General features: G+C 36.7%; 5 protein-coding genes and 1 pseudogene across 5 annotated transcripts; 2 read left to right on the plus strand and 4 right to left on the minus strand.

Annotated features, from left to right (window-relative positions):
- Window positions 1-2,190: 2,190 nt before the first annotated feature.
- On the minus strand, window positions 2,191-5,813 carry LOC143564632 (uncharacterized). The gene is made up of 4 exons (XM_077051850.1): window positions 5,728-5,813; window positions 5,035-5,198; window positions 4,362-4,488; window positions 2,191-2,631 (listed from the first exon to the last, which is right to left on the minus strand). The coding sequence occupies exons 1-4, from the start codon at window positions 5,743-5,745 to the stop codon at window positions 2,191-2,193; spliced, it is 750 nt and encodes a 249-aa protein (XP_076907965.1). The 5' UTR covers window positions 5,746-5,813.
- Window positions 3,353-4,033, minus strand: LOC143564636 (putative calcium-binding protein CML36 pseudogene; annotated as a pseudogene).
- A 3,902-nt stretch (window positions 5,814-9,715) lies between the features above and the next one.
- LOC143564634 (DNA (cytosine-5)-methyltransferase DRM2-like) lies at window positions 9,716-14,633 on the minus strand. Its single transcript, XM_077051851.1, has 9 exons — window positions 14,588-14,633; window positions 14,312-14,464; window positions 13,692-13,791; window positions 13,579-13,625; window positions 13,336-13,500; window positions 12,663-12,762; window positions 12,298-12,383; window positions 11,282-12,007; window positions 9,716-10,219 (listed from the first exon to the last, which is right to left on the minus strand). The coding sequence occupies exons 1-9, from the start codon at window positions 14,588-14,590 to the stop codon at window positions 9,788-9,790; spliced, it is 1,812 nt and encodes a 603-aa protein (XP_076907966.1). The 5' UTR covers window positions 14,591-14,633; the 3' UTR covers window positions 9,716-9,787.
- Window positions 14,634-41,171: 26,538 nt separating this feature from the next.
- On the plus strand, window positions 41,172-43,306 carry LOC143564630 (MYB-like transcription factor EOBII). The gene is made up of 3 exons (XM_077051848.1): window positions 41,172-41,398; window positions 41,578-41,707; window positions 43,003-43,306. Exons 1-3 carry the CDS (start codon window positions 41,260-41,262, stop codon window positions 43,304-43,306), a joined length of 573 nt encoding a protein of 190 aa, XP_076907963.1. The 5' UTR covers window positions 41,172-41,259.
- Window positions 43,307-51,952: 8,646 nt separating this feature from the next.
- LOC143564631 (cinnamoyl-CoA reductase-like SNL6) lies at window positions 51,953-68,080 on the minus strand. Its single transcript, XM_077051849.1, has 5 exons — window positions 67,779-68,080; window positions 56,283-56,479; window positions 53,802-53,996; window positions 52,365-52,518; window positions 51,953-52,287 (listed from the first exon to the last, which is right to left on the minus strand). Exons 1-5 carry the CDS (start codon window positions 68,044-68,046, stop codon window positions 52,004-52,006), a joined length of 1,098 nt encoding a protein of 365 aa, XP_076907964.1. The 5' UTR covers window positions 68,047-68,080; the 3' UTR covers window positions 51,953-52,003.
- A 26,829-nt stretch (window positions 68,081-94,909) lies between these two features.
- LOC143564635 (putative phospholipid-transporting ATPase 8) lies at window positions 94,910-100,224 on the plus strand. Its single transcript, XM_077051852.1, is given in 13 exon segments — window positions 94,910-95,003; window positions 95,006-95,295; window positions 95,881-95,920; window positions 95,923-97,219; window positions 97,302-97,412; window positions 97,488-97,764; window positions 97,847-97,935; window positions 98,012-98,120; window positions 98,211-98,426; window positions 98,517-98,642; window positions 98,720-98,818; window positions 98,914-99,105; window positions 99,623-100,224. Coding segments are annotated over 13 exon segments (3,228 nt in total). The 3' UTR covers window positions 99,911-100,224.
- Window positions 100,225-111,365: the final 11,141 nt, after the last annotated feature.

Below are 111,365 nucleotides of genomic sequence, written 5' to 3' on the forward strand. Positions count from 1 at the left end.
CAAGGGTTTGCTAGCGGTGACTCGGTGAGTGACACAGGAGAGCGAGTGAGTTGATAAAAATATCAGACCGTTTATTTAAAAGTAAACATTGTGCGTAGAGATGCACAAACCGGATAGAAACGGGTTTCGGGTATGGTCAACTAAAAGTTAAAATCGGATCCGAGTATAGTCGGATATTTGACCGGACTTTTCGGGTTTCGGGTAGGTAGGGTCGGGTTTTGATCGGGTATTTCTGGTTCCGGTTCCAGCGGGTCCGGGTCCGGTAGGAACCGGTTCCGGGTCAGGTCTGGAACAGGGTATTTTGTGCACCTCTAATTTTGCGAGTCGCTGGTCCATTAAAACAAATATAATAATAATAATAATATCTTTTTTTACTAAGAGTGGAACAAGTGTTGGGCTGACTGACTTGGAGCTGGTATTGTGGTCGCTGCACGTCTCAACTAATGAGTTGGTTGCTGACAGTCTTATTTTTAATGTATTTTGTTACCAGCGGTCCACGATTAATAGAATCCTAGCGTTATTACCTGCAGGTCGTTGGAAAAATGTTTTTGGCTGGAAAAGTCACTTTTTTTTACTGGAAAACTCAACCTTAATACCACCAACTGACTCATCATCACCACTTGAGCACCACCAACAGATTCCGACAGTGGTTCTAGGGTTTCAACGACCTTAATAATTTAGGGTTTTACTACAAAAAGGTTCGTAAGGGTCTGATCAAAGGTTACAAAGATGCTTGAGATGAAAATGTTGAGTTTTTCGACCAAAAACGTTTTTCCGGCGCCTTGAAACTAATGTCGTTAAAATTTTGTTAGTCGTGGACCATTGAGAACAAATATAAATATGATGAAAGGTGGGATCGTTATCACCCTATTCGTTAGTTGGAACCGGTAACGACCAAAAGATAGTTAGAATTAATAAAAACCAATACACCAAAAACGAATGATCTCGAGTGGGTTGTAGACACCGAAGATCATGAACGTTATCCAACATGTTTTTGATTTAAACAAAAAAGACTTTTTTTTCTTTTTTCAAACGTATAAATAATAACACACCATTTAACACTTTTCACATAAACATTTCATCAAATAGCTCACTATTTTTTTTTTTAAAAGAGCGTTTACAAAGCTTATTTAACATAGGAATCATTCTCGCAAAGCCAGGGATTTGAAGAAAGGGAGAGCCATTAGTTATCGTAATCCAAGCTAAATGTTCAAAACCAGCAAAACCAAATGTTGTCCCGAAGTCTGTCCCAATTCCAAAGCTTCCTGTCACCATAAGGCTCGTATACGTATCATGTGTCATCCCAATAACAAAACTACCTGCAACAATCTCAAATACCAACCCCACCAAACGTACTGTCCCTCAGCTTAATTTAAAATGAAAAAATTTACACCAAAATATAAACAAATTAAACGGTATCTACAACAAAAGGTTGATGGATCGAAGGAACAGTGAAGACGAGAAGGATATAATCATGACGCCATTATTCGAGTACAGGAAATCGCCAAAAAATGTTTTTCTCATTTAAAGGCATGGGAAGTTCTTAGGACCCATACGAAATTGCCATTGTTCCGGAAACAGGAGCCGGGTTTATGACCCAATCATCTAAACGAACCAAGACATTGTCTTCGAACACGCACACATCTTCGGATGCCCAATTTCCATACATTCCCAAAAGAGCCGTAAAACCAATGTTGTAAAAGTAGCTCTGTAAGGCAGAGTACTTGCTACAAGGTATGGCGTCAAGAAGAGTTTCTTTAACTCCGCATAGTTACTAAAAATCGATCAAAGGTAACCTCATATAGAATCACATCTAGTAATTTTCCAAATTTGTGTGAATGACATTTATATAAAAAATTGGTTTGGTAAAAACACTTTTTTTTTTGTTACAACAAGAAAGTAATTGTTTTTTAAATGATATTAACCCTTTTCTATTGACAATTAGCACAAAAAAACACACACACTAAAGATAATAAAGAGTTTTAAATGCAAACAAATACTCAAAAACAATACCCATAACATAAAAATCCAAAACTTTAATCAAGTACAAACAAGCCTCAAACACACAATTATATCTCCCACCTAAAATGTCACAAAAGCACAAGTTTAAAAGTCTTCTAATTCCTATCAGAATCTATTTAAGACATTCATCATGTCATGTTCATAGTTTCACAACATTATCACAAGAAATTACAAATTCGGGATGTCAAAAAGTGAACTGCTGAGAAAATCCATATCAATATCACTAAATGGATCAAACTCGAGTTGATCCAAATGAGAAGGCACATTGGCCACCAACTCCTCAGGCTTACCGACCACAGAACCCGAAAAAGACGCTGGCATGGCATTTAAGCTGATCTGGGATTCATGGTTTTCAGGCTCGGCGTTCGAGCTTTCTTGGATATTTATTTGATTATCGGAGGATGGTAATACGCTTGTGACACTAGTGATGTAATCTTTTAAAAGATAGGATGAAAACTCACTCCGCTTTCTTTTGGTGGAATTCCAGTGGTTTTTTATGCTGTTTTCGCTTCTTCCGGGCATGTTTTTCACAATGTTTGCCCAACTATTTCCATATTGTTTGTGTAATAAAATGGGTGATTTGTCATCGTCCTCGGACCAACCAATTTTCTGCATAAACAAAAAAGTAGCGTTATAATAATTAAACTGTAGATCATTAACTTAACATCGGTCCGGTTGACAAGCTACACTTTTTTTGTCCCTTTTTAATGACTTTTATAAATAACCGAAGCCTTTTATGTTATATGATTTATGAAAATTGGTTTTAAAATTTTAAATAATCCCAACTATGCCCTATTGGCAAATAACAGTCCCAACCTCACACTTGGCTGGTGTCGGTTCAAACTAAAGGTGTACTTTTTTCCAACGGTCCATGACTAATCTGTTTCTTACGTGGTAGCGGACCGTTGGAAAAAAATACACCTTTGGTTGGGACTATTATTTGCTAATAGGGCATAGTTGGGATTATGTAAAACCAATTTTCTTAAAAAGATACAAATGATTATTGCCACGTAATGCTGCCACATATATGTTTGTTGATAACTAGGCGCGCCACGCAAGCAATTATGGATGGTTAACTCCGTTAGTTGCGGACCGTTGGTAGAAAATACACCTTTAGTTGGGACTACCGACTATTTGCCAATAGGGCATAGTTGAGATTATTTAAAACCGGACTATTGGTTTTTATTGGTCCTAAGTATTTCATTTTTGCCGGCGCTGGTCCCAACTATCACTTTAACTGCCAACGGTCCCAACTTTCACACATGTGTCTGCCACCAGTCCACGACTAACCGAGTACTAACTCCGTTATGTTTTAGCTGACGTGTCCATCCTACGTGTTAAAAAACGTTGACGTGGCTGCCTGCGTGTATATTAATAACAAAAACCCTTCCCTGTATATTCTCGCAAAGTCCTCGAAGCACACGAACCCAACCTCGTTTCTTATCCACCTCACTTATCATACGCCTACACTCCTCTAACGTGCACCGTCCCTCACCAACAATCATCTCAAACACCGCAAACAACTCCTCCGCCGTTATCATCCCGTCACGGTCCGTATCAAACACCTCAAACGCGCCTCTTATCTCCTCCTCACGCGCCGCCGGACCAAACGCCGCACCGATCACTCCAAACTCCGTCAAGCTTATGCTTCCGTCGCCGTCGGTATCGATCTCGTCGATCATTAGCTTTAACTCCTCAGCCGGAATCGGTTCGGATCCTCCGATCCGGTTTAGTAAGGATTCTAGCTCCGATCTGGTTATTCTTCCGTCGCCGTCGGTGTCGAGTAGGTTGAAGGCTTGGATTAGTTCGTCGTGTGGTGGTAGGACGCTCGTCGGAGTGGTGATGCCGGTGGATTTTGGATTACGGTGAGATGATTCCGGTGAGGTGGATGACGTGGCGAGTGATGAGTTGGAGGAGTGGAACGACGACGTATCGGATCTGGAAATGGAGGTTCGTTTCTTTGATCTGAATAGGTTCTTAGGGTTTATTTTTGCGACGAGTTTCATGATTTATAATATTTTTGTTATTAATATACAGGAGGAGAAGGGTTTTTGTTATTAATATACACGCAGGCAGCCACGTCAACGTTTTTTAACACGTAGGATGGACACGTCAGCTAAAACATAACGGAGTTAGTACTCGGTTAGTCGTGGACTGGTGGCAGACACATGTGTGAAAGTTGGGACCGTTGGCAGTTAAAGTGATAGTTGGGACCAGCGCCGGCAAAAATGAAATACTTAGGACCAATAAAAACCAATAGTCCTTTAAAACCAGTATTTCTTAAAAAAACTATACTATATAGAATATCAATCTAAATTTGAAACATATAGAAGCAGTACCACGTTGTTCGGACTCAAGCAATTATGCCATCTCTCTCGGCATTGTTTTCCGGTCCTCAAAGGGAGCTTTGTAGCTACACGGGCCCAGCTGCTCTCTCCATATTGTTCCACCAACTGCACCAGCAACCTGAAAGCATAGATTTTCTTTTTTAAACATAAATCACGATGAAGGGCGGTTGGATATGCATTTTCAAAATTTGTGGTAATGAGATGTTCGAGTCATCAAGTGTATGACAAATTTTGATAGTTTAGATGATAAGTGTGTGTTTGGTGTCTTAGTTTACCTTTTGATAAACATAATCCATAAGTGGAATATGTTTATCCAAACATAAAACCTATAATCACTTTCAAAACGCAAATCCAAACAACCCGTAAGACCTAAGTGTCTCTTCAATAAAGTTAAAAAGGTGTATGCATGTTTTTTTCACTGTAACAAGTTTTCTTGTGGTTAATACGAAATTCATAATCAAAAACGGATCAAGTGACCCTAAATTATCACATAAGTAACAAAAAAAATCTGTTCATCCAAGCATTAAAAGACCGACTGTTGTGATTTCAAGTTGCAATAATCAGTTTCAAAATGCAAATCCAAACACCTCAAAGAATAAAGAGAAAAAGATTTACGTAAAACATAAAAACGATCAAAAAATATTTAAACACCAAGAAAACAAACCTATCTTCATCTTCACTCCATCGGTGTCTAATGGTAGCTTTTCCAGCATTCTTCCTCTTCCTCTTGTTTGCTCTTTCGTCATTTACCAGCACAGGTGGCTGCTGAGTGATTTGCGGTTGATGCAAATCATTTGGCACGAAAGGATTTGAAGCATATACACCAATCTGATCATTGAAACAATTATATGTTGTAGGATTTTGATACGCATTGAATGGATGATATAATTCAGTAGGATTCACGAGAAACGGATTTGGTGAAGCCACTTGACTGGAAAACTTCCAAAAATTAGGAAAACTGGGATACAACTGATTTGATTGAGATTCCAAAAAAGCAAGATTATGCATTATTGATTCAGATGAATTCCTAGTTCTCACCAAGACTAAAATTCTCAAAGATATGTGTGTTTGATGGCCGCGGCGGCTACATTTTTAACATGGGGGGTTATCAGCGGATTGATTTGTGGCCGTCGATATTAAACATAATCCGAAGGTGAATGTAAAAAGCTAACAAATGTGGTTTAGTTTAAAATGTTCCTTTTTTGTTTAATCGAATAGGATATCAAAGATGAAATGAACAAGATGCTGGAAATTATGTTATGTAGATATTGGCCATTATAAGGGGGATGAACCGCATTTTCCATGCTGGTATTTTATATAAAATTTTAGATTTATTCTAAACAACTCAAGTACTCACCTTGATATTGTAATGCATAACGCATAGCGAAGCGATTCAGATATTGCACGGCATCCAACATTGCATCCATTATATCAGTAGCTGCCGATCGCAGGAGACTGTATCTACGAATACATTACAAATGATGATAAGACTGTCCGCAACGCTAAGCCCCATCCTTCCCACATGCAGGCCTAGTCAGCATGCCACATCAACTTTCCACCCATTTTTGCCACAAACTCATTTTACTCCAACGCTACCATACCCATGCGTCCCACATGCCACCTGCTTTTTAATATTTAATTAATTAGTTTGTGAGAAAAAAAAAACGAAGTACCTACGGAAGCGCACGTAGCCAAGAAATAAGCCTGTAAATGAACCGAACGAACACAAACAAGGGCATGCTCCTATTCATTCATTTAACTTTGACAAAACACGAACATATAATCGATCACATTTTTCTGTTCATGTTCGTTCATTAATAAAATGTGTATGTTTGTGTTGTTTCATGTCCATTCGTTTAAAACCTAAACGAACAGTTCTAGAACGTAAACGAACATAACATAACATAACATAACATAACATAACAAAACAAATGAACATGATTGATCAAGCATAAACAAACGCAGATGAACATAAGCTAGCATTAACAAACACGAACGAACAGTCTAATGCTTCACAATTCATCCAAAAACACATCTAAATTAGTTGTTTAAATTTACAAGATTCATTCAAAATATCCATCATGATTAGTAGTTTAAAAGGAGCCCCTTTTATGTTTATATATCCGTCATGATTAGTAGTTCAAAATATCACAATTCATCCAAAAACACATCTAATATACTTAGGGCTGTAAACGAAACGAACAATTTGTGATCGTTCGGCGGGAAGTTCGTTTATGTTTGTTCGTTTAATAAATGAACGAACATGAACAAGAAATTTCATTCGATTAATTAAACAACCAAACATAAACAGAGCCCACGCTCGTTCAATTGTGTTCGTGAACGCTCGGTAATGTGTTCATAAACGTTCGTTCATGTTCGTTTGTATTTGTTGTTCACGAAAGTTTTTTATACTTTTATTTACGTTGTCTAAACATTTTATATTCTTTAATTTATTACCCCTAACATAAAATAGGAAATCATATTCTTACATTGTTTTTGAATTGTTCCTATTACCTTTCTCAATATTCACATTGATGAATACATCGATCTCAATCTCTAGCCTCTGTCGATTTTATTTGTGTCCATGAACACATTCATTTCCTTAATGAACGAACACTAATATAAAATCTCATTCGGTAAGCGTTCGTGAACACATTATTTCCTTAACAAACGAACATGAACAAGGCCTTGTTCGTGTTCGTTTGCAGCCCTAAATATACTTATATATTTATTAAAAACTAAACGAACATGGAGCGTTGGAGGTAGTCTAAGAATGCGCATTAACTAATACTAAATGAACGAGTTCGATATTAAAAACCATACAAAATTATTGAAACATATGAAGTGAATCATTGAGCAAATGCATGAGGAACACAATAGTTTAGCTTCATATCACCACAAAGAACAAAACTTGCAAGCATGATAATACAATAAGAAAGCTGGCATTTTGTCAAACACCTGGTGTGCATAACAATATTTTATGATACCTGGAGATACAATAGTGGCATTGAATATTTGTGTGCATCAGAAAGCATGACGATTCGTTCCTGGATAAGCAATTTCATTAGTTATTCCTTCACACGATTTTAATAAATAAAAACAAACTGGGTTTTACCAGTCAAACCCGAAATGATCATACAATACGGTTGGCTTTCGGGTCCTACAAGTGCCAAAAAAATTGAGTCGGGTCTGCAAGAATAGCTTAAGAATTAGAGGTGCACAAATAGTGTTTTTTTCATAATACCTGATTTTGGGTATGACCGGGTATCGGCCATACCTTGGTTGGGTTTGGCTTTGGGTATTGTCTAAAAACCATTCTCTGAACACCGGATTCGGGTCAGGTATAGAACTTGGTATTCTAAAACCGGGGTATTTGACTACTCTATTTTGGGGTTTTTTTTTTGGTTTGTTTTGGGTATAGATTGAGTTTTTTAAAGGGGATGCACTTTTTTTTGGATATTTTTCAGGTATTTTTAGGGTAATTTCTGGTTTAGATCGGGTACATGGAATCGGTTTCGGTTTTCAGGTATTACCGAGTAAAATTGGGTCAGGTTTTAGGTACGGGTACTTTTGGTACTGAAATGCATTCCCTATTTGTATCCTTCGGGTAGGGTCGGCTACGAGTTCGGGTAGTAAAAGCCCTGGTATAAAACCCTCCCAGTTCCGTTTTTTTTTCAGGAACCTGTACTTCGAATCTGCACAAATCGGTTCAAATACTATCAAACAGTTCTAGGACCTAAGAGACCTGTCTGGAACCGAGTATTAACAAATAACACTAGCGTCGGTTTCCAAATATAGTCTTTACCATTAACCGGGTTTGGGTTGGCTTAATCACGCCTGGTTTTGTTGGTCATTAAAAAGTTAGTTTTTCTGCCTCTCTCTTCTACCACAAGTTAATTATGTTGAACTTTTTATTTTAATTTTTCGTCTCTCTCATTAAATAATATTAAAGGTTTCTTTAATCTGGTAAATAATATGATTACACCGTAAGTTTTATTCTTTAATTTTTTTGACAAGCTTTTTGAGAAACATATGATGTGTTAATTAAAATAATTTTTATATATAAAAACACTAGCAAGAAGCTAGAGACCGAAAAAAACTTCTTCTTAGATCATGTAGTTTCTAGTCTCACACATTCTTGAACAAGCAACAAATGAACCCATCAAATCGCATGAGCGCACAGTGAGCATGATTGTGGAAGACGGCTTTTGTGACGCTTTGACCGCACGTTTTACACTTCACACATCCCTTTGATTTGTCGTTTTCGTTTGGTGCATGTTATTGGGTATTAGACCAGTAACCACACTTATTCAAAACATACTAAAACACTTGATTACTCTCGTGATTTTCTTTTAATTTGTAAAGAGGATAAGAGCATGTCCATGATCGAGTTTCAAAGCAACATATTGACTTATTGGCTTTTTCAAAAAGTCATTTTAAAAAACCAAGATTTTTTGATTTTTAGAAAAGGCATATTGGTTTTATTTATCCCAAACAATTCCTTTTGGTCGCTGTCAGTCCCAACTAACGAATTGGCTGTTGACGTCCCAACTTTTAACGTATATATTCCCAACGGTCCGCAACTAACGAAATCCTAACACCGTTAGTTGCAGGTCGCCAAAAAAACGTTTTTGTCAAAAAAAGTCACATTTGTTTTTCCAAAAAACACCACCTGAACACTGCCGCCACCACCACCACCAATTGAGCACCACCAGCTGATTCCGACGATGGTTCTAGGGTTCCGGCGACCTCAATAATTGGGGCTTTTACTGGAAAAAGGTTCCTAAAGTTCCAATACAAACTTACAAAGATGTTTGGGACAAAAATGTTGAGTTTTCTATGAAAAAAAAATGTGAGTTTTCCGGGCAAAAACGTTTTTCCGACGACCTATAACTAACAGAGTTTGGATTCAATTAGTCGCGGGCCATTAAGAACAAATACGTTAAAAATTAGAACCATCAGCAGCCAATTCTTTAATTGGGCCGGACGGCAACCAAAAGGCGAAAGTTAAGATTAAAAAAGACCAATATACCTTTGAAAAATAGCTTTTTAACCTTTTCAAAAAGCTAAAATATAAAAAGATTTTTGTGATTGCAAAACATCTTTTTCAACTTATTGCTTCTTGAAAAAGCCAATAATCATCCACACACTTTTATGTAATACATACAAAATCACAAGAATAACATAAAAGAAAACATCACAATATAGAATTATGAAACTCACTGCATTTGCAGCAGAACTTCATTTATAATCATCCAATACAAATTCATTCTAGAGACACCTCTTTAATTAGTTATTTCCCGAAAACGGTCCCAACTTTCAACAAATTTAACCGAAAAAAAAAGTCAAACATAAGTCAAAGAAACACCCGACAGATCTAGTCACGCAACCAAGCCTACCCCGTTTTCATAAACGGATCATTGTTTGTTCATAATACACTTGACGAGATCCAGGATACGAAAATAATCATAAAACAATGAAGACAGTTCACCTTCAAGCCCATCACGGCTAACCCTGTTGCTACCTGCAAGATTGTTACACGGACTACCACCGACAATGAGATCAAACCCGCCAAACGATCCCATCAGTTGCTCGAGCCGGTCACCGTTCACTTGCTGAACATCGGTTAAGTGGATTAGTTGGCCTTTCTGGTTGGTTTGTTCCCACCAACTCCTGACTATGTCTCGGTTGGCTTCCGAGATCTCCACCGACACAACATTGTTTAAAGGGACCCCGAGCCTGTGAAGTGCCACCTCAGCACCGCCAATGCCCGAGAAGAGAGAGAGCATGTTTATGCCCCTAGGAAATATTTCCTTTAGGACCGAGAGATGATATGCAACGGTATCCACCTACAAAATGGAACTTTGTTTTCAGTAGGATTGGTTTTGCTATTCAAAAGGGGGTAGCGGCGCAGCTTGTTGCCCGCTTACCTGCCACTCTACTGTAATTGGATCCTTTTATTTTCCATATTACCCCTTTTATAAAAAAAAAACGGATATATCTGTCTTTTTAAATATTTCGAACATTTTCAGCAACCTAACATGCTTTTTGGCAAGAACTGATTAAACAAAATTAATACATGTGTGACCTATAAATTAGAAAATTCGTCTTTCCAATATAGGGCTGTAAACGAGCCGAGCAGACCTAGGTGGGGCTTGTGCCTGAAGTTAACGAGCCAGCTGGGCTCGACTCGGCTCGTTTATTATAACAAGCTGAAAAGTCTAGCTCGAGCCAGCTTGTTTAACTTTTTTCTCCCTAAACTTTTTACGCAGTGATATACTGATATATACAAGAGAAATAATAGCTTTTTTACCAATATACAAATATAAGGCTGTTATAATACTTTTATAACAATATGTGCATTGTTTTTGTTTTACGATTTTTAATCTTTAGAACAATCGAGAGGCAGATTCAAAATATTATATGTATTCTTTTTGTTTTTTTTTCAATATTTTATATGTTATTATACATACACACACACACATATGCATACATTAAAACTTGGGGTTCAATTTAACGAGCTAGCGACAAGCCGAGCCGGCCCGTTTACTTATGATGGGTCAATTCAGGTTATGTTCTATTTCCAAACGCTCAAGCGTGTTGAAAGTTGCACAAAGTCTATTTTTAATGCACTAAACATATTAAATCACTCCATTCAAAATTGAGATTATTGTTGTAATACTGTAATTTTATAAATTAATCATAATTTGCATGCAAATTATTATGGAAATAAATTTTCAATTAGATAAAAAAAAGGTCAATCAGGCCCATTTCAACAGTACCTAAAAAATACCCGATTTGACCGACCCATTACCAAACCCACCCTTTAGGCCCATTTTACCACTCTGTATCATTTAACAAAACTATACATACATTATTATGTAAACAAGAATATATTTATTGGTAATTACCTGAAACGAGTTGCCAAGCGATTTGTATCTATCTGTCCTGCTAATCCCTCCGCCTCGGGTATGATTCTTAGGAAACCCTAACAACATTTCCACCTCATCGGGCTCCAACGGTGCAACCTTGTTCTTCCCAACCCACACCAAATTCCACTTCCGACACTCCTCGATGACATACCTCTGCACATGCTCAGGTGGATCATCACCCCACTTTTCCAAAGCCTTTCGGATCCTGTCGGTCAGTTTAGCACTCCCAATAACCGTTTGCAGACAATTCAACTTCGTCCTCTTATCCCACGCGGGCCACCACCGTTTCGTCAACGGTAACGCATCGTTAATAGTTAGCGGCGGAAGCGGAACGAGTGGGAATCGATTCGTTATCGGGAGGTTATGAATATAACCGCGTTTTCTTGCAGCCGCGCAGAAGTATTTGGAGTCAACGAATTCCGGCTCCACGTCGTACAAGAACCGGGATATTGTGTCCCAAACGCCCTTTGGAGCCAGGGCTACGTTTTCATAGTAAAAGTAGGGCGGCGCTATGGCGGCTTCGGGTAGGGTTCGGTGGCTTAATACAATACCTTCTAGCGGGGTTCCGAACCCGATCATCGGGTTTGGAAGACGGATCATTTCATCGTCTTCGGTTGGTGGACCCCTACGTTTTCTTCGTTTCAACATCTCGAGCTCGTATAGTTTTCTTTTTTTAAGGTCCCCGTTGAGTGAGATTTTGGGTTTCTGAAATCAGACAAAAAGAAAAAATAAGAAAAAAAAGACGGCTTTAGGGCTCGTTTATGAAGGGGAAAACTTAGGTTGTAGCTTATCTCAAATGGGTCAAAAAGAATGTTTTAAATAAATGTTTGACTGGTCATTGTAATAGATATAACCCAAATTGACTCAGTTTTGCATAAACGTGTTTAATTTGACCATCTTTGAAATACGCAAAGCGGAAATAAAATTTTTTATTTCTAACAAAAATTTGAACAAAATTTAAACTAAAATTAAAAAAAAAACAAAAAAACAAATACCTCTTCTTCAAAAAATACAGCTTCTGTCTTTGCCATTTGGGCAGCACAAATAAAATCAGTTAGTTCTGCGATTGAAGCTTCTGGACCTGCAAAATGGGTCAAAGAATCAAGAAAATCTCACATTAGCGCGATGTCACGGTGCCAGCTCCGCAGGAAATTACAGTTATCAACGGCTCACATGTGACAATAAAAATCTTTTAGTAACTTGGTGGCAAAAAAAAAAAAAAAAAACTTTTGTTTTATGCATTTAGCCCATAAGTTTTATATAAAGCTTTAAACATTCTTTACATTTACAGCTTTAAAAGAGTATATTTTGTAAACATATGACGGATTAAAAAACATATACTTAGTTGCTTAGTACTTACCACATCTAGCTATGGCTGCTGAAGCCTCTTCTACAGTATACCCCATATTTGATAAAGATAATATCGCTTTCTCATTTGTAGGTAAAGAATTGCTAATTTCCTGCAAAAGAAAATATATTTCAAATATCAAGATTCCTTAACAAAATTAATAGAAAAATATAAATAAGCATATATCAAACACTAGGACTGTAAAAGAACCAAATGTTCAGTGACCCTTTTGGCAGGAAGTTCGTTTATGTTCATATATGTTCGTGTATGTAAACAAACGAACATGAACAAAAAACTTTGTTCATTTAGTTAAACGAACGAACATGAGTGCATATCTCGTTCAGTTGTGTTCGCCACGTTCATTTAAATTCGTTTATATTCATTTAGGTTCATAAGTTCGTTCGCTTACGTTCGTTAATATGTTCATTTAGATCTTTCTAGGCCCATTACCGTTTAGTCCACTTTTAGTAACTCTCTAGGCCCAAAACATTGTTATTTACATTTACTTTTATTGGTTTTCTGTTAACGAATGCACATAAACGAATACAAACACTTTCATTTTCTCGATGAACGAACACAAACGAACATCCTCCGTTCATGGCCTATCAAACACACCAAGTATCACTAATGACATACAAATAAATAAAAAATAAAAAGGCGTAATAAAATACAAGAATTAACTTACAAGTGCCTCACTACCAGACCAACTGTCATCAGAGTCAGAGAGATCAGCAAGACTCTCATCATAGTCAGAAGACAACTGTTGACCATTATTTACAAATTGCTGTTGCGGAGGTGAGTTAATATGACACGAGTTTGGTTCGTCATGAGACTCTTCAAGTGCAAGAGCCTGCAACAATAAATCAATACAACATAAATATGAAACACATTTCTGGAAAATAATATTAAAAGTTAAAACTATGCTTACCCCGTACGTAAGCAGGGATTCAAGTATTAATTCTGTGTCAGCCTCCCCTATACATATTGAAGAACAAATTTGTAAAACAAATATATTATTACTTTATTAGTATATTTATATACCATTTTCTTTAATTGCTTTTGCAATCATTTCTTCAGAAAACCCCATGCCAAGAAAATGTTGAACTAACTTGGAGTTCGAAACGCCTCTTGATGTGCTCGCCTGTACATGAAAGCAGATAAAGTTAGGCCTCTGAATAACCAAATAACTATGGAGTCAATCTCGGTGGTATATTGGTGGTATCTCGGTTATCGGTTCTCATGTGAAATATCGGTCAAAGTATCGGCCAGAATATCGGTACCGATAATATCGGTGATATTGACCGATATTTCACCCCGATATATCACCGACATTCCCGATATCAATGTTTTAAGTCTTAATTTTCAAATTTTAGTGTTTAATGTTGGTGTTTCGAGTCCTAATCAGTTCCTACTTGCTACAGCTGTAAGTGTTGCAAAAGGTTAATTTGTTAATAGTAGGAGAATATACTGAATTGTTAGTGTTCAAGTGCTATATATATAAATTCTACATGATATTAAAATTACCGATATCTCACCGCGATAACCGATATCTCAAATATCGGTCCTCGACCAATATCCGATATTTTTCCGCATTAACTGCTTAGCCAAATAATCAGAAGCATAAATGCATAATATGTTCATTCGAACACTAAACTATTTACCTCCCCACTACCATTACTAACAATAGCCTCTCCATTCCGAGCGACCCCATTTGAACAAGACGAAGGGACGATGTTCTCAATTTCAAGTTCATCGTCGGTGTCCCAATCGATATTATTCTCATAGTCATCACCAGAAACATTTCCATTTCCACCCTTAAAAAAATCACAATCGCATACAATAAGAAACCAAATATAATGAAACTAAGTAACAAAATATAAAGCATAACTCATAACGAATTAACGAGCACTTTATAATAAGGTATCAAAAGAAAGTACCATTTTACTAAAACCTTTAGTCTTGCACACTGAAAGCTCTCTCAATCTGTTCAATCTGTTGACAACATTAGAAACAATTATTGTTACAAAGATAAACAGTTTTAATAAGCAGTCTTGAAAACAAAATACTACATTTTGGTAGGGGTGTGCATATAACTAAAAAACCGATCCGAAACCAAGAAAACCGAAACAAAAACCAGCGTTTTGGTTTTTATGTTTTTGTAAAAAACGGGGCTTATGGTTCGGTTTTGGTTTTGCATGTAAACAAAACCGAAAAAACCAAACTGAACCGAATTTATAGATTTTCAATTTTTAGTTTAAGTTACTTATAAGAATTTAATATATATGTAACTCAAATATTTTAACCCAAGTGTATAATAAACAATTAATTACTAACAAAACGATTTAGACCCAAATCCAATGTTTTAAGCCAAATTTTATTCGGCCCAAAGTTTTCAAGCTCATATTACAAAACTGAAAAAAACTGAACCCAAACCGAAATCACAATAGTTTTGGTTTTTGGTTCGGTGTTAACCCAAAACCAAACCAAACCACACCGTGCACAGTGCACACCACTACATTTTGGTTCCCAATTTAGGTTTAACAATATCTTGTATCATCAACTAACACAAAAACAATATATAAATTATAAAACCAAACAAAATCAAAACCCTAGAAAGCTTCAAGTCATCTGGTTTACGCCCACCGACAACCCGATCAACACTTAATTCTCACAAAATAAAAACCCCAAGCGCTAAAAACCACACAGAAAAACCTAGAATGAAAGCAAACACAAAAATTAAACTAATTTCAACAAAAGTTACACTAAACAGTCCAAATTCACAGCTAATTCGCAGCAATTATCCAAAATGCAACACCTTTAACACACACCGCACCAAAAAAAAATACAAAAACTGCAAAAATGAAAATTGGGGAAAATTATTAACAACTGGGTACATATCAACAAATTATGAAATTATTGATGAAATTGATTCAATCAAAAGAGTAAAAAGTAGATAAGAAGGTAATATTACACATGATTTACCCCAAATTCAATATTTTGAGCCAAATTTTATTCGGCCCAAAATTTTGAAGCTCATATTACAAAACCGAACCAAACCCAAACCAAAAAACCCAAAACCGAACAGTTTTCAAAAAATTAAAAACAAAAGTTTCAGTTTTTAGTTCAGTGTTAACCCAAAACCGACCGAACCGAACCATGCACAGTACACATGATTTACCCAAATTATATATTTTAAGCCAAATTTTATTCAGCCCAAATTTTCAAGCTCATATTACAAAACCGAAAAAAAAGGGAACCGAAAGAACCGAACCCACCAAAGTTTCGGTTATTAGTTCAGCATTAACCCAAAACCGAACCGAACCGTGCGCACCACTACATTTTGGTTCCAAATTTAAGCTTAACAACATCCTGCATTATCAAATAACAATCAAAACCCTAGAAAGCTTCAATTTCTCTAATTCAACCCCACCGACACCCGATCAACACTTAACTCTCAAACCCAAACAACAAAACCCCCAAACCATCAAAACCCTAATTCTCAAACCACAAAAATTAACCCAATTCCAACAAAATTTACCCCAAACACTCCAAATTCGCAGCTAATTAATCATCCAAATCGCAAACCCTTTAACACAAACTGCACCAAAAAAATTTAAAAAAAATTTATAAAAAAAGATTAATAAAACCCATCAAAAACTATAAAAGTGATGAAACTGATTCAATCTAAAGAGTAAAAAGTAGGTAAAGAAGACGGTAATTACACATGGCCCGAGTTTTTATTTTGAGAGATTCGTGAAGAACCTCTTTGACGAAATAATAATAATAATTATTATTATTATTATTATTATTCCGTCACGGATTACTATTAGAATAGGTGAAGCACGTGCACTACACGTACCAGAGGACAGTAGGATGAAGTGCACGCGCCACTATTATTGATAAAAGTTAATTACATAAATGGTCCATGTGGTTTGATAGTCATGACGTCTTTAAAGTTTGAGTTTTCAAAGTTGTATGATGATGTGCAAATAAGCCAAGCTTCAAGTTCTATTTTTAAATTTCGAGTTTGGCTTTTGAGCAAAATTTTAAGCTTGAGCTTGATTCGTTTACTATTTATTGGTTATTTTTTATATAATTATAATTATTTTTATATATTTTTTATTTTTATTTTTCATAACATTATGTATATTAATTAATAATTATTATATATGTATTCTAGAAAATTATATGAATGACAGATTCGTTTAGGATCGCGAGCCTACTCGGGCTCGATAAATGAAGCTCGGGCCCGGGCTCAGACTCGTTTATTAGACGAGCTTACTTTTAGGCTTGGGCTCGGGCTCGATGAAGCTCGGCTCGATCGAGCTTTTTAACAAGCCGATCTCAAGTAACTCGCGAGCAGCTCGACTCGTTTGCACCCCTATACTGGTGTTTGGGATTGCTTATTTAAGTCTCTTTATAACTTGTTAAATTTTTGAAAAGTTAATAAGATATGTAAGTTATTTGGTAAATAAAAGACTTATGAATTTTAAGTTATTAACAAGGAGAATCTATCTTTTTTTCTTAAAATTCAAATTATTGCAACCAGGGGCATTAGCTGATGAATGAAATAAAATATAAAACATTTATACTATTTATTATTTATTTATGTATATTTTATTAAAATTTTCATGTAATTTCCATATGTATGTAAATCCTTGTTTTTTAAGTCATTAATGAATTAGTTTTTGTGCAATGAGATTTGGAGAGTGATAAAAAAAAGTTTTTCAAAAATAACCATTTTAATAAATAGTTTCAAATAAGCTATTTTGGTAAATAGTTATTCCCTTGACCCTATTTAAAAAAAAACCTCCTAGTGGACATCACCAAGTACATGTGATGTGCCTCTATTATTGTGTGACTTAGTTACACAAATAGTCCATGTGATTTGATTTTAGTAACATATGTGAGGTTCAAGTTTCAAAAGTTTTATTTTGTAGGCTGTGTGTTTATATTTTGTGACAAGAATGAGTCTCGCGTTAATATATGTTAAAAAGTTCTTTAAATTTGTAGAATATAACTAAAGCATTGTTTTAGTTAAATTAAAATAAAAATCATTAACGGGTTTTTTTATGTAAGTTATCCTGCGATATGAATGGTTTAAAATGGTTGGCTACGTCATCGACTAGAGGTCCCTTTTTATACTTAGAAATGACAATGAAACCTGAACCTAATGAAAACATTTGAAACCCGAAATATTTGTAAAGGGTATGGAGCTGGGTAACCAGGTATAAAATTACTTTCTAAATTTTCCATGGGTAAAAAACAGGTACGAGATAAGATCATATACCAATTTATTTAGACTCAATTATCTGATAACATATACATGTTTTCCCAATTATATAATTGATGTGACTTTCTTCTTTATTGTTTCAACTATATATACATTATTTATATTAATTGTCTCCCAAATTCCACGATACCCACCATCCCCGTGCCATTCTCAAAAGTAATTGATTTATACTTAGTTACCCGATAGGTTTGGGTCAAGTATACTTGTAGGGTACACGCCACCGCGGATAACCATCTGGCCGCTATGGTGCATGCCACCATGCATGAGTTCCACCGCTATGAAGCAGCAGCGCGCCATCACGCATGCGCGCTGGCGCCGAGCACCGCACCACCGCGATCCAGCACCTCGCCACCGTGCATGCGCATCGCTAAACAACACACCGCCATCATACTTGCGGATCAACACTACGCAATCACGTCACAAAAGAACACTGCGCCACATGCGTGGGCGCCGTCGCGGAACAACACCGCGTCATTATGGATGGGCGCCTCCAAAAATTTGGTTTCTTGCATCCGCATCACTGTTCAAGCGGGAAGATATGAAGGCCGCCATCACGAAGACCACCATGCTTGTTATTTGTATTCCGTTCACGGCGTGTCAACCGCTTTCTCATGCGCGTAGGCGGACAAAAACAGGCACAGCGGATTAACACCCGCCACCGCGGATCAACATTCTGCCACCGCAGTCGCAGATCAACCCTTCCGCCACTCTACATGCGCACCGCCATGATGCTTGCGCGTAGTCGCGTATCACATTCCACCACCTATGAAAGATTCCAACGCCATGCATGCGCACGCAACCCTTCGCCGTGCATGCGCGCTCAACTCTCCGCCATGCATGCGCGCTCAACTTTCAGCCTCTATGCATGCGCGCTCGCCGATCACCACTCCGCCGCCATGCATACGCGACCTTGGGTCACCACTCCGCCTCCATGCATGCGCGCACCTCATATCAACACTCCGTTAGACGAACACCGATCACCGCGGATTATTATGAACGCCGCGGGTCACTTATGAACATTCGCAGGTCACTAATGCAAGTCAGTGGATCAAAACAACGTAAGTCGCCTCTGCAACCTCATGAAAGCTCCAACATCTGTGGCCACGCGCCAAACATAAAGGTCGGGAGCCTAATAATACCCCAAACGGCTACGCGCCACACTTAAAGGTTGGGAATCCTTATAAACCCATATGGCCACGCGCCAAACATAAAGGTCGGGAGCCTAATAATATCCCACATGGCCACGCGCCAAACATAAAGGTCGGGAGCCTAATAATATCCCAAACGGCCACGCGCCAACGTAGGTTGGGCACACCTCATAATTTGCCCGATGATGGGAACCTTGTAATACATCCACTTTTAGTTGATATGTTTTTGCAGATTCGGCTACGAGTCGCACAAGCACCTATGACATCATTATTATTATCTGGCCGTTTGTGCCTCCATTATTATTTTGAAGACAAGCCGGGATAGTCATCTTGCGTAGAAGAGGCCCTTGTGGGCCAGTCATTATCATCATATTATAGCTCATAAGCCGCAACTCGCGCATGCTTCATTTTTTTTTATAGCTCGTAAGTCGCCTCGCGCGCAAGCTTCATTATTTTTATAGCTCGTAAGTCGCCTCGCGCGCAAGCTTCATTATTTTTATAGCTCGTAAGCTGCCTCGCGCGCAAGTTGCATTACATTATTATCGAGATGCGCACTCTATCTTTTATCAGGCCCCGCGCCACTATTGTTATGATGTGTGCTATATCTTATTCATGCCAGTGCACCATTATTATCATAAGGATCACAACATGTCACCATCATGGAGAAAACCTCCCAAAACTCAAAGACAATAAAGACAAGGCCGAAGAAAGGGGAAAAAACCGCCTCATATCCTAACACACCTTATGAAGTCCAGCGCTCCACCTAAACGCTTGCACGCCTAGGAGCATGACTGGACTTGGGGGACTTGTAGGGGTATGGTACTAAACCCGGCTTACGACCTTAATTTATTATGTTTGACTTATTTTATTATATGGACTAATACAATATTATCGGGCTGAGGGGGTTTTGTGGAAGTAACCCTAACTGGGCTAGGCCCATTAGGGTACCATGATGGTGGCCATGAGACTCCCTATATAAGGAGGTCTCCACCTCCTTATGAAGGGCTGTTGTTGTTCTCAATAAGGGCCACCACCATAACCATTTTTGTGTCTGTAAACAAGAGATCATCGAGATTTCTTAGCAGTCACCTCCACACCCCCAAAAGTCATTGCAGATCTGAGCGGAGAAGACGATCCGAGATTTGGTTAGATCTCAAGCTACCGGAGAAGAAGATCGAGTCGTGGTTCGTTCATCTCGAAGACCGGGGAACATCGTCATGGATCAGGTCAGATTCATTTCATGTTTCTTCAATACTCAACGTTTATAATCGAGTGAGGGGTTGGAATCACCTAAACCCGTATCAAACCTGACCAAAAAATATGAATTTTACTAAATATTAAATAACTTACGTAAATACCTCTTACTTAAAATAAAGTTATCTACATAAATGACACATCTAGTTAAACCATATACCTCAAACTTATTAGTTTTAAACCTTAGTACCCATATGTGTCACTTTGTCCAAACTACACGAACCCTCCGTTTAACTAATACAGTAATAAATTTCAACAGTGATATCTTCAAGATTTTTTCTAAAACACATTCAAGATGATTAATGTACCATATCAAAACTTTTAAACTCTAATCTTTCGTAATAATTGATCTATACTAATATAAACTATATATTAAAACGTCCACTACAAGTGCCTCTATTATTACGTGAGATAATTATACGAATAGTCCATATGATTTGGTTATAGTAACATCTTTGAGGTTTAAGTTTCGAAAGTTAAATGTTTAGGTTATGTGGTTTTATTTTGTAACAATAATGAGTCTAGCATTAACATGTTATTTCATTTATTAAAAACATCTAAAGTAGTGTCTTAGAAAAGTGAGTAAAAAAGACATCACTAAGGCTGAGGGGTGCGGAGCGCGAGAAGGGGCGCGAAAGCCCTTCCGCTCGCGCCCCGGGGCGCGAGCACCACACCACCGAGGTGCGAGAGGGGCGCGAGCGCGGAAAAAGAGGCAGGCGCGGATGGGCTAGCGGCGTGAAGGGTTCTTGGGTTGCGTGAATAGAGCCGTTGGGCTCGTTTTTTATTAAAAAAAAAATTTTTTTTTTCTCTATATAACCTATATCAAACACAAACCAACAACAAAAAAAAATACCGCTCGCGCCCCCTCTCGCGCCCCTCCACACCATGTCCCGGGGCACGAGCACCACAACCAACACCCATCTTATCAAGTTTCTCTCTCTGCCACACGTCACAATATTATTGGCTGGCGCCCCCACTCGCGCCCCCTCTCGCGCCCCCCACACCCCTCAGCCTAAGGACCTTTATGTAATTTACTCCTATAGAGGTATGATTGGTTTAGATGTTAACTGCATCACCTCTTTTGACCAGAGGTTTCATCTCTTTTTTCTTTGAATTATAATTATAATGAATTTCTAATCTGAGGAGAAAATTCGAAACCCGACTTCTTTGTAAAGGGTATAGGGCTGGGCTATTGGCTATAAAATTATTTTCTAACTTTTTGTGGGTATGAGAAGGGCATAAGATATATGAGTTTACCTGATCCGATTACCTGATAGCAGATACTTGTTTACGTCATTATGTATCCATATACCCAACCTGACTTTTTTTTAAATTATTTTAGGTGTATATACCTTATTAATTTTAATTGTCTTCCTAAATTCAACGGTTCCGACCGTCTTACATCATTACCAAACATTCAATCGCCCTTTATGCGGGACCAAGCCGGATACTCGTGCATCACTCTATCTCGTTCTCCATTCTTAAAATTAGAGAAAATATTTAAAACTACCTAAAACATTTCTATATCTCACCATCTAAAATGAAGAAATTTAGAGAGACCATAGTACTCACAAATTGTGAGTGATTGTGAATATAAAAAAAGCAAAATAATATAAAAAATAAAGATGTATTATTTAATTAAATTGAGATAGATAAACGACACGCGGAACCGAGACATGAAGTTTTGAAAGATGAACGAAATTTATAGATTTTTCTTGTTAAATTATATAGACAGAGATAAAGAAAGTACCTTGAATGATCTCTACATCTCCCTGTTCTAGGATGAGTAAATGGTATCTGTTATGTGTACCGTACCAATAACATACGAGTATCAAATCTGATACTGTCGATATCAATTCAGCAGCAACTTTTTAATGTTCGGAGATTGGTACAGTAGCCATGTTTTCATAACTTTTTTGTCTTTGATACAAATACAAGTATGTTTGGACTTTAGCACAAGAACCCTCAACCTTACAAAACTGCTAAAGAAAACATAGTTGACCCTCTAGTCACAAGTCAACCTTGCCACAATCCATTTGGTTGACAAACCTTTACATAACTTAAATGATAAAAACTATATATATATAATTAAACATTACATGAAACTAAACTCTTACGAAACATGAACTTAATTAGTTTTCAAGTTTCCAAATACGCTCCATCAAATCATCTCGAAGTCGATGATTCATCGACGTATCACATAGATAAACAAACCTTTTTAGTCTTCTTTCAAATTCCATTATGGCTCCTCGTGTATAATTCGATGAATCGTCATCGTCATCATCTTCATCACCACTACACCAATTTGTTATGTCACATCCTTCGTTCTCTACAATCATATTATGCAATATAATGCACGTGCATAATATATTGCTATTATTATTTTTTCTTAAACAGCAGAGGAGTTATTATTATTATTATTATTAATAAATGCGTAACATACCTAAAATCCATCTAATGTTTATTTGGTGAAACTTAAACCAACATAACTGATATCAATATCATGCATATTATACAAAGTTAGAAATGTATTTCATGCGGCCGTTCATGAAGTGTCACGTTAGTAAAACAACATTTTTAGCAGCGAAGATTACTTTACAAATTAAGTGGATGGACTTAAAGCCAATAGTAAATATTATTGTAAATAAGACCATATATATTAGACTTTTGTGAATGATCAATATTCACGAGTAACATTGACTTCCAAGTTAATAAAACGCAAGAAACTTATTAACGCGGTTGAATGACAATAACTAAGTTTGTTAAAAAAGAACATATTGCATGTTTATAGTTTTCACATAAACCGTCTGTTATGCTATGGCGCCCTACAATGTTAATCTAGCCAAACCATTTGACTTGGTAAAGAATATAGCGTCAAATGGCATTTTGCTTTTGCCTCTCTGGGCACGACTGCATTCACAGGCAGCGGGCTCAAGGGTGTGGGACCACAATCACATCCAACCTATCACATATGTCTACTCATTTTTTCAATTTTATGTGTTTAATTTGAAAGGCACAATGTTGTAGAACTCGCTAGGTGCTAGTCGGCCAGTGGGGTACCAGCTAGAGATTAATCGGGTATGCACACGCATTTTTATATGTAATTTTTAATTTTTTAATATATTATACACATTTTTATATGTAAAGTTTCGAAGTAGGCAGGTTTTAACGCCTCCTCGGCCAATTTAGGACCAAAATCATCGGAATTGGACGTAATTAGGGCCACTTAGGAACAAGTAACGAGTAATGTTGTTGATTACAAAAAATTTAATCGATTTTTACAACCATGGAATGGCAGCTTAGTAGATTTTAAAATTCAATGGCACCTTGGGTCAAGGCTGGCGACCGCCTAAGGCCCGTTTTCCCTGGGGCCCATACATTTTAAAATAGTCTTCATATGTTTTATATAAAATAATTTCGATAAAAACAATTTATAAAATAAGACTTTGGTGCAATGGAATAGTTGCTTGTTTGTGAATTGTGAAACCTGGGATTGATCCCGTTACGTGAAACCATAGTTACCGGGATCAATCCCAAGGATATGTACTTTTTATTATTTTTTTAATTTTATCCCTTCATGTATGTATAATGGATACAACCTACTATGTCACGTTACTCAAAAATCATGCATGCAATCTTTTATATATATATATGTATGTATATAATTTTACTTTTTTTAATATATACTTTTAAAAAATATATATATTTACGGGACCATTTTCTCTACTCACCCGGGGCCCTTGGATTTTTGGGGGTTTCTCGGTGACGGCCCTGCCTTGGGTGATGGCAGGTAGCTAATTGTTGTTCACTTGTTCTGATAGAAATAGACAAACAGTTTTGTGACTAAAACTGATTAAAGTTGGATTCTAGTGAGTTACGAATTCTGATGGTAGGCCTTGGTAAAATTGACTACGACAATATTGGAAATCATATTTTAATAGTATATTTTATCCTTCCTTGATTTAAGGATAGATTTATGATTTCCATTTTTATTCTTTTGATATGTATGTATTGAACGAGTTTTGTTTTGATTTTTGAATGAATCTTGGTACCAATTCCTTTATGGCATCAGAGCAATACCGATCCCAAACCAAAACGAACCCTCATTGGCTTCCGAAAGATCCGTTCAAGAAGTTGCTGCCTTCCAAACATCCTACCAGGGGCAAAAAAAGGGAGTAGCAAAGATGGAAAAGAATTTTCCAAATGATAAACAAAATTGGGCATTGCACCTTCTGTGATAGGAATGGGCACAACAAAGATGGGTGTTTTAAAATAATTGGATACCCGGATTGGTGGCCGGGAAAGGGAAAGAAAGAGAAACCCAAACCGCGGGCTGCCATGGTCAAAACTGAACAAGCTACTGAACCGTGTCCGATACTGGGCCTAACAGAGGAACAATACAAAAGTTTCTTAATGTTATACGGAGGAAACAAGAATGAGCATGCTGTTGCAAATATGGCAAGTACTACAGTAAATACCGATTATGAATGGATTGTCGATTCGGGTGCAACCGAGCATATTACATGTCAAGAAAATTTGCTTGAAAACATAACCACTGATGCCTTCGAGGGCCGGTCACAATCCCGAATGGAGAAGCTATCCCTATTAAAGGGAAAGACGATTTTGTATTTAAAGGAGGACTAAAAATTGGAGGATTTCTTTTCGTGCCAAACTTTACATGCAATCTCTTATCTGTCCAAAAGTTAACTAGAGAATTACATTGTGCGTTAACGTTTTTTCCCGATTTTTTTGTGTTACATGGCTTGAAAACGGGGAGCTTGATTGGGTAAGTAACTGTCGGGGAGGTCTCTATCGAATGGGGGGGGGGGGGAATAAAAGAAGAAAGGAAGGCGATGGTAGTGACGGTCGATTCATGGCATAAGCGACTTGGGCATGCTTCAAACGTGAAATTGTCTCGTGTTAGCTTTCTCAAAGGTGTTTCATTAAATTTTAAAGATGAAGTTTGTGATTCTTGTAATAAAGCAAAACTTACTCGTTCACCATTTCCGGTAAGTTTCATCAAGACAAGTGAAGTGAATGCTTTGATTCGATTCATTATGATATTTGGGGGAAATATAGAAGACCATCACTTACGGGTGCTAATTATTTTTTAACCGTAGTCGATGACTATAGTAGGGCAGTGTGGATTTATTTACTTAAACACAAATATGAAGCAAGCACTTGCCTAGTTAATTTTTATAACATGATTAAAACGCAATTTGGGAAAGGCATCAAAAGAATTAGGTGCGATAATGGTGGTGAATTCATTTCAAACCGAATGCATCAATTTTATCTAGAGCAAGGCATTGTTTTAGAGACAACTTGCCCCCACACCCCTCAACAAAATAGGGTTGTGGAACGAAAGCATAGGCATCTTTTAGAGATTGCACGAGCCTTATGTTTTGAAGCTAGCCTCCCTACAACTTTTTGGGGAGAGTGTGTTTTAACCGCCACATACATAGTAAACCGACTACCCTCCAAGACCATAAATAACAAAACTCCTTATGAGATTTTGTTGGGGCAAGTTCCGGAATATGACCACATGAGGATATTTGGTTGCATGGCCTACTATAAAAATACGGAAACGAATGGGGACAAATTCGAACCAAGAGGAAAACCGAGTGTGTTTTTGGGTTATCCTCATGGTCAAAAAGGCTATAAAATTTATGATCTCGAACAAAGAAAAATGATGGTAACTAAGGATGTAAGATTTGCTAAAAATACATTTCCTTTTTCCAAGGTAAAGCCAAAAATCCACTGTCTTGAACTTGAAATATTTGAGCACACCAACCCAATTACTCAGTGTCATGATTGCCAATTTCATAATCATACAAGTGAGCATATGGCTACAGGGGGAGTGCATGTGCCTTTAAGTGAAGACAATGCACATGTTGAAGTGAAGCCCATAGTGCATGAAACCACACCTGAACATTTTGTTGAAGTGGACCCCATAATGCATGAAACCACACTTGAACATTTGGAAGAAAATAATCAAAACATGCAAAGTGATACAAATGAAACACACCAAGCTGATGGTACTCCTGCTGAAAATCTTGAACCAGAAAGAAGACAGAAAAGACAACGATCGATTCCAAAATACAAAGGATTATCAAGTACAACTCCCCCACTCAATTGACCAAATGTCACCTGATTCTGATAAAGACTCCACGGTACTCTCATTATGTTTCATATGAAAAATTTTCTAACACTCATAAAGCTTTCTTATCCGCCATCACAACTCATGTTGAGCCGAAAACATTTTCGCAAGCGGCACAAAGTGAAAGATGGTGGGAAGCAATGAAGAAAGAAATTCGGGCACTCGAACAAAATGAAACATGGACACTCGAGAACTTACCAAAGGGGAAGAAGGCAATTGATTCAAAATGGGTATACAAAGTTAAATTTAAACCGAACGGATACGTCGAAAGATACAAAGCGAGACTCGTAGTGAAGGGTTTTACACAAATAGAGGGTGTGGATTACCATGACACTTTCGCCCTGGTCGCTAAATTGGTAACCGTAAGGACGCTTCTTGCTATAGCCGTTAAACAAGGGTGAGAAATACAACAACTTGACGTTAATAATGCTTTTTTACACGGAGACTTGGAGGAAGAGGTTTACATGAAAATCCCACAAGGATTTGCTAACAAGAATGAGACAAGAGTTTGCAAGCTCAAGAAATCCATCTATGGTTTGAAGCAAGTGTCTCGAAATTGGTATCATAAATTCACCAAGTCACTAATTGCCTTTGGTTACAAACAGTCAAAGGCCGATCATTCCTTGTTTATCTACAAGGATACTAATGCATTTGTGGCAGCTATCATTTATGTTGATGATGTGACAATCACGGGAAACAGTGTGAAACTGATAGAGCAAACAAAAGCCATCTTGATAAAGAATTTAGTATAAAAGATATTGGCACTTTGAAATATTTCTTGGGAATTGAGGTTGCAAGAACTTCTGAAGGCTTGGTTCTTAGTCAACATTAGTATACTTTAGACATCCTTGAAGAGAGTGGGTTGCTAGGATGTCGGCCTAGTTCATTTCCTATGGAACCAAATGTGAAACTTGACAAAGGGGAAGAAGAAGAGAAGGTTGACGCAAATCAGTACCGACGACTTGTAGGTCGTTTGCTTTACTTACAAGCCACTCGACCAGATGTAACCTACTCGATGAACATCCTAAGTCAGTTTGTTGGAGACCAAGAAGAACGCACATGGAGGCCGCCATTCGTATCCTTCGTTATTTGAAAACTATAGCAGGGCAAGGAATTCTCTTATCCAAAGAAGGGGGTGTGAAACTTGTCGCTTATAGTGATTCAGATAGGCTCGGGTGTCCGTTCAGTAGAAGGTCTAGGATGGGTTATTTACTTTTATTGGGCGGGGCTCCAATTTCTTGGAATTCCAAGAAACAGTCGTTGGTCTCATGTTCCTCCCCTGAAGCTGAATATCGTGCCATGGCCACATGTGTAAGCGAAATATTATGGGTTCGTTGGTTACTCAAAGAGTTGGAAGTACCTCCCAACAGCCCCACACCATTATTCTGTGACAACCAAACAGCTAGGCACATAGCAAACAACCCCGTTTTTCATGAACGGACAAAGCATGTTGAAATGGATTGCTGTTTTGTTCGCGAACGTGTCGAAGAGAAGATAATTATTCCTATGCCTGTTAATTCAAAACAGCAAATTGCTGACTTATTAACCAAACCCCTAGGATCACCTTCTCTGCGGTTGCTTCTTGGCAAGGTGGGCATTCGAAACTTACGTGCGTCAACTTGAGGGGGAGTATTGGAAATCATATTTTAATAGTATATTTTATCCTTGTTTAGACTCCTTGATTTAAGGATAGATTTATGATTTCCATTTTTATTCTTTTGATATGTATGTATTGAACGAGTTTTGTTTTGATTTTTGAATGAATCTTGGTACCAATTCCTTTAGACAACAACAACCATACAATAAATAGCAGGCTGCTGGTAAAACAACTATGTTATATTATACAAATTGAAGCTTGGTGAAACTGCGACGACAATTCCCACCATCGGTAAGTCGTGGTTGCAATTTGCACATTCGACTGTTTGAATATCATCTGTCTTGTTGGTTAATACTAGTGCATGACTTCATGACTTCATGTTATGTGTGCTAGTTGACTTACTTTGAATGTCCATTTTTAAGAATGAAGTTGAATCATCGCCTGTCTCATAGATGATTATTTTTGTACTTTCATACAGAGTTTTGACTATTATCTTGACTTTGTTAACTTAGATTTAATGTGTTGATAATGATTAAGTTATAAAAAATTAATTTGTTTGCACTGACATCTATCATCAGTGTTGTAAAATCACTAGCCGAGAGGTGGGGTGGGGTGGGGATTAGCGATTAATCGGGATTAATCAGATTGGACTTTAATGTATAATTCTCAGTTTTATATACACACACAACATTTTTATATGTAATTTTCACTTTTATACATACACAAACACATTTTGACCGGACATTGGCTGGAATCTCGCTATACACCGCTGATTTTTGTTGGAATATCGCTGGAAACCGCTGATTTTGGCCGGGAAAGCATTGATTTTGCCGGATTTGACCACTGACTGATTAATTGGCCGATTAGCCTAAAATTAATCAATGAAGTGGGGACTAGCGATTAATTGGGGATTAATCGGCGCCTAGTCGGGGACTTTTGCAACACTGTCTATCATAGAACCAAAGTGGTAGTTTGGGATCATATTAGTCGATGGTGTAAAATACCTCCAATTTTCGGCCTTTCAGTTAGAGACTTATTGGAGCTTTATAAGATCATCAAGCTTGGAGAGACTAAGAAAGAGGTGTTACACGGGATAATCATAATTGCGTGTTAGAGAATTTGGAAAGCGCGTAATGAAAAGGTGTTCGATGGCAAGGAGGTCAACTTGGATGAGAATATAGGAGATATAAAATCCCTTGATTTTCTTTGGTTCAAAAGCAAGTCCAAGTTTTAAGTCATTAGATTGGTTGAGTTTGGTTGAGTTGGTGTTTGTCTTTTAAGTTATTTTCACTATTTACATGATGAACTTAGAGATGCTTTTTTGCTTGTTTTTGCTAGCAAACAAGATCCGCCTAATGCCATGAATACTGCTGAAACAACCGATAAGCTTGGCCTTCATTCGCTTTGTCACGCCACTGGTAAATTACGTTACATAATGGATATTAAATATTCAAATACATAGATATAATTAAGCCTTTAGACTGATTTGGTTTGTTTAATCTTCAGGTGCATTCAGAGCACATGTGCAGCATCTGGTGAGGGTACCAACAACATTGATAGCAAGGCACGAGGGTAACAATGGCTTTTGTCGGTCGTGTAATTTCATGGTAATCTCAGTAGTGATACATGTTTAGCGGTGTCGCAGGTAAAATGGATCCTAGGAAGCATGAAAAACTAATGTCGTTTTAACTTTTTTTTCAGCTTTGATTTATCATAAAAACTTATGAAATGACTCCCTATATTTAATATAAGAATGAAATATTATATTTTCCATGTGATCCATCTTAGTCAAGTGGACCTGTGCTATTGATGATGATTGATCTTGTATTTGTTTTGTTAAATATAAGTCAGCTACAGATATGGAACATTTATATATACAAAAAAGGTTTTGAGTCGGCTAACACACGGCCCGCTCACTAAGTCGACTAAATTTTTGCACTTTATAGGGTTTGAACCATGACCTCCTATTTCATATCTTAACCACCTTACCATCCTACTAAAATGGAAATCACAAAATAAAATTTACTTGAGTTGGGTAAATGATTGTTATGAAGTCACTAGCTATTACTCGTATTCATGGACAAACATTAAACGGGTCGACATGAAACACGGCATAATTTTAAATCGGTTCGACAAGACAAATAACTATACGGGTTGGGCCAGGGTTGACGGGGCGTTGAAGAGAACAATGGTTATTTTTTTTTTCAAAAATAAAAAGGCGTTAAACTATTTTCAAGGTTCGTAAAGGAAATACTTTCGCTCTTGATCAAAGGTTTGATCAATCATCCACACGCTGTCGAATATATTAAACCCTAGTAGAACCATATGCAACCATTCTATTAATTCATTGACCTCTCACATTCGAATATATTAGAAAGTAGAATCATATGATACTACTAACATGACATTCACAAATATAGATGAACAAAACGATACGATTAGAAAAGAAAGTATACCTCAAAAAGAAAGTATGCCTCAAAAAGAATAAGAGAGCGGTCCCGAAGGCATCCAAACCATATAATACGAACATACCAAGCGGATTTAAGACATTCGATACAATCACATATCATTCTAAGGTGTACCCTTAAAAAAAAGACATGAGAAGTGGCAATGAAGAGCATGTGAATGGGCAGCAACATTTGAAGATATCTTCCCCATGTGAGAGATTGTGGAGATTAAGTGAAAGCCTAATGAGTAATGACACAGTACTTTTAGTAATGTGGGTTCTAAGAATCAAATCATAACTTTAAAAACCACTCAAATTAAGTCCTAAATTTGTGGTTGCACACTATAATCAATAAAGGTTGTGTTTTGGCCACCAATACCATTTGTGGTTAGGGTTGGTATCTTTTGTCCATATGTAGTTAATGTATAAGACAAAACACAATTAATCAGGGTTTGAATTTGGGTTAGGGTTTGCTTAGATGATCAAGATTTCTAAAGGGTCATCAAGAGATTGTGAATTCAACCAATTTAGTTTGGTTTTACACGCTTTAGAAAAATATATTAAATGCAGAAGTTGTTGGAGCCTATAATTTGTTAGAGAGAAGTTTTTAGAGTAACGTACTCTCCAGGGCCCTTACAGGCCTGCTTCATAGTTAACGCTAACGAGGTAATCATGTAAACTGTAAACAAAAGTCGTTGATCATAATGAAACTCGAATTAATTTCATACTATATTACAAGTTCTGCTAAATACCATCTCATGAATGAAAAGTTATTAACACAATTTTATTTGAATCAACTTATCAAATAATAGTAATAACAAAAAAAATGGTTAAAAGGTAAAAACAAAGCCGACTCAACCTTACTCAACCTTTTGAAGGCCTAAAATGGATTATAAAATCGAGTTTTTTAGTAAGAAAGAAATATACACATTTTTTTTACTTAGGATCCTAATGCATGTGAGTACGACAATACAATTTTTCGTATATGATTTCTAAAATGCCCACAGTCACACATATTAGAGTTGAAGAATCTTTTCCTAATCAGAATGTCAGATAGATGGACCAAAAGTCACCTTGTTGGGCTAATGGATGTCTTGTCGGCGGAACCTACATTATATGCTTCAACATATTTTTTGTACAGTCGAGCCGAACCTTAGATAAACGACAAGCATTGGTTAACATGATGATATGATTGCCATTGGCCATAAGCTGTTGTCACATAGTGAAGGCTGTCTAGTTTAGCAAGAAAACAAAGAAAGCACAGGTTGCTAAAAAGGATGATGGTATGCATGTTGACAACTCAATGATGGCACATATCAATATTTCTTTTAGTCTTGGATAAAACTACTAATCATTTTAGTTTGTGACTTAACCACACTTAATCTAACCTTTTAGTGAATGCACATGTGCATTTGGGCCCTATATGCTTGGACAGGTACTTTGTAAGTACAAAAGCCTATCCAATCACGTTATTACAAAGTTAAATCAAGATACTCTATGTCCTAACATGCTCTAACCTAATGCCATATCAATATTAAAAACTATGTCTTAAAGTAATCTCACATATTCTTTTAATAAACTCTAACCAAGTTTTTTTAAAGATAATGTACCAACTGACCTCTTGTACCATGAATATTGTCAACAAAGTACCCTTGGAACGATGTGCTCACATATTTGTGACTAAAGTACCCATGAATATTGTCAACAAAGTACCCATGGAGCATGAGTGGTTGATAACCTTGATTGAAACTAAAGAGACCCAAGTTAGGTTTTAGTCTTTTTAACCTTAGATTTATTAGTGTTTTAGTCTAAACCAAAGATCATGGACTTGTTGATCCAACTTTGTCCTTTTTTGTCCTTTATTTTGCTTTAGGTTTGGTGTGGATAAGAACTTGCTTAAACCTAACTTAACATGCTCTTTTGTCTTTACACTAATCTTTAAAGATTTCATCAACTTAATCTCTTTAATTTGTTGGTTTGTGTAGAAAAACCACCGACTAAGTTATTTGTCGATTAGGGGCGAGCGATAATAGAACCGTTAACCGAACCGAAAACCGACGAAGCCGAACCGAAATTAACCGATAAACGAATTAACAGAATAGCGATTATCAATTATTTTTTGTGCACTCGGTTACCAAATCATTCATATTTCATACATAACTAGTTTTTATATTTCTATTTCATGTATTTTATGTTTTATACCATCATTTCATGTACATATCTCCATTTTATGTATTTATACATTCATTTCATGTATTTATACATCCATTTTATATATTTATAAGTAAAAGTTTTAGTCTAGTTTGTTTTTGGTTATTAATTAATCGACATTAACCTAACCGAACCAAAAACCGAAAACCCAACCGATTTACCGAAAAACCGGTTGGTTAATTAGGTGGAGGCTAATAACCGAACTAAACCATACTCATCTATTTTGTCTGAATCTTGAATTTATCGTTAGAAACTAAAAAGTGTAAATATTATTATATCTTAAAGCATTTTAAGATAGTTATATAACTATTTAATTTTATTACAACAGAAGATAAAAGTTGCATATGTTAATATGACATTGCATCGTATTACTTTTGAACTTTCTAAAAGAACTGTTTTTTCCAATCCTTTTATAGAAGAAATAAATAGTCTTTACGAAAAAAATAATTGACTGTGTTGGAAGGTTTTTGATAATGATGTAAATGAAATGACAGAAAACGAATGTATTTTAATAGTTGTTAAAAGCTTATTTTTATTAGGTTTTTCCTCTTGAATAATACTAAGTTGTGAGCATGCCACTACTACTTCTCAACTTTGTACATCTATAAAATAAAAGGATACGATTCAAATACTCGAACCCCATATTCGCATATGATTTGAATCAAATTTTGGCTCTCGGTAGTTCAATTCAATTAATTAATACCCTTACCCTCTACCCGTATTTGTTTTAGACGTGTCAACGTAATAAGTTATACTTATGTTTTAATGTTGTATGCAGTTGTGCCTTAGACTATTAAAAATGTCGCCCTAAAAAATTATAGATTTTTTTTCTCAACTAAAATTTCAACATTGAGTTGAACATAAACAAGTAGATGTGTCATTGTGATATGTTAGACGTTGAAGATACATTGATTCATAACCCGCGCCGGGCTGAATGAATGCTCTTCGGTCTTCAAGATGAATGATGCCACACCTCGATCTTCTTCCCGTCTTTGCACTAGGTCTGCAATGGAGAAAGGAAAAGTGGGGGAGTGAAGGTGGCCACCAGGAGTTTCTCCCTATTCACAGACATAATAAGTATGTTGCAGGTTAAGAGCATGCCCCAAGATAAGAGGTGAATACCTCTTATATAGGGAGCTCCACGGCTACCATCATAAAACTCTAACCTTAGTGGGCCATGCCTGGTTAGGGGTACCTCCACAAAAACCCCCAGCCCATTGGGCCTTCGTTAGTAGACAACAATAGTGTAATAAATAGGGCTTTCGTTAGTAGACAACAATAGTGTAATAAATAGGGCTTTCGTTAGTAAACAACAATAGTGTAATAAATACAACGCGTAATATAGCAAGTAAAGGTCGCATATGGGGTCCAAGACTTAGTGAATCAGTGTTGCTCCTAGGCATGCAAGCGTTTAGGTGGAGCTCTGGACTTATTACGAGTGCTCAGGGGTGAAGATTAACGGTGTTTTTGTGACATTCGTCAATTTCGGGTCTTGTTTGTATTCGTTTTTGCATTTGTTTATTATGTAAATCGACCCGATTTGTAAACCAAAGCTTATGTTATAATCAAAATGATGGATTTATGTTACAATATTGTTTCACACTTGTTGGGTCTTGAAAACATCCTATTTTTATTTTTATTTATTTATTTATTTTTTGTTGTTTTGTGTTTTTGTCTTGATCCATTTTGCATGAAAACTCTTGTGTCTCACACCCATATTTGACCACCAACATTACCCAATATATACACCACATTTCCTCTTCATTTTCCCTTGCTACAACTCCAAAAAAAAAAACCCTCTCAAACATCAAAGATTCAAGGTTATCTTCTTAAGTGTTCTTGAAGGATTTTGGTCTTTCATCTTAATTAGTTTATGTAGCCTTATTAATACTTGTTTATGGTTGTGCAACATATATATAATATACACCCCTTGTTTACCTTTGGTAGTTACTTCTCCGATTCCGGTCGGTGAGGTTTCGGACCCCATAAGGCAAGGCTTCATGGAGGACTTCGTGTCCTTGATATATATACATCTATATAACTTGTTCATACATATTAATCTTGCTTATTTTAGTTTGTTGGTCATGTTTACAAGTTCCATGGTTGTGGGTTTTTAAAAGTCTATGCTTCGGTTTAACCGTAAATAGCTCTAAACCGTAAACCGAACTTTGTTACTAGTTTTGTTTGTTTAAACATACTTAGTGTTAGATCTAAGTTTCTAAAATCATTTTTACAAATTCTATGGTTATGGGTTTGTAGAATCTTACATCGGTCTTAACCCGAAACACGATCCGAACCGAAAATCGAACTTTTGTTTAAAGACTTTATTGTTAAATTTTGGTATTTTTTTATTTGTACATTATTATACAAGTTCTTTAGTGTTTGGACATGTGGAAACCATCTATGAACTTGTTGTGAGATGGAAACCGAACCAAACCGACTCTTGCTCGCTTAAGACACACAAGTGTGTTTTTTTTAGCCATCAAGACTTGTATATTTCTTTAAAAATAGTTACAAATTGATTTTTAAATATTTTCTTAAGTACTTGGAAATGTTGGATCCAACTTGATCTCATAACAAAGTTTGGACCGATAAAACCGAACACTCGCTTAACGTGCGTTGTTAGTCCTAAAACAATGGAACTACATACTTGGTTAAGTCTTATTAAATTTTATTGAGTTATCTCATAACATTCAATATTTTGGAAAGTTGACTTTGGGTTAGACTAATTATCAAGACCCGAACCGACAACCCGAACACACGATAAAAAAAAACCCGTTTTAGTATCTTTATTCCAAAGGGATTTGCATTCTTGCATTTTACCCACCTTATTACTTAACATAGGTTGAGTAAATATTAAGGTTAGATACTTTAACCTGGTTTCGAGCAAACTTACATTTTTAAAGGGTTATTATTATAAATTCTTAAATAGTCACATTTTAAACCTTGAACTTTAATTATTTACATTTCTCAACATTTATTTTGTTTAAAGGCCTTCAAGACAACCTTTCTAAATTCAAGACTTCTTTTCTTTTTAGGCATTGTGCGTTAAACTCGTCGTTCCGACAAATCTCCAAATTATCATCTTTCAAGTTTACCACTTGAAGGTGAGTACTTCATACCCCATTTTCCATCTTTTATTTTGGGGGTGACATTTCATACTTATTCAACAAAATGCTTTATATTTGAATCTTAAACCACAAACGTAGTTGTATACTTTACCTAAATAATTTCTCGATTTGGTGTTCTATGCTTATATGCCTATGTGTTTATCGCTTTTGGTTGGTGGAACTATAAAATCCTAGACTATTTGGCATCCCCTTATAGCAAGGTGTCTTTAACGTAATGCAATTAACGATAACTATAAAATCCTAGACTATTTGGCATCCCCTTATAGCTAGGTGTCGCTAATGTGTTTAGCGATATCTATTTATCCAAATTACCACTTTTATTTATCGTTTCGTATGCAAGTTTTGTGGCTATCTTTATTATATACTAATATGATTAAACTTATGAATTGCTCACCGACCTTTGTGTTGACAAACTTTATTTTATGACATGTTGCAGGTTTGCATCTTGGTTGATTTATGATTGTGAAGAAAACGACATCAAAGACCTTAGGATATTAGTAAAAATGAACAATATCAATTTGCCATATTTTGTGATATCTTGTTTATGGTTATTTTATGGATAATTGTTATGTGACATTTTCGATGTTGTGAAATGAAATGAGTTTATTAAATACTGTCACTTTAATTAGTGTCATGTGCTTATGGACAATCGTTACACCTCGGCATGTTACGCCGCCTTTGGTCGGGGTGTGACAGTTTTCGACCTAGTGCTTCCCACATGTTTTTACCTTCTTACATGTATATATATTTTGCATCGGGTTTCTGCAAGAGCAACAAACTTATATTTGTCTTTGGGTTTTAAGAGGTTTCAATATTAATTAGTTACAAAAGTTGTACCCCTTCGGGATCATTAATATTAGTTGCGTTTAGAGGCAACTTTCTCCAAATCTACTTCGCATTGTGCATCCTAATCGTATTTGTTTCAGGAGATGTCATATGGTTGGTTTGAATTATAATTATTTGGTGTTATCAGTTTACTTGCATACTCACCTCATTCACCATTTTCAGTTTTGAGCTATGTTATGTTTTTTTCACGAGATGTATCACTTCCAGAATGCCTCTTTATTTTTTGTATTGCTTTTTTCTTCGCTCACGTAAATCATTAACCTCACACGCAATTGCGTTTAACCTGATAAGAAATCTATTTAAATTATTAACCTCCGAAGTAGTTCCAGTGAGCATTTTGCAAACCTATTGCGCATATGCAAATCTTGTGTAACGGTAACTAATTAATATTATGTGCGTATTTAGAGGACTTACATTTAGTTTCTTACTGTGCGACGTGTAGGAATTAAAGGAAAAAAAAAGAACATAGTGACAAAGTTGTAAATAAGAGAATATGACTGAAACAAGAGAGCAATTACACTAGTTAAATAAAATAATTACTTTCGCAGTATCTAGTTATATAATTTTTCAAGTTATATATATAATTGTTCTAGTTATGAAGATAATTTCGTTAGTTTTTATATAAATATATACGCAAAACTCATCAGATTTAAAAGAAGCCATTCATAAGTACTCTACTTATACAAATAAATAATCTTTGTTTTTTTTTAACATCAAATTATTATGGGACTTGAACCCTCATCATTCGGTAGGGACTCCACACTAACAACCACCTTGAATTCATTAGGTTACAAGCCCTTTAGTTGCAAATAAATACTCTAGCTACTTATTCAAAAAATTACGTTTTTATACAAATACATACGTAAAACTTCATCATATTCAAAATAGGTCATTCATAATTACTTTAGTTACGAGTTATGACTAAACAATTACTATAGTTATTCAAATAGTTAAGCTCCTTATACAAATATACATACAAACCTTTATCATATTTAGTATAAGTGATTTCATAATTACTCTAGCTATGATTAAATACTCCAGTTAGGTAAATAATTATGATAGTCATACAAATACACATGCAAAACTTCACCATATTTAAAATAGTGATGTAATAATTATTCTAGGTATGATTAACTATTTACTTTAGTTATGCAAATAGTTACATTAGTTATACTTTAAACACGCAAAGCGTCATCATATTCAAAATAGATAATTCATAATTACTCTAGTTATGACTACATAATTACTCTAGTTATATACATTAGAACATAACTTGTATTTTGGTCATGTGTGTCCACATAAATATCATACACCTTCATGAAAATATAAATATATCTTTGAATTTCTAAATAGAAACAAAAATCCAATCAAAATCTATTTTCTACTTTTTAATATTGAAGTACTTCTTGCTTATTGATAGAAACATGAAGTGATTCTTCCCAAAAATAGATGATGATAGCATCTACTTTGGATCTTAATTTCTTCTTGTTTGATATATTTTCTTTCTTATTCTCAACTAAAAGTAGAAAAAAAATTATTCAAAGCACCAGACATAATTAGTTTAGTTTTAACTAATTAAAATGTTTTGATCACCTCAAAAGAAAGGATTATTAATTTTTGATATCGACAATTTTTTCTTCATGAAACTGACCACTTGTATTGTTCTAGGGAAAAAAATGTCTTTTAAGGATGATGATGTCTTTTAAGTAGAGGTGTTAAAAAAACCGGTTTGGGACCAGTACTTTTAGACAAACAATACCAAACCGGTTTGGGTTTAAAACCGGTTTCACCCAAACTGGTTCCCAAACCGTCCCAAACCACCATTTTCAGGACCGGTTCCCCTTAAGATATACCAAACAGGCTTTAAAACCGAACTGGTTTGAGGAAAACTGATTTATAAACCGGACCGAACCGACGTGACTAGGCCGGCCAATCTTGCTTCTAAACCGGTTTATAAACCGAGCCGGTTTGAGTCAAACCGGTTTTGACCAGCCTTTGACCAAACCGGTTCGGTTTGGGCTTAAAACCGGTTTTATACACCTCTACTTTTAAGTTGGGCTAGCTTTGCTTTTGAGCCTAAATTTACTTGGATGTTTTATTGGGCTTCACTCTATGGGCCTCGGAACTGTATGTAAAAACTTAATTAATATTTTAAAATATTTAAAAAAAATAACTGTTTAGTATCATATATCCTTGAAACACATTATGCATCATACTAAATTAGTAATAATGACTAAGTAACAGAAAAAATAAAAATATATATATAAAACTATGTTTGTAATCGAGTCCAGCCAAGCCAACTTATTCGACGGGGAACCATGTGGCATGTTAACTAATAACTATATATGTGTTACTTAAGACTTCAAATTAAAACTAAATGATTGATTATGGTATGATTTGAACTTATATGCATTGTATAGAAGTTGATCATAACAATGCACATGCAACTTTTCTTTTGTTTGTCTATTTATTTATGTTTAGGAAATTATTTTATTTACTTTAAACATAAATTTATTCACGGGTTTCAAGTACATAACGAAAACATGTCTACAAAGTTAACTATTGTGTCTAAGAAATACTTCACTAATCTGGTTTCATTTGTAGTTGTAAATTATTCAGAAATATTAATCACTCATACAAAATCACTAAGGGTCTGTTTAGTATAGAGTAATAAAATTAATGAATAAGGTGAATAAAAAATAAGGTAATGCAATGGATAAATAGATGAAATGGGTTATTACCATTTGTTTGGTAGACCGGAAAACATGAAAGAATAAGATAAAAATGGTAGTGACTGGTGGTGATGGTGACAGTGGTTGTGGTTGCGGTGGTAGTGGGGCCTGGTGACGGCTGCAATGGTCGTGGCGGTCAGGGGTGAAGCTTAGTGAGCCCCCCTTTTTTTGCGTAGTGGTGTAAATTTACCTGTTTTTGTCCGAAAATTTTCATATGTAGTGTAAATTTACTCGTTTTCGACTTAAAATTTGAGCCCCCCCCCGCGCGTTTATGAAATTTTTAATACATTTTGAGCCCCCCCCTCCCACGAACTCGTCTAAGCTTCATCACTGGTCGCCCGTGGTTGTCGATATTGGCGGTGGTGGGTGGCGACGATAGTGGTGGTGGTGATGGCAGATATGATATATGGTGAAAAAAATTACGGGGTGGATATGATGATTCAGCCCCCTTGTTAATGAATTTAGGTGTATTTTAAAGGAAATGAAATGTAAGACATGATAGATGATTTTGTTTTGTTAATTAATAAAGACTATTTTGTTCATTCCTTAGATTTATTTCATTTCGTTTTTTATTCATGCATAGCAGACACTGTATAATACATTTTTTTAATAGAACTCTTCACACAAGAGAGACTAAATTTGTTATTAATTATACTAGATAAACTCATTCAGAGTTTTTTCTCTTCTTCTATTTCTTTACCCCTTTTATAAAGTCATTTAATTTTCATTTGCTACTTCAATATTACGTAATTTATGATTTTTACCAGTTTAACAGATTACTTTTGGTGATTTGTTTGATGATATTTTTTTAATGTTGATGTGGAATATACAAATAGTGACATGGATTTTTAAATAAATAAAAAAGTATATTTAAAATGCCATGTTTAGTTAAAAAAATTGTTGATTTTGTTTTAAAAATTAGTTATTTTTGAATTTATTTTTTATTTTATAATTTATTCTATAGATTTTATAAATTATTGTTACTAAACGTAACACACCCAACCTCACGTTACAACTTAGTGATGTTAAATGATCCATGTTTGGATTGATATGTTGAACGCAAAAATAACGTCAAACACATAAACTTGAATAGTACATGCATATCTGTCGTTGTTGACACAAACAATAATCACTTAACCCGAGTCTTTTTTGGCATATTAACAGTGCCTATAAAATTATAACTTACAAAAATAAATACAACTTATTTAATTAGCTAAACCTGTTCATAGGTTTGACCCTTGTACCAGATTGATGTTGTATGAAAAGTTCACATTAAATACGAATTCGGTAAACTATATATGTATGTGTGTCTGTACGTACGTATTTGTATATTGTAACATCTATCTCTTTCAAATTATTATATATTATAGTTTTCAATTGCGTTGGTAAATGAAAAGCAAAATTTTTAAAAATATGAAAATTCACCTAATTTCCAAAAATTAAAAATCACATAGAATTTGCATGTAGGGGTCCTAATTCCTAAATGCATCATGCGTACTATATATGCAATCATCTTTGTTTGATCTCTAATTATATTAAATTGATAACTTAATTATAAACTAGGTTAATAAGGAAGTTAGGCCTAAATATTTTAAAAGTTGATTAATGTTAACTTAAAAAGCTTACTTAACATGTTAAATGTCATCTTAGGCTTCACTTATAAAACCAACATCATCTTCATTATCTTTCTTCATAAACCTCTCTTCCATCCTTCTCTCTCCCTCTCTCTCTCTCTCTCTATACATATATATACACACATTTTGTGAAGGAAAATAACTAAAAATTGAATATAATATGGAGAAAAAACCTTGCAATTCATCACAAGAAGTTGAAGTTAGAAAAGGACCATGGACAATGGAAGAAGACTTGATTCTTATAAACTATATTGCAAATCATGGTGAAGGTGTTTGGAACTCTCTAGCTAGATCTGCAGGTAATTATATATATATATATATATATATATATATATATATATATATATATATATATATATATATATATATATATAGTGGCTTTTTTAGTTTGTGTTTTAATAACCCTAGTTAGGTTTCTGATGATGTGATTATTATTATTATTATTATTTGAACGACCAACAAAAGTTTATATAATCAGGTCTAAAAAGAACCGGGAAAAGTTGCCGGCTTAGATGGTTGAATTATCTCCGGCCGGATGTAAGGAGGGGAAATATTACACCGGAAGAACAACTCTTGATCATGGAGCTTCATGCTAAATGGGGAAACAGGTTTGTAATTATTCTTAATTACTATGTACTATGTTTGAAATTTAATCCGACAATTAGCATGATTTCTACATGTTACTAGTACTTGTGTGTTTTCTTGCTGCTTTTTTAGACTTACCTATTTAATTAGTTTAACTTATGTTCCATGAGGCTTGAAAGAATTAAAGTCATATGACGAATTTTGTCATCGGTAAAAGTCTTCGATCTGATTTGCAGAGTCATACTTAAAAAACTATAATTATAATTATCTTTAGTTAATTAAACTCAAGGAATGAGAAAACATTTTAGTTGAGAAAAATCTGAAGGATATCACCAGTTGGCGCAGTTTGTTGTCCATTTGCCCCCTGTTTCGATGTAATCACTAATTTACGCATTGTTTGAATATTATCGTAAGCAATTTGCAAGTTTTAAAAACAACAGATACAGAGTTTTCTATTTTTTTTATTATTTATCATTTCATAAATGAGGTCGGTTATTGAGAAATAACCCCTTAGGAAAAAAATACTTTCAGAAAAAAAAATTACTTTTGTAATTATGATCATATTTTAGAAAAAAATTGTGACTTTAAATATGTATATTGAAAAATATTCATCTTTTACTTTTGTAAGAAAATTACTTTTTGTCAAATGAAATTTCCATATATATTTCTTGAAATATATATGAATCTTGAAATTCTTATTTTCATTAGCTATAAACTAAGAATATTGAGTTATGTATAAATAACAAAAGTAACATAATTTCTGATTTTAAAACGTATATGTTAAAAATTTATAAAAGTAAGAAGGGATTTTTTTTTAAAAAATAAAATAAAATGTTTTAGTTTCGTTTACTTAACAAAAAAATGTAGCCTTTTCTTCTTACTCACGATTTTCAAACACATCGATGCTCTTGTCGAATGAATCTTCGGACCATCGACAAGATGAATTTCATATTCCTAACATTAGCGAAGAATTCAAAAAGATGGACCAAAACTTCTTTCTTTTGGATCATTTTGATAGGGTTTTGCTACATTTATGAAATGAAATGAATGAGATGCCAATTGAGTCTCCTTTTAAATATACAATGAATGAATACAAAGTGATATATGATGAATTTAAACGTGAAACATGATGGCTTTTAATTTGTATCGTGCAACATGTTATATGTTTGGTCCTATATGAAGGTTAGATTATTTCAAGTGGGCCATAATATCTATCTCAATTTCTGTAAAAAAAATAGTATATATACATTATTAAACTTTAAAATATTGTAAACATTGAATTTAGTATTTAACTTTTAAGTATTTGATTGTTTTACAGATGGTCAAAAATAGCAAAACATCTTCCCGGAAGAACAGATAATGAAATTAAGAATTACTGGAGAACAAGGATTCAAAAGCATATCAAACAAGCAGAAAACTTTAGTGGGCAAACATCTTCAAGGCATGCCGATCAAGCCACTGCAAGCTCAACACAAACATGTAATGCCGTGAATCCGATGGGCACGTACTCTCCACCTTATGAAAATTTTCAGAATTTTTCAGGTCCATTTCCACCCGAAACAGACGAGAACATGTGGAGTATGGAGGATTTGTGGTCGATGCAGTTACTAAATGGTGACTAAATTAATATATATATATATATATATATATATATAATATACAAGAGTCATAGATATATATAGATTACATATATAAAACTTTAAGCCACAAAATTTAAATCTATTGTTTGACTTGCGGCTCTTTGTTCATATGTAGTCAAACAAGAATGATAGTCATCTATATGTCTTCTGTATCGACTCATGTTTCGTATACAATAAAACCTAAGGATTGATATAGTCTTGTGGTTAACATATAATTTTGTTTTAGGGTTTGATTTGGTTATTTTTCTAATTTTTAATAGTAATAAGTGAAATGTCTAATGACAAAAATTATGTCTTTCTAGCTAGAGTTTGATATATAATCCTCTTCTCGTTTAAATAATTTACGAGGTTCAACTTACATTTACTTTTTTTAACTATGATTATATGCTTGTAACAAGCAAGTTCTCAGCAACCTCTATGGAACAAATAATCCGTAATATGTATTTTACTAAAAATACAAATATCAACATATGATTTGATTGGCTTGTTTGGTTCGGTTATAAGTTCATGTGTAATTATATTTTCAGATAACCATTTACAATCTTCGGTATTACTATATTTGTGCATAAAACTGATACTTAGAGAGGCTTAGTTGAGGACAAGATTAAACCATAATGATACATCATTTTCTTCTTTAATTTTGGCAAATTTTATTAATGCTAATTTTGGGTTGATAGCTTGTTTAGTTAAACGACAAATTAAAACATCTATCAAAGCAAACCAGTAGGAGAGTGCCACGTGGAAAGATGTGGAACGATCTTGATTTCTATTTTGGGAAATTTCAATCTTTGCTTTCTATTTTTATCCAAACTATTGCATGAGTTTTGAGTGTTGAAGGTGGACATAAGCCTAACTTTTGTTGTCATTTAAGGAAAGTGCTCACATGCATTGATGCCTTATTCTTCACCCTCCTTTATAAATAAATAAATAAAATAAAATAAAACAAATAAACTTTAAATGAACATTGCATCACTAAATTTGCTAGTTAACGCGTTAAGAGGTTAAGATTCAAAGTAGAGGTGTACAAAACCAGTTTTAAACCCAAACTGAACCGGTTTATAAACTGAACCGGTTTGGTTAATGGCTGGTCAAAACCGGTTTGACTCAAACCAGTTCGGTTTATAAACCGGTATAGACACAAGATAGGCCGACCTGGTCACGTCGGTTTGGTTCGGTTTATAAACCGGTTTTAACCAGTTTTAAACCGGTTTTTCTCAAACCGGTTTGGTAGATCTTAAGGGGAACCGGTCATGAAGCTGGCAGTTTGGGTCAGGTTGGGAACCGGTTTGGGTGAAACCGGTTTTAAACCCAAACCGGTTCTATTCGGTTTACCTAAAACCGGTCCCAAACCGGTTTTTTTGTACACCTCAAATTCAAAGTAGTGAAAGTATCCATTACTAGAAAGTTGGGTATTTGAAATCATAATTTCACTAATAAATTGGTTGTAAATAGATTTTGCAACCAAAAATGTAGTGTCAAAGGCTCGTTGTTAATTTTATGTTGTGATCGTTTTATGATAGGGATTATATTGTAACCAAATTTACTGGTTGTTTTGCATATTGCAGTTTTGCAATCACGTGTTTTGTGACATATTTGTGTCGTATATTTTTTCAACATGTTTGTGAACATCTTGCGTATGTTTCAAGCTGTAGCAAACTTTGTGACACTTATGCGACCGGAGTGGTGGCAGTAGCTAGTTTTGTGACCGTTGTAATTTTGCTTATAAATCGGTCGTTTAATTGACTTTCCATTATAATGGGTCGTGGTTTGTCTTTGCTGTTTTGTTCTTTAATTTTTTACTTTTTATATTCCTTTTATTGCATCCTACTTGTCTCTTGTAAGTAGTTCTCTTTGGTTTTCTAATATACTTGGCTTTTAAAAAAATGTATAGGGAGTGTATGACACTGCTAAATTATAAATATAATATAGCCAATTTAGAATTGTGTGAACTATATATATTTAGAACAAAAAGTGGCTTTATCATCGACTAATTTTGTGGCTTGGTGGGTGATTTGGCCGTACAGGGATAACATGGTACTGAATACGAGGAATCCGTGGATCGAAGGAGACATTGTTCGATACGATAACGAATTTGTATTGATCGAACAAGACATACTCTCTTACAATCTGTTTACGTCGACATCATATATATAAACAGTATAATAGCGGTTACATAGCTATTATGCTGTTTATATATATGATAGCTATATATATGATAGCTACCTGACAGTTATATAACTACTTGGTCTTCATATAACCACCAAGTTATTATTTAACCAACTAATGTTAACAAATACAACATGTATTTACAACCAACATGTGTTTTAAGTTCTATAACCAGCATACACCAATGAAAAGATATAAACAAGATCACATAGCACATACATTAGCAGAATCAACATCACGGCGCACGATTTATAAAACTATTACAAAATCACATTTTGATACATATCGTGTTTGGAAAAGGTTGGTGCACTAAATTTGGTCACCAAAGCTTCGATCCCTCTAACTCGATTCTTGTCATTTACCCTTTTTCGTACAATCGTACCTAATTAGTATAACAACACATAAGTATGTTATATCACAACCTACCTACCCAAAACGTGCAAAAAATCTTAGCAATAGCAATTATATCTATACTTCATCAAACTACATTTATTCGGTCCTGTTCTTGTCATTTTAAGAGCGTTTAAATCACCAGTTTACAAAACAATAAAATTTTTAACTCGATCTGGATTCTATGTTTGTTATACGTTAATTAAAATCAAGTATTTGATCGTTTCGTCAGAGTTTACATATCTACGTGTCAACATAATTTTATCTGACAAGTTTTTCTTTGAAGTGTCCATATCACTTGATAGAACCATTTTCAAACGATGGTTTTCTGTTATGAAAGAAACGTAACAACTAAATAACGTATGAACGCATACTTTTTTCACATTTGATACGAAATGCAACGTGTGATGTCGATCTTGAACCGTAAGATAAAGATACATCATTTGAGTATTGTCAGACGTCATTAGGAATGCATAAAGTATAAACACTTTGGGGTAAATTTATAAGTGTGATTGCTTTTGTTATTGTAGAGTTATATGAAGAGAAAAAAGGAAGTTTGTTGTGGGCCTTTAGTATTACACAAAAGGAGACGGAAGCAACTCTCATCACTGACTATTAATTACTTTATTGTATGTTTTATGAAATATGCAATATAGCACGTGTTTTAAATGGCGGAATCACTTTGACAACGTAAGAGTTAAATTTCGTCACGTGGGAGATAAGGCGAAATCACATGATGGGTCGGACACTATTCGAACATGCAGTACAAACCTTTTTACTTTTCATGGTTCGGGAATCATAAAAACGATAGAATCGCGAGAATATAAATTAGTGTTTAGGTTTAGATCAAAATATTATTAGCGTGAAGAGGAGACAGACCATAGAGCATGTTAAAATATTACTGATTAGATTTGCACATTTCTGAAGACATGGTTTAGTATAGGAGTTTGTGAAAACGTAGAATTTGCTAGGAAATTTCGTGCTTAAAGCGTGGATAATTTGCAAGTCGATAGTTTTAGATTGAAATTATCTGGTGGTTCACCAAATACACAATCAGTTTCATCCAAAAAAAATTACTCTTTTAAAGAATTTTTACTAAGCAGTTTACCTTTTTTTCATTAAAAAGGAATTTATGAGAAACAAGTTACTTAAATGGGCTTTAAGTGGAACCTGGCCCAATACATTTATAGATCACTTACGGGCAGAGGTGTACGGAAAAACCGGTTTGGGCTCGGTTTTAGGCAAACCGAACTGGTTTGGGTTTAAAACCGGTTTCACCCAAACCGACCCAAATCGCCAGTTTCAGGATCGGTTCCCCTTAAGATCTACTAAACCGGTTTTAAAACCGAACCGGTTTGAGTCAAACCGGTTTTGACCAGCCATTAACCAACCGGTTCGGTTTGGGTTTAAAACGGGTTTTGTACACCTCTACTTATGGGTCATTGTTTAAATTAGATGTTAAATTTGATCATATTAAAAATGATCATTTTATTTTAAATATTAATAAATAGTTTAGCTTTTTTTATACTTTATCCAACAATGATCCTTGTTTTCTATGGATTGACTTGAAGTGAAGTTTTTTATTGTAGTTCCGTCGAAAATGATGATGGATTTGTTAGACTCCTCGTCATTCTTGACTAAACAAAAAAATTAAATTAAACGTCCTCGTTTCACTACGTGGTTGGCTATTTGGAGATTCAAGAATTTGCTACTCTAACAGCCGAAAGAGATTTGAAGTGGAGAAATTTTTTATTCGATAATTTATTTTTCGCTCTTTTAGTATTTAATAGAAATTAAAAATGGGTAAATTTGTTTTGGAACGAGTTGCTAAAAAACCCACCTTATGGTCTTCATTTTTTTTTTACCATCTACACCTATTTCAAATACCAAGTGACCAAAACTGGCTGAATAGTAAAATTATTGTAGCATTGTTACCTTTTCATAACTTTTATTACTATATATAACAGAAAAAATAACCTGGATTAATTTTGTTTCTTCGGTATATATGAACAAAAAATATATATATAAAAATGTTCCTAACATAGTGAAGGTATGTACCTAAAATAACACGTGATTATCTTTGCTTTGAATTCAAATTAATTAAATTTAAACACCTTGATACTTTTGACCTTTGACCATCTCTAGTTTAAAGTTCTTAGAACCGGAAAGTGGAATTATTAGTTATTAGGCCCACAAAAGCAGTCCACTAGTATATAAAAACTGCTTCAACTTGTAGTCTTGTACGTTGTACCATTGGGTTGGACCAAACTACAAGAATCTTATTCACTTGTTTGTTTATTATCTCATACTTCATATTTTATTGGTATATTGGTTTTTAACAGGCCTGTCTTTGAGAATGATAAAAAAAATTTAGGCTCCGTGTAAGATAAAATTTGGGCCTTCTTATAATATAAACTCATCAATTATATATATATATATATATATATATATCTAACAATACGAGTACAATTGTTATAAAATAAACAAAAGATAAGCAGTCTGTTAAAATAATTGAACTTATTTGCGAATTTTGAGGCTCTCCTAACCTAATGTTTTGGGAAACAAAGATCTTGATCAAGTCTTTGTATTCTAATAATTCGTTTTCAATAGGTATCATTGTGTGTTAAGTTTTTCTAGAAAAAAATAAAAATATTCAAAGTTTGTTGTTTTGTTTCTTAGCATTGTATGTATCTTTGAAGGCCAAATATTTAAGAAACTGTGAAAACAGAAAATTTCTTCAATGAGAATTTAATTTAGTTACATGACACCTACAAACCTTGAATATCATATTTGTCATTTATGTATGCACCAACAGCAAATAGATAATCAAGTACACGTATTATTGAGCAAACCATGTTCAAAGGGCAAACCCTAGGTCGATATACATGATTTATTTTGTGAAACTAGAATAGTATAATGCTAATTAAATATCAAAAATTCCCAATTTCACACCTGATGGTGTTGATTCAACAACAAAATTCACAAAACACTAGTTCATGATTTCCTGTGGCCTGCTGCCCTCCAGATCGTGATTCCCGTGGCCTTTTGATCTCCATTCGTTGATCGCTACACCCCTTGGTCCTCGCCTGATTTCCAATCGATGATTTTGGGGAATCCCGTTAGTCGGGTTTTATCTTTGTTTGGGCCTGGGTACTATAAAAGAAAATTAATTAAAACCTTTGGGCCCAATTGAAGTTTTGGGCCTCGTGCCTTTGCACGGGCTGCACGGCCCAAAAATCGGCCCTGGTTTTTAATTATCCTAACTATTGTCTTTTGGTCACTGCTGGTCTCAACTAATGAATTGGCTATCAATGGTCCCAACTTTTAAAGTATTTGTTACTAACGGTGCGCGATTAACAGAATCCTAATGCCGTTAGTTTCAGGTCGCCGGAGAAACAGTTTTGGCCGACAAACTCAATTTTTTTTCCCGAAAACTCAACAATTTTGTCCCAAACATCTTGGCAACTTCGTACCGAAACTTTAGGAAATTTTTTCTAGTAAAAGCCTCAATTATTGAGGTCGCCGGAAACCCTAGAATCATCGTCGGAATCGGTTGATGGTGCTCAAGTGGTGGTAGTTGGTTAGCGGGGAGTCAATTGACGGTGGTTGCGTTGTTCAGGTGGTGTTTTCCGGCAACAAATTTGAATTTTCCGGCCAAAAATGTTTTCCCGACGACCTGAAACTAACGGCGTTAGGATTCTGTTAGTCACGGACCATTGTGAACAAATACTTTAAAAGTTAGGACCATTAGTAGCCAATTCATTAGTTGGGACCAGCAGTGACCAAAAGGCAATAGTTGGGATCATTAACAACCAATATACCTATTTTATTTACGGATATTGGTTTATAACACTCTTAACTTTCACCCGTTGACTGATAGCACTCCCTTAACTTTCATCTTATTTGTTTTTGTCACTCCCTCATTAACGGACAACTAACGTCGTTAGTGGAATCTCGATTTTCCGACGAAGCGAACGATCGAAAATAAAATAGAGAAGAGGTAGGCGGCGGCCTCTTATTTAGGGTGGTTTAGACATCTAATGAAGGCGGCTGCAACAACTCCAAGGTCCGATTGACACAAAGAGATGATCCATCGATAAGATACAAGGGTGTTCCAATGGTTGTGAAGTGTATCCGACATCCTGGTATGATTTTCTATCACATCGGTTTGTCAGTGAGGCTGTTAGTTCAATCATAAAACGTCCACATCATCATCATCGCTAACGATGTTGGTCCTCGGTTAGTGAGGGAGTGTTACAAACAAATAGGATAATAGTAGGGAATTGTTGATAACAAATCGAAAGTTATGAGTGTTATCAGCCAACGGGTAAAGTTAAGCATATTAAAAACCAATATGCCTGTTTTATTTATGATATTCGCAAACAAGTCAAGTGTCCGGTTCATTGAGAGATTGACGGTGGATTTTGGTTACAATGAAATTGATTTTCATTCATTACAGAGTAGTTTTACATCTAAACAGAAGACAAAAGGACAAGAAGTTGCGCCACTAGCCATTTTTGGATAGCGAAACTAAGTTGTTTAAAAGCATTTATAGATATTGGGGTTATTCATGACACGTTGGACACGACTAAGTAGCTCACAACCTTAGACTCTAGGAAACCAAAAACATCAAATGCGAATGTAAATGCTGTAAATACGTGCTTGTTATCACAACACGCGTTCTAGTGTTGGTTTCGGTGTGATTTTGTTTCTTGTTTGGATTAAATTGGGGAGAAAAATAATCGTAGGACGGTATTTGGTGGTTTCTATTATGACTTGACACTTTTTTATTTTTATTTTTTCTATTTATTATTATTATTATTATTATTATTATTATTATTATTATTTTGAAAATGGCCTTCTAAGTCGTTGAACAATGGCCCCAACCTTTATTTCATTTGTTTGTATTTGTAAGGGACCCCTGGAGGTTTCTAAAGGTGTGTACTTGGGACCAAACATGAACATTATTGTTGTCTTTTTGGCAAATTGGAAATAAATAATTCTAATTTTTGTGAATTGGACGATAATAATTCCAATTTTAAAAATTATTACCAGCGGTCTCAACTTTCAACTATTTTTGTCTCAATGGACCTCCGTTAAAAAACACTTAGCGCCTTTAAGTTTTCCCGAGTTTCAAATTGACGTTCCATGGCTTTTGATTGGAAGAATGGTACGATTCAACTAATGTAAAACTTATCTTGAAACGTTGATTCAAATGACTTGATTTTTGTTAATTGAAAATTCAAACACCGGAATTGAAACACTGGTTCATCGCTTGGATCACCGTTTCGAGATAAGTTTACATCGGTCGACTCGTATCGTTCTTTCGATCAAAAGCCCTAAAACATCGGTTTCAAACTCGGGAAAAAACATAACGACGTTAAGTGTTTTTAACATAGGTCCACTGAGACAGAAATAGTTCAAAGTTGGGACCCATGATAGTTATTTTTAAGTTGAGATTATTATCGGCCAATACACAAAAGTTGGGATTATTTATTTCCAATTTGCCATTTATATATATTACATAATAATATAGATAAAAGATAGAATGCAATAGTTGCTTAATGTACATTAGACACAAAAATACTTATATTCATGAAATTGATCCATGAAATAAGATCATATGATCTCGAAATCGTCAATGTATATCCAATTAATCATCGGTTCACCGCAAAAAAAAAAACAAACAAAAACAAAAACGAAAAAAACAAAACAAAGCAGTTTTGGATCGTTAATCGATCAATATTTTACTGTTCTTACGAAAAACGTATTATGAGCGTATTATGGATTTTTTAGCGTATTTTATGAATAACTAACCTGGAACATTGTGTGTTTTTTGTTTTTGGCTTGAGCATTTTGTAAAATGGCTTGAGCGTGATTCGCATACCTATTGTACATTAGGCGATTATTATACAATAACTTTACCCATATGATATATTAGTATATTCTGTTTAGACTCACGTAAACACGTATGAGATTAGTTTTTTTTTTCTCCAGATAACAGATGAATATCTTCTAATATCACGCCCGTCCTAAATCCAAAAAGATTTTCATAACTATCCCCTAACCATTGCAAAACCGCATTATCATCGAAATGACATGTAACTTCTAATATCCGACACGCTAACACACACTCCTACATCTATGCACTTGCGACATTAACCTATCAAGCTTTCTATTCGACAACTCGAATCTAAACACACCATCGTGTGAGTTCGTGTTTATTTGAACCCCCGTGTCTTGTTCTAGTCTTTGAACCTCGTCAGCGCTACGCACAACTTTATCAAAACAAACATACCGTCCACCACCAGTCTTGTTCATTTCCTCGTACACCTTTACGTGCGCCTCTGCTAGTTTTTTAACATCGACTGTCGCTAACAAACCGTGTTCATACATATCTTGACCACCTGCATATTATTGTTACTATGAGCTAGCCATCATTTTTTATATCTTTTAAAGCAACTGTCAAATAACCGAAACCGACCTTTGAGGTATGCAATGGTGGATGTTGGATTTGCGCAGAAGTAGCGTGGGCCCGTGATGAGACCCGAGCATATTGTGGTCAACTTCAGCCCCTTTTCCTTGGCTACACGCCATGAGGCCCGTTCGGCTTTTAGCTTACCCAATGCATACCATAGCTGTAACATTTTAAATAACATGATAAGCATTTCATTAATCCAAGTGATATCGGATTTTAATAATCCGAACTTTGTCCTATTGGCTAGCGCTAAGCCAAACTTTAAAAATGTATTACAACAGTCCTTAGTTTCGACCTGCTGGCCACCAACGAGCTTTTCACTAACGGGGTTAGATTCAGTTAGATTTTAATGACGTGGACGATGATGTGGCAAAAATAGTGACGTTGACTGCTTAAGTGGTAAAAAATTATTTTTAAATTAAAATTAAAATTTTCTAACCAAATAAACGAACCGAACCATTTTTCTTAAACAAAAATAAATGAGTCAAACTACTTTTCTAATAAAAATAAACGAACCAAACCACTTTTTTTTAACAAAAATAAACAAACCGAACCATTTTTAACAAAAATAAACGAACCGAACCACTTTTTTTTAACAAAAATAAACTAACCGAACCATATTTTTTTTAACAAAAATAACGAACCAAACTACTTTTCTAGTAAAACTAAACTCGGGTCGAGAGAGTTCAGGTCAGAATGTGTTTCGGGTCGGAAGTGGTTTAGGTCAGAACGGTGGGGGTGGTGGTTCGGTTCGTTTATTGTTGTTAATAAAAGTGGTTCGGTTAGTTTATTTTTGTTAAAACAAGTGGTTTGTTTCGTTGATTTTTGTATTAAAAAAAAAGAGGTTCGGTTCGTTTATTTTTGTTAAAAAGTGGTTTGGTTCGTTTATTGTTGTTAATAAAAGTGGTTCGTTTCGTTGTTTTTTGTAAAAAAAAGGATGTTTGGTTCATTTATTTTTGTTAAAAAGTTGTTTGGTTCGTTTATTTTTGTTATAAAAGTGGTTCCATTAGTTTATTTTTGTTAAAAAAAAAAGTGGTTCGTTTCGTTGATTTATGTAAAAAAAAGGATGTTCGGTTTGTTTATTTTTGTTAATAAGTGGTTTTGTTCGTTTACTGTTGTTAATAAAAGTGGTCCGGTTAGTTTATTTTGTTAAAAAAAAGTGGTTCGTTTCATTGATTGTTGTAAAAAAAAAAAGAAAGAAAGGATGTTCGGTTCGTTTATTTTTGTTAAAAAGTGGTTTGGTTCGCTTATTTTTGTTAAAAAAAGCCAGAATCTAACCCGGTTAGTAAAAAGCTCGCTGGCGACCAATATGTCAAAACTAGGGACTGTTGCGGTGCATTTTTAAAATTTAACTTAGCGCCGCCTAATAACACAAAGTTCGGATTATTAAAATCTAGTATCCCTTAATTAAATTTTCATATGCATGTAAATAGAGTTTATTACCTTTTTGCTAGTGCAAAAAGATTCATCACTCCAGCTACTGTGGTCTACTATACTAGACAAACTGCTGTTATTAGTATCTCTCCATATGCATGTCAATAATGAAGATGTAAGCACATAGTTTCTAACAGATGAAGTTGCTGCACATGCCTCTACTACGTTTTCCGCAGCCTTTGCTTCTATTTCCGCCATCGATTTCTGTTAATTTCGTATGATTGTTAGGCAGTAATGCGGAAGCGACAACACAAAAGCATGCACAAATGATTTGAACACAAAACGGAAATTTAAACACATCAACAGTCTGCAACTAGGTTATTTCATTAAGCTCGGATAAATATTATAATTACACTAGAGGGATATAAATTATAAATAGACTAGGATTAAGGTTTCCAATTTGCTGACTAAGAAAACTATATATAGGTCTATTACTCTTATAACTGATTAATAACTAAACCGGCTCCAATAGCCTTTCTTGTTACCCGAATGGTAAATTTTTAAGATGGCAAATTCAGAGCCATCTCCGAGAATTTAAATACCTTGGCCGAGCTGAAATAAAAAGGCCGTAGTAGGTTTTCTATTTATTCGATATTTTTATATTTTTATTTAATTTGGGTCTAGTAACTTAAATGGATTATGGATAAAAAATAAATTTTGAGTCTAATAATTATAAGATAATTAAGATTCAATCGTATTTTATATATAAAAAAAGTTTAAAGTATATATATATATAAAAATATAGATATATAGCAATTTTGGCCCCAGAAATTACGGGCCGGCCATGGGCAAACTTGTCATAATCGTCTTCCGCTTCGTACGAGTTTAGCAGATATAGGTATAGACGTTCCATCGGTTCTTTGCTCTTTTTGCTCGAACTCGGAGGAGAATTTGGATCACCTCTTTGGAAACTGTGGAATCGCTAGTAAAATTTGGAACGTTATTTGCAAGTGTTTCCGGATGCTGGTATTTCGAATTGGATTGGCACGCTTTCAATCACGGGTAAGAGAAGAAAACTTATCCACGGCATCATTCTTTCGTCTTCGTGGATCATTTGGCTAGCGCATAAATAGGAGAAACGTTTTTTTTTTCCGATTCTATTATAATGTACTCGATTTCATGGTAACAGAAACAAACATGAAATGTTATGTTAGTTAGACCGAGTGAATAAAAAATCCTTTTCTTATTATGTAACTCATATTTAGTTGTATAAGTGTATAATAAAAGAGGCTACATTAGTTGAATAGGAAATCTAATATAAATAAAAAAATCATAGTTTTAAGAGTCTAGACTGGACCATGTTAGAATAATATTATTATCTTAATGAATTGAATATTCATATGAATATAATATAATATATATCCGGTTGTCTTCAGCCGGTGGAAAATGACAGAGTTCTAGAAATGTATCTAAAAGAAGAATAGTAGAATAATAAAACAAAAGACAAAGATGAAAAAAAATAATAAAAAATAAAAAGAAATAAAAAAAATAATCCTAAAGTGTCCATGTCCATTAAACCAAAAGGTTCCAAAGGATCCATTATACACCAATAAGTCACGTATAGCCCTATACGCCGTGTATTTGAGAGGTTTTCTAGAAAAACCCCATGATGTCTATAGAATTTATGTTATAAAACTGTCAGACCGGTCATGTTTTGTATCGTCAGACGCTAGTTTATTTTAACAAGTTATATCAGGTCGTATTTATTGTGAGGCAATGGTATTATCTATGTGATCAAACATTTTTTCATTAAGACCAACGGAATAACTGGTTTAAAAAACCGTCGCCTGCTATTTTTAAGCTGTCGGATCCATGATCGACCCAAAAGGAGAGCGAGGAGGCGATTGACCCAGGCTCAGTCTCGTGAGAGGGCTATAATTGTTAAAAAAAAGCTTATGTATATTTTGTATATAATTTTGTTCTGTAGCTTTTTGGTGCAATGGTGACGGCTAATTCATAGAATTAAATGTAAGTATGTAACCCAACGAGTGTTTTTTTTATAGAAAAAAAAACTTTTCTTTGTTTTATACAAGCCATTTTATTAACTTGTTTATTATTCTTATTTCTGTATTAGATTTTAAAAATGCCACTCAATTATTAAAATTATCAAACCATTTATCACATAATTAACATGATTTTAAGGGCTCTTTTCTTACTCGTCCTGAACCCTAAAATTTTAAACGATTCTCAGAAACAACCCTCGTTTATCACATTTTAACCAAACTTCATAGTCACAATTTTATAGTCTTTTGATCTTAAGTGGTAAAATAGATATTTTGAGGATTTTCCAAACTTTTTTAAAAAAATATATAAAATATTTTAACTACTTGATTATTGTTTGTTGTAGCATATGCGATAAGGTTCCATGATTCCATCACAGATTTGCGGTAAATAATAATAATAATAATAATAATAATAATAATAATAATAATAATAATAATAATAATATATTTTGTCTACTTGTAATCTTTAACAAAAGAGTAGACTTACCGAGTACCCGGACAACCCGCTCGGGTCAATGAAAGCAGCTGTATGCATCACCGCGCAACATCCATCGAAAGCTTTCATTAAGCTCTCGCGTTTACTAAAGTTCGCTACAACAACTCCTATCCGATTATTGTTTGTAATACTCGATGAGCCTTCGGTCTCATCCGAAACTTGAATCTCCCCTAGCCGGTCTATATCTTCTGTAATTTCCGAACACTCGGGTTAATTGCGCAATATGTTAATACAAGAGCGAAGCAATTGCGTTTTACAACACTGATGCCGAATATTCTTATTCAACGAGTCAATGTTCAAAGTCAACACAATCGATTCTCGGAATTAAGCAAAACCGGTGAGTACTATTGACCAGCTAATTCCAATAATGTCCACCCTAAAACTTGTCGAGCACTTGATCACTGAAGAAGCGTGTATCGACTTACTTGTATACGATCAACGTTCCTCGGGTATGAGTGTGCTATATCACCGATGGTTTCCCGAGATACGAGTTCTTCCACCTACAAAACGAACAGCACCGTTAACTTACCCCTCAGAAAGGGACAGAGGGGTCCTCTTTGGGGTAACCCTCCGGTGTGAGAATCAGATATTGTATGAGAGGATAACCAGGATGTGAAAATGAGTAAAGGACTTAGAATATATTTTTTGCCTGCTTCCCACTGTTGAGGTAGTGTGGTATTTATAGTATTAGGGTTTCCAATGATTGGGCTCAGACCCAATTAGGGCCTTTTTGGCCTCCTCCTATTGCTTCGCGCCACGTGTACTTAGGACACCTGGTGCTTTTTCATTGATTATTCTCTGACCAAGGTATTTCACCTTACCCATGTGCCATCACGTGGTGGCACATGGGCTTTGCTGAGTTGTCCACCCTTCATTGGCCGCTGTCAACATCAGCACATTCTTTATTCCTTAAAAGATACCTTCTGGAAGGTTGCCTGATGAGTACAATCATGGTTGTCCTTATCCTGATTTGGATTAGACTATTGTCTCATTTGTTGTGTGTCGCTTACGCGCGGCCTTTATGCGCCTATCCCGGGGATGCGCAAGGTCTTCTCTTTATTCTCACACTAACTGTGTGTGTTGTGTGCATATGTGATATGCGCCACGAGCAGATGTTTCATGCGCTTGCGCATAGGTTTTGGCTTTGTGGGTTGACCCGCCCCGCTTGCGCTTGCGCATATGTGATATGCGCCACGCGCATATGTTTCCTGATTTCAAGCCTCTTGTCTATATCTTGTGGGTTGACCCGCCCCGCTCGATGTTAAGGCGGGTGCATACCCCTTCAAGCCCCCCCAGTCTAATGTGTGTCTTGTCTCGCGCGAGCGACGTAAGATAGATATTAGACTTAATAGTTTGCTTTTTCAATAGGGCTTGTTTTTTCTTTTTCTTTTCTTGTACGCGCGTTGCGCGAAATTCCATCCCTTTGGTTAAAACGAATCGTCAATGCACGTGGTTGGTTGGTGTTGACATGCATCAGAGATAGAGACGTTATGTGTCAGACCTTTCGTGTGCTCGAGGTGCTACAGTGGCTTTCACGTCTCCTCATGCAGTGTCAGGAACACGTGTCGCGCTTATGTTGGCCAACGCCTGCGAGTGGGGGCGCGTGAGCGTAGATCTGATTATTACTTGTTTCTCTCTCTCTCCCCTGGGCCTATAAAACCAAACCTTTTGAACGGTTTTTTCTTCATCTCCACTGTCATTTTCAGAGCTTTTGCCTATCATTTACATTCCGATTAAGAGCTTTCGTCTTTGTCCCTGAATTCCGTGCTTAAAGTAACCATATTGTTCGATTCGCAATTGTATGTCTGATAACCCAGACACCACAATTTCCCCTAGTAAAGGCCGTGTAAAATCAGTGGTTATGTCTACTTTGAAGAAAACCGGCAAGGGTATTCGGGTTGCCGAGGCCTCGTCGGAGGAGGGAGGGAAGAACAAGGCGGTGAAGAGATGGGATGAGATTCCCTGCAAGTTGAAACAATCTGATTTTGATAATCTCGTCGCCTCTCAGGGTTTTCTCCCTGAGTATGGTTGTCTGCTCCCGGCGACCGGGCAAACGGCGGCGGATCCTCCCGCCGGCTATATCTCTTTATATTCTCACTTTTTTACCCACTGTAATCTTCGTCTTCCGATGACGAGGTTTATAGGTGCGCTCCTCCAATTTTACGGGATTTATATATCTCAAGTCCATCCCTGTGGATTAGTGCGCATGACTCATTTTGAGTTCATGTGCAAAGCTCAGCGCGAGGAGCCCACCCCTCGGCGCTTTCAATATTTTTATAAGCCGAAAATCCAAGATTCTTGGTTCTCATTCACACCGCGCAGTCAGAAGGTTAAGTGCTGCACTGTTTCCTTTAAAAGCCTTCATGACTGGGCTGAAAAATTCTTTTATATCAAGGCTGGTGTTATTCCCATTCGTATGACCATGCGCGCGATTACTTCCGCGCCCGCGGATGATGACGTTCTTAAGAATCCATCTGGCGCGTGGGTTAAAAAATTAACTGCTGAACCATCCCCCGCCAAGAATATTTGCGAGGAAGCGTTGGTGGGGGTTGGTATGAGCAAGAGGTGGACTGACAGCGAGACTGAGCCTGTCATCCATGTTGATGGCTCAGGTAGGTTGTTTGTTCATTGCATTAATTTTGCGCGAGTATAATTCGTTTTGCTGATATCACTTGTCTTTGTTTTATGCAGAAAGTAAGGAATACATCCACGCCGCCTATGACGAGCATACAGAAGGTGGCTCTGTCGCCCTGAACGCTGGGGAAGTTGTTTTCCCTGATCGCTTCGATGATATGTTCATCCCTGTCGACTTAGAATTTTGCTTAGACAGCGATGCGCCTGGTAAGCCCTTGTATTTGTGTTTAGGCCCTTAGAATACCAAATTTGGTTTTAACATTTCTGTTGCACGTATTGTAAATGCGCTCGCTAATTATGAGTTGGAGCATGTGGAAGAGGAAGGGGAGGAGGAAGAAGCTGAAGCGCAAAAACTCAAGCGCAAGGCTAAAGGCAAGACTGGCGCAGGGGCCAGTAAAAAACAGAAAAATGATGATGCCTCTGTTGCCCAGAATCTTCCTCCTACTCAAGTGAAGAGACTTGAGAAAACCAAGGGTTTTACTTCCAAGTTTTCCTCGTCTTCTTTGCCTCAAGGTGTGGGCAATCCTCCAGTCCACACGAGGTATGGTGCTGCCACCTCATCTCTGCGCGCGGCGGACAAGGGAAGCGGTGCTGCGCCTGCTGTTTCGTCTTCTCCAATAGGTATACTTTGTTTATATTTTGTGGTTTTATGAGCGTGATTCCGATAGAGTTATTAATGAAGCTTTGTTCACTCAAATGTTTGTAGAGCCGGCAACGTTGGTGGCTCAACCTCAGGCGCAGCAAGGTGCCAAGGCTATGCCGAAGGTTGTTTTGAAGTCCTCTGTTTTGCCCTCAAAAAGGGGGAAAATGGACTTCATGGCGATGCTTAATTCGCGGACTGCGGTGCGCCAAGGTATTTATTGCGCTTTGATTGTCTGATTTTTTCCTTTAGTTCAAGTCATGAATCATTTCTCCTTGTTGGTTTTTTCATATGAATTATAGCTGGCACACAAGCTGCTGGTGGCACTGCTAGCGCTGGCGCCGTTAGTTCTGCTCCTGCTCCAACAAGTACTGAATCTCCTCTCATTGGGATCACTAAGGAGCAGGAGACTATATTTCGCGCTACTCTAACAGCGTCAAGACCTCCCTCACCTCCTCCTGCGCGCAGCCCTCGCGAGACTATTTTTTATTCTTCCAAGTCGCAGGAGAAGAGACCTGTTATAGAGGATGACGAGGAGGTTAATTTTGAAAATTCTGATGGTGGCTGCGTAAGCCCTATAGCGCCACGAGATTTCGTGGCGCAGCCTTTTTCTCATGGGGCAGGCAGGAGCTCATCAGCTGGCGCTAATCTTTCTGCCGGTTCTCCTCAGGTATAAGTTTATTTTGCTCCGCTGTGCAGACTTCCAAATTAGTGTTTAGATAACTAAAACGTTTCTTTGCGTTGCTTTGTGTTTGTAGGGAGCCGATCACATATACCGCCCGAGCTGGAGTATCACTGAAGAGAGCTCATTCCAATCCTTGGGCGTATGTGAAGACTTTTGGGCTCACTCTGTTCCTCCAGCTGAAAGGAGGTTTCAAGAGGACCGCACTCGCGTGGATTTGCTTAATGACCACCTTTTTGCTGGGTCTGCGTTTTTTGCTGCCTCCCAAGAGCTTCGCAATGATTATATAAAGGTACGTGATGCCCTTGTGGAGGCCAAGCAAGAGGCTAAGATTTCTGCTTGGAATCTTTCTGATGCCCGAGAGAAAGCTGAGAAACTACAAGCAGAACTTAGCGAGAACCGGGCAAGTTCCAACGCTGCTTTTGTGAAGCGCAGGCTTGAGCTGCAAGCTGCGCGAGAGAAACTGCAAGTGGCAGAGGCAGATGCGGCAAAGCACGCGCGTCAAGCGCGTGACCTGGAGTTGGCAGTGGAGGCGCGTGACCGAACTATTGCGCAGGTTAATACTGAAAAATCTTTGTTGGAAAGTGAGGTTGCGCGCCTGAAAGAAGAGCTTGTTGCTGCGCAAGCAGAGAAGAAAGAGGCCTTGGCGGCGGCGGCGGCGTCCGAAAAGGAAGAGCTGAAGCAAGCCAAAGAAACTGTTGAGTTGTTAAACTCTCAGATTCCTGCTTTTGAGACGTCTGTCTCTTCTCTTGCGCAGGATCGTCATTGGCTGATTTCACAGGGTGTGACTCGTTGCGCTTATGCCATGAAATATTCAGACGAGTTCCAGACCCTTGTGATGGACTGTAATGCGGCGTCGCGCTTGGTGGGTCGGGCTGAGGGGTTTAAGGATGGTTATGAATATGGCATGCTAAAGAAGAATCCATCCGACTACCCTTATCAGCTTGACGCTGTCTGCGCTGACATGGCTGAGGTGGGGGAGAAGTACTTGAATACTCCAATTCCCATCCTTGAGCAGGTATTTTAATCTTAATGAGTTTACTTGACTTATTTTCATAATCTTTTGTACTTATACTGTTCCTTGTGACTTGCAGATAGTCGCGCTTGCTGACCAGCCCGATCTTGGCGCTTTAAAGAAATTACTTGATGAATGTGAAGGGATTGGTGGCAATGACGATGGCGCGGGCAACGCTACCTCTGCCAGCGGCTCTGGCGTGGCCAAAGGACCTACTCCTGACGCTATCATGACAGAAGACGACTATATTCAAGACGAACAGCTTGATTATGGTAAGTTTGGAGATGACGAGGAGCGGGCTACGCCAGATGCTGAGGGAGGAAATAATGATGAGGAAGATGAAGAGGCTGATATTAACATAAAGACTTGAAAAGCCCTTCTTTTTCTTTTTTTTTTTTTGTTTGTAGTTTTTACCTCATCATTTGTAAATTTGTAAACTTCTATGTTTCGGAATGAAATTTTGTTTTTCCCTTATTCGCATCTTGCGCATTCCCAATTCATCTCTTTATATTGCATGTGTGCTTGTTGAATATACGGTATGCTTACACATTGAAACTTGAACAAGGTTGTAAGGAAATTATTTTTACTTAATCCTTAACAGTTGTCATGTTTCAAGTTTTTTTTTTTTTTTTTTTTTTGCGATATTCTGAATATCCTGACACGTGCCTTGGCATTTCATTATTCCTCTTTTGCGCGACGTTATCGTGCATTTATTATAGGGAATTATGAATGAGTTTTTAGCCTTTACGTGTCAGTATGTGTTACTCTGCTTATATCCATTATAATCCCATGAGCGGCCCCGACCTGAGACCTTAACAACTATGCTTTGGCATGTGCTTTGCCTTAGTTGTGCTTAGGTATTTTTATGGTCCAGCTGCGCAATATGTAGGATGGATGCTATGAGTAATTTGAGCTAAGGCTCATATTATTGGGCTAAGGCCCTAACGTTTTAGAGTTAAAACTCGTTAACGCGTCTGAGCTTGAAGCTCGCGCATGTATGTTTTACTTCGTTTTATTTTTATTTTGATGTCAATACAATGTTGTCATATTGCTCAAAATTAATAAAGGGAAGTGTGAAACATGTATGCAAAAGGTAATAGAACGCATATAGAGCGTATCATTATTCATAATGGCTTAAAAAGCCTTGATTACAAACTTGACAACTTTTACATGAAACATTTTCTAAGTTGTGCTGCTTTCCATGTGCGCGGGATCTTCTTTCCATTTAAATCTTTTAAAGCGTATGCGCCTTTTTCCAATTCTTCCGAGACTTGATAAGGTCCCTCCCAGTTGGGAGACATCTTTCCCGGGGGTATTGCGCGACTAGCTTCATTGTTCCGAAGGACAAAATCATTCTTCTTGAAGTGGCATTCTTTCACGCGCTGATTGTAGTATTTTTCTAGCTTTTTCTTGTATTTGGCTTCACTGATGATAGCCGCCTCTCTGCGTCCCTCAAGCAAATTGAGATCCAACCTCCTTTCTTGCTCGTTATCCGTCTTACTCATCATGAGCACTCTATAGGATGGGCATCCAATCTCTGCTGGAATCATAGCCTCCGTTCCATAGGTTAGGCTGAACGGGGACTCGCCATTGCTGATTTTTCTTAATGTTCTGTGCGCCCACAGGACATTAGGTAACTCCTCGACCCATGCATGGGACTCTCCCTCCAACCTTTTCTTCAGCCCATTCAGCAAGCTTTGGTTCGCGCGTTCCACTTGACCATTCCCTTGAGGGTGGTATACTGAAGTGAAGACCTGATTGATGTGCAATTCCTTGAACCAACTGGATATCTTCCTGTCAGTGAATTGTTTGCCATTGTCGCTCATGATTTCCATGGGCAGGCCAAAACGGCATACGATGTGGCTCCAAATAAATTGCTTCATTGCCTCGGCTGTAATTTTTGCCAGTGGCTTGGCTTCAACCCATTTTGTGAAATAGTCTACTGCCACTACCAAAAACTTTACTCGCCCTGGCGCTTGTGGTAAGGGACCCACAATATCGATTGCCCGCTTGTGGAAAGGCCATGCAGAGGTCACCGGAATCAAGTTGTTCTTTGGCCGCATGGTATTTGGCGCATAGCTCTGACACGCTTTGCATTTTTGGATCTCTTTTAACGCGTCCAAGTACATGCCTGGCCAATAGTAACCTGCGTTCATTGCCTTGGCGATCACCATGCGCGGGCCAGCATGTATTCCACAGATTCCTTCGTGTATCTCTCTGATCACATAGCTTGCTTCCTCAGCGTCTAGGCATTTCATGAGTGGTCCAAGATAAGAGCGTCGATATAACGTACCATCGAGCATTTCGTAGTTCTGCGACTTGTGTCTTATCTTCCTCGCCTGTGCGCGATCGTCTGGTAACTGTCCCTCCTTAAAGAATTCCATTATTGGAGTTATCCATGATGAAGGTGTTGTATAAATTACAAGAACAGACTTCGCTCCCACTGACGGGTTGCTCATTACTTCCACCCTGACATCTTTGCCAAAATGATCGAAGCTGGTTGATGCCATCTTGCTTAGCGCGTCGGCAGACTTATTTTCACTGCGCGGAATGTGCATGATTCTGAAAAAGTCAAATTGTTCGGTGAGTTTCTTCGCCTGCTCTAGATACAGAGGCATGGTGTTCTCCTTGGCATCATAAAGGTCATTGACTTGTGCTGCTACCTGGTATGAATCTACATGAGCATCTAGCTTTTTAACTCCGAACTTGTGCGCGATGCGCAAACCAGACAGTAGGGCTTCATACTCAGCTTCATTGTTGGTGCTCTTGAAATCCAACCTGATTGCGTAAGTATACTCATGATTTTCTGGATCCACCAGTTTGAGGCCTGCGCCGGACCCTTCGCTGTTTGAAGCTCCATCAGTGAATAATCTCCAAACGTTTTCTTCATTATTGGCTTGCGGAGGGTCTACTTCGCGCTGAGCCTCTTCGACTTTTCCTTCAGGGATTTCTGCGATGAAATCAGCTAAGACTTGTCCCTTGATTGCTGGACGAGGCTTATAGGTGATCGTGTGCTCCCCTAATTCCAGCGCCCATTTTGTCAGCCTTCCTGAGAGCGCGGGACGTCGCAAGACTTGCTGGATGTTGTAATCAGTCAGGACTTCAATAGGATGACCATTGAAATATCTGTGAAGCTTGCGCGACGCATGCGTTAGTGATAAAACTAACTTTTCTATGATGGTGTAGCGCGTCTCAGGATCTGTCAGCACCCGACTTACATAATAAATTGGTGTTTGGATTCCCTTGCGATCCACCAATAATACTGCGCCAATGGCGCGCTCTCCTGCTGACAGGTACAACGTTAAAGTTTCACCAGGTAGTGGAGCTGTGAGCGCATGCAGATTTATCAGACATTCTTTTATCTCACTGAAAGCTTGCTCGGCCTCAGGCGTCCACTTGAATTGGCTTTTCTTTAAGCAATTTCTCAATGTGTTAATGAATGGGGTAGATTTGCTTGCATGGTTTGCTAGGAACCTGTTAATTGATACCAATCTACCATTCAACTTTTGAACTTCCTTCATGGTGGATGGTGAGGGCATGCCGAGGATAGCCTCCACCTTCTCTGGGTTCACCTTGAAACCATCCTTGGTGACCATTACGCCGAGAAATTTCCCTTCTTCAACACCGAATGTGCATTTGCTCGGGTTGAGCTTCATGTTTACTTCCTTTAGACGCCGAAGGGTTTCTTCGATGTCTTTGAGCATTTGTTTTTCCTCCCTGCTTTTAATCACCAAATCATCCACGTAGACTTCTAAGTTTTTTCCAATCTGCTCGTTGAAAATTGCATCCATGAGTCTTTGGTAAGTGGCTCCTGCATTCTTCAAATGATGGCATGCATCAGTGTTGTGCCCTGTGGATTTGTGAAACTCACAATATTTGCCACTGTTCGGTGGTCCCTTATGGAGTAATGGCTTGGGGTTTTTAAACTGGACATTCTCTGTGCTTAACACTTGCGAAGACGTTTTGGTGATGGGAGTCCATATTCTTGGTAGAGGTCTGTTAGGCTCTTTGCCGCCTTCCTTCTTGTCACCTTCTCCGCGATTAAGAATGTCTTTTTGGGGTTAGGGTGAACTTTGTTGCGCTTGCTTTTCTGTAGGAGAATAATTGGTTTGTTGCAACCTGGACCATACGGAGTTTTGTTTGCGCCTCTTTTCATTGTTGCGCGGTGCGCCGTGAGGCAGCGAGCAAACATGTGACACCATGTTGGCATCGTCCAGCTTTCTAAGTTTCCAGTGTTATAAAAACCTTGTAAGAAATCATCTGGATCTGTTGTACCATCGTACTTGCCTAAACCACTTGGCATCTTGGTTTTGTGTTGAATGGGAGCCTTCGCAATGCGCTCTGCGAATTTTGAATGTTTTACCAAGATGGCTGGCCTATATGGTGTGGTTACGTCCACTTGCTCTTTCGCTTGTGGGTTGTATGGTGTGTATAAATCCATATCAGCTTTGGCTCCAGGTGCTATGTGCATGTGTGCACGAAGCTGTGAACCTCCTACATGAGTATCTCGCGTCTTCTTCATGCTGTGCACCTCTTCCTCATCACTAATATCAGCTTGTTCGGTGTGAACAGAATGACCGTCTTCCAGCGCGCGCGTCTTTTTCGTTGTTCCCTGAATGGTTTGTTTATCAAATGCGAACCTTTGTGTTAAATCGGCTAACTTTTTGTGTTTTACCAACTCATTGTATTTGTCCATTAAACGCCGTTGTTCGTTTATGAGCCATTCTTTAGGGTCATTGGTTTCAACTTCCGGGCCCATTGGTCCTTTTTGTTTTGCACCAGTCAGATTTTGGAACGTGAGATCGTCTGGGGGAGTTTCAGTTTGACTATGAGGTGTTGTGTTGAAGGGATGGTGACTGGTGGTGCGCGCAGTGTCACGCGGCGCCCTCAGAACATGATGTCCCTCATTAACATCCTCAAGCTCATTATCCTCCAGAACTTGATCATTGTTTCGAACACCGGAAACCATGGTGAAGAGAAAATTGATGAAATAGTAGTTTTGTTGCCGTTGTAACATGTGATGGCGCCAATGAAGAAGCGTGTATCGACTTACTTGTATACGATCAACGTTCCTCGGGTACGAGTGTGCTATATCACCGATGGTTTTCCGAGATACGAGTTCTTCCACCTACAAAACGAACAGCACCGTGAGCTTACCCCTCAGAAAGGGACAGAGGGGTCCTCTTTGGGGTAACCCTCCGGTGTGAGAATCAGATATTGTAGGAGAGGATAACCAGGATGTGAAAATGAGTAAAGGACTTAGAATATATTTTCTTGCCTGCTTCCCACTGTTGAGGTGGTGTGGTATTTATAGTATTAGGGTTTCCAATGATTGGGCTCAGACCCAATTAGGGCCTTTTTGGTCTCCTCCTATTGCTTCGCGCCAAGTGTACTTAGGACACCTGGTGCTTTTTCATTGATTATTCTCTGACCAAGGTATTTCACCTGACCCATGTGCCATCACGTGGTGGCACATGGGCTTTGCTGAGTTGTCCACCCTTCATTGGCCGCTGTCAACATCAGCACATTCTTTATTCCTTAAAAGATACCTTCTGGAAGGTTGCCTGATGAGTACAATCATGGTTGTCCTTATCCTGATTTGGATTAGACTATTGTCTCATTTGTTGTGTGTCGCTTATGCGCGACCTTTATGCGCCTATCCCGGGGATGCGCAAGGTCTTCTCTTTATTCTCACACTAAATGTGTGTGTTGTGTGCATATGTGATATGCGCCACGCGCAGATGTTTCATGCGCTTGCGCATAGGTTTTGGCTTTGTGGGTTGACCCGCCCCGCTTGCGCTTGCGCTTGCGCATATGTGATACACGCCACGCGCATATGTTTCCTGATTTCAAGCCTTTTGTCTATATCTTGTGGGTTGACCCGCCCCGCTCGATGTTAAGGCGGGTGCATACCCCTTCAATCACCTTTTTAATCATTAGTTAACGAGATTTTTAACCAACTAAAATCTACCACTTGTACAAAAAAAATCTTGTCGGAACCAAAAAATCTTATCGGAAACCAATATAAATCTCGTTAAACACCAAATTAAATCTCATTGAATACCAAAATAAATCTCTTCGAAAGTCAAAATAGTCTCGTCGAAATAATCCCGTCGGCTCCAACGACTTTTTCTTAAAAACTAGCGTTGACAAGATTTTTAACCAACTAAAACCTACCACTTGCACAAAAGATTTCGTCGGAAGCCAAAAAATCTTGTTGGAGATCAAAATAAATCTCGTTTGACGGAAAAAATAAATCTCGTTGAACACCAAAATAAATCTCTTCGAAAGCCAAAATAGTTTAGTTGAAATAATCCCGTCGGCTCCGACGGTTTTTTTCTTAAAAAACTTGCAACCCGCTAGTCTTTTGACACGTGGCATAAAGTCAGAAACTGGCCGGTTAAAAATCCCATCATTAAATGATTAAACACACAATTTGTTTTGTCAAAACATATAACAATATTATATTAAAAAGTTGCGCCACTAGCCTTTTTGGAATAACAAAACCGAACATACCTTCGTTATCAACGATAATCCGAACGGCATATCCTCTAATCAAAAGCTGTTTAACAATCGCGATACCAAGGAACGACACGCCGCTCGTGACACAAACAAGCTTTTGATCAACCGCATACTCATTTGCATTACCGGCTATTATTACTTGCGGGTGACTGCTTTCCTGTTCGGTGCGAACCTTTACCAGGACGCCCGAACAGAAAAGCAGCATCCGACGAAACTCCTCGATCTCGGCTCTACGGCTCTCGTCCGTCCGTACCACGCCCATTGAAGTCTTGTGTCAAGTAAAGAAGTGTATGATGATAATAATAACATAAGAGGAAAATATTATTGGCAATGACATGCGTAAAGCATTTTGCCTTTATATAATATAACTGACTTATGGGTTAGTTTGGCTAGGCGGCTTTATTATTTGTTTATTGGTTGTGTTATTAAAGTGTGGAAAAATATGGAGGTGTTAGGTGCAGCATGAGGTGAATTGGGGGACATGGATGGATATATGGTGATATTGTAAAGGTTTTGTATGAAATTTTAAATAATAAAAAGTATAATGTTTTTATTTTATTATTATTACTAGCTTTCATCCTTAGTATTAAAGGGTTGTTTTACGTTACTTGTTTATAATATTTATATATTTTTTTAGATTTTAATTTTATTTATTGTAAGAAAGTTATAATATGCTTTGGATTTAATGATAAAAAGGTTTCACAAATAAATGAGATATTATAACACGGTTAAAAAGTTATCTAGGTTTGGTGAGACCTATGACCCGTTTATTTTTTTTCTATAAAATTGTTTATTAACTATAAATAATATTTTTTTTCTTTAAATCGGATATTAATTTTTAGGATATCCCTATTTTATAAGATTTTCATATAAAATATTTGGTGAGATTAATTTTTAATTTATACGATGTTATGATCAGTTTAAGGGCTCCCTACCAAGTTTTTTATTATTATTATTATCTGGTGAGATAATTTTTTATTTTTTTTTATTAAATCGGATATTAATTTTTAGTATTATCTCTGCCAAGTTTTCTTTTATTATTATTTTGTTAATCAATTCTTCATCATGTTAAGTTCTCTCCGTGTTAAATACTTGTCAAGCAGTTTTTTTTTTCTGTTTTTCTATAGAACGACACCTTTTTTATGTGTTAGGTCGTCTAATTTTTCAATTTAGAGAGCCTTGTTATCTAACTCTTGCCAAACTATGTTGTGACTATGTTATCTTAATTGGGCAGGGTTTGACTTGGGAGTTTCCCCCAGGAAGCTATGCCACTGGCTGACAATGACAATCGTTGTGTCACCATAATAGTAAAAATCTCTGACGTAACACACCAGAGGGTGGGGGGACTTAAACCTAGGTGAGCTCGAGATTTGAACTAGCAACCTCGCAGGCCTAGCTCAAATCTTTCATTGTTGATATCCACCCAGAGTGCTACAAACAGATATGAAACTTGAGTATTCATTGAAAAACCCAAACCTCTTTCCATTACTACAAACAAAGAATAAATAATTGTCAGTTAGTGTATTATATTATTAAACTTAATAATTTAGCTTTTAGTGTATATTATATAAGATGAAGTTAGAAAAGCATCTGTTACACGGGGTTGAACAAAGAAAATATTAGTTAATAATTTTGAGATAAAATATGATGAAAATGTAGTAATTATATATGATCTAACATCAAAAAGTATTATATGGGTGGAATCCAGTTTATACTGGTTTTTCAAATCTCCTTGTCAAGGTATATGTGAATTTTTCAATGGTTCTAATGGTTAAAGAAAATGTAACATTCTTTTAATAAAAAAACTCCAAATTCACATTATGCATTGTCTATTTAATTCTACTTTGCCAATTCACAGTCACTGGATATGGCATGGGAATGAATATTAATTGAATGTGTCATGTCAAATCAATATCCATAAACTATGCAATGGTTAAATCAATATGAATAGTTAATATTTTTTTTTTTTTACTGTGAATTTTATTAGACGAAAAACATCAACCCTTCCCACCAAGAAGCTAGCAATGGCATGTGAATGAATATTAGTTGAATTTGTCATGTCAATCAATATTCATAAACTATGCAGTGGTTAAATCAATATGGATAGTTAATCTCTTTTTTTCTGAACTGCGAATTTATTAACCGGAAAACACCAACCCTTCCTACCGAAAAGCTAGCAATGGCATGTGAATGAATATTAGTTGAATTTTTCATGTCAATCAATATCCATAAACTATGCAATGGTTAAATCAATATGGATAGTTAATCTCTTACATGTATAAATATATTATTTTAGTTGTTTATGCATTATTTTAAAAATATTTTATTTTACTTTATGAACTAGTAATAAATTCATGTTTAAGTTGTATTGTCATGGTTTTAATTTGATTACTACGAAAGCACAAATTTGAAGGCAAATCCTTGTTTACTTTTATCATTATCATTTGATTCTACTACAAGAAGAGAGAATAAAAATCACTAGGTGATGGTCATGTTTGCAATACTAGTTCCAACATTTTTGTCTACTTGGGTTTATGAATTCACATAAAAATTTGTGAAAGTTGGGTGCATAAATCATCAATAAGATAAGAACATACGTGATTTTTAGAACCTTTTTAATAACTTTATTTTTTTAACCATGTGACGTCTCTAAGATTTTAAATGTCCCATACGAGTACTAAAATTGGGCCTTATATATAAAAAAATTTCCAAAGTTGTTGATAATTATTCTGATTATTTGATGAAACACCGAACTGATTGTTGTCTATATACTTGATTTATAATCAATAGAATTGTGAATTACTCAATTTGTGCCATGGCCCCTCACCCCTTCTTAGTTCGATCAAGTCGGGATTGAGAAAACCGATTGTCTTAAGTCGAGCATCGAACTTCTAATCTTCTTAATGGTGGTGTTCTAGACTTCTAGGAAATATTAATGATATTAGTGAAATTGGCTAATATGTAAATTGGATTTGGGTTCTACTCAAAGAAGCACACATTAGACCCAAATGTTTATAGGTGATCAATTATTATTGAGAAGGATTATCAATTTGATAGCTTAATTACTAATGTGGCCACATAAGATTTTTTAAATCAAAGCTTACTCTTTTTGGTCTGTTATGAGAAAATGTGGGATCAGTGCTGGAAATATCCTAACTAGTGGCCGATTAATTAACGATTAATCGCTAGTCCCCACTTCACTGATTAATTTTGGGTTATTTGATCAAGGGTCAAATCCAGCAAAAATCAGGATTAATTGGACCTAATCGGCTTTTTCTGATGAGATTATGGCTAAATCGGCAGTTTCCGACGGGATTCCGGCAAAAATCAGCGGTTTGCAATGAGATTTCAGCAAAAATCAATGGTTTCCAACGACATTCTAGCCAATTTTCGATCAAAATGTGTTTGTGTATGAATATAACTGAAAATTGCATGTAAAAATGTGTGCGTGTGTGTGTATATATATATACAACTAAAAATTATACATTAGAATCTGATCCAATTAATCTCCATTAATCCCGAATAATGGCTAATTCTTACCCCACTGTTCAACTAGCAACTAGCGATTTTTACACAATTAAACCGTGTGTGATGGAAATTGCTCAAATATTTAGATATTTTATTTGTTAAAAAAAATCATCTTCGGTAGCGTTTGGTATGCATGAATAACAACGGGAATGGAATGATTCATTGCGTGGGAATAAAAAAAGTGGTGTTTGGTTGCTCAAGTGAATGGAATCATCCATTACACATGGAATCTCATTCCATCAAAACCATTTCTTCCCACCCCTTCTTTTTTTTCATTCCATTCCTCCTTCACCCTACTTTCTCAACAACACTACTACCTAACAACAACCATCAAAACTACCAACGGCACCACCACTACCTCTGCCGCCACCGCCGCCGCCACCACCTTACCACCAGCGTTACCACCGTCACCGTCGCTGCCAACGATGTCGTCAACCATCGCAACCATTGTCACCGCCGCTGCCTGACCATCACCACCACCACCATTTTTGTTGCCGAAGTTACCACTATCGCCATTGTAGGGTTCTTTTTCTTTTTTTTTTTTTGTAAAAAGTATTTTGAAATAGAAGTGTGTTTATTATTTCTATTTCATTCATGCAATTTGTTTTGGATACCAAACAAAATAAAGTAATAACTCAATTTATTCTCATATGTTAACCAAACAAGACAAATAAATGTAATGATCCATTTCATTCCATAGTCCATTCCATTCCTTCTCCCATTTCATTCCCCCTTCATTTCATTACCTCTAACCTAAAATACCCTTAGATATTTTACAAATAGTTAATGTTGTTTGTTTGACTTTTAAAATGTCCGTCTATGTTGGTGTAGGTAACATGCTATATCTAGTTATTAAATATGGAATAGACTCATTGGCGGATCCAGCATACAAACGGGTGGTTCCCCGGAACCACCCGAGTTTCGAAATAAAAGTGTACGGATATATAGAAGACGCGTAGGAACCACCTTATAAATTAAAAGGGAACCACCTAAAAAAAATTTCTGGATCCGCCACTGAATAGACTATGGTAGTGTTCTAGACTTCTAGTTTCTATTAATGGTGTATAATTTGGTAAAGTGGAGTGTTAAGTAAACTTATGTGATTGATATGGTAAATAGCTAGTGAGTTGTTAGCTTGGGAGTTAGAACGTCTTTAAAGTATTTGATTCATAAGAACTTGTTTTTGGTGAGACATCATAGGTCATTATTAATTGATAGTAGGTGTAGGACTTACTTTGAATTGTAATCTCAACCCTAACTTTTTTTTCATAACAATTATTGTAAAAAACCTTCAAAATCTCGGTTTGATTTTGGCCTTCACATTCATTGAGCCAGTCTTGACGTGCCAGCCTTTCGACTATTTTTCTCTTAATAGACTTTCGTTAAAAAACACTTAACGTCGTTAGATGGTTTTTCAAATTTCAAACCGATGTTTTAGGACTTTTGATCGGAAGAACTATACGAGTCGACTGATGTGAAATTTATCTCGAAACGGTGATCCAAATGATGAAACAATGTTTCAACTCAGGTGTTTGAACTTCCAATTAACAAAAAATCAAGCCATTTGAATCACCATTCAAGATAAGTTTCACATCACTCGACTCGTATATTTCTTCCTAATAAAAGTCCTAAAACACCGGTTTGAAATTTGGAAACCATCTAACAGCGTTAAGTGTTTTTAACAAAGGTCCATTGAGAGAAAAATAGTCAAAATGTTGGACCATTAGCAGATATTTTAAAGGTCAGATTATTATCGGCCAATACAAAAAACAGAGATTATTCATTTTCAATTTGCCTTGATTAATTTTACATTATATTTTGATAATAGAAAAAAGAAAATGTAACACTTTACAAATTATAAATCCTCTATAATTTCCAAGTGATTTCTGGATGTTGTATTGTTGCATAAAGGTTAATAATAGAATCAAAGCTTGAGCCTACAATTTGATTCACAAGCCAAGCCAATGTTAAAGGTCAAAACATGCGTGTTTGAAGTGTGGCCACACAACAAACCAAACTCATCAATTCAAAGGTTGCCCCACATCCAACACAAGTCACTATTAATTATTAAACGCAATGCTTTAGAAACTGGTACCGTTATATTGGATTTTCGTAAGGTACTTGGTATTTAGAGTAGAGTATTTTTTTTGGGGGTTTATCGTACCATCGTTTTTTTAAATAACGGTTTAAACCGGCAAACCGGTTATAAATCAAAAAGATTTTTGATATTTTTTGCGCCCATATTTTTTAAAAATGACTTTTAACATAGTAGACAACATTGAAACGAGTAAATACGGTAAACCGTGATTCGTTAATCAATCAATTTTGTATCATGCAAATCCAATGTTGGTTTATTTTCATCTTTTGTAGCTGACTAATTTCGTATACAAAGTACAAACTTTCTATCTGACTTGACCATTATTCATGTGTGATATTTGGTTCAAGTGATATTTATTAGTGACTTTTGCGTTATTTTTTGAGTTAAAATTGTATTTATATGAAATTACTTACAAGGTACATTATTTAGCTCGGTTGAATTTTTCAGTATATTCCGGTTCAATCGATTATATTATTTTTGAACTAAATTCGATACAAGTAAAATACCGGTTTTTAAAAGTTGATTAAACGAACCATTTGCTTAATAACGTCAAACCTTCCGCATTCAATTTCTTCTAGAACCTTTGGTACTTTTTCTCTTTATGTTTGATCATTCTCATTGGACTTTTTTAGGTTGCTTGTGAAACCAAGTTAATTATATTTGTATCATGTTGATGGTTAAATATGTAAATTTTATAACATATATAAAAAACATATTAGATCATGAACAAACTTCTTAATTAAAACAAGTTAGATTTCGTGCGCTACTGCAGCTCTAACTTGATCCACGAAGGAATCCTAACTCTTCGTTGGTTACCTCGCTAGAAATCTGAAATGATCCATACCCTCTCTATGCAATTAATGGTGCACAAATTGGTTTAAAACTCAAAACCGGTTTGGGCTTAAACCGGTTCGGTCAACAAAAGTCAAAACCGTTTATGATCGGTTTCGGTTCGGGTTGAAACCGGTTTCTTGACCAGGTTACGATCGGTTTCGGTTCGGGTTTTGACCGGTTTTTGCCCGGTTTCGGTTCAGTTAACTAGTTTGGAACCGGTTTTGGTGGAGAAAATTACAAACCAGGTCCGAACCTATGGTTTCAATCAGTTCCAACCCGGTTGCTACATAATCGGTTTCAAACCGGTTTGATTTCGATTCGATTTTCGGGTCGGTCAGTTAACCGGTTTATTTGTCCACCTCTAGTCATAATGGAGACGCGACGGTAACCTATGTAAGTATAGATTTGATTTGTTATGATACCGTCAAAAAGAATATTTTGTTAACAAAGTCAAAAGTGAAAAAGTGTTAAGAGATTAAAAGTGAAATGTTTTTGTGACTAGTTTGTATAAAAATAAAAGTATTGTAACAAAAGATAAAAGAATAAAAACTTTTTACAACTTATAAAAGTGTAGAAGTTACATGGTCAAATATTAAATGCTAAAAATTTTGTGTCAACAATGTCTATGAGTATGTGTATATGTGTGTGTTTAAAGTTAGAATTATATATTAACATGATGTCCTGAGTTGCATGCGTGAAAGGTAGTTAGGGTTGGGGGTGGCCTCAACCTTCTTCGTTTTTTTTTCTACACAGTAGTGTAAACTTATCCGTTTTTGTCCGAAAATTTTAAGACGTTGTGTATTTTTACGTGTTTTTGTCCAAAATTTGAGCCCAGCCCCTCTATTTACAAACTTTTTCTAAACATATTTTCTCCCGGCCTCACTGACGTCTTCATCCAAGCTTCGTCACAGCTGAGTTGGGACTTAAGATTACTCCAGTCAAGCAGTCAATAGATCATGATTATTATAAGTCAATAACCTTAGCAGACATTGGCTTTCTAAGCCATTATAAGAGGTAAAGTTTACCGTTCTTCAATCCTAAATACTTAACTAGCCATCTTAAACTTTACTAATTTTAACAATATTAATTTTACGTTGGTGGGAACAACATTTAAAAAAAAATTCGTTAAAGTTAATTGCTTACATGTAAACTTGTTACGTGTTCAGGGCCTGCTTAATAATGTTGGAGGCCTAAATAAAAATGAGATTTTGTAGCACTCTCTAGATAATTATGTTAAAAAGTAAAACAAAATGTGTTAATAACTTGTCTTGAACGTGTGACCTTCCACTAAGCAATACATAGGTTTACAGAAAGACAAATAGTTATATTTATTGTTTTTTTTAGTTTGAAGGTCTTAATTAAATGTTAACCTAAAATCCTATATTTATTTTGATAACACATGGGCCGGCCCTCTTAAGTGTTTTTATTTCATGCATTCACAATATCTGTTCGGCATTTTTTGGCTGCTTGCACTGTAAAACATGCCGACACATTTATTTATAAAAAGGAACATGCAAGCTTTAGTACCACCACAAAACAAAAATAATAATAAAATATTTCATCTAATCGCAACAAGTTGGTTATTTATTTATTTTATTTTCTTTTTAAGGAAAAACAGATTTTTTTAATCCCTTTTTTTAGGTTGACCGATAGTAATCCTATCTTCGAATATTATTGTCTGTCTCATCTTTCACACTATTAGTTTCCATTGGACTCCCGTTCAAAAAAAGAAAAAGATTAACTCCATTAGGTTTTTCTGAATTTCAAGTTAATGTTTTAAAACTGTTGATCAGAAGAAAAAGAAAAATCTATTGATATAAAACTTATCTAAAAACGAGACTCAAAGACTCCCAATCCATCTTCAAACGTTTGTCAATGTGACAGTTTATGAATGTCCGGTGTTGGAGATGATTATCTTTTTTTCAAATGTAAGTGGAATTAGAAGGTAATTGTGAAGTAAAGAGTTCCCTAAGTAATTAAATTATATAATTGTTATTCATTCAATTTAAACAATTAATAAAAACTCACAATAATGAAATTGAAGTAGTTATATAGTTGGAAAACAAGAAAAAGAAAACATAACTAACTTTATTGAAACATGATTGTTTTTAAAATTGACAACTCACACACTTTTTTGACAATGTTTTGAAAACCGGTATATTATTTGTCTCGGATTTGGTTTAAAAACGGTATTACCGGTTGAATCGGGATGCACCGGGAGGTTTAACCGGGTTAAATAGTTTACCCGGTAATTCAATATAAATATAACTTTAACTCAAAAAACAACTCAAAAGTACATTAATAAATCTCAAACATGAATCAAATATCACACATGATTAATGATAAGTCAAATAGAAACTTAATCCATTACAAAAGATGTAATAAATCAACCTTGGATTTGCATGATACAAAATTTATTTATTAATGATTCGTCGTTTACTATGATTAGCCGTTTCAACCTTACCCGCTAGGTTGAAAGTCATTTTTAAAAAATACGGGCCGCAAAAAGTATCAAATATCTTGGTTTAAAATCGGTTTGCCGGTTTAAACCGGTATTTTTTTTAAAAATCGGCGGTACGATATTCTAGCAAACCGCCCAAAAATACCGGCTCTAAATACCGGTTGCCTAACCAAAATCCGGTATAACTGGTTCAACCGGCGGTACGTACCGACTTTTAAATCACTGCTTTTTTACTCTACCATTAAATTATTATTTTTTTACAACCGAAGTACATATAATTAATGGGTCCTACTAAGGATCCGCCAAATGATTGAAGTTTCCCCATGATCGGGTTTGATATCCTCATCTTCCACGGCTAACTTGTGTAACACCCTAGGCAAATCTCACATCGGCCGTGGACATGAGAGATCCTTAGTTCATAAGTAAGCGTCCAGCCTCTTAAATCACCAATGCGTTTTGGGCTTAATGGTAGTGGACGAGAGGAGAGCTCCACAATTAAGCGTGCTCAGGTGGGAGTAGTAGGAAAATGGGTGATCTCCTGGAAGTCTCCACCTGAGCAACCAAAAACAAATCCGTGTGTTCTTCGTGAGTAAAGCGGATAATATTGATGGTGTGAGGGGCCGGATGTTACAACTTGTCACCATCCCTATAATCCTCATAGGACTCATCGTCCAAACATGGTTAGATTCACTATGGTCTAGTTTGAATATCATATCTAAACCAGTTTCAACGTTGATATTCTTGAACCGGTAAAAACCGGGGATCGGCTCAAATAGAGGCCGGTCACTAATACTGGCTTCGGATCGGTTTTCAAACCGGTTTCGGATTTCGAACTGATTTTTTTCCCCTTGTGTCACACATTAAGCGATATCGGGGGTTTGGACTTTGGAGTTCGGCGTATACATATTACATACATACACTGTTCCCCAAATACTATATGGGCTGGGCTGGACCATAACGTTTGCTTATCTGACTGGGCCTAAGTTTTAGTTATTAAATGATCTACACAATTTGTAAATACGATATGCGAACTATTCACTCACTGCCATAGTTAGAGGTGCACCAAAAAAACCGGTTTTTTTATACCCAGGTATTCTATACCCGAAACCAGAACCGAATTTACCCGTAATGTTTGGATAGGGTATGCATTTTGAGCTCAATACCCGTACCCGGAACCGTACCCAATTTATACCCGTAAATACCCGGAACCGGACATACCCTATGCCCATACCCAGTTATACCCGATACCCAATACCAAATTTTTTAATACTCAAAATAATACATGAGTTTTTATAGTATATTTTTATGTTTACTTCATAACTTTTATGTTTAAGTTCTTTTAAAATGCATATTATAGTTTTTAAATATATTTTAGTTGTTTTTATAAATTACAAAGCAAATATAACAAAAATTAAATATGTATAAAAAGTTACAAATTCAAAAATGGGTATTGATACCCGGACACATATCGGTTCCAATACCCAGTTATACCCGAACCCGATCATGCCCCCACCTGGGTACACAGGGTTGAGTTTTTCTCCTCAATACCCTACCTAAACCCTACCCGATTTCTCTCAATACCCGATTTTCTAATACCTGATCATACTCGAACTCGGTTCCATACCCGAAACAAGGTATCAGAAAAACTCGATTTATGCACCTCTAGCCATAGTGCCTTATTTGACAAAACCGAAATAGAGAAGTGTTATATGAGTTAATATTAGTTTTGTTAAAATTTGTATCAAATAAAAATAAACTGTTTCCTAAGTAAGTATTTTAAAGTTAATTTATTGAGTTAATATGTTGGTTCTTTTGGATGGCTGTCCGAAGAAAAGGTGGATGAATCAAAGATTTTTTATTATGGGTTAGAATAGATTTCCGAACCAATGTTGTAGAATTCGTTAAGCACTAGTTAGACAACGGGGATATGGACTAGCGATTAATCGTAATTAACCAGATTGAAATTTATATGTAAATATTCAAATACACACCAAATTTTACATACAAAATTTACAGTTTTGACTTAATAATGGCTAGTCAGTAGGATATTGACTAACGATCATGAGTCACATTTTTGTCATTAGAAAAATAAATGTGAACAAAATTCGGTAATTGAATCAATCATGGCATTCAAACTTTAGCAAACACCACCTAACTCTTGAATAAGATACAACTTGTTTGATGGGCAAAGTCCAATAATGTTTTTCAACTATTCATGGTCATGGTGGGACAACTAACCATGGTTCACGCTTTGAATCTAAAACTTATGTTGTTATCGAATAAACTCTTGGCTTTGGTATGTTTTAGAACAATTATTCCTTTTTCTTTTTTTTTTGACTGAGAACTTGTTACCAGTAAACTAACAATATCTTACTGAAGAAGTTTATACTTCTTACTAAAGAAGTATAAACTTCTTCAAGAAGATGATAAGCAAACGAACAATGAAGAATATACTGAAATTATGAGAATAAGGGATAATTTCAGCTCTTTTGGCACAAAGTATTCACTTATTATCATTTTACCCTAATTTACTAAATTACAAGGTATTTATAATACAAAGATGAATGAATATTTGATGCGACCCATTTCGATGAATCAATGATCACCTCTACTCTCATATTGCCATATTGGTAACGATTTCTTCTTATTCATTTTGCTTCTGTCACGTCACATATTGGTAACGTTTACCTATGACGTAGTACACCGTATTCATTTATATGTCTTCATTTACCAATACATGTGTAACACTACCGAGGCCAGGCATAATACAACTTATGCCAAAGATGTGACATTTAAGAATGGAAAACATAGAAAGCTTAACTTGAATATGGAACGTTTACTAGAAAGTCATCCTTTGAAAGTTTTGTAAAATAACTTGTAACTTACTTTGTATTGTTCAAAGACCTCAATGAACCCAATCCATGTAGACTCATTCAATTCAAATTCTTCAAACATATATATCATTTGTTTAAAAATAAATATAAAACTTGAGTTTAGATATAAGCAAAAGAGCCTTTCACCTAGCGATATCGTAATGAACCCAATCCTTGTAGACTCACGTGAAGGGCACGCTGATGGGTTTAACGATAAAACTTAACGGGGTTAGTGGGGTCGGGTTTAATTACAAGTGAAATGAAACCATATGGACGAAAATCACATATTTAAAATTATTGGACTAAAACCGCATATTTGGACAAAGCACAGGAACAAAAACCGCAGTTTAGTCTTTATTTTTTGTAAACTTGTATCATCTCCGGGTGTTCATTGAAGATAGGTTTGACGATTTTATACTATGACATAATTTCACCACATTTCATATGTTGCGTTACATGCATGTGATGTGTCTGCTTAAAATTATGATTGTAGACTTAATCTAATCATGCTATCATCATCAACATCATCATCATCGTACTCAGTATATCCCACCAATAGCAAAGCTATGGTAGGGTCTGAGGAGGGTAAGATGTAGGCAGCCTTACCTCTACCCCATAGGGATAGAGAGGCTGCTTCCGGTGAGACCCCCGGCTCGATAGTAGTTTTGCATCAAGCCTTAGACATAAGGCACATAGCACTCAATCATCGGGACACCGGCTGATCGGTGCATGTACCCTTATCTTTCAGCTATCAACGCCACTACATGATGCCTGATTAACCGTCCGTCACTTTTAACGTTATTTTCACGAGATTAGTAAAATAACGTCAAAATTAGTGCAATTTCACTTTTGCCCACCCGAGGGTTCACACATATATACATCATATGTGCGCACCGCAAGCAGGGCTAATCTAATCATGCTATGTATTTCAATATTATTTTCTTGACCAAATAAATTTTGGTTATCTAATAATGCATGTGATCCTCTATTCTTCATGCTTTAAATATATACAACTTTGTGTGTGATTTATTAATGGTAATTAATATTATAAGGTAAAAATGCTGATAAATTTAATTTAATTTATAAATGTTAAATTTATATATGTATGCTGATAATTTGTGTGATTTAAAAATGTTAAATTTAATTTAATTTATAAGGTAAAAATATCTTATAGGGTAAAAGCTTTTTTTTTTTTAATTTATCTGTTGATAGCCATTCAATGATACATATATATATATAACTAGCTTTTGAATCAGTGTATTACATAGTATTTGTCAAATGATAAAAATAAATAAAGTTTGTTATTTAAAAGAAATGAACAAAATTAAATGTAAAAAAATATATATATATATGGTCCGCTTTAAAACGACCCGTACAAACTTTTTGAATGGTGATAATAAAGTTGACATCTACACACCTTTGAATAACAGGAAAAATATTATATCCAACTTTGTTATAATCCAATTGATATAATGATTTTGACCCATAATTTATTAATAACTAGGAAAAATAAGATGCGAGATTAAAAATTAAAAGAGAATATATGTGACACTTAATCTTTAACATTTTTTATTAGTAAAGTAGGATTGTGACATGAGCACAACCGCTTATTAACTTATTATTTATTTTGTGAGGATACAAAATCAACTCTCCCTATTGCCTTTTGTCAATTACTCAATTAGCATTAGTAATAAAAAGTTAATTAAACAAAATCATTAAATTAAGCAGTGAAATATTGGTTTTAAATATTCTCAACTATGCTTTATTAGTAAATAACGGTCTTAACTTTAAAATTAGCTGGTGACGGCCCTAACCAAAGGAGTATTTGTTTTTAATGGACCACGACTAACGGATTTTAACTCCGTAAGTCTGATGCTTACGTGGCACACTTAGTTGTAAAAAATTTAATTACGTGACAATGAAAGTAATATATAATATGTATGTATACATATGCATTGTATTCTTCCTCCTCGTTTATTCTCCAGGAGCCACCACGAAACCACCGTGTCATCGCCACAGCCACTGCCACCATTGTCCCCATTTCGACTCTTCTTTTAACATGTCTTTGCTGTCGGTTTGCAAGTGTTTTGGCTGCACCCACGTTTTTCCAGCGAATAAACAAATCGCCACCAACACCAGGGTGTTGCTTGAACTAGGGGTGCTCAAAGTCGGGCTAACGAAGTTAACATCCACACAAGCTGCCTCGTAATCAAGTTTTTGACAACTAGGATCCCACGTAAGCATCAGACTAACGGAGTTAACATCCGTTAGTCGCGTTCCGTTAAAAACAAATACCCCTTAGTTAGGAGCGCCACCAGTCAATTTTGAAATTGGGATTGTTATTTGCCAATAAGGTATATAATTATTTAAAAACAATATTCTTTAAGTAAAATTATTTATCAAAAGTTATGTATATTAAGAAAAAAAACGCATAAGAATTCGATAATAGAGATCTAGTTAAAGTAAAGTTGAACTTTTTGAAGGGGAGAATCCGAGAATGTAGCTCAATTGTCGAGTTCAAATTGGGGTGTTTTCAATACTCAAATAAAGTGACAATGAAATGTGAGTAACGTGCATAATGGAGGACATAAATGTATCATGTAATAATACTATAGTGGTCAATAAAATCATAAATGTACCATGGTGGTTTATCAATTTTTTAGGAGTGAAATGTGGTTTTTATTTTTGTGGTTTGTTTAAATCAGTTAATAGTTTCAAATTTATGATTTTTCTTCCTTTGGTTTCATTCCACTTGCAATTAAACCAAATTCACTAATCTTGTTAAGTCTGGTCGTTAAACTCATTAATGTGTCTTTCACGTGAGGGGCATTTTTGTCATTTTTCTTCCAAAATAAACCCAAGTCCTAATTTGCAAACCCCCCTCACGTGAGGAGTAGGGTGTATTTGGGGGGGGGGGGGAGGAGAAAACGACCCCTCTCGTGAAGGACACGCTGATGGGTTTAATGACCAGACTTAACGTGATTAGTGAATTCGAGTTTAGTTGCAAGTGAAATGAAACACATGGACGAAAATCACAAATTTAAAACTATTGGACTAAAACCGCAGATTTAGACAAACCAAATGAACGAAAACCGCAGTTTACTCATTTTTAGGTTTCAGATTTTTATAATGGTTTTAGTTTTTGCAATTAGAATGAAAAACGAGAAACTCACCGAGATATCAAAAACATACGAATTTTACCTTAAAAATGGGAAATATTCATGTATGTAAGCATAAAAGTACATTTTTGAGAAGCACAACATACTTGATATACAAATCGCGTGTGTATCTCACTCGATTAGTATTTATTTGATACGATTCGAAATTGGGCCGAAAAGAGATCCAACTCTACAACTTAGTCATTCTAACAATTTTGACAATTTGGCTTACTTGTGTTCATTGTTCAACATCAACCCTTAATTATCAAAACCTATTCAACGTGTTGAAAAAGGAGATAATCAATTCTATTTAAAATTAGCATGAATAGTTTTCTATTTAACATATTTATACTTCATGGATTTTTTATATTTATCAACTTATAAATTGTAAAGAACTTTACTTTTTTTTTTCCCTGGAAATTCAATAAAGAAGTTTAGTAAAGCATCAAGTTTATTTTTTCTAAACTTGACAATTATAGCATTTTAATTATATATATATATATATATATTGGAGTTGGCTTGTTGAAGTTTATAAACTTTTACAAAAAAAGTACAGGTAGGCCATGTGTTATGAAATAACTATCAAAAACTAGTTATCGCGCCACGTCACTGTCACGTAGGTAACTAGCCAATCTCGTTAATTTAAGCATTATGGATTAACCAGCCACTACCATATTACCATAACAATTAAATTGTTTAAAAGAAAAAATAATAAAAATTCACGATTGTTTGTTAGTGGGATGGATCCATCAGAATTTTCATAATGTCATCGTTATGCACATAGCTCTAGGCATCCATAGCGCCTAGAATGCTTAAGGAGACGACGTTCATGGCGCCATCGTATCTATGTAGCATGAATGACGCCTTCACAACACACAACCTTATAGATTCTCCTGCTGTTAATATATGTAATAAAATAGAAAAAAATTATATTAGGAATTTAATAATTATTAATGCTAAAGGAAGGTGATAATATGAAAGAGATGACCAATCATAGTCAAGTGACCGAGTCTTGTCACGACAAATGATTTAAGACTTAAGAGTGTATCGTGGAGAAGAGTTATTCTAGGGGTTAAAGTCACATGGTCCTACTATTATAATTTACCATCACCTAGAAACGTGTATGACCCGTTTTCTTGTCAAAATGATAACTAACAATCTCTTAATATTCAACCAAAATTACTTTGTATTTGCATGGCATTTAAAATATCTGACTTTTACCATGCATGAAAACTCATTGGTTAATTAACGAGATCAGGTAAATCGCAATACTGTACATAGTTATTTACTTAAAGAAACAACATATTTTAATTTTAATTATCTTTTTTAAATTACCATACTTCATAATCTTGATCACTTATTTGTTATTAACTATATGCATATTTACTATGTTTTTATGGAAAATTGGAAATAAATAATCCAACCTTTTATGTATTGGCCGATAATAATCCACCTTTAAAAATCACTAGCAATGGTCCCACCTTTTAACTATTTTTGTCCCACTGGTCCTCCGTTAAAAAATACTTAACGTCGTTATGTTTTTTCCTAGTTTCAAACCAATGTTTTAGGGCTTTTGATCAGAAGAACGATACGAGTCGACCGATGTAAAATATATCTCGAAATGGCGATCCAAACGACGAAACAATGTTTCAATTCGAGTGCTTGAATTTTCAATTAACAAAAATCAAGCCATTTGAATCACCGTTTCGAAATAAGTTTTACATCAGTCAACTAATATCGTTCTTCTGATCAAAAGCCCTAAAAAATCGGTTTGAAACTAGGGAAAAAACATAACGACGTTAAGTATTTTTAAACGGAGGATCAGTGAGACAAATAGTTAAAATGTGGGACCAGTGCTAGTCATTTTTAAAGGTGGAATTATTATCAGCCAATACACAAAATATGCGATTATTTATTTCCAATTTTCCTTTTTTTATTTTTTCCTTAACAATGAAACCTATGTAATCTTTAATTCAACACAAGTTAAAGTAAGCTACTATTTTATATAAATTAAAAAAGATTATTCTATAAATATTATTATTGTGTGTATTTAATTTTTTAAACATCCATAAGTTATGGCGTGATGATAGGAAGACTTGGGATATCCAGTGAAGACTCGAGTTCGATGCCCACTAGTGTTACTTTTATGGATTACAGCAATGAATGAAGGATTTGAGCTAGGCCTTGTGAGTTTGTCAGTTTGAATCTCGAGCCTGCCCGAGTTTTCATCCCACCGTGTGTTACACTAGAGGGTTTTGTTCTTGTGGCGGCACAATGACTGTCAAGTGACAGTCGACAATATGGTTTCCCATCGGAATGCCCAAGCCAAACTCTGAAGCTAGCATGGGCTCGGTTAAAACAACACATACTGACCAAAGTATGACAACGGGACTCTACAGTTTATGAAGTGCAGTGGCCTAAACATAAAAAAGAAAGTCGTCGTTAAAAAAAATTGACCTTTTAAATTTTCTTCAGTTTGGGTGTAATGATTTCATAAATATAATCACCTTCGACTTCTCATACCAGCCAATATTAATTATCCAATAGTGGAGAGTTTTCAAAAGATCACAATTATGAAATTACTTTTATTAAAGCACGTTTAATAGTGATGTTTTTTCTCGTTCATATTCGAGATACCCCAACGCATGTTTGTGACATGAGGTCGAATATTCCTTAGGCTATGTGTTGTGGCTGGCGCACACCACAACACCCTCGCTTCACCACTTGCCTTGAGCGGGCGTCGCAACTCGCGAGCATGCTCGCTTAAGCTGAAGGAGAAAATATTGACGAGTTGGCTCGCGAATGGATGAATTCAGCGGTGCGAACGACAACGGGGTGAGTTCAACGATGGCACGACCGGCAAGGGTTGAAAGATTTGGTCCGGTCAACGCCACATAGCACAATATGATAGAATGAATCTTAGTGGTTAAATAACTTAAATCCACCACAACTCATAGTTTTATCAACCCAACAACTCTATTGATCACAACAGCCATAAAAATTTAAATAGCTACGTTACTTATCAAAAGCACACCCTGTTTGAAACATAAAGGTACTCACATTTATAGTGCTAAACAAGATGGAAAGCTGTTACCAAACAAGTCATGTAGTCAACATAAGCATGTGTACCAACTACCAAGTACCAACACTGCCTTTCACAATATTACTATCATGTTCCACCAATATAATACATAGTTTTTATAAATTTTAACAAATTTAATTCGTAATTTTTACCCTGGTTTGTGTTTACACTTTACACCACACACCTAAGAGTATTGTGCATATATTAATTAGCAGCTAAAGTGTTGTTTGCTAATCTCTTAATATAATATAATTAAGAGGCTACATCTGAATCGATACATTAATCCTTTATCGTACAATAGGTACGCGATACTCGGAACATTGATTTCCAATAACCATGCTAACCCTAAAATCACAACTATGCGAGCTGGTCTTCGTCCACCTCTGCTCCCATCGATTCCGTCCACCTTCACCATCACCGTTTAGCAATTCGTCACCGTCCAACGATTCCGTCCACCGTCGCGACCATCATCTACCGTCGTGAACATCATCTTCTTCCATCACGACTATCAATCGTTGTTCATAGGACAGTTGATCAAATTGACCAATTGAAATTGAAATTGCTGAACCTAATTGATCAATTAACCTTGAAATTGATCAATTTGAGTTTTGAAATTGAAATTGCCCGCTTGCCTTCTGTTTCGATGTAATCATTGACTAACCTAATTAGGTGTCAATCGGAAGCCACATTACGCTTGCTAAATTGAAATTGATCAATTGAAATTGAAATTGCTGAACCTAATTGATCCAAGTAATCATCTATTTGAAGCTTCAATCGATCAATTTTGAGTTTTGAGTGATGGGTTTTAACCTTGAATGCATCAGGATGTAAACATGAACGTTTTAGGTTTTTTGACTGAACGCTTTAGGTTTTAATCCTGAACGTTTTAGGGTTTAACCTTGAATGTTTTAAGGTTGAGAATTTGACTTAAACGTTTTTGGTTTTTTAACACTAAATGTATTTCGCGTACCTAATGTACGTTAATTATCGTACGTTAACGCACCCCTATGTGTATTTACTTTAAATAAATATTTTGTACCTGTTACTGATTCGGTGCTATATTACAGTTTTTTATAGCACCTATTATCTTACATTTATTTTTTATACTTAGTGTGTATTACAGTTTACGATTGATATCCAAGTTTATCGATTGATCCTCAACCTTTTCCGAACGACCCTTTATTTGTTTGAACCGAACGATGATGATAATATGGAGCTGTTAACAGTTGGCCACAACTTTATTTTTTATTTTGCTTTTCAATCCCTTTGAAGGGCTTTCCTTGTTAGACTTTTTTTTAAAAGCTTATTTGATAACGTTACATGTTTGTCTTCATCATCTCGTACTTATTCTCTAAATCGTTTTCAAATATTCTTTTACATCTAAATTAGTATCTTCTTCTGATACTTGTAAAGATTTGTTTTTATTAATCTAAATGTGAAAACTATTTATCTATATCTAGGGTTAGGTTCAAATAAGAAGTTTGATTTTTCTAAGAAGGCTAGGAAGGAGAGTATTTTAGTCTAACACTTTAATATCAAAACCCACTTATTTTAATCTCAAAACCCACTTAAATTAATTTCAAAAACCCACTTACATAAAACCCAATTACATCTTCACTCGTCTCTTACAACCACCACCACTCCACCGCCTCCACAACCGTCACCCACCGCCACCACCTCGCCGGAAAAGTCCGAAAAAACACAATGAAAAAAACACAATGGAAAAATACACTATGAAAAAAAAAACACAATGATAAAAACACAATTGTATGACACAATGTAAATAACACAATGGAAAAAACACAATGAAAAAAAAAATGAAAAATACTATTGTATAACATAATTTTGTAAAACACAATTCGGTAAAACACAATTTGTAAAAAATCCACTATTTTTTTTAATTTTTATATTACAATATGGTACTTATATAAAAGATAAAAAGACACTCGTTATTATGGTGAATTTGTTTTTTAATAACAACGTAGTAAAAAAAAGTTATGGATGTTTTAAAATAATGGAGGAATTTGGCATGTGCCTTGCATGTGGAAAGAGAAAGTCAATAAATGTGTTATTCCTTTTATGTCCTTTACCTTGTGTTTACACTTGATTTCCCCCTAAACTAATCTCAACCCTCCATATTCAAAATCAATGGACAAGGTTACTTCTTATCCTTCCTACAAAAAGTATACTTCCTATTATAACCTAACCCTCAATATCTATACTATATATAATGTATGAGATGAGGGCAAATTAATACATCTTGGTTTTAAGAGATTTACAATCTACATAACACATGGTATCACATACAAAGCATGTTGAAGAAGGACAAAATGGTCTTTCAAACATAAAATCCATAATACTTACAAGTTTGGTCCCTCATCTGTTACTATATATTATTTTTTATTTCAGTTTTAAACCAACTTACCCCCATGATTTTTAAACGACCATAACTTTTTCATGCGTTAATATTTTTCTTAAAAAGTTACACCATAAAAACGAGAATTGTATTATCTTTAACTTGAGTATGATATTGTTGTATTTTTTTTCAATTAAAAAACTTAGCATGTTACGTACGGTTTTTCACAACTCGGTTGTAATGATTTTTAAGTTAAACATGTGAGACAAATCGTTAGCAATGATTTATTGTTGACGAAAATCGAAACTAAACTATTATAAATTGAAACTGAAAGTTAAAGAAAAAACGAACTGTGAAACCTAACCGATGGCCGGTTTAAACGATTTTAAAGTTTTAAACCGAACCATGAACACAAATAACTGTTACGTGATTACCAGAGTCTGTATTCAAACACCTGCCGCATCGTGCGGGCTCCCATCTAGTATTAAAAATACTCCATTATTATTATTATTATTATTATTATTATTATTATCTATAACAAATTAACAATTGAGAAGTTTGGTGCCGCCAAGTCCCAATTGGACCACTTGGCGGCACCATATTGGTTATTGACATTTTTTTGTTTTAGGTCCGGTACTTTAACAAATATAATGAAATGAGGCTGCTATGCCATCATAGGCCACTTGGCGGTACCATATTGCTCTACGTTGTTTAGCATATATTTTTTACTTTCGATATCGTAATGTAAACTGATAGAATGCCAATTTTATTTTTGTTTGTTAGTTTCTGTATCGTAACAAACACGACGAAAACCGATCGAATTCGTGTAAACTTACCGCATTTTGTTTTATTTCCGGTATTGTAACGAACGTAACGAAAACCGACCAAATGCCGATTATTTTTTTAGTTCCAATATTGTAACGAACGTGACGTAAAAGACCGAATTTGCGTGGGCTCACCGTCTTAATGCTCGGGATTGACAACACTCGGGTTTTCCTAAAACCCAATTTTTACTGACCAACGTTACCCCATTGGTACACCTTAATTTTTATATCTTTTTTGTTTTATTTTTGGTTTTTAGTTTCCGGTATCATAACGCATGCAACCGAAACATGCCGTATTCGTGTTGACTTACAGTCTTAACGCACTAGACTGACAACGCTTGGGGCGTATCATTGCGTGGGGTTTTACCGACATGCCTCGTACGCAGGAAAAACCACTAGTTTTCTAATAAATTTCCCTAAGTTAGCAATCATTTGTATTGATTTTTGAAAGGTTTTAGTGTATGTGTGTTAAATGGCATTGTATGTTACTGCGTGATATCCGACTCGAGTCAATAATATAATGTCGAGTTAATAGACATTTTACCCAAAAAAAAGTTAATGAAAAAAGTTTATAGGTGTGTATTAACTATAATAAGCTTAATAACTAAAAACACAACTATAAAACATAGAGTATGTATAGATGTATAATATAATTTTTTAAAGGTGTATGTGTAGGACATGGGTCACGATTTTATTAAACAATATTAATAAAACAAATAAATAATCTCTTTATACAATTTGGGAAATTGTGGTACATATACCATATACAAATTTAAACGAGAATAACAAAAAATATAGCGCATATATATATATATATACATATATGTATGTCTTGATTCATACCGAAGTCCCTAACTTGTGCTCTAACACCAAATTCTTTGACGAGTTGAAACCGGGCCGGAGCCGAGTTAATCATCGTGTTGAATCCGCACCGGAACCGCGCTCACATCGTCTAGCTCGTGTTCATCGAGATCCGAGCATCACCTCCGAGTCATGTCTTCTTGTACATCTCTTTCCTTGGTGAATCCGTCTTGATTACCTGAAAACGTCTACACCTTTCTAGCTGCAAAACTGAACAAACTGTGGTTCCCGGTTGTGGCTGAGGATTTCTGTTAAACAGAGGTCCCTTAAAACAGATTTCGGGTAACTTCCGCGAGCCCGTCTGTTTCCCAGGGTACAACAGTCGAAGCAGTATGTACTGCCGGGATTACCCTAGCACCCGAACTTTATTTGTAACGAGAGTTCGGGATCTAGAGAGAGTTGGAATTGAGAACACAAGCTGGTTTGGCGTTGTGTGGTCAGGTTGAGTGTGTATAGTGATGTGACTTATCCGAGTTTTCGGTGTTCCAAATGAGCTCCTTGCCTTGCTATTTATAGAAATTTTCGGAGTTAGCGTGACACGTGTCACATCCAGAGCTATTCACGTGACACGTGTCCCGTGACTCATCAATGAGTTCGACACTTGGCGCAAGATAAAGCAAGTGACGACACGTGTTATCCGATTCACCAATGAGTTTGGCACTTGGCAGTACGTGGAGCGCGGACAACTAGAAGACGACACCTAGCTGCTGACTCATCACGGGTTCATGCTACACAATCGACACATGTCATTTGGCTCAACCACCAAAATGCTAAGGCGGCTCTCAAGCGTTCCAATGTGGGACAAACCCATTTCTATTTTTACCAATGTTCAAGTTCTCAACTATACACTTCAGAGTATCGATATCGCATTCATCTTTACTCTTTGGACACGTTTAATTAATTAATTTATTTATTAGTACAAGTACTAATAAATATTAATTATTGTCCAAAATTTCCAACAGTATGTCATGGTGATAGCGTTGTGTCTCTCAAAGGGTCATAACACTTGTCATACCTTATTACTTAAGTTCGAATCCTCTTACGGTGATGCTACCTATATCTCAGAGTACGTACATGAGCCGAGGTTCGAACCTGAGACCCGATAGAAAAAAATTATAAGAAAGGTTTTCTGAGACCATCCGTTGTGGTCCGCGGCCAGGGGCGCAATTGTGGATGGCGTGGCCACGTTCTTCATGTGAGCCACAACGTTCTCACGCGACCGGGGGCGTAATGGGCCTCCCGCTTTGCTAGTGGATGGGAGAAAAGTAAAGAAAAGGAGGGGGGAGCTAACGACAAGAGGTGAAAGGTAAGGTCCAGTTAGCGCTATAAGAAGCAATATAATAGAATGAATCTATTAGGAGTTTTAACCATAACACATAATGTGACCACCCCACTAAATCGGTGACAGCTAGTATAATATAATTATCTAATTAGTATAATTGATAACTTTTATCTCACAAAGTGTGCTATTTGGTGTTTGTACCGGTTTGGAACCCGAGTTTGAATCTCCAATGATGCAACTGTTGGTTTTATTTTTTCAGGTGTGTGTTATTTATATTTTTGTGTATGTTAGAATGGTTTGTCTTTCAATATTAACTTTGGTGTGGACCCGATAGTTGTGTTGTTAAGTGAAACACACCGAATTTGCGTACAATTACCGCATTTTGTTTTAGCATCGTCACAACAACGAAAACTGACCGAATACAAATTTTGTTTTTATTTTTGTTTTTTAGTTCCGGTTGAGTAACGAACATGATGAAGAGTGAAGACCGACCAAATTTGTTTAGACTCGTCGCCTCAACACCCGAGATCGACAACGCTCGGGTTTTTATCAACACTCGAGCTTTACTGATCGACGCCACAATATTGGTCCACCTCGGTTTTTAAATTTGTTTTTGTTTAAGTTCCGATGCCATAACGCGCATAACCAAAACTGGCCGAATTCGTGTCGATTTACCGCCTTAAAGCCAGGACCTATAACACTTGAGTTTTACTAATGGCCGAGTTTTACCGAGCTGCATGCCATTTGGTCACAGCAACTACTATTACGAGGACGACACCTACATAAACCACAACCTTTATTATTTTTATGGAGAGATGTGTGCCACGTATACGGCTGAGATGTCGTCTAGACGAAGAGTTCAAGAAACAACATGCCGACGACCATAACACTCTTTTTCTTTTTTCTTTTAAGTTTTTTTCTACTCATTGCATGAACGAATCTGTACGGCAATTTCTTTTTTTCTTTTCCCAAAATAAAATAGTTTGCTTTATTGAAAAATGAAAAGATACACGACACATCACATATTTGGCATATATATTTGTCTATTTTTCTTCCAAAGCATAAAATTAATAACCGGATTATTATTAAAATTGAGACTGATCTCTCTGCATATGCGATTTCGACAGTATATATTCATGCAATTAAAATGTGTGTTAATTATTTTCCTTACCAGATAAACAATTTATTCATGCAACCGAATTAGGGTTGTTCATGAGTTGAACCGAACCGAACGAAGGGACTTAAATTCAAAACGAGCCAAAATCGAATCGAGCATTTTTCGATCGAACATCGAACGATTTACGAGTATCATTTATTTCTTTTTCACTTTAAAATTTTCAATAAGAAACATGTTTGAAGGTTGTAATAATATATTTTGTAAACAAATTAGTAGTTTTTAGAAAAACGTACAATATGTTGTAAATTATGAGAAATATATTTGTACTGAGATATAGTGATGTAAACAAACTTATGATATTTTGAAAACTTGAAACGAACAAAAAAACTATAAAATTGATGGAATTAGGAAAATTTTAAAGGGTTTAAAAAATTGTGTATTTACATTTACCTGTGTTGTCTATATATTTATATATTTGTTCATATATGATTATATATAAAATAAATTAAAAATAGTAAAGTTGATCCGAACTGAGAGGCTCGCTTACAATCGAGCGAAAAACCGAATGAACATTTTTCGAATGACCAACGAGCGAGTTCGAGTAGCTAGCGGTTTGGATGACCCTAATCAAATCCCATAAATACCTCGCTAAAAAAAAGAAAGAAAAGAAAACGAAGGATTATAAGCACCGAACTCATTGACGATTTGACAAGCTATTCTAGTCTGTCTAGTTAAGTAGTTATGTAAAAAAACCACTTATGATATAATCATTTTTTCCAATATAAGTATCATACCCTAAAGAAAAAAAAAAGTATTTTAAGCATCTCAAAACTAATTTCCATAACAATGATACAAATAAAGTGGAAATTCTTTTTATAGAAATATGCTCATGAGAGTCTTAACTTGTTATCCAAGATTCATTTGATTAAGAAATCTTGTCCTAAAACTATCAATTATCTTTATTTAGCAAAAATGTGTTCTTCATTATCTCTAAATTAGTTCCGATCATATGATGTCTTTTACTTTTGAGAATAAACTACATTTAACAATAAATAAATAAATAAATAAATAAAAATTATTAGATAATGGCACACACTTTTAAAATCTTATAACTATAACTATAGTTATTATTACAGCCAAAGTCTAATTAGTCAAGCGTTACGTACCCCATGACTTTTCTTATGGAATGTCATGAGTATGAGTCTTGTCTAGAGTAATTTGTTCCGGGTGGACAATTTCATTACGTCTTGTTCTTCGGTCGGAAGGGCATAAAATCTGGTTCTTGGCGCGACCCCAAACCGGACTTGTGGTTACGAAGCAAGTTTCAATTTCTCAGAGAAACCATGCCCGAACCTAGATTCGAACCAGACCCAGACCCGCCAGAACTGATTCCACTACTACCCGAACCCGACCCTGACAAAATCCAACAAAACTGCTCAAAAGTCAAAACCCTACCATACCTAGAACCGGTTTCTACTGATTCCTGAAAAATCCAATTTGCCCACCTCTGGTTTTCTAGAAGATCCCACATATCCACGCCTTTCTTGCTCTCTCTCTCACACACGAAAAACATGCTAAAAGAATCGAAAACCGAACCAGTTCCACTAGCCGGTCAAAACCGAACACAAAAATACCCGGAACCGATTCCTACCTAATTCCTAAAAAAACCCATTTCCCCATCTTTATTTGTCAGGATGATCACAACTATCTCTTAAAAGATAAAAATTACCATGATTACAATATTTACGAAAAACATGCAAAGATAATCGAATACCAAACCCGTTCCACCACTACCTGGTCAAAATCCAGACCCGATCATACCCGTAATCAATTTCTACCTGATTCCTAAAAAAACCCAATTTTCCCACCTCTATTTATCAGGTTGATACCCAGTATCTATTAAAAAAATAAAAACTACCATAATTACAAAGATCACCATCTTTACAAAAAAACAAGCAAAAAAGACTTAAAAACCCAAAATCCAATTCTTACATATACCATTTAGTCTTTGTTTTGTTTGCTTGTAAGACCGGCAATACCTCACGAAGCTAACCACTCCTCTTACAAACAATAATAATAATAATAATAATAATAATAATAATATACACACAGACACATATACATACATGTGCTGCATATAATATATATCTATATATCTATATCCATACATCCACACCATCAATCAGTGTATTAATGGCGGAAGCAACACATCTCTGCAACTTCCGTCCAAAGTAACGAATCACACACCTTCTGCACCTTCTATATTCTTTCACCTGCACCTCAATTAACCTCCAAAACCTTCAATTTCAGTTTTCACACAACGAGCTTGTGCGTGACGTCATCAATTCCAGTTGAAGCTTCACGAGATCTGTAGTAATTGGCCGTGATTAGACGTTAACGTTAAGTTATTTGTGAAGTTAATGATGCTAATTATAGTTAATTAGTTTAACAGCTTTGTAATCGATTAATCATTGCGGTTTTTATCAATGTGTTTATGATTAGTAGTGCACGTTGACTTTGAGTGACTTTGACTTTGTGTTTATTGTGTTTAATTTGAATTAATTAGGATATTATTATTATTATTGTTATTATTAGCAGATTAGGGTTTATTAATTAGGGTTGTGGGATTGTAAATTGGGGATAAATCGGATATGGCGTTTGGGAGGCATGAGAGGGTACAGTTTAGCAAGATTTACTCGTTATCGTGTTTTCGGCCGTCGACGAGCGACGATCATGGGCAAATAGGGCAGAAGGGTATTCTAGAGTGGTGTATTGTAATGATCCGGATAATCCGGAGGCGGTGAGGTACCGCGGGAACTACGTGTCGACGACGAAGTATACCGCGGTGAATTTTATACCGAAGTCGTTGTTTGAGCAGTTTAGGCGCGTTGCGAATATTTACTTTCTTGTTGTGGCGTGTGTTTCATTCACTCCGTTGGCGCCGTTTCTGGCTTCGAGTATTTTGTTTCCGCTGCTGCTGGTGATTGGGGCGACTATGGCGAAGGAGGGTGTGGAAGATTGGAGGCGGCGGAAGCAGGTAAACGGTTATTGTTTTGGTATTTGTGTTTTAGGTTCTTTATTTTGATAAAGTGTATATTTGATCTGCATTTTGCCTAATTTGCTTGGTATGCCTAAAATGGAATTGTCAGGGAAAAATGCATTCATGGCAAAGTTTTCAAATGTTTTTGCTTTTACTGTCTTTATTTGAAACCATTATTGCATATCTGCGATAAATACATCATTTGGCATCAGAATCGGTAACTGAACGAGGGGGCTAATGCATGTCATATGTGATCGGTCTTTGTTGAAACTTTTAGTATAAGATCATAGTCTAGAAGATCGTAAAATAAAATAAAGTATTAATTTTGTTAATTTTTTCCTCATTTATAGTCTTTCTGGCTTACCAGTTACCGCTGATCAAAACTGTGTGTTGTTTGATTTATGGTATAACAATTTGGTTCCATGCTATAACCATGTGCCAGGTTATGGCATGTGCCATGGCACGTGAATTGGTGAATGCACGTTTGTAGAATTATGTGTGTAATCTTATTTGAATTAATTGATGTCGGTACTTTCAAATTCGTGTATTTGATTCTGAATTTCTGACTTTGATCAATTTCAGGACATAAAAGCCAACAATCGAAAGATCCACGTATACAAAGACGCTCATTTTTGGAAAGAAAATGGAAAGATTTGCGTGTCGGTGATCTTGTTAAGGTTTATAAAGACGAATATTTTCCAGCAGATCTTCTTCTTTCATCAAGCTACCCAGATGGGATTTGTTATGTGGAAACCATGAATCTTGATGGAGAAACAAATCTGAAATTAAAACATGCATTTGATTTCACTGCTTCCTTACATGATGACGACTCATTTCACCAGTTCAAAGCAGTGGTCAAATGTGAAGATCCAAATGAAGATCTATACTCATTTGTTGGAAACTTAAGCTACAACAATAACCAGCATCCACTTTCACTTCAACAGGTTTTGTTAAGAGATTCAAAGCTTAGAAACACTGACTATGTTTACGGGGTGGTTATTTTCACAGGGCATGATACAAAAGTCATGCAGAATGCAACAGACCCACCTTCCAAAAGAAGCAAAATAGAAAGAAGAATGGACAAAATAATCTACATTCTCTTCAGCACTTTGATATCCATATCATTCATCGGCTCAATCATTTTTGGGATAAGAACCGATAGAGATTTGAACCATGGAATCTATCAAAGATGGTATCTTGAACCGAGTCGTACAACTGCTCTTTACAACCCGAAAAGACCAGGGTTAGCTGCGTTTTTACATTTCTTAACCGGCCTTATGTTATACGGGTACTTAATTCCAATATCATTGTATGTATCCATTGAAATGGTGAAGGTGTTGCAGAGTATATTCATAAACCATGATCTAGATATGTACCATGAAGAAACAAACAGACCGGCCCGGGCACGAACATCGAACTTGAATGAAGAATTGGGTCAGGTTGATACGGTTTTGTCTGATAAAACTGGTACTTTAACCTGCAACTCGATGGAGTTTGTTAAATGCTCAATAGCAGGCGTTTCTTATGGTCGTGGTTTGACCGAAGTGGAATTAGCTCTGGCAAAAAGGAAAAATGTTGACCAGCTTGATGCTGGTAACACTTCAAATATATCAGATGGTCAAACTGTGAAATCTGGGAAATCAGTTAAAGGTTTTAACTTTTGGGATGAGCGGATCATGGATGCTCAATGGGTCAATGAACCCAACTCAGATAGCGTACAGAAGTTTTTTAGAGTATTGGCTATCTGCCATACAGCTATACCCGAGGTTAACAAAGACACGGGTGAGCTGTCATATGAAGCTGAGTCACCAGATGAAGCTGCTTTTGTTATAGCTGCTAAAGAAGTCGGTTTTGAGTTCTTTCAAAGGACTCAAACAAGCATCTCTTTGCATGAATGTGTGGATGGAAAAAAGGTTGACAGGTCAGATATGATTACAAAAGTTATATCTTTCAATAATTATCTCAGTGTTTGGTTTCATGGTTTTAACAATTTCTATTTACAGATCATATGAGCTTCTTGATATGATTGAATTCAGCAGTGCTCGTAAGAGGATGTCAGTTATTATCAGAAATGCAGAAAATCAGCTCTTGTTACTTTGCAAGGGTGCTGACAGGTGACACATTACACATTAATATTTATAAACCACTCACAGTTAAAAACGCTTAACATTATTTTTAAATGCGTTCAGTGTCATGTTTGACAAACTCTCTAAACAAAGTCAACCATTTGAAGATAAAACAAAGAATCATATTAACAAATATGCCGAGGCAGGTTTACGAACTTTAGTTATTGCATATCGCCCTCTGGATGAAGTTGAATATAAAACATGGCACGAAGAATTCTTAGCTGCCAAGACTTCAGTTTCAGTTGATCGTGACAGTTTGGTAGATGCTGCTGCTGAAAAGATTGAACGGGACTTGATTCTACTTGGTTCTACAGCAGTTGAAGACAAACTTCAAAAAGGGGTAAGCATAAAAATCTACTTTTGGTGCTTTGGGTCAACCCAACGAACCAAATCTAATCTTACTCAACAATGTTATGGTTAAGGTTCCTGAATGCATAGAGAAGCTTTCAAATGCTGGGATTAAGATTTGGGTGTTAACCGGTGACAAGATGGAGACTGCAATAAATATAGGGTATGATTACAAAATTAATTTTCTTCAGTATTTGTTTTATTTTCAAACATTGACTTTTTTCTTTGGCTTTTTACAGGTATGCATGTCGGTTACTAGCACAAGGAATGAAACAGATTGTGATCACATTAGATTCTCCTGATATTAAAGACATAGAAAAACAAAAAGACCGGGATGCCATTGCTAAGGTAAAGTTTCTCTATGAATTTTATTAAAGAAGGTAATTAATAATTGTCATATTCACTTAATAAATGTATACGAAATTTGATTCATTGTAGGCATCTAGAGAGAGCATAAAGAAGCAGTTGGAAGAAGGAAGATCACAGCTTGATTTACCTAAAAATATAAGTAGTTCAGTTTTGTTTGCATTGATAATTGATGGGAGATCTCTAGCTTTTGCTCTTGAAAAAAATCTTGAAGGATTATTTTTAGATGTCGCGACTGATTGTTCATCTGTCATTTGTTGTCGTTCTTCACCTAAACAAAAAGCTCTTGTAAGTATAATATTCTTCACTTTCTATTTTTATATATAGACTTCATGTTAATGTAAACTTAGTAACTTATGTACCTTTTAACCCATGAAGGTTACCAAGATGGTAAAAGAAGGAACTAGAAAGACAACATTAGCAATTGGTGACGGGGCAAATGATGTTGGGATGCTTCAAGAAGCTGACATTGGAGTTGGAATTAGTGGTGCAGAAGGAATGCAGGTTTCTTTCTACATTATTTTCTTTAATTAAAATTATGGGTTTTTGGTATCTTCAATTAACCGATGATTAAATTGCAGGCTGTGATGGCTAGTGATTTTGCAATAGCTCAATTTCGCTTTCTTGAAAGATTATTGTTGGTACATGGACACTGGTGTTACAGGCGAATAGCTATGATGGTAAAAACATATTTCAATTTTCTTTTCTTATTTAAATTATTCAGTATGTTACATATAAGTAGAAACTAAATTATATTTTTGTTTTGTGAATGCAGATATGTTATTTTTTCTACAAAAACATTACTTTCGGGTTCACACTTTTTTGGTTTGAGGCCCATGCTTCTTTCTCGGGCCAACCCGCCTACAATGATTGGTACATGTCGTTTTACAATGTTTTCTTCACCTCACTTCCTGTCATTGCTCTTGGTGTTTTTGATCAAGATGTGTCCGCACGGCTCTGTCTAAAGGTAATATTTTTAACAGTTTTTCTCTCATTTGACATTCCATAAATACATATACAATACACACACAGTGTGTTTGCGTGTGTGTATACCGATGTACTTTTACTACATTTGCGACATTGAGCCATTAAAAGATTTTTTTATCATGTTTTGGTGATTACACAAACTTTTGTCCGGTTTGGGTCATTATGCTGAATTGTATTAAAAATATAAAGCCCGATTTAAGTCATCATTAAAATTCCCCCAAATAGGAAAAAAACGTATACCATTGTTAAATGACAATCAAAAGCGAAAGTACGTTGGTTTTTTATGCTAAAAACTTTTATGATTATTACAACTTCAAACAGAAAGAAAACATATCCAAAAACACATAACCTACCGCCTGTTTTATTACAACTTATCATGCTTTTTTGTAATTATTCGAATTCACATATTTACAAAACAATAAATAATTACTTATTAATCCTATGAGATACAAGCTACATGCAAAGCAACATACCTGACCCGAAATTTGAATTTACAGTACCCGAGGCTATATCAAGAGGGAGTACAAAACATCCTCTTCAACTGGCCAAGAATCCTCGGATGGATGTTCAACGGCGTTCTAAGTTCCATGATAATCTTTTTCATTTGCAAGAACTCCACAATCCACCAAGCTTTCCGCGAAGACGGTCACGTCATCGATTACGAAATCCTAGGTGTACTAATGTACACGTGCGTCGTGTGGGCCGTCAACTGCCAGATGGCGTTATCCATCAACTACTTCACTTGGATTCAACACTTCTTCATATGGGGTAGTATCTTCTTTTAGTATATATTTTTAGTAATATACGGGTACTTAAAACCCGAATGGTCAACCACCGCTTATCAGGTTTTTGTGGAAGCGTGTGCACCGAGCCCCTTTTATTGGATGACCACTTTCTTGGTGGTTGCATCAACTTTGTTGCCTTATTTTCTGTATAGAGCGTTTCAGACGCGGTTTCATCCAATGTATCATGATGAGATTCAACGGAGACGGTCGGAAGGGAGTGAGGTGGAGGCCACCCCTGGTGAGTTGCCTGGGAGGGTGAAGGATAAAATGGACCATTTGAGTGAGAGGATGAAGCATAGCCACAGGGAATATAGGGTTGGATTTTGTTTGTTTACTTATGAAATTGCCAAAATAGGCTGAGATGTTTAACATGTAATATGTAAGATGTAAATGCTAGTAGTGTATATATTAGTTGTTATTAATGTCATCCATGCTTTTCACTATAACTAGCAGAGGTGCACATTTGGGGTGCAAACGAGATGAGCCGAGCCCGAGCTCAACTAGGCTTAAGCTCGACTCGTTTAACTTACATAGAGTTCGAGCTCGAGCTTGGTACATTTCGAGCTCTATTTTTAAAGCTTGAGCTCAGCTTGTTTACTATTTATCAATTATTTTTTTTATAATTATAATTATTTTGGCCCAGAAGTCGGTTGATACTCGGTTAACTGAAACTGATTTTAGGTTTTTTAAATATTTTTTCTTAAAACTGTTTTTTTTTTCGGTTATACCCGAAACAGGTTATACCGGCTAGGGTTTTTGTGCTTGAAAATCGGTTAGTACTTGACCCGATGACTGGTCTAATTGGTTAATTGATTTGTTAACCATTAACCGGTTATTAAATTAGCCGGTTTTCGAATAACCGGTTTGTGACAAGTGGTCATGGATAACTCAAGTTTTTATATGTCAATACGTGGCTATAAATTCATAATAATGCTTAGATATAGGATTTAAATGGGCCAATATGGTCAATGAAGACATTGGGTCTATAATCATGTTAACAAGGCCAACCTGGCCCATTTAATATGGACTGAACTCGGTACCATCTAGGCCTAGAGGTGCGCAAAATACCTGAACCCGGAACTAGGACTGTTCACGAGCCGAGCCGAACCGAGCGAAGGCTTGCTCGTTGCTTGGCTCGTTTACAACCGAACCGAACCGAACTGGAAGGCTGAAATTCGAACCGAGCGAAAAACGAAACGAGCCAAAATCGAACCGAGCATTTTTCGATCGAACATCGAGCGATTTCGATAATTTTTTTTATTTCTTTTTCACTTTAAATTTTCAATAAGAAACAAGTTTGAAGGCTGTAAGCCTGTAATTAATATATTTTGTAAACAAATTAGTAGTTTTTAGACAAATGTATAATAGGTTGTAAATTTTTAGGAGAAACAAGTTTGAAGTGAGATATAATGAATATGTTTTAGTATTCTGAAAACTTGAATCGAACTAATAAAACTATAAAATTGACGGAATTGGAAAAATTTTAAAGAGTTCAAAAAATTGTATACTTATATTTTTTTGTGTTTTGTCAATATATTTATATATTTGTTCATATATAATTATATATAAAATAAATTAAAAATATTCGAGCCGAACCGAACCGAGCAGACGTTTGCTCGTTGCTTGGCTCGTTTACAAACCAACCGAGCAGAGCGGCTCATTTACAATCGAGCGAAAAAACGAGCGAGCATTTTCCGAGCTATTTCCTAGCTAGCAGCGAGCGAGTTCGAGCGTCAAGCGGTTTGGACAGCCCACCGACCCGAAAAAAAAAAAGACCCTGAGCTATTTTTTTTATACTCAGGTTTTTACTACCCGAACCTGTACCCTACCCTACCCTATCCTACCCGTAGCCCTTAGGATACGGATAGGGTATGCATTTTAGTACCAAAGCCTGTACCTGGAACCGGACCGGATTTATGTCCGGTAATACCCAAAAACCGAAACTGGTTCCATACCTGGGACCAGGTTTTTCCGATACTCGAAAGCAGGTTTTTCAAATACCCGATCTATAACTGAAATTACCCGAAAACCCCGAAATATACCATAAAAAAGTGCAGCTCCCTAAGAAACCCAATCTATACTCGAAAAAAACCCACAAATATGGTTTTTCAATACCCGAAAATAGGTTACTCAAATATCCGATTTTAGAATACCCGGTTCTACCCTGACCGAATCCGGCGCATAGAGTATCATTTTTAAAGACATTACCCGGACCCGAACTCGACACGAGTATGGTCAATAACCGATTTTCCAATACCTGGTTATACTCGAACCCGGTTCCATACCCAGAACCATGTATTTTTAAAAACCCGATTTGTGCACCTCTAGTACTATCAACTATGCTCTTCCAACACACAAAAGGCTTAAAATAAGAGTGGCAAAAGAACCACCGCACGAGTACACTACTAGACCGAAGACATTTGTAGTCACCGCACGAGTTCACTACTAGATGAAGGTATTGATGGCAGTGGTGGGAAACGAATATAACGTTGTCGGTAGGGCTGTAAACGAACACGAACAAGGCCTTGTTCATGTTCGTTCGTTAAGAAAATAATGTGTTCACAAACGGTTCGCGAACACTTACCGAACGAGATTTTATGTTCGTGTTCGTTCATTAAGGAAATTAATGTGTTCACTAACGGTTCACGAACACAAATAAAATCGGCGGAGCCTAGAGATTGAGACCAGTGTATTAATCAATGTGAATAATGAAAGCCTGTAAATGAATCGAATGAACACGAACAAGGCATGTTCGTGTTCGTTCATTTAACTTTAAAAGAACACGGCCACTTAATCGAACAAATATTTATGTTCATGTTCGTTTATTTAAAAAGGGACATTTGCGTTCGTTTGTTTAAAATCTAAACAAACATAACTAAACAAAGATAAACGAATATACATGAACAAATGCAAATGGACATTGGCAAACATAAACGAACTTAAATGAAAACAAATTAACAAATATAAAACATTTAAGTAGATGACCTATCTAGATAATATTTAATTATTTTCTATTAACAGATAAATGAACATAAATAAACAAACATAAACGGACATAAATAAACGAACATAAACGAACGTTCATGAACATAAATGAACGAACGGAACATGTGTTCATGTTCGTTCGTGTAATTAAACGAACACAATTTTTTTGTTCATGTTCGTTCGTTTATTAAATAAACGAACATAAACGAACTTCCCGCCGAACGGTTCACGAAAGTTCATCGCACGTTCGGTTCGTTTACAGGTCTAGTTGTCGGTACTCTAATCAAGTGATTATGACGATACAACTACAATGCCTGTTTTATGAGTACGACTTGTATGCATTTATTTTTTAGATACACAAATATGTTATACAGGAAATAAAAAACAAAACGATTTGATACTTTTATGTGTATATGACAAATTAAATATATGTAAATAGATGATCAATTTGGAAAATTGATCACTATCAAGATTTACAAGATTACATGTAGATAAAAAGATGTTCATATTGAAGATAACCCTTTGGCGTCGTCACGACTATTCAAGCCTATATCTTGTTGGTTTAAGATTTTGAAGAAACTAATCAATTAAGGCATGAACTTGTTGCGGTCATTGAATCAATTTTGATGTTCTCGATCACAATAAAGGTTTCATGACCTGTAACAATTCAGAAGATATTAAACTTTCCAAGTTGCGAATATATAGCGTTGCCAATAAGAATATATGTGCTCCATACGCGCGATCTTAAAAAACCGAAGATTTTTATAAAATTATAACTATTAATATTTATTCATTTTGTTGCCTTTTATGTGCTTCTTTATCATGACGGTTGTTTTTTTTAACATAGTTATCGGTGGTGGTTTCTCTCTCTGGGTTATGGTGAACTCAGATCCCGATGTATCCACGGTGTTAGTTATTTGTTGGCGAACCCAAATACATATGTAGTATTTCCAGTAGAATATTTTCAAACTCATCATCAACTTTGATTTTGGTGTGATTCGGGTTTAAAAGATTTTGGTTTTATTCATTTAATCTGCAACGACGAGAGGGAAAAAAGGGGAGGTTTACAATCAAAGGTAAAAAAAGAAAGAAACCTGTTACTTTAAAACCTTAGTACCTATAGATGTTACTTTACTCAAACCATATGCGTCATTTGTGTCATTGTGTCAAATTGAAAATACAAAATAATTTTTATGCTAGTTATTAAATATATACAAAAGTAGTTAGATGCTCATGCTACTAGGACCAAATTAAATGGAATTAAAGGCGTTTAAAAGAAAAAAAAACGTTTAAAATAACATTCATGTGTAAATAATTTGTAAATGTAGCATTATTGAGGTACTTTTGCAATATGTATAGTTTGTAATAGACAATATTAGTTATATTATCTTATAAATTTTGAATTAAAGCATCATGGTTTGGCCCTAGTAATGTCGTTGTAGTCTAGGTTCTAGAAGTTACATTTTGAGATATTTGATTTCAATTTGTATAAGAACTTTTGGTTTTTAGCACTTACGTTAAATTTTTTTTTGAAAGTCCAATTTATATAAAAGAAAAGAACGGGTAACTTACAAACCGCAAGAGCCCACACTTATGTTAAATAGTTTGCTAATTTGTATTGAAATGATTAAATTATTTTTTTAACTTAAAAGATATCACACACAACCCATCAGTTACCATAATGAAGAAACACTAATGGACCCCGGGCAGATTACGGATAATCTGGGGGTTAAATAGATGTTTCTCACGAGGATGAGGTCCAGCAAAGAAAGTTGTTCTTCAGGTGACCTGCAAAACAGACACCGTAAGCTCGTCACTGAGAAGGGGGGGGGGTTCCTCCTTGTGACCACCCTCCGGTGTGAGAATCAGACTAGATTGCTCTGAATATAAGTGTATATTAAGAGATTGCTAGAGAAGATAAGATAATGAGGTATCAGATCATGTCCTTACCATTCCAAGGTGTTGGAGTATTTATAGCCGAAGGTAGGTTTCCAAGAAGGTACAGCCGGCTGAATAGTATTCCTGTTCTACCAACAGTGGGCTACGCACAAGCCATGCTGGTTGGTGGATAGGCTGCGGCTGATAGTGACAAGGCCGGCTGTATACTGTTCCTTTACTGCCGGCTATGCACTGTTCCACCAACTGTAGGCTACGCACGTCCCACAGTGAGGGTTGGTGAGTAGGCAGCGGCTAATAGTGAAACAGTAGTAGAGGGTGCTCCTCGTACTGTTGTCGGTGAGCTGTCACCCTGTGATTGGTTCATGGGCTGTTTTGGTCAGATCTTGTCTATTTTGCCCATACCTTGGCAGGTATAGTACAAAAGAACTTGTTCCAGTCACCTCTTCATGGCCATTTCAGAAGTGGGCCATCGATGTGACAGGCCCATTTCCTACAGCAGTAGGAAACGTTCAGTTCCTAGTGGTAGCCATCGACTACTTCACCAAGTGGATAGAAGCAAAACCCTTAGCCCAAACAACCGCGAAACATATCAAAAAATTTATTTGGGAATTTATTATTTGTCGTTTTGGACTTCCACAGAATTTGGTGAGCGATAACGGCACCAACTTTGCTGACAAGAAGCTACAAAAGTGGCTGGAAGAACTTCAAATCACCCACACCTTTACCTCAGTGGCGCACCCGCAGGGTAATGGTGAGGTAGAAAGAGCAAATAAGAGCATCGTCGAAGGCATAAAGAAAAGACTCTTGGAACACAGATCCGGCTGGGTGGACGAGCTTCCGCACGTCCTTTGGGCCAACAGAACGCTGAAAAAGGCCAGAACGGGAGAAACCCCGTTCAGCCTCACTTATGGCACTGAAGCCATGGTCCCGGTCGAAATTTGTTTACCCTCACCAAGGGTCTTGATTCAGCCAGAAGACAATGATGCGGAAAGACGGTTAGACCTTATGCTAACCGAGGAACGCAGAGACTTAGCCGCAGTGCGTGAAGAGAACTACAAGCGACAAATGCAAAAGTACTACAACACGCGGGTAAAACTCTGCAACTTCAATGTAGGAGACTACATACTGCGTAACAACGAGGCTTCGAACCAACAACGCCCAGGAAAACTGGCCCCGGTCTGGGAAGGGCCATACATTATCAAAGAAGTTCTGGGAAAGGGCGCATACCGGCTCGAAAGGCTCAATGGCACTCCCATCCCAAGAACATGGAATGGAGCTCAATTACGCAAATGTTACATGTAGATCAATTCCAAACTTGTAAAGAAAAGGCCTAGAGCCACTTCTAATGGAAATGATTCTCCTTTCACAATGTGTTGATAACCTTACCTTTATACTTATGAACTCCCCACACTGATATGCCGGTATTCACCGCATAAATATGGGAAGAAGTAAGTCGTTACGTGTGGAAGGCGGCAAAACCCGCATAAACACATAAAACAGTAAAAATTTCAAAAGAAAAGATAAGGAAAACCTTCACGGAGGTCAGTTATAGGTAAAGTTTGGTCATCCCACTAAATGAAAGTGACGGTCCTACCCGCACAATCACGATAGAGGAAACTGAACATTAACCTATTAACAACCGCGCGTACAAAGGCTAACTTATTCAAAATACTTAGAAAATTTCTAAGGAAAAGATGAGGAAAACTTCCACGCAGGACAGATATAAGTAAAGTTTAGCCATCCTACTAAGTGTAAGTGACGGTCATACCCGCACAATCACGAGAGGAAGCGAAACATAAACTTATAATCTGCCACGTTAAAAGTTAACTTATCTAAGTACTAAAGAAATTGCTAAGTTAAATCAAAATATGCGTAAAATAAACAAGGCAAGGAATTAGCAAATAATCTTTATTCCATCGAAATTCAAATATTACAGATTGCTGGGTACATACCCGCATACAAAAGAAGCTATACAAAAATAAAAATCTACTCTAATGGTGGAAAGGGATCTTCAGGATCAGCTTCAGGACCACTTCCACTTGGACCCGCACCATCAGTAGAGCGTGGCGGTTCAAGGAAAGCTTTAAGGATAGCTAGCCATCATCAGCAGCAGCAACTTCGTTCACCTTCTCCACCACCGGATGCGGGAAGGCGGCATACTGGTTCACTGCTTTGGTCATATAAAGCTTCAGTATCCACATCAAATAAAGGATAGTTGGAAGGCGGGATGCCTTTCTCAACGAACCCTAGACCAAGCAGGAAGCCGGCCTTTTCCCCATCCTCATGAGAAGCGTTGAGGGCTGCGCTCATGGCATCGTCATATGATGTGTCCGTAAAGACTCGATGCACAACCTACAAGAAAAAATACAAGTATCAAAACCTTTTCTATTTACAAAGAAAAGCGTAAAGATATTTTGAAATTACGCATACCTGAGACAACGCTTCTCGAAGAAGCCATTCCTTGGCAACCAGAGCCTCCTGGAGGGCGGCTTGAGCTTGGTTACGGGCGCGTTCGGCTTCACTTTTATTAAGGTTGGCAAGAAACACTTCCTTTGCAGCAGCCTCTTCAACGCCTTTAGCTTCCGCTCAGTGTGGTCAAGCACGCCCCTCTGGTCCAGGATCTCTTGGAGCTTCTTGGCGTCTTCCATAGCCAAGGCATCATGAGCCTACTGGAGCCTCTCTAGCTTGGCTTTAAGCTCCTCGTTCTCAATGCGTAGAGGCTCAGCAACAGCTTCAGCCTTGGTGGCCCTCTCAGTTGCGTTCCGTGCAGTTTCCTTGGCCAGCCGAAGCTGTTCGTTAACAGCTTGGGCAGCCTTGGAACGGGCCTCGAGACGGGCCTGAACTTCAACTTCAAGGGCCTTGAATGCCTTCTCCTTTTCCGAAGCCACTACGGTAAGCCTCTTGTTCTATTCCCGGACAGCCCGCGCCTGAGCTACTTCTTGGATACGAGCTGCTTTTAACTTGTCGTTTTCACGACAAAGCAGCTCGACGCGCGGCTGCATCTAGGCCAGGAGAATCCGAAGCTCATTGGTTAGCCTACCTTCCTGGTAGCTAGCCATTGCTTCCCCCAACGCACCACTGGGAGCTGCGTGACGAGCCCACTCCACGCACTCCACAGGCGTGCGAAGGGTTGTTCCTCGACGGATGTTCCATCGTGGAACATACACTTCATTGGAATCCGACACTGCAAAAAACAAAAAGCAGTTAGGAAAAGATGATATATATTAAAAAAAAAAAAAAAAAGGCCAAAAGAACCCTACGCACCTGTAGGGTCGACAACAGGCCGATAGCCGCCAAACCCATCACCTGAACCCAAGGAAATCCATCCAAGAGGTCAGGCAGATGGGAAGGAGGCAGAGGTTGGCGAGAAGCCCCAAGCATACCTGAAGGATCGGCCGTCGTTGCCGATGACGGAGGAGGCATGGTGGAGGCCGCCGCGGTAGAAACCAACGGAGGTGAACTCACCGTAGGTATTACAAGGTTCCCATCCTCGGTCAAATTATGAGGTGTGCCCAACCTACGTTGGCGCGTGGCCGTTTGGGATATTATTAGGCTCCGACCTTTATGTTTGGCGCGTGGCCATGTGGGATATTATTAGGCTCCCGACCTTTATGTTTGGCGCGTGGCCATGTGGGATATTATTAGGCTCCCGACCTTTATGTTTGGCGCGTGGCCGTTTGGGATATTATTAAGTTCCCGACCTTTATGTTTGGCGCTGTGGCCGTTTGGGATATTATTAGGTTCCCGACCTTTATGTTTGGCGCGTGGCCATGTGGGATATTATTAGGCTCCCGACCTTTAAGTTCGGCGCGTAGCCGTATAGGTTTATGAGGATTCCCAACCTCTAAGTTTGGCGCGGGTTGCAGAAGCCAGAAACGATACCCGTAGCTTTGTTTGAAATTTACCCGTCCGCAGCTTTTCTTGCTACCATCAGAGGCAGGCGGCGTTTTGATCCACTGACTTGCATTAGTGACCTGCGAATGTTCATAGGTGACCCGCGGCGTTCATAATGATCCGCGGTGATCGGTGTTCGTCTAACGGAGTGTTGATCTACGGTGCGCGCATGCATGGAGGCGGAGTGGTGATCCAAGGTCGCGTATGCATGGCGGCGGAGTGGTGAGCCGCGGGCGCGCATGCATAGCGGATATGTGATATGCGCCACGCGCAGATGTTTCATGCGCTTGCGCATAGGTTTTGGCTTTGTGGGTTGACCCGCCCCGCTTGCGCTTGCGCATATGTGATATGCGCCACGCGCAGATGTTTCCTGATTTCAAGCCTCTTGTCTATATCTTGTGGGTTGACCCGCCCCGCTCGATGTTAAGGCGGGTGCATACCCCTTCAAGCCCCCCCAGTCTAATGTGTGTCTTGTCTCGCGCGAGCGAGGTAAGATATATATTAGACTTAATAGTTTGCTTTTTCAATAGGGCTTGTTTTTTCCTTTTCTTTTCTTGTACGCGCGTTGCGCGAAATTCCATCCCTTTGGTTAAAACGAATCGTCAATGCACGTGGTTGGTTGGTGTTGACATGCATGGCGAAGGGTTGAGCGCGCATGCATGGCGGAGAGTTGAGTGCGTATGCATGGCGGAGAGTTGAGTGCGCATGCATGGCGGCGAGTTGCGCACAAGCATGGTAGAGGGTTGCGTGCACATGCATGGCGTTGGAGTCTTCTACGTAAAACCAAAAGCATGGGGTCGTCTTTCGAACTCACATGGTGGTTTCCGCAGGCGCGCATGCATGGCTGCGGAGTGAGGATCCGCGGGCGCGCGTGCATGGCGGCGGAATGGTGACCCGCTGGCGAGCATGCATGGTGGCAGTCTTGATCCCGGCGGTGCGTACGTATGGTGGCGGAATGGTGATCCAAGGTCGCATATGCATGGCGGCGGAGTGGTGATCCGCGGGGCGCGCATGCATAGCGGCAGAAAGTTGAGCGCGCATGCATGGCGAAGGGTTGCGTGCGCATGCATGGCATTGGAATCTTTCATAGGTGGTGGAATGTTGATCCGCGGCTGCATGCATGGATGGCGGGGTAGTGCATTATCCGCGGCCCGCGCATGCATGATGGTGGAATGCTCATCCGCGTGGACGCATGCATAGATGGTGGCAAAGTCTTCCACAAGTGGCGGAGTGTTGATCTGTGGCTGCACGCATGCGACGTGGCTTGTATTCCACCCTGCTATAGTGGCGCTGTTGCGTTACAATGGCGCTATATGTGATCCGCGGTGGCAGGTGTTTTTGTCCGCCTACGCGCATGAGAAAACGGTTGACACGCCGTGAACGGATTACAAATAACAAGCATGGTGGTCTTCGTGATGACGGCCTTCATGTCTTCCCACTTGAACAGTGATGCGGATGCAAGAAACCAAATTTTTGGAGGCGCCCATCCATAATGACGCGGTGTTGTTCCGCGACGACGCCCACGCATGTGGCGCAGTGTTCTTTTGTGACGTGATTGCGTATTGGTCATCCGCAAGTGATGGCGGTGTGTTGTTTAGCGATGCGCATGCACGGTGGCGAGGTGTTGGATCGCGGTGGTGCGGTGCTCGGCGCCAGCGCGCATGTGTGATGGCGCGCTGCTACTTCATAGCGGTGGAACTCATGCATGGTGGCATGCACCATGGCGGCCAGATGGTTATCCGCGGTGGCGCATGAGTGGTGGCGATGTATCGAACCGCGGGTGGCGCATGCGTGGTGGCGGTGTATCGAACCGCGGTGGCGCATGCGTGGTGGCGGTGTATCGAACCGCGGTGGCGCATGCGTGGTGGCGGTGTATCGAACCGCGGTGGCGCATGCGTGGTGGCGGTGTATCGAACCGCGGTGGCGCATGCGTGTTGGCGGTGTATCGAACCGCGGTGGCGCATGCGTGATGGCGGTGTATCGAACCGCGTTGGCGCATGCGTGTGCTTGTTGAATATAAGGTATGCTTACACATTGAAACTTGAACAAGGTTGTAAGGAAATTATTTTTACTTAATCCTTAACAGTTGTCATATTTCAAGTTATATTGCGATATTCTGAATATGCTAACACGTGCCTTGGCATTTAATAATTCCTCTTTTGCGCGACGTTATCGTGCATTTATTATAGGGAATTATTTGAGTTTTTTAGCCTTTACGTGTCAGTATGTGTTACTCTGCCCATATCCATTATAATCCCATGCGCGGCACCGACCTGAGACCCTAACTATGCTTTGGCATGTGCTTTGCCTTAGTTGTGCTTAGGTATTTTTACGGTCCAGCTGCGCAATACGTAGGATGGATGCTATGAGTAATTTGAGCTAAGGCTCATATTATTGGGCTAAGGCCCTGACGTTTTAGAGTTAAAACTCGTTAACGCGTCTGAGCTTGAAGCTCGCGCATGTATGTTTTACTTCGTTTTATTTTTAGTTTGATGTCAATACAATGTTGTCATATTGCTCAAAATTAATAAAGGGAAGTGTGAAACATGTATGCAAAATCAAAATCAAGCTCGCACATGCATGGCGGCGGAGTCGTGACTCGCGGGCGCGCAGGCATGACCGCGAAGCTTGATCCTTGGCAGTGCGCATGCACGGCGGCGGAGTGGTGACTCGCGGG

This window comes from Bidens hawaiensis, unplaced genomic scaffold (assembly GCF_021521415.1).
Source record: "Bidens hawaiensis isolate Kalapana, Puna unplaced genomic scaffold, B.hawaiensis_p1.1 tig00022119_1, whole genome shotgun sequence".
Classification (NCBI taxonomy): domain Eukaryota; kingdom Viridiplantae; phylum Streptophyta; class Magnoliopsida; order Asterales; family Asteraceae; genus Bidens; species Bidens hawaiensis.

Excerpts from the sequence above, each read along its gene's own strand:
- LOC143564634 (XM_077051851.1), bottom strand. Across the intron at positions 13,792-14,311 it reads TTAGTAATGGTAGTGGGGAG|GCGAGCACATCAAGAGGCGT; the intron begins GTAAATAGTTTA and ends TTTCATGTACAG. Across the intron at positions 13,626-13,691 it reads AAAAGCAATTAAAGAAAATG|GGGAGGCTGACACAGAATTA; the intron begins GTATATAAATAT and ends CAATATGTATAG.
- LOC143564632 (XM_077051850.1), bottom strand. Across the intron at positions 4,489-5,034 it reads TGGAGTGAAGATGAAGATAG|GTTGCTGGTGCAGTTGGTGG; the intron begins GTTTGTTTTCTT and ends CTATGCTTTCAG. Across the intron at positions 2,632-4,361 it reads GCTTGAGTCCGAACAACGTG|AAAATTGGTTGGTCCGAGGA; the intron begins GTACTGCTTCTA and ends TTGTTTATGCAG.
- LOC143564631 (XM_077051849.1), bottom strand. The coding sequence starts at position 68,046 with ATGGGCGTGGTACGGACGGACGAGAGCCGTAGAGCCGAGATCGAGGAG. Across the intron at positions 52,519-53,801 it reads CTTTTTGCACTAGCAAAAAG|CTATGGTATGCATTGGGTAA; the intron begins GTAATAAACTCT and ends AAAATGTTACAG. Across the intron at positions 52,288-52,364 it reads CACCATTGCATACCTCAAAG|GTGGTCAAGATATGTATGAA; the intron begins GTCGGTTTCGGT and ends AATAATATGCAG.
- LOC143564630 (XM_077051848.1), top strand. The coding sequence starts at position 41,260 with ATGGAGAAAAAACCTTGCAATTCATCACAAGAAGTTGAAGTTAGAAAA. Across the intron at positions 41,399-41,577 it reads CTCTCTAGCTAGATCTGCAG|GTCTAAAAAGAACCGGGAAA; the intron begins GTAATTATATAT and ends TTATATAATCAG. Across the intron at positions 41,708-43,002 it reads CATGCTAAATGGGGAAACAG|ATGGTCAAAAATAGCAAAAC; the intron begins GTTTGTAATTAT and ends ATTGTTTTACAG.